This window comes from Oncorhynchus nerka, linkage group LG15, assembly GCF_034236695.1.
Source record: "Oncorhynchus nerka isolate Pitt River linkage group LG15, Oner_Uvic_2.0, whole genome shotgun sequence".
Taxonomy (NCBI): domain Eukaryota; kingdom Metazoa; phylum Chordata; class Actinopteri; order Salmoniformes; family Salmonidae; genus Oncorhynchus; species Oncorhynchus nerka.
In genome coordinates this window covers 55,960,227-56,104,405 of record NC_088410.1, presented here as the reverse complement: position 1 = coordinate 56,104,405, position 144,179 = coordinate 55,960,227, and the positions used below count along the sequence as shown (strand labels likewise).

The following is a 144,179-nucleotide window of genomic DNA, read 5'->3' as shown; positions in this document are numbered from 1 at the left end:
TTCAAATATCTATTCGATAATATATCAACCGGGACAGTTGTCTTTTCACTAGGACCGGGAGGAACAATGGCTGCCTCTCTTACGTAATGTGGTCGTTCATGTTCATTCTTCAAAATAAAGGCCTGAAACTACGTCTAAAGGCTGTAGATACCTTAGGGAAGCCATATAAAAAGGAATATGTTTGATATTCCTTTCAATGGTCAATAGGGATGCATTTACATTTACATTTAAGTCATTTAGCAGACGCTCTTATCCAGAGCGACTTACAAATTGGTGCGTTCACCTTAACACATCCAGTGGAACAGCCACTTTACAATAGTGCATCTAAATCTTTCAAGGGGGGTGAGAAGGATTACTTTATCCTATCCTAGGTATTCCTGATGCATAGGAACACAGAGGTTTCAAAATAAGAGTCACTTCCTGATTGTATTTTTCTCAGGCTTTCGCCTGCAATATCAGTTCTATCATACTCACTGACAATATTTTTACAGTTTTGGAAACTTTAGAGTGTTTTCTATCCTAAGCTGTCAATTATATGCATATTCTAGCATCTGGTCCTGAGAAATAGGCCGTTTACTTTGGGTACGTTATTTTTCCAAAAATAAAAATAGTGCCCCCTAGCTTCAAGAGGTTAAAGCAACATCTCAAGACATCAGTCAGGAAGTTAAAGCTTGGTCGCAAATGGGTCTTCCAAATGGACAATGACCCCAAGCATACTTCCAAAGTTGTGGCAAAATGGCTTAAGGACAACAAAGTCAAGGTATTGGAGTGGCCATCACAAAGCCCTGACCTCAATCCTATAGTACATTTGTGGGCAGAACTGAAAAAGCGTGTTTGAGCAAGGAGGCCTACAAACCTGACTCAGTTACACCAGCTCTGTCAGGAGGAATGGGCCAGTCCACCCAACTTATTTTGGGAAGCTTGTGGAAGGCTACCCGAAACATTTGACCCAAGTTAAACAATTTAAAGGCAATGCTACCAAATACTAATTGAGTGTATGTAAACTTCTGACCCAATGGGCATGTGATGAAAGAAATAAAAGCTGAAATAAATCACTTTACTATTATTAAAATAAAGTGGTGGTCTTAAAATAAAGTTGCGATCCTAACTGACCTAAGGCAGGGAATTAATACGAGGATTAAATGTCAGGAATTGTGAAAAACTGAGTTTAAGTGTATTTGGCTAAGGTGTATGTAAACTTCAGACTTCAACTGTATATACTGTATACTGTATCCTTCAGTATCTATTGCATCTTAGCCGCTCTGTCCATATATTTTATACTTATGCATTCTCATCCCATTCCTTTACTAGATTGTGTGTGTTAGGTTTTGTTGTGGAATTTGTTATACAGTATATTAAGTTTTGTTGTGGAATTGTTACATTTGACCTGTTAGATACTGCTGCACTGTCAGATCTAGAAGCATAAGCATTTCAATACACTCGCAATGACATCTGCTAACCATGTGACCAATAAAATTGTAATTGATTTTATTTGAGATGGTTGAGTTCAGGCTGTAACACATTAAAATGTGGAATAAGTCAAAGGCTATGAATACTTTCTGAATGCACTCTACGTGTACATTTATTTTGCAACACTTGTGCACGCAATGCGTCCAGTTTAGTCAGCATGCAACAGAGAAATTGAGCAAAATGTATAAAACTAAATCTTAACAGGCCATGTCAATTTCGACTAGCCCACAAAACAAAAAAATTACCCAGCCCATCTGGCATTTTCCAGAATTGCCAGATGGCCAATCCAACCCTGGCTCATTTCTTCAAACTAAGGGATTATTTCAAATTTGGAAATCCCATCATGATAATCTGAATCCTTTTCAAAGAGACACCTTTTCAGGGAAGGATAAATTAATGGATAAACATATGCTATTGGCAATCCCAGTATTGATTGACAACTACATTTCTCATCGCTAAGGTCTGGTGGCTTTTGGGGTTCCCTCCCCCCCCAGTCTGGTTAATGTTCACACGGTGACAGCTCAGTTCAAAGCTCACCACAGAGAAGGAAGAAGCACAGATCTACACCGAACTCCCAAGGAGAAGGAGCGAGAGAGATACGCAACAGGGGGGAGTGAAGGAGAGAGAATTCAGAGGAGGACGAAAACATCATCATGGTTTCAATCACAGAGACTCAGAGTAAGTGGTTAAGAACGGCTGTCCATACAATCACAGTGTTTATTTGTTTTACCTTCAACTCTGAGACTTGCGTTAAGCAACATGTACTTGGACTTGAGTGATGTCATTGTGAAGACTTTGAAGTGTGTTATGGTGAAAGCCTTTATGGATATGAATACTGTGAGTTTTACTTCTAAAGATTATCTAAATGTATAAACAGTCTGTAGGCCTATAGTTGGTTGAACTACCCGGGCTGACTCTCACAAATGTTTGTGTGTGTGTGTGTTCCAGAGATTGGTGTTGGTCTCACAGGCTTCGGCCTCTTCTTTCTGCTCTTTGGCGTGCTGCTGTACTTTGACTCTGTCTTACTGGCATTTGGGAATGTGAGTAATAATCGCTATCACACACTGACACTGTGCTCCCCTCTCACCATCATGCAACGTTCCTTCACCGCCTGGCTAGGGGAAGCAGGTAACAGGTCAACAGAGGCCACTGATATAGCATTAATAACATGATGTTACACACAGCATGACTTATACTCTTTTCACATGGTACTTGGTAAATCTATAACCAATATTTTGGAATTAATACACACCTGCACTGTACTGTCTAAATATTTTTTTACAGGAAGTAATAGTGACAGTGACAATATTAGCTGCACAAACAGGAAGAATGTATGTTCTACGTTTCAAACAAAGCTTGTCTCGTCCTTCTTTCCTTCAGTTCTGTTTCTGGCTGGCCTGGCGTTCATCATTGGCCCGAGAAGGACGGCAGGGTTCTTCTTCCAGAGACAGAAGCTCAGAGGCTCCACTTTCTTCCTCGGTGGCGTGGCCTTGGTGCTGTTCCGCTGGCCAATCATCGGCATGGCTGTGGAAAGCTACGGCTTCGTGCTCCTGTTCAGGTGTGTAAAAAAAAGAGCACCTCTAGGATAGTGAAAAAGAGGACATTTTAGTAATTCTGCAGACACTTTCATCATTGAGGGTCTTAGACATCCAGAGCATCGTAGAAGACATGCGTTAATGGAAGCAAGTTGGAACAACAACTTGAAAAACAAGATAGCTGGGAGAGGATTATGCTAGATGAGAAACATACAGTACCTTGCGACAGCACTGTATTTTTAAACGCCTGCCTCGTTTCAACCACAAAAAAATGGCGCAAAATTAATTGAAATCGATGGCAGCAATTATTTGGACTGAAGAAAGAGAATATAAACTTCAGAATGGAATGTTGCCCATTCACATATCATATGTGTCACGTCTGCTCCTGCTCCTTTTTACTGGCACTCGAGGACGCCAGAATGCCCATCATTACGCATACCTGTCACCATCATTACACGCATCAGCGCTTGCTGGGCTCACCTGGACTCCATTACCTTGTTGATTGCCGCTCCTATATCTGTCTGTTCCTCAGTTAGATCCCTGTGCTCTCTGAGATGTCGTTCTGTACACCACTGTTTGCCTGTTTGTGGCCCATCTGTTAGCTTGCACGATTCTTGCGATTCTCCTTCAACCTCTCATCAAAGAGCTGTTTTTGCCCACAAGACTTAACCCTAGACCCTGTCGTGCATGATAAGCACAGGAGCCCAAACTTTTCTGAGATACTGGAACCAGGCACCTGGAAGCCTGGAACCAATGATCATACCATGCTCAAAGTAGCGTTGGTCACTCATTTTGCCCATTCTAACTTTCAGTCGAACAGTAACTGAATGCCTCAATGCCTGTCTGCCTGCTTTATAAAGCTTGTCTGTCGAAAATGTTGGATATTAGGTTGTTAAATTATTGCATCTGAGCTCCTAGAGTGTGCGGCTCTCCTTTAATTCTTCAAGTGTTCTGTTTCGCTATCCAGCACCTCGCCTAAATAGGTGTGCGTTTCTTTCGCCTCTAGTTTAATCTACTTTATAAATCAAACCATGGCCACGTGACTGTTTGTAGGAGTGATCACTCATGAACGGGGTGGTGTTCCTACTAAACTGGCCACAGATTGTATATCACTTTACTGACCACATCCAGGGACCAGCCTTGAACCACTTTCTAAGACAAACATTTTACCATGGCCAAAACATGTGAGAAAGCTTACATTTCAAAAAATCACAAATGTCTGATACCTCCCTGTGGTTCTAAGAGAAAATAAGATTACATTCATATTTCCCGAATGGAAATTTGCCTAGGAAACCTGGGCAACATTAAAGACAGACTCACTCTGTGTTAGTTCTAAGCTGAACTGACAGCATTTGCTGGGTCAGAATGTTCTCACATCATATTTATTTGTCTATCTCCCTCCAGGTCATTCTTCCCTGTGGCGTTTGGATTAATTTTATTGTTGGTTAATATCCCCTATCTCAATGTGGTGAGAGCAATAATCTTTAGTTTTTTTCAACTGACAGTGACTATGCCAGGCTCATAACTTTGTATAAACATAATAAGTTATGATTTAATTATAAGCATGATTTGTATAATTGTCCCATAAAATAATGGAGATATAAAAGTATATTTGGGAACCGTTGTTTGAGCTAAGAAAGCAATGGGGAAAAAACTACAATGCATTAGCCCACTCCAAGACTGCTTGAGGTTTGTGTCTAGGTTTTTATGTTTCAACAAAGAGAGGATCACTCCACATAACATTTTCACAATGTGTCTAGTGGAAAGCTGTAGTCTCCCAATATTCCTGCTTCATGAAGACTGAAATCTCTCCCTCTCTTTCTTCTCTTTTTTGTCCTTCTCCCAGGGAAACAGCTCCTCTATGGTCTGAGAGAATAGAAAGGTAAGGGGAAGCTCTCTCTACATGTCTCTCTCTCACTATCTCTAAGCTTTCCCTTTCTTATCTCCGTTACACAACAACTTCCTAGGAAGTGGCCCTTCCATGGTCTGAGGAAAGAGAATGAGAGTGGAAGAGTTGAATAGAGGCTGCAAAGAAGAGAGGAGGAATGAACGTGATGGATTAAAAAAGGAAAAGCTTATGGGCTAAGACTGGCTACAACCTTTGACAGAGACTGACAGAGAAGTGGTGGAGACGAGGTAGCTAAGAGCCTTGTCCATCAACAAGTATTAACCAATGGACTTGAACTATTCTTCTTAAAACGTTTGTATAAAAATGATCTATCAGAGAAACCATGTGTGGCAATGAGTGTTTGCCATTCCACTAATGTATTTATAATAAAACCATGTTTTTGATCTACAGTTTATCATATCCTTTACTACACACTTTATTTGAAGGTAAACATGTAATCTATTACTTTGTAGATGACGGTGTACATTTCGAAAGTTTTGGGTGATGTCTGTATTTCATTTAGATAGATATAAATAGATATGCCTTCTATTATTCAGAATGTCTCATGAATACATTTTTTCGCATATTTTTGAGCGAAGGGAAAAGGACTAGTGCTATTTTGTAACACCCTGACCCCCTTTTGTGCAGTTTAAATACAAGAACAAGGACCAATATCGGGGAAAATACTATGGGAATGAGGGTGCATGTTCATCAAACCACTTCTCCATAATGTTCCATTATTTAGTTTATTTTCCGGATAATCTTGACCTTCAACTCAAATGCCCTGCATTGTGTGTTGGACAGGTTGGAATAAAGTAAAGTAATACTTTTAAAGAAGGCCAGTTCTATTGCTTCTTTAATCAGCTCAATAGTTTTCAGCTGTGCTAACATAATTGCAAAAGGGTTTTCTAATGATCAATTAGCCTTTTAAAATGATCAAGTTGCATTAGCTAACACAGCGTGCCATTGGAACACAGGAGTGATGGTTACTGATAATGGGCCTCTGTACGCCTATGTAGATATTCCATAAAAAATCTGCAGTTTCCATTTACAACATTAGCAATGTCTACACTGTATTTCTGATCAATGTTATGTTTTTTAAAATTATAATATATGTATTTTCTGAAAATATTACTATGTGAATTATTAATACTCAATTGACCCATTTTTGTCAGTGTTAATAGGAAAGTATTTAAGACAATGTTAATTGCACATACAGACAATTACTCTGTGGCAGAGCAATGAGCCAAAAGGGGGGTTGACACCTCCAATGTTGACTCTGACGAGGAACCAGCGAAGAGGGAGGTGACTAAACCAATTAGATTCCTTGTAGAGCCACCTGGTGAGGATTTCTTAACTACTCTTCTTCCATTGTGTGCATTACATGCATCAGGAAGTAGATTAAAATAAGGACTACTTTTTTGTATTGTGCTTTGTAAGATGATGCAAGTGAAGCACTCCAGAAAAAGACAAATGAACCCAGACAAGCCCAGCTTCCAGTGCCCCAGCTTCCACCAGTCCATAGTGGTAAGATCCTGCATTATGCAACTAGGTCATTAAATGTATAATCAGCAAGTTGACAGTACGTTTGACACACAATCATGTATGTGGGTGAAGAAAAGTGTACAGTTAATGCAAGTACAAGTCTTAAATCAAATCAAATCAAACATCTAATCAAATCAAATTTATTTGTCACATACACATGGTTAGCAGATGTTAATGCGAGTGTAGCGAAATGCTTGTGCTTCTAGTTCCGACAATGCAGTAATAACCAACAAGTAATCTAGCTAACAATTCCAAAACTACCACCTTATAGACACAAGTGTAAGGGGATAAGAATATGTACATAAAGTTATATGAGTGAGTGATGGTACAGAGCGGCATAGGCAAGATACAGTAGATGGTATTGAGTGCAGTATATATATACATATGAGATGAGTATGTAAACAAAGTGGCATAGTTAAAGTGGCTAGTGATACATGTATTACATAAGGATGCAGTAGATGATATAGAGTACAGTATATACATATACATATGAGATGAATAATGTAGGGTATGTAAACATTATATTAGGTAGCATTGTTTAAAGTGGCTAGTGATATATTTTACATCATTTCCCATCAATTCCCATTATTAAAGTGGCTGGAGTTGAGTCAGTGTGTTGGCAGCAGCCACTCAATGTTAGTGGTGGCTGTTTAACAGTCTGATGGACTTGAGATAGAAGCTGTTTTTCAGTCTCTCGGTCCCAGCTTTGATGCACCTGTACTGACCTCACCTTCTGGATGATAGCGGGGTGAACAGGCAGTGGCTCGGGTGGTTGTTGTCCTTGATGATCTTTATGGCCTTCCTGTGACATCGGGTGGTGTAGGTGTCCTGGAGGGTAGGTAGTTTGCCCCCGGTGATGCGTTGTGCAGACCTCACTACCCTCTGGAGAGCCTTACGGTTGTGGGCGGAGCAGTTGCCGTATCAGGCGGTGATACAGCCCGACAGGATGCTCTCAATTGTGCATCTGTAGAAGTTTGTGAGTGCTTTTGGTGACAAGCCAAATTTCTTCAGCCTCCTGAGGTTGAAGAGGCCCTGCTGCGCCTTTTTCACGATGCTATCTGTGTGGGTGGACCAATTCAGTTTGTCTGTGATGTGTATGCCGAGGAACTTAAAACTTACTACCCTCTCCACTACTGTCCCATCAATGTGGATAGGGGGGTGTTCCCTCTGCTATTTCCTGAAGTCCACAATCATCTCCTTAGTTTTGTTGACGTTGAGTGTGAGGTTATTTTCCTGACACCACACTCCGAGGGCCCTCACCTCCTCCCTGTAGGCCGTCTCGTCGTTGTTGGTAATCAAGCCTACCACTGTTGTGTCGTCCGCAAACTTGATGATTGAGTTGGAGGCGTGCGTGGCCACGCAGTCGTGGGTGAACAGGGAGTACAGGAGAGGGCTCAGAACGCACCCTTGTGGGGCCCCAGTGTTGAGGATCAGCGGGGTGGAAATGTTGTTGCCTACCCTCACCACCTGGGGGCGGCCCGTCAGGAAGTCCAGTACCCAGTTGCACAGGGCGGGGTCGAGACCCAGGGTCTCGAGCTTGATGACTAGCTTGGAGGGCACTATGGTGTTAAATGCCGAGCTGTAGTCGATGAACAGCATTCTCACATAGGTATTCCTCTTGTCCAGATGAGTTTGGGCAGTGTGCAGTGTGGTTGAGATTGCATCGTCTGTGGACCTATTTGGGCGGTAAGCAAATTGGAGTGGGTCTAGGGTGTCAGGTAGGGTGGAGGTGATAGGGTCCTTGACTAGTCTCTCAAAGCACTTCATGATGACGGAAGTGAGTGCTACGGGGCGGTAGTCGTTTAACCTCTTGCTCCTACTGAGACGCTTGCGTCCCATCCAGAGCTCTGGAAATGCAAATGCGCTACGCTAAATGCTAATAGTATTAGTTAAAACTCAAACGTTCATTAAAATACACATGCAGGGTATTGAATTAAAGCTACACTCGTTGTGAATCCAGGCAACAAGTCAGATTTTTAAAATGCTTTTCGGCGAAAGCATGAGAAGCTATTATCTGATAGCATGTAACACCACAAAAGACCCGCAGGGGACGTAAACAAAATCATTAGCATATTCGGCGCTACACAAAGCGCACAATAAAATAGAAAACATTCATTACCTTTGACCATCTTCTTTGTTGGCACTCCTAGATGTCCCATAATCACTATTGGGTCTTTTTTTCGATTAAATTGGTCCATATATAGCCTAGATTTCGTTATTTGTAGACTGTGTGATCAACGAAAAAAAACAGCGTTTCATAACGTAACGTCATTTTTTTTAATTCAAAAAGTCGACGATAAACTTTCACAAAACACTTCGAAATACTTTTGTAATGCAACTTTAGGTATTAGTAAACGTTAATATACGATCAAATTAATCACAAGACGAAGTATATTCTATAGCTGTCCGTCTGGAAAAATGTCCGTGTAGAAACTCAACCAAAATATCCGGTCCGAGACCTGAAGAACTGCGCTGCCTTGCATCTGTTTGACCAAGAAACAAATAGTAGGCAAATGACAAGACTCTAGACACCATGTGGAAGCTGTAGGTACTGCAACCTCAGCCCCATTAATTGTGGTTCACCTTTATCAATTGGTTCAAGTCGCGCAGCAATATATTTTTCCATTTTCAGTGATCAGTTTTTCCTGCGCTTTCCGATGAAACGCACGTTATGTTATAGCCACAGCCGTGAATGAACCAGTTTTATAAACGTCTGAGTGTTTTCTATCCACACATACTAATCATATGCATATACTATATTCCTGGCATGAGTAGCAGGGCGCTGAAATGTTGCGCGATTTTTAACAGAATGTTCGAAAAATTAGGGGGTAGAAGGAAGAGGTTAACTCAGTTACCTTAGCTTTCTTGGGAACAGGAACAATGGTGGCCCTCTTGAAGCATTTGGGAACAACAGACTGGGATAGGGATTGATTGAATATGTCCGTAAACACACCAGCCAGCTGGTCTGCGCATGCTCTGAGGGCGCGGCTGGGGATGCCGTCTGGGCCTGCAGCCTTGCGAGGGTTGACACGTTTAAATGTTTTCCTCACATCGGCTGCAGTGAAGGAGAGTCCGCATGTTTTAGTTGCGGGCCGTGTCAGTGGCACTGTATTGTCCTCAAAGCAGGCAAAAAAGTTATTTAGTCTGCCTGGGAGCAAGACATCCTGGTCCGTGACTGGGCTGGTTTTCTTTTTGTAAACTTTGATTGACTGTAGACCCTGCCACATACCTCTTGTGTCTGAGCCGTTGAATTGAGATTCTACTTTGTCTCTATACTGACGCTTAGCTTGCTTGATTGCCTTGCGGAGGGAATAGTTACACTGTTTGTATTCGGTCATGTTTCCGGTCACCTTGCCCTGATTAAAAGCAGTGGTTCGGGCTTTCAGTTTCATGCGAATGCTGCCATCAATCCACGGTTTCTGGTTTGGGAATGTTTTAATCGTTGCTATGGGAACGACATCTTCAACGCACGTTCTAATGAACTCGCTCACCGAATCAGCGTATTCATCAATGTTGTTGGCTGACGCAATACGAAACATATCCCAGTCCACGTGATGGAAGCAGTCTTGGAGTGTGGAATCAGACTGGTCGGACCAGCGTTGAACAGACCTCACCGCGGGAGCTTCTTGTTTTAGTTTCTGTCTGTAGGCAGGGATCAACAAAATGGATTCGTGGTCAGCTTTTCCGAAAGGAGGGCGGGGCAGGGCCTTATATGCGTCGCGGAAGTTAGAATAGCAGTGATCCAAGGTTTTTCCAGCCCTGGTTGCGCAATCGATATGCTGATAACATTTAGGGAGTCTTGTTTTCAGATTAGCCTTGTTAAAATCCCCAGCTACAATGAATGCAGCCTCCGGATAAATGGATTAAAATCAAAATCAAATCAAATCAAATTTTATTTGTCACATACACATGGTTAGCATTTACATTTACATTTACATTACATTTAAGTCATTTAGCAGACGCTCTTATCCAGAGCGACTTACAAATTGGTGCTTTCACCTTATGACATCCAGTGGAACAGCCACTTTACAATAGTGCATCTAGGTCTTTTAAGGGGGAGGGGGGAAGGATTACTTTATCCTATCCTAGGTATTCCTTAAAGAGGTGGGGTTTCAGGTGTCTCCGGAAGGTGGTGATTGACTCCGCTGTCCTGGCGTCGTGAGGGAGTTTGTTCCACCATTGGGGGGCCAGAGCAGCGAACAGTTTTGACTGGGCTGAGCGGGAACTGTACTTCCTCAGTGGTAGGGAGGCGAGCAGGCCAGAGGTGGATGAACGCAGTGCCCTTGTTTGGGTGTAGGGCCTGATCAGAGCCTGGAGGTACTGAGGTGCCGTTCCCCTCACAGCTCCGTAGGCAAGCACCATGGTCTTGTAGCGGATGCGAGCTTCAACTGGAAGCCAGTGGAGAGAGCGGAGGAGCGGGGTGACGTGAGAGAACTTGGGAAGGTTGAACACCAGACGGGCTGCGGCGTTCTGGATGAGTTGTAGGGGTTTAATGGCACAGGCAGGGAGCCCAGCCAACAGCGAGTTGCAGTAATCCAGACGGGAGATGACAAGTGCCTGGATTAGGACCTGCGCCGCTTCCTGTGTGAGGCAGGGTCGTACTCTGCGGATGTTGTAGAGCATGAACCTACAGGAACGGGCCACCGCCTTGATGTTATTTGAGAACGACAGGGTGTTGTCCAGGATCACGCCAAGGTTCTTAGCGCTCTGGGACGAGGACACAATGGAGTTGTCAACCGTGATGGCGAGATCATGGAACGGGCAGTCCTTCCCGGGAGGAAGAGCAGCTCCGTCTTGCCGAGGTTCAGCTTGAGGTGATGATCCGTCATCCACACTGATATGTCTGCCAGACATGCAGAGATGCGATTCGCCACCTGGTCGTCAGAAGGGGGAAAGGAGAAGATTAATTGTGTGTCGTCTGCATAGCAATGATAGGAGAGACCATGTGAGGTTATGACAGAGCCAAGTGACTTGGTGTATAGCGAGAATAGGAGAGGGCCTAGAACAGAGCCCTGGGGGACACCAGTGGTGAGAGCACGTGGTGAGGAGACGGATTCTCGCCACGCCACCTGGTAGGAGCGACCTGTCAGGTAGGACGCAATCCAAGCGTGGGCCGCGCCGGAGATGCCCAACTCGGAGAGGGTGGAGAGGAGGATCTGATGGTTCACAGTATCGAAGGCAGCCGATAGGTCTAGAAGGATGAGAGCAGAGGAGAGAGAGTTAGCTTTAGCAGTGCGGAGCGCCTCCGTGATACAGAGAAGAGCAGTCTCAGTTGAATGACTAGTCTTGAAACCTGACTGATTTGGATCAAGAAGGTCATTCTGAGAGAGATAGCGGGAGAGCTGGCCAAGGACGGCACGTTCAAGAGTTTTGGAGAGAAAAGAAAGAAGGGATACTGGTCTGTAGTTGTTGACATCGGAGGGATCGAGTGTAGGTTTTTTCAGAAGGGGTGCAACTCTCGCTCTCTTGAAGACAGGAGGGACGTAGCCAGCGGTCAGGGATGAGTTGATGAGCGAGGTGAGGTAAGGGAGAAGGTCACCGGAGATGGTCTGGAGAAGAGAGGAGGGGATAGGGTCAAGCGGGCAGGTTGTTGGCGGCCGGCCGTCACAAGACGCGAGATGTCATCTGGAGAGAGAGGGGAGAAAGAGGTCAGAGCACAGGGTAGGGCAGTGTGAGCAGAACCAGCGGTGTCGTTTGACTTAGCAAACGAGGATCGGATGTCGTCGACCTTCTTTTCAAAATGGTTGACGAGTCATCTGCAGAGAGGGGAGGAGGGGGGGGGGGGAGGGATTCAAGAGGGAGGAGAAGGTGGCAAAGAGCTTCCTAGGGTTAGAGGCAGATGCTTGGAATTTAGAGTGGTAGAAAGTGGCTTTAGCAGCAGAGACAGAGGAGGAAAATGTAGAGAGGAGGGAGTGAAAGGATGCCAGGTCCGCAGGGAGGCGAGTTTTCCTCCATTTCTGCTCGGCTGCACGGAGCCCTGTTCTGTGAGCTCGCAATGAGTCGTCGAGCCACGGAGCGGGAGGGGAGGACCGAGCCGGCCTGGAGGATAGGGGACATAGAGAGTCAAAGGATGCAGAAAGGGAGGAGAGGAGGGTTGAGGAGGCAGAATCAGGAGATAGGTTGGAGAAGGTTTGAGCAGAGGGAAGAGATGATAGGATGGAAGAGGAGAGAGTAGCGGGGGAGAGAGAGCGGAGGTTGGGACGGCGCGATACCATCCGAGTAGGGGCAGTGTGGGAAGTGTTGGATGAGAGCGAGAGGGAAAAGGATACAAGGTAGTGGTCGGAGACTTGGAGATGTTAGTGCGAGTGATGTTAGTGCGAGTGTAGCGAAATGCTTGTGCTTCTAGTTCCGACAATGCAGTAATAACCAACAAGTAATCTAGCTAACAATTCCAAAACTACTACCTTATAGACACAAGTGTAAGGGGATAAAGAATATGTACATAAGATATATGAATGAGTGATGGTACAGAGTGGCATAGGCAAGATACAGTAGATGGTATTGAGTGCAGTATATACATATGAGATGAGTATGTAAACAAAGTGGCATAGTTAAAGTGGCTAGTGATACATGTATTACATAAGGATGCAGTAGATGATATAGAGTACAGTATATACGTATACATATGAGATGAATAATGTAGGGTATGTAAACATTATATTAGGTAGCATTGTTTAAAGTGGCTAGTGATATATTTTACATCATTTCCCATCAATTCCCATTTCCAGTTTGCAAAGAGTCAAATAAAGTTTGTTCAGAGCCATCGATGTGTCTGCTTGGGGGGGAATATATACGGCTGTGATTATAATCGAAGAGAATTCCCTTAGAAGATAATGCGGTCGACATTTGATTGTGAGGAATTCTAAATCAGGTGAACAGAAGGACTTGAGTACCTGTATGTTGTTATGATCACACCACGTCACGTTAACCACGAAGCATACGCCCCCGCCCCTCTTCTTACCAGAAAGATGTTTGTTTCTGTCGGCGCGATGCGTGGAGAAACCCGCTGGCTGCACCGATTCCGATAGTGTCTCTCCAGTGAGCCATGTTTCCGTGAAGCAAAGAACGTTACAGTCTCTGATGTCCCTCTGGAATGCTACCCTTGCTCGGATTTCATCAACCTTGTTGTCAATAGACTGGACATTGGCGAGAAGAATGCTAGGGAGTGGTGCACGATGTGCCCGTCTCCGGAGTCTGACCAGAAGATTGCTCCGTTTCCCCCTTTTACGAAGTCGTTTTTTTTGGGTCGCCGGCTGGGATCCATTCCGTTGTCCTGGGTGAAAGGCAGTACACAGGATCCGCTTCGCGAAAGTCATATTCTTGGTCGTACTGATGGTGAGTTGACGCTGCTCTTATGTTGAGTAGTTCTTCTCGACTGTATGTAATGAAACCTAAGATGACCTGGGGTACTAATGTAAGAAATAACACGTAAAAAAAACAAAAAACTGCATAGTTTCCTAGGAACGCGAAGCGAGGCGGCCATCTCTGTCGGCGCCGGAAATGTAGAATTGTAGAGACAGCATGAAATCATAACCTAAGTAGAGTTTATATGAGAAGAAATGACCTCACCCATCTGATCTTGACATAATTGGTAATGAGTCACATTACCAAACACATTACCAAAGTGTAACAGTTCTATTTCTTTCTTCTATTAGCAACTTCAAAAGCTAGTGTCTTTGAAAAGACCCTACAAGGCACATCATGTTTTAAATGTTTCAAGTCTGATTAAATGAGCCTACTTTCTCAAAGTTCTGTTCCCACCAACTGTACTGGATGCACTGTGGTTTGACATCTGTGATATTCTTTGAAATTGCAGATGTCAAGGCCATCTGCCATTTGCCACCTCAAGCCAGAGTGACAGCGTGTGTGGTGTGTTAGGGTAAACAATTGAATTGTATGAACTGTTATAGCTTTACAGACATTTCAAAGCCACTCAATATAATACATTACCATCACATGTTTTCATATTAGGTTATTTAAAGTATTATTATTACTTTGTGTATAATGTTACAACTTTCCAAATACTTGTGGTGCTGTGTATGGGTGAAACTTGTAGTAAATCAGCATATTTTCTTGAGTAAAACACAAGTGTGATGCCATGTTTGTAAGTATCTGTATGTATTTGCCATAACACTAAAATGATTATTTAAAAACAAAATTATGCTAATAATATATTTTTGTTGGGATTCATTAACCTTCCCACTGACGCTGCTCCATACTGACGTTCCTTCACTTTTTGTGCTGTGTCAGTTTCAAAAGCATGCAAAAGTATGTCTTTTCTTCAGTTTTCTCAGTCAGTCCAAGTGGCAGCCAGGAGAAGCTGGCCAAGACAGAGCACCCGAATCAGGTTTCTTTGGCCATCAAGGTATTGATATTGAACTCGTAAATGTAGACAGTTTAAATAACAGCATGGATTTTGACTTATATTTTAGACCAAGAGCTGCAATCCCTGCTTGATGAGCCCGTGGCTTCTGACATGCCCGCTGGATAAATTGAAGGTATATTATGCTAGCCTATATGTTACAAAATGTTGCTTCTCTTCTATTATCAACATTAATTCCAAAATGAATGGCTGTCAGCAGCTATATGGTTATCAATACTACTAATATATATGAAGGGTGGATATTTTGATTGAGGTATTCCACATGGCCTTCATACATGTCCTGCCTGTTACTCGTGGCTTATATTGTCACGCTGTTAGCAGCTAAACTGAGTCTTTATTATTTTGCAGATCTTCAAGCAGTGGAGATGAGTATAATAATGAAGCTGGAGATTATCCATACAGAGTTCAAGACTGCTCTGAACCAGGTGATGGAGGCCATAGAGGCCCAGCAGCCAAACGATTCAGAGTCCTTGGGACAACTTGAAATGCTGCAAAACCCTGCAGAAACAAATCAGGAACTGAAGGATATCTGTGAAATACTTAAAAACTCACACTATCGAAAGAAAATGGTAGGGATGGCCATTTAAAATGTATATGTTTGTAAAAAAAAAAATTATATCACGTATTTGAACAGCAATTGACAAAAAAAGTTAGCTATTTATCGAGAGCCACTTGAATTGCAACCTGCAATATTATTGAATCAAAATATCTTAATGTTTAGTTCATTTTGTTTAGTTCATTTTATTTTTACAGGGACAGTGCACATTAATCAACGTTTCAGTAAAAGTGCCGGTTTTAGCCAGCCGGCTAATTTCCAACCGCAGTCCCTGGGCAGGTTATTAAAAACAATTACAATATAGACAATAGCACCATAGAACAAGCAAGACATAGCAACATAGGACAAGCAAGACATAGCATACAGACAAAAAGCAGCAAGACAAAATTCATAAAAGCAACAAAGTGTTTCCACACCTCACAAGCTAGACAACAGACAACATGGAAAGCGGCAACACACAGCTAGGGACCATGTTCACAAATCTGATTGACCTTCAGCCAGGTCTTCAAGCATTTTGTGATAGTGTGATATGTGGTGCAGTTATGTGTGTCTGATGGCAGTGTATTCCAGACATGGGAAGCTCTCACAGAGAATGCAGATTTACTAAAGGTGCTTTTCCGTAGGGGAACTATACAGTCACCTCTCATGGCAGACCTTGTGGATCTGCTGCCATATGTCTGGGTTTTCTGTTTAACAAAAATATTGAGTGGAGGGGGAGCCAGGCCATTAAGGATCTTGAATACAAGACATGCGTCGGTGTATTGCACAAGATTTTCCCAACTCAAGAGCTCATGCTTTCTAAGGATGTGACAATGATGATGGCTATTGGGCTTCCTATCAAGCACTTTGAGAGTCTGTTTGTAGACAGACTGAATAGGTTTTAATGTTGTACAGCAAGCTTGGGCCCAACTAGTCAAGCAGTATGTTAAGTGGGGGAGTATCATAGATTTGAAGTACAGTTTTGCTACCTCTGTAGTCAAACAATTTCGTATAAATCGGAAATTAGCTAGATTGAATTTAGTTATTTGAATTACCTTTTTCACATGCTTTTTAAAAGAGAGGTTGGAATCAAGTATGATGCCAAGGTACTTAAAATCGGATACCACCTGGAGCTTCTCCCCTGACACATAGACATCTGGCTCAGTAGCATCTGTTGCCCTCTTTGTGAAGAACATGCAAACAGTTTTTTTCACATTGAGATGCAAACACGAGTCACTGAGCCACTTTGTAACCTGGACCATTACAGTAGTGAGTTCTTGTGCAGCTTGTTGTTTGCTCTTTGCATGCACATATATCACTGTATCATCTGCATACATTTGAACTTCAGACCCAGTACATACAGAAGGCAGATCATTAATGTACAGGCTGAACAGGAGGGCCCCAGTATTGACCCTTGGGGCACGCCCACATCATAGCTACGAGTGGGCGACAGCTCATTGCTCACTCTGACACACTGAGTTCTGCCTTCAAGGTATGATTTCATCCATCTCAAGGCATCAGGGGAAAGTTGAACTTGGACAATTTTGTGATGAGAATCTCATGGTTAACAGTATCAAAAGCCTTCCTTAGGTCCAGAAACACAGCCCCAACAGCACCCCCTTTGTCCATCTTGGACTTCACATTTTCCAGAAGAAAGCAGTTGGCCGTTTCTGTGGAGTGTTTCGCTCTGAAGCCAAACTGCATGGAGTGTAATGTGAAGGGGCTGTTGTTGAGGTGGGCAATCAGTTGTTCTGCTACACACTTTTCAACAACCTTTGACACCACAGGTAGTATACTAATGGGCCTGTAGTTACTCACGTCAGCAGGGTCGCCTGATTTAAAGATGGCCGTTATTATGGCCGACTTCCATACCCTTGAAACACACCGAGACCAATAGATGTGTTGGTGACCTTAGTAATGGGGCCAATGAGTGACTCTTTGTAGTTTTTAAGAAAGGTAGAGTCCATCCCAAACACATCTTTGGCTTTAGAGTTCTTTAGTGAGCTAATCACCTTGTTCACCTTTGACTCAGAAACCTCCCTTATGATGAAGACAGGTTGAGTGTCATTCACTAGCACTGAGCCCAAGAAATCAGTGGAGGGGTTCTGTGTCAGTAACCTGACAGAGTCAATAAAGTAGGAATTGAAGGCTGTTGCTATTTCAACTGCATCCTGTGTTAGATTGTTATTCACCATGATTTCTAGTCTTTTTGCAGTGTTACTATGGTCTTTCCCTGTTAACTTTTTTAGATTCTCCCATATCAATTTAGAATTTCCCTTTGCTTCATCAATTATGTTAATAAAAAAGTTTGCCTTGGCCTGTCTGATTTCTTTTATCACCTTATTTCTCAACATACATACAACCTACGTCTGTCATGCTCTAATTTAGATTTTAGGGCTATTTTTAGAGCATAATCTCGTTCTTTCATCAATTTCCAGATTTCTCCATTTAGCCAAGGAAGAGTGCTCTTTTGGCCAGGTTTGGATTTGATTTTCTTTAGGAAGCCATTTATTGTAGTCTGGATTGTGGATAGAAAAACCTGACTATCAACCTGACTATTCCACGTCTGTATAGGACAAGAGATCATTCCAGTTTATTCCCTTAATTGCTTTTTCAAAATAGTTTAATTCACTCTTAGGTATTCTGAGTTGTCAATGTCAATGAAATGCAGTTGTCATATATGCCATATGCCTATTTAGTGTTTGGATTGATTTCCCATTTAACACTTAACTAATCTTAAGAAGAAACAATCAGCCCTCTGCCTGTTTACACAAGTTTTACCCCATGATTACATGATACACTACAAAAATGACTTCTCATTACTATCAATCAGAACTGTATGGCCAACTGTTTTAGCCGAGGAACACACAAAGGAGTGGGATTTTTTAATTAATTTTTTTAAATCAGACCTGATACCTGACCCTCTGCTGTGGCCAGGACCTGGGATCGGGAATCAGACGAATGATGAGGAAAAATTGGAACAGAGGAGCTGTAGACAAGCTACTCCTTGAAGGGCAGGAAGGGGAAGGCCAGGTCGTAATTGTAAATGAGAACTTGTTCTCAACTTGCCTACCTAGTTAAATAAAGGTGAAATAAAAAAATAAAAACATGAAAAAGGAGAATTATTATTCATGACTTTGTAACAGCTCCAAAATGTTTTCCACTACATTAAATGCTCACTGGTACCCTAGTTTATAGAAAGACCCTTATTGTTTTCCAAACTCTGCCCTTCTCCTCTATGGAAGAAGGGCGTCTCCACCGTTTATGTTCAGTATGCAACCTGTGCATCTACTTGGATAGAGCAAGAACATGGCGCAAGAGTGACATACTCTTCCTGTCTGGGGTGCCTGCAAAGGGGGAGCTTCTCATTAACAGCTATCCCTTTGGATAATGGAGGCTATTATATTGGTTTACAAATAGCAAGGGGGTTTACATCCACCGGAGGGCTTGAGGGCTCATTAGAACAGGGGTTTGACTACCTCTTGAACACTGTGCGAGGGCATCTTTACAAGAGATCTGCATGGTGGCATGTTGGGCCGCCCCTCATACTTTTATGAAGGTTTTTTACCGACTAGACGTCACCTCTGAGGGGTCATGCTGTTGGAACTGACCCTGGCTTTGGAGAGCATGTCTGCGCTGGCCATATCCCATAGTGAGACATCAAAACGAGTATTTGAAATATAATTTAGGGTCCCTTGCCTAAACCCGGTACTATGAGAATACGAGTGAGATGTCTCAGCTTTTCCCTGCTGTCAAGAGTGCAAGGAAGAGAGATATGCTTGAGAATGACCAGTTAGCGGGCGAGTGGCTCCCTTTATGAAGGAGAGGGGCTCACCCTATTCACCACTCAACCTGTCAGTCTCCAACATACACTGTGTGATTGGTTACTTCAAACTTGTGGACAAGGCCAGGCATATCCCATAATAAGACATCTCACTCATATTCTCATGGAACCAGGAGTATTTTTTATTTATTTATTTCACCTTTATTTAACCAGGTAGGCTAGTTGAGAACCAGTTCTCATTTGCAACTGCGACCTGGCCAAGATAAAGCATAGCAGTGTGAACAGACAACAACACAGAGTTATACATGGAGTAAACAATAAACATAGTAGAAAAAAATAATATATATACACTGTGTGCAAAAGGCATGAGGAGGTAGGCAATAAATAGGCCATAGGAGTGAATAAATACAATTTAGCAGATTAACACTGGAGTGATAAATGATCAGATGAACATGTGCAGGTAGAGATACTGGTGTGCAAAAGAGCAGAAAAGTAAATAAAATTAAAACAGTATGGGGATGAGGTAGGTAAATTGGGTGGGCTAAATACCGATGGACTCTGTACAGCTGCAGCGATCGGTTAGCTGATCAGATAGCAGATGTTTAATGTTGGTGAGGGATATAAAAGTCTACAACTTCAGAGATTTTTGCAATTCGTTCCAGTCGCAGGCAGCAGAGAACTGGAAGGCGGCCAAATTAGGTTTTGGCTTTAGGGATGATCAGTGAGATACACCTACTGGAGCGTGTGATACGGGTGGGTGTTGCCATCGTGACCAGTGAACTGAGGTAAGGCGGAGCTTTACCTAGCATAGACTTGTAGATGATCTGGAGCCAGTGGATCTGGCGACGAACATGTAGCGAGGGCCAACCGACTAGAGCATACATGTCGCAGTGGTGGGTGGTATAAGGTGCTTTAGTAACAAACCGGATGGCACTGTGATAAACTGCATCCAGTTTGCTGAGTAGAGTATTGGAAGCTATTTTGTAGATGACATCGCCAAAGTCGAGGATCGGTAGGATAGTCAGTTTTACTAGGATAAGTTTTGCGGCGTGAGTGAAGGAGGCTTTGGGTGGTGATGCTAGTCGGGCGTGCGGGTGCAGGCAGCGAACGGTTGAAAAGCATGCATTTGGTTTTTACTAGCGTTTAAGAGCAGTTGGAGGCCACGGAAGGAGTGTTGTATGGCATTGAAGCTCGTTTGGCGGTTATGATATCGTTTAGTACCTTGAGCGTGGCTCAGGTGCACCCGTGACCGGCTCGGAAACCGGATTGCACAGCGGAGATGGTACGGTGGGATTCGAGATGGTCAGTGATCTGTTTGTTGACTTGGCTTTCGAAGACCTTAGATAGGCAGGGCAGGATGGATATAGGTCTGTAACAGTTTTGGTCCAAGGTGTCTCCCCCTTTGAAGAGGGGGATGACCGCGGCTGCTTTCCAATCCTTGAGGATCTCAGACGATACGAAGGAGAGGTTGAACAGTCTGGTAATAGGGGTTGCGACAATGCGGGCAGACAGTTTCAGAAATAGAGGGTCCAGATTGTCAAGCCCAGCTGTTTTGGATGGGTCCAGGTTTTGCAGCTCTTTCAGAACATCTGCTATCTGGATTTGGGTAAAGGAGAAGCTGGGGAGGAGTGGGCGAGTAGCTGCGGGGGGGCTGTTGGATGAGGTTGGAGTAGCCAGGAGGAAGGCATGGTCAGCCGTTGAGAAATGTTTGTTGAAGTTTTCGATTATCACGGATTTATTGGTGGTGACCATGTTACCTAGCCTCAGTGCAGTGGGCAGCTGGGAGGAGGTGCTCTTGTTCTCCATGGACTTTACAGTGTCCCAGAACATTTTGGAGTTAGAGCTACAGGATGCAAAATTCTGCTTGAAAAAGCTGGCCTTTGCTTTCCTGATTGAATGCGTGTATTGGTTCCTGACTTCCCTGAACAGTTGCATATCGCGGTGACTATTCGATGCTCTTGCAGTCCGCCACATGATGTTTTTGTGCTGGTCGAGGGCAGTCAGGTCTGGAGTGAACCAAGGGCTATATCTGTTCTTAGTTCTGCATTTTTTGAACGGAGCATGCTTGTGGTGAAGAAGTTACTTTTAAGGAATGACCAGGCATCCTCAACTGAAGGGATGAGGTCAATATCCTTCCAGGATACCCGGGCCAGGTCGATTAGAAAGGCCTGCTCGAAGAAGTGTTTTAGGGACCGTTTGACAGGGATGAGGGGTGGTCGTTTGACCACGGACCCGTAGCGGATACAGGGAGTGAGGATGAGGCAGTGATCGCTGAGATCCTGATTGAAGACAGCAGAGGTGTATTTGGAGGGCAAGTTGGTCAGGATCATGTCAATTAGGGTGCCCATGTTTACGGATTTAGGGTTGTACCTAGTGGGTTCCTTGATGATTTGTGTGAGATTGAGGACATCTAGCTTAGATTGTAGGATTGCGGGGGTGTTAAGCATATCCCAGTTTAGGTCACCTAACAGAACAAACTCTGAAGCTAAATGGGGGGCGATGAATTCCCAGATGGTGTCCAGGGCACAGCTGGGAGCTGAAGGGGGTCGGTAGAAGGCGGCAACAGTGAGACACTTATTTCTGGAGAGATTAATTTTTAAAATTAGAAGTTTGAACTGTTTGGGCATAGACCTGGAATGTATGACAGAACTTTGCAGGCTATCTCTGCAGGAGTGTTATAGTTGGGTATGGAAATCTCAGACTTTTTGGTGGCCTTCCTAAGCCAGGATTCAGACACGGCAAGGACATCAGGGTTGGCAGAGTGTGCTAAAGCAGTGAGTAAAACAAACTTAGGGAGGAGGCTTCTGATGTTGACATGCATGAAACCAAGGCTTTTCGATCACAGAAGTCAACAAATGAGGGTGCCTGGGACATGCAGGGCCTGGGTTTACCTCCACATCACCCGAGGAACAGAGGAGGAGTAGGATGAGGGTGCGGCTAAAGGCTATCAAAACTGGTCGCCTAGAGGTTTGTGGACAAAGAATAAAAGGAGCAGATTTATGGGCGTGGTAGAATATATTCAGGGCATAATGTGGTGGGGTGCGGGTACAGCGGAGGTAAGCCCAGGCACTGGGTGATGATAAGAGAGGTTGTATCTCTGGACATGCCTGTTATAATGGGTGAGGTCACCGCATTTGTGGGAGGTGGGACAAAGGAGGTATCAGAGTTGTGAGGAGTGAAACTAGGGGCTCCATTGGAAACTAAAACAATGATAACTAACCTGAACAACAGTATACAAGGCATATTGATATTTGAGAGAGACATACAGCAGGGCATAAAGTAATCGCAGGTCTTGATTGGGAGAGCTTGCTAAAACAACAGGTGAGACGACAACAACAGCTAGTCAGCTAACACAACAACAGCAGGGAAAATGGTGATGACTAGGCAGAGAGGGTCGGATTAACTACACACAGAGCCTGAGTTCGCAGCTGGGGGCGACAGATAAAACATAAATAAACAGAATGGAGTACCGTGATTAACAGACAGTCCAGCAGGCATCAGCTATGTAGCCAAGTGATCATAGTGTCCAGGGGGAAGCAGTAGATGGAACAGGGAAGCCGCCACTGTGCTAGCAAGCGGGCGACACAGCGTTTAAAGTTAGTAGCCCGGGGGTGGTAGGGGGGGTCAGACGGAGGCCGGTTGAAGGCATAGCGGATGGAGTATTCGTCGGCAGACCAGTCGTGGTGGTGCGGCGGGGGGCCGTGTCGACAGAGAATCCAAACCAGATGGCGAAATTAGGTATTGTAGAATTTAGTTTGCTAGCAGGGAGATGTGCCTGGCTCATGGCTAACTGGTGCTAGCTTCGTGGCAGTGGCGTTAGCCAAGGTCCAGAGTTTACAGCAAGGATCCGGTGGAGTATTGGGCTCTACCCGTGTATGAGTGGGGTTCGGGTGAACGGCTGAGTAGGCCGGGAGGTGGGCCTCAGGGATAGCTTCGGTACTGGGTGCAAGATAGATGTGAAGATCAGAAGTAATGGTCCAGGGATTACGGCAGGAATCCGACGTTGTTGTGGAGAGACAGTTCGATACTGGTAGACTGGCGAGTATTATCCAGGCTAAAAACAGGGCTGGCTGTGTAGAAGGTAAAAGCCGCTAGCAGTGGCTAACAATGACTAAACAGCTTGTAGCTAATTATATGGTTAGCCTCTGGAGGTTCTTGAATGTATTCTAAAATTAAAAATAATAGCGATTCCGTATCACATTGGGTGAGGCAGGTTACCGGAAGGTATAATCGAATAAAAAATCGAAAAGGGATTGAAAATTAATATGGGTCCAGTGAGTGGTTGGGCTGGCTGGTGACACGGCGATTCAGACAGTTAGCAGGCCTGTGCTAACAAGCTAACAGTTAGTAGGCCGGGGCTAAACAAGCTAGCAGTTAGCAGACCGGGGCTAAACAAGGGGCAGGCTAGCAGTTAGCAGGCCGGGTTAGCAAGCAAGCAGGTAGCAGGGGCTAGAAAGTAAGCCTTTGGGGGACGTCGCGATGGGGTTAAGTCTGTTTTTGCCTCTTCCTGCGGTGACGTCGATAGACCGGTCGTGGAATTAGTAGGGTTCCAAGTAGCTCTAGGTAGCTAGCAGGCTTAGCTGGTTAGCATAATGGGCCTTCAGCGGGCATCGCGCCTGAGGGGCCTGTTGGAGTCCTGGGCAGATTATGTCGGTATTCCAGTCGTAGGGGATCCGGATATTGTAGCCCTCTTTGGTAAAAGGTGTAAATTGGTCATCAAAAAGAAAGGAGGACCAAGGCACTCTTCATATAATTGATTAAAATGCCTTTATTAGTATGGCATGTTCAATAGAAACAAAGCTTTTTAAAAACCGACGCGTTTTGGCTGCATGGAGTACTCCCTGACGAAGGCCGAAACACGTTGTTTAAAAAACAACTTTGTTTCTATTGAACATGCCATACTAATAAAGACATTTTAATCAATTATATGAAGAGTGCCTTGGTCCTCCTTTCCTTTTGATGACTTTACATGTTGCGTTTATATTTTTGTTCTGTATATTTGTTACCTTTTGTCTTTTACGACTTGTACTGAAGGCAAACTCAAAGGCCCCACTTTCCATTCATCCAAAACCACAAAATGAGCCAGACTCTATTTATATAAGTCCAGTTCCTCTGGGTTTTAAGCTGGTTTGGTTGGTAAGGGGTTAGGCAGGGGTGTTCGGGGGTGTTGGAGAATATTACAGGCTGATCTCTCTGCGGTGGAGAGGAGGACTGTTGTGTAGGTCATCCCGTGTCAGATTTGGAGAGATTTTCTGGCTCTTAATGTCATACACCTAAATTGAATGATGCCGGGAAATGATGGCCCTTAACCCTGCTTTCCTTCTTTTCTCCTCAGTCGCTTAGATGTGGGAGCTATCAGATGGGCTAGCTGGGTATTTTACAGTTCAACCACAGCCTTTTCATTGTCAAAAAGCAACTTCTGCACACTGGTCTTGTGTTTGTGCCAAATGTTGCTGTGTGATAACCTCAGCAGCAAAAATGAACACCTATTAAAATAGCCTGATTAGACAGTAAAATAATAACTAGGCAGTAAACTAATAACGTAATTTAGGCTTTCAGACAAGAATACGTATATAATTGCTACTGACTTCTAATCTCCCAGAATTGGCTTTATTTCCAGAGAAACTGATTGATCAAATTGAGTCCAATAAAACTGACTGTCTCTTGTTACGTTTGTTTGGAGTCTGACCATGTATTTACGTACAGTATTTAACATAACTACCCAGTTCAAAAGCTTGCTCAAAGTAGTTGTATAACCCAAACCCACCCAAGAAACATACCAGTTTAGTTTATACACAGTGAGAGTACAGACACATTAAGAACACACTTTCCATGACAGACTTATCAGGTGAAAGCTATGATCCCTTATTGATGCCACTTGTTAAATCCACTTAATCAGTGTAGATAAAGGGGAGGTGAAAGGTTAAAGAAGGATTTTAAAGCCGTGACACGATTCAGACACGGATATTGTATGTGTGCCATAGGATTTTAAAGCCTTGAGAAGATTCAGACACAGATATGTGTGCCATTCAGAAGGTGAATGGGCAAGATAAAATATTTAAGTCCCTTTGAACGGGGTATGGTAGTAGGTGCCAGGCGCACCGGTTTGTGTCAAGAACTGCAATGCTGCTGGGTGTTTCATGCTCAACTGTTTCCCGTGTGTATCAAGAATAGTCCACCACCCAAAGGACATCCAGGCAACTTGACACAACTGTGGGAACCTAAGGAGTCAATATGGGCCAGCATCCCTGTGGAATGCTTTTGACACCTTGTAGAGTCCATGCCCTGACGAATTAAGGCTGTTGTGAGGGAAAAATTGGGGGGTGCAACCCAATATTAGGAAGGTGTTCTTAATGTTTAGTATACTCAGTGTATACTTCCATATATTTTTTCAACGGTACCGATGGACCCTCAGACGAGTCTTGTAAGACCTGTGGGAGTCAAAGAGCAAAACAACCGACATGTACGTGTTTGTGAGATTCTCACCTATTAGTGTGTAGCCCAAACTGTTCGGACGCAACAGAAGTTGACTTCGGACTAGTCAAAAGATGCTCTAATGTCACTCTGCACCAAACACCACAAACTGACACAAACTGACAAACTGGCATCCCCATGAATTCGCCTGGGGAGATCCCACATACAAAACTACTTTCAAATAACAGCTGTGAGCCATACCTTAGGACAATAATCCGGTCAATGTGATGTGGAGTCGAATAATGTAATTTTTAAAACATATTTTAATATATAACAGAGGAAACAAGTCACAATGAACTTGGGATTTTTGCATCTGGTAGAATATTTGGTTTAAATTATACATTGTAGAAATACTTCTAAAGTAAGTTGTAGTATTGGCTTGTTCATTTTAAAATACTCAAAAAAGTGTATTTTCAATTACAAATACCTAAATAGACATGTATTTCAGCCAGGGCCTGGAATCACAAAACCTTCTTAAGAAGAAATGTAAAGAAAAATCCATCCATAAACACTATTTCCTTTAATTTACAGTGTTAAATAACAATAATATGTGAACGCACGTTACATTTTTCCATTATAAGGTTGGTAGCAACATGTCGACTACAAAAGTTAACTACAAAATCCATGATGCAATGCACTCTATGGGCTAGCTGGCTATCTAACTAGGTAGGTAGCTAGCAAGCAAACTTAGCTAAACACAATAAAATCAACCATTTTCAGGGCGATTCGGGAACAAGGAGCACTCTCCTTCAAGTAGTGAATGAGTCCATTGGGCGCTAGCTCAAAAACCCAACATTAGCACGAATTTCGTCAAAAAGAAGTACAACATTACAAATATTTTCCTAGATGTGAGGATAAAGATTGAATCCTACTACTCTGACTCTTGTCGGATGTGGCAGGACTTGAAAACTATTATGGACTATGAAGGGAAACCCAGGAGTGAGCTGCCCAGTGATGCGAGCCTACCAGATGAGCTAAATGCCTTTATGCTCACTTCGAGGCAAGCAACACTGAAGCATGCATGAGAGCACCAGCTGTTCTGGGACGACTGTGTGATAACACTCTCAGTAGCTGATGTGAGCAAGACCTTTAAACAGGTCAACATTCACAAAGCTGTGGGGCCAGACGGATTACCAGGATGTGCACTCAAAGCATGTGCAGACCAACTGGCAAGTGTCTTCACTGACATTTTAACCTCTCCCTGACCAAGTCTGTAATACCTACATTTTTTAAGCAGACCACCATAGTCCCTGTTCCCAAGGAAGTGAAGGTAACCTGCCTTAATGATTACTGCCCCATGGCACTCACGTCGGAAGCCATGAAGTACTTTGAAAGGCTGGTCATGGCTCACATCAACAGCATTATAGTCCTGTACCCCTTCAAACATTCAACCTCCAGCTGCGTATCCGCTCTAGCACTAGGGTCAGTGCACTCTCAAATGTTGTTTGCCATCATTGTAAGCCTGCCACACAGACAGTATACGATACATTTCTGAAACATAAGAATGAGTGTGAGTTTTTGTCACAACCCGGCTCGAGGGAGGTGACAAAGAGCTCTTATAGGACCAGTGCACAAATAATAATGTACTAATAATCAATAATTTGACTCTTTATTTAGCCATCTCACATATAAAACCTTATTTGTTCATCAAAAATGGTGAATAACTCACCACAAGTTAATGAGAAGGGTATGTTTGAAAAAATGCACATAACTCCACAATGTTGGGTTGTATTGGAGATTTACATTTACATTTAAGTCATTTAGCAGACGCTCTTATCCAGAGCGACTTACAAATTGGTGCATTCACCTTATGACATCCAGTGGAACAGTAGTGCATCTAAATCTTTTAAGGGGGGGTGAGAGGGATTACTTTATCCTATCCTAGGTATTCCTTAAAGAGGTGGGGTTTCAGGTGTCTCCGGAAGGTGGTGATTGACTCCGCTGTCCTGGCGTCGTGAGGGAGTTTGTTCCACCATTGGGGGGCCAGAGCAGCGAACAGTTTTGACTGGGCTGAGCGGGAACTGTACTTCCTCAGTGGTAGGGAGGCGAGCAGGCCAGAGGTGGATGAACGCAGTGCCCTTGTTTGGGTGTAGGGCCTGATCAGAGCCTGGAGGTACTGAGGTGCCGTTCCCCTCACAGCTCCGTAGGCAAGCACCATGGTCTTGTAGCGGATGCGAGCTTCAACTGGAAGCCAGTGGAGAGAGCGGAGGAGCGGGGTGACGTGAGAGAACTTGGGAAGGTTGAACACCAGACGGGCTGCGGCGTTCTGGATGAGTTGTAGGGGTTTAATGGCACAGGCAGGGAGCCCAGCCAACAGCGAGTTGCAGTAATCCAGACGGGAGATGACGAGTGCCTGGATTAGGACCTGCGCTGCTTCCTGTGTGAGGCAGGGTCGTACTCTGCGGATGTTGTAGAGCATGAACCTACAGGAACGGGCCACCGCCTTGATGTTAGTTGAGAACGACAGGGTGTTGTCCAGGATCACGCCAAGGTTCTTAGCGCTCTGGGAGGAGGACACAATGGAGTTGTCAACCGTGATGGCGAGATCATGGAACGGGCAGTCCTTCCCCGGGAGGAAGAGCAGCTCCGTCTTGCCGAGGTTCAGCTTGAGGTGGTGATCCGTCATCCACACTGATATGTCTGCCAGACATGCAGAGATGCGATTCGCCACCTGATCATCAGAAGGGGGAAAGGAGAAGATTAATTGTGTGTCATCTGCATAGCAATGATAGGAGAGACCATGTGAGGTTATGACAGAGCCAAGTGACTTGGTGTATAGCGAGAATAGGAGAGGGCCTAGAACAGAGCCCTGGGGGACACCAGTGGTGAGAGCACGTGGTGTGGAGACGGATTCTCGCCACGCCACCTGGTAGGTTCGACCTGTCAGGTAGGACGCAATCCAAGCGTGGGCCGCACCGGAGATGCCCAACTCGGAGAGGGTGGAGAGGAGGATCTGATGGTTCACAGTATCGAAGGCAGCCGATAGGTCTAGAAGGATGAGAGCAGAGGAGAGAGAGTTAGCTTTAGCAGTGCGGAGCGCCTCCGTGATACAGAGAAGAGCAGTCTCAGTTGAATGACTAGTCTTGAAACCTGACTGATTTGGATCAAGAAGGTCATTCTGAGAGAGATAGCGGGAGAGCTGGCCAAGGACGGCACGTTCAAGAGAGAAAAGAAAGAAGGGATACTGGTCTGTAGTTGTTGACATCGGAGGGATCGAGTGTAGGTTTTTTCAGAAGGGGTGCAACTCTCGCTCTCTTGAAGACGGAAGGGACGTAGCCAGCGGTCAGGGATGAGTTGATGAGCGAGGTGAGGTAAGGGAGAAGGTCTCCGGAGATGGTCTGGAGAAGAGAGGAGGGGATAGGGTCAAGCGGGCAGGTTGTTGGGCGGCCGGCCGTCACAAGACGCGAGATTTCATCTGGAGAGAGGGGGAGAAAGAGGTCAGAGCACAGGGTAGGGCAGTGTGAGCAGAACCAGCGGTGTCGTTTGACTTAGCAAACGAGGATCGGATGTCGTCGACCTTCTTTTCAAAATGGTTGACGAAGTCATCTGCAGAGAGGGAGGAGGGGGAGGGGAGGAGGATTCAGGAGGGAGGAGAAGGTTGCAAAGAGCTTCCTAGGGTTAGAGGCAGATGCTTGGAATTTAGAGTGGTAGAAAGTGGCTTTAGCAGCAGAGAGAGAAGAGGAAAATGTAGAGAGGAGGGAGTGAAAGGATGTCAGGTCCGCAGGAGGCGAGTTTTCCTCCATTTCCGCTCGGCTGCCCGGAGCCCTGTTCTGTGAGCTCGCAATGAGTCGTTGAGCCACGGAGCGGGAGGGGAGGACCGAGCCGGCCTGGAGGATAGGGGACATGGAGAGTCAAAGGATGCAGAAAGGGAGGAGAGGAGGGTTGAGGAGGGCAGAATCAGGAGATAGGTTGGAGAAGGTTTGAGCAGAGGGAAGAGATGATAGGATGGAAGAGGAGAGAGTAGCGGGGGAGAGAGAGCGAAGGTTGGGACGGCGCGATACCATCCGAGTAGGGGCAGTGTGGGAAGTGTTGGATGAGAGCGAGAGGGAGAAGGATTACAAGGTAGTGGTCGGAGACTTGGAGGGGAGTTGCAATGAGGTTAGTGGAAGAACAGCATCTAGTAAAGATGAGGTCGAGCGTATTTCCTGCCTTGTGAGTAGGGGGAAGGTGAGAGGGTGAGGTCAAAAGAGGAGAGGAGTGGAAAGAAGGAGGCAGAGAGGAATGAGTCAAAGGTAGACGTGGGGAGGTTAAAGTCGCCCAGAACTGTGAGAGGTGAGCCGTCCTCAGGAAAGGAGCTTATCAAGGCATCAAGCTCATTGATGAACTCTCTGAGGGAACCTGGAGGGCGATAAATGATAAGGATGTTAAGCTTGAAAGGGCTGGTAACTGTGACAGCATGGAATTCAAAGGAGGCGATAGACAGATGGGTAAGGGGAGAAAGAGAGAATGACCACTTGGGAGAGATGAGGATCCCGGTGCCACCACCCCGCTGACCAGAAGCTCTCGGGGTGTGCGAGAACACGTGGGCAGACGAAGAGAGAGCAGTAGGAGTAGCAGTGTTGTCTGTGGTGACCCATGTTTCCGTCAGTGCCAAGAAGTCGAGGGACTGGAGGGGGCATAGGCTGAGATGAACTCTGCCTTGTTGGCCGCAGATCGGCAGTTCCAGAGGCTACCGGAGACCTGGAACTCCACGTGGGTCGTGCGCGCTGGGACCACCAGATTAGGGTGGCCGCGGCCACGCGGTGTGGAGCGTTTGTATGGTCTGTGCAGAGAGGAGAGAACAGGGATAGACAGACACATAGTTGACAGGCTACACAAGAGGCTACGCTAATGCAAAGGAGATTGGAATGACAAGTGGACTACACGTCTCGAGTGTTCAGAAAGTTAAGCTACGTAGCAAGAATCTTATTGACTAAAATGATTAAAATGATACAGTACTGCTGAAGTAGGCTAGCTGGCAGAGGCTGCGTTGTTGACTATGTAGGCTAGCTGGCAGTGTCTGCGTTGTTGACACTACACTAATCAAGTCGTTCCGTTGAGTGTAATGGTTTCTACTGTGCTACTGTGCTGCTATTCGGGGCTAGCTGGCTAGCTAGCAGTGTTGATTTACGTTACGTTGCGTTAAAAGAACGACAATAGCTGGCTATCTAACCTAGGAAATCGCTCAAGACTACACAATTATCTTTGATACAAAGACGGCTATGTAGCTAGCTATGTAGCTAGCTACGATCAAACAAATCAAGCCGTTGTACTGTAATGAAATGAAAAATGTGATACTACCTGTGGAGCGAAGCGAAATGCGACCGGATTGTTGAGTGCGGAAGTTCTGTTACGTTAAGGACGACGAATAGCTGGCTAGCTAGCCTCGGTAAATTAAGATAATCACTCTAAAACTACACACTCTAAATACACAATTATCTTGGATACGAAGACAGCAAAGACAACTATGTAGCTAGCTAACACTACACTAATCAAGTCGTTCAGTTGAGTGTAAGTTGTGCTGCTAATCGGTAGACGGTGGACTAGCTAGCTAGCTGCAGGGCGGTGTAGACTGCGTTATGACGACGAAATACGATAATTACGCAATTATCTATGATACAAAGACGGCTATGTAGCTAGCTAAGAAGAAAAATTGCTAAGATTAGACAAATCAAACCGTTGTACTATAATGAAATGTAATGAAATGTAATACTACCTGCGGACCGAGTGCAGATGCGACCGCTCGCTCCAACCCGGAAGCTGATGATAATCGAACATCCACCACTTTACAATACAGTGCCTTGATTAAAACTGAGAATGTTCTAAGCTTGAGAAATATACAGTATGAATGAATAATTGGGAAAGGGAACTGGTTTAAAATAAACCACAATGACTACAAATAAGTCAAAGTCACACATACAGTGGCTGTCTACCGGTAGGGGCGAGTCGCCCGCATGTGAACAATACCCATACCTAAAAGCATAATGAGAATCTGAATCCGCAACAGTGTTGCACTTTTAAACAAATATCAAATTCTAAATAATTTGTTATCCAGCATTCAAACCAATCGAACATTTCCGCACAGAATTAAGCACATCAATAGGACTCCAACGCACCTTTTACGAACAAGTGACGTGTCTCCAGCAAAAAATGCACAATGCCGGACACAAAGCAATCGCTTTCCGCAGTTGAAGTTGGCTCGTATCCTCTATTTCTTTCAACAGAAATGGTCAAATAGCCAGATGTTTCATTTGTCTGAGAGAATAAAAAAAAGCGCTCGGGAGCAGCTCTAGCTCCTCTTACTTGCTCTGAGGTCAGTCTGTGTGGTTGTAGCTTACTAGAAGCAGTGTCTCCCCCTTTTGCACTGAGATAATCTCAGTCTTAAATAATTTTCCATCACAGTCTGTGCCTGTATTTAGTTTTCATGCTAGTGAGGGCTGAGAATCCACTCTCACATAGATACATGGTTGCAAAAGGCATCAGTGTCTTAACAGCACAATTTTCCAAAACAAGAAACTCTGAGCGCAGCCCAATCCAGAAATCTGGCAGTGGCTTCTGATTAAATTACATTTTCACAGAACCGCTTGTTGCAATTTCGATGAGGCTCTCTTCGGTAAGTGGACTGGAGGCAGGGCATGAAAGGGTTAACGAATCCAGTTTTTTGTGTCATCCATTTTAGGAAAGTACCTGCGTAATTGCGCACCCAACTCACTCAGTTGCTTGTGTGTTGTCCTTCTTGCAAATCAGTGGGAAGCTAGCGTAATTCGTAATATTAAACATTCATGAAAATACAAGTGTCTTACATCGTTTAAAAGCTTAACTTTATGTTAATCCAGCCACTTTGTCAGATTTCAAATTGGCTTTACGGCAAAAGCATACCATACGATTATCTGAGGACAGCGCTCCACTTACAAAAGCATTACAAACATTTTCTAAACAGGCAGAGGTGTCACGAAAGTCAGAAATAGTGATAAAATAAATAACTTACCTTTGAAGATCTTCCTCTGTTTGCATTCCCAAGGGTCCAAGCTACATAACAAATGGTTGTTTTGTTCATTAAAGTCGTTCTTTACATCCCAAAAAATTCTGTTTAGTTGGCACGCATGATTCAGTAATCCACCGGTTTCCCTCGTTCAAAATGCATACAAATGAATCCCAAAAGATACCAATAAACTTCGTCCAAACAAGTCAAACAATGTTTCTAATCAATCCTCAGGTACCCTAATAGGTAAATAAATTATACAAATTTAACACGGAGAATAGTATGTTCATTACCGGAGATAAATAACGAAGTGCGCACCGTCATCTACGAGCATCACAATACTACAGCCAAAATGGGAGCGACCTAGAAAAACTACAAATTCTAGCTTTTCAAAAAATAAGCCTGAAACTCTTTCTAAGGACTATTGATATCTACTGGAAGCCCTATGAACTGAAATCTGGGAGGTATTCCATTGATTTTTCCCATAGACTGCCATTTTAATGAGTGGTGAGCTCAATTTTTTTTCGCCAGATTGATTCTCCTCGTGTTTTTGCCTGCCATATCAGTTGTGTCACAGACATTATTCTAACAGTTCTGAAAACTTTAGAGGGTTTGCTATCCAATTCTACCAATTTATATGCGTATCCTAGCTTCTGGGCCTGAGTACAGGCAGTTTACTTTGGGGACCTCAGTCATCTAAACTTCCGAATACTGCACCCTATCGCTAAGAAGCAGACAGAGAAGAACTCCAACTTCTTAATCATAGCCTCAATTTTGTCCCGCACATTGAATATAGTTGTGGAGAGTCGCTGTAATCCTAGAATAAGATCATTCAGGCGAGAAAAAACTTCACCCAGATAGGCCAGTCTTGTGAGAAACTCGTCATCATGAAAGCGGTCAAACAAGTGAAAATTATGGTCAGTAAACAAAACTTTAAGCTCGTCTCTCATTTCAAAGAAATGTGTTAATACATTGCCCCTTGGTAGTCAGCACACTTCTGTATGTTGTAAAAGTGTTACATGGTCGCTGCCCATGTCATTGCATAGAGCAGAAAATAAACGAGAGTTCAGGTCATTTGCTTTAACTCAGTTAACCATTTTTACTGTAGTGTCCGAAACGTCTTTCAATCTGTCAGGCATTCCAATGGAAGCAAGAGCCTCTCGGTGGATGCTGCAGTGTATCCAAGTGGCATCAGGACAAGTGCTTGCACATGTGTTACCACTACACTATGTCTCCCTGTCATGGCTTTTGCGTCATCAGTACAGATACCAACACATCTTGACCACCAAAGTCAATTTGATGTCACAAAGCTGTCTAGTACTTTAAAACTATTCTCTCATGTTGTCCTGGTTTCCAGTGGTTTGCAGAAGAGGATGTCTTCCTTAATTGACTCCCCATAAACGTAATGGACATAAACCAGGAGCTGTGCCAGGCCCGCTACGTCTGTTGTCTCATCCAGCTGTAATGTATATAATTCACTGGCTTATATGCGAAGCAGTAATTGTTTCAAAACATCTCCTGCCATATCACTGATGCGTTGTAAAACAGTGTTGTTTGATGAAGATATTGTCTGTATAGTTTTTTTGGCCTTTTCCCCCCAGCATTGTCCCAGCCATATCCGCGGAAGCAGAAAGAATGAAGTCCTCCCCAATAGTATGGGGTTTGCTTGTCCTAGCCACTCGGTAGCTCACCATATAAGACGCTTCTAGTCCCTTCTTAATAATTGTATCTGTTGCTTTTATACATGTCTTACTACCCGAAAGTGGTCTTTATTCTCACACAAAAACCCTCCTGTGGCTTATTTTTCAAATTGTCATGTTTCGTTTTCTAAATGTCTGAGCAAGAGTGAAGGTTTCCCGTGAGAGATGAACAGTTAATGTTATTGGATGTTAATTATTTGACTAGGCTACCTGCATTTGACATTGTGTTGTTATTTCGCTGAACACTAGATGGAATAATTGTATTTTTGGCAGTGAAACGAGGCTACTCAGGTGAGAGAAAACCCTCATCCAAATGTAACGCCCCGTTTGAAAATATAAACGTACTGTTTGACGATGTGAAGAGAATTATTAAAAAATATATATTTGTAATGTTTTTTTATTTAAAATGTGAATCACATTTTTATTTTGGCTTACCCCGACGGCATTGCATGGCCCACATCAACACCATTATCCTATAAACCCTAGATCCACTCCAATTCGTATACCACCCCAACAGATCCATAGATGATGCAATCTCTATCGCACTCCACACTGCCCTTTCCCACCTGGACAAAAGGTACACCTATGTGAGAATGCTGTTCTTTGACTACAGCTCAGCGTTCAGGGCCACCCCCAGGTGGTAAGCGTAGGCAACAGGCAGACATAGTGTAGTGTCTGCCATGCTGATCCTCAACACTGGGGCCCCTCAGGGGTGCTTGCTCTGTCTCCTCCTGTACTCCCTCATCACCCACAACTGCGTAGCCAAACACGACTCCAAAACCATCATTAAGTTTGCTGATGACACAACAATGGCCTGATTACTGAAAACGATGAGACAGCGTCAGAGACCTGGCTGTGTGGTGCCAGGACAACAACCTCTCCCTCAATGTGTGCAAGACAAAGGAGCTGATCGTGGAAAGGGAAAAGGCAGGCCAAACAGGCCCCCATTAACATCGACAGGGCTGTAGTGGAGCGGGTCGAGAGTTTCAAGTTCCTTGGTGTCCACATCACAACAAATAATCATGGTCCGAACACACCAAGACAGTCGTGAAGAGGGCCCGACAACACCTTTTCCCCCTCAGGAGATTGTGAAAATGCTGCCCCCTATCCTGAAGAAGTTTTAAACCACTCCACACATTTCTTGTTAACAACCTATAGTTTTGGAATGTCGATAGGACATCTACCTTGTGCATGACACAAGTCATTCGTCCAACAATCTTTTCCAGGTCATATTATTTCACTTATAAGTCACTGTTTCACTATTCCAGTGTGTCAGGTGTTTACATACACTAATTTGACTGTGCCTTTAAACAGCTTGGAAAATTCCAGAAAATGATGTCATGGCTTTAGAAGCTTCTGATAGGCTAATTGACATTATTTGAGTCAATTGGAGGTGTACCAGTGGATGTAGTCCTACCTTCAAACCTACCTTCAGACTCAATCGAGCTATAATGCAGATCTAATGCGGATCAGATTGAATTTCGGCCTAAAACAATAAAGCAAGGAAAAATGGACCAATATAAATGGACCACCCCTCAACTTCAATTTACTGCAATTGTACATAAGATTCAAAATATTTAAGAGGTCCATGTCAATCTTAACAATCATTTTTTATTATTATTACTATGATTTTATACAGAATTAAAGTAGTACATATATGATCCAGGGGCTTACCATTATATAATACTAATACATACATGATCTTGGGATTTACCATTATCTAATACATACATGATAGTGTGGATTAACATTATCTAATACATTGTGTAATGATCACATTTTTCAGAAATAAAAGATAATCCGATGGTGAAACACATGGGTTATTACTGCAATGGTGTTCAATTGCACTTATTACAGGTTATATGGAAACATTTCAGAATTTAGGTAACATGCTGAAAATCGAATTGCAGTTTCTATTTAAGTGTGTAAGCCCAATGCTAGTAAACGTTTCTCAACACAGTCATCAATTATCAGAACTTAAAATGTATTCCCTTACTTCACAAACAGAAGTATACAAACTGACAGAGGAGGTTATTTAAGCAATAATGCATGAGAACCAGTGGATTATTGTGAATAAACCATGGCTAAGGTTGGCTTGCTACCCAAACTCCTTGCTCTGGCCGAACGCTATGCCACACCCACGGACAATATGTTTCTTCTCTGCAATGAGGCTAGATCTGAGTACCTCCCTGACGATTTCTAGAACGCAAACACATTCTAACCGTTCTGATTGGTCCCAGAAACTGATGGGTTGGGCCAGAGCCAGAACACTTGGGTAAAGCAGCATTTGATACTCTGATTGGTTAGAGATGATCCAATCAGTGATGGTATTGTTTTGTACAACACTCCTCATTTTGACGGCTCTACTATTGCAACATTGTTGCACAGATTGGAGAGGCAGACAGCAAGGCTTATACAAACCCCCGCTTTTGAAAATCAAATGAAAGGCTAGAAGTCATAGGAAATGTTTATTAGTGGAGATAAAGTTTATGAATTGCCTGACTGGACTGTGGGACAGTGGTTGCACAGTGATAATTAAAATGCTTAATAATTAAAGTGGATAATCCGTGAATAACGCATATCAACCAATCAGCATCCAATATCCAAATTACCCATTTTATAGCATATATTTTCATTGGCATCAGCCAACATTTTACAAATGTTCCATCCAGAGAATACATTTATTTTTTTCCGGACAACACGGTATTTCCTACCAAAACCCGAAGGGTCATTCAAAAGAATTATAACGCGTATAAATAGGCCTGTGTCTGGATTTGATTAGAGCTTTGATCAAAAAGCCGGATGCTACCTGAGGCTGATCAGCCATACATGAAATACATTTTATGAGCCTTACAATAAAGACATTTAATGAGCCCAAGCCCAAAAGATTGTGGCGTTATCCAATACATGATCTATATATGATCTAGGCTACTGCACATTGCACACAACAGAACAATTTAAAAGCCCATAGGTGTAACTAGCTACATGCTCACTTGGGTAAATACAAGAAACTAACTCCAGTAGGCTAATGTTTTTGAGTGTGAACTGTATTAATGTACTGCAGTGGTGGAAAAAGTACCCAATTGTCATACTAGAGAAAAAGTAAAGATACCTTAATAGTAAATGACTCAAGTGAAAGTCACCCAGTAAAATACAACGTGATTAAAGAGTCTAAGAGTATTTGGTTTTAAATATACTTAAGTATCAAAAGTAATTGCACTTAACCCTTGTGTGGTGTTTGGGTCTGAGGGACCCATTTTCCTGTTTACAAACAGAAAAATTATACAATTAATTATTTGTTCAACTTGAGACTCATTGGCCTTGACTCATTTTCTGTGAAGAACATGCAATATAACACATTTTAATTGAGTACACACTGTGCACCTCCCTACACCTTTTTATTACACATGTGGTGTTCGTGTCCAAGGGTAATAAAAGTGTGGAAAAGTCTGTGTACATCTGAAAACAAGTAAAAACGTGTGCCTTCACTCTGTCTTCCTCCTCCCTGGGCCTTCTGTTTCAACATGCACCAATAACCTGCCTGTCTCCTGCTTTTCTCACACTCTTTACCCTTTGTAGTCTGTGAAACTACACAATGTCTTGCGCGATGAGGCACAATGTTATTTCGATACATTGTTAAAAAACATTTAAAAAATAGCTTTGCATGTGTGGCTCCTAACCACAATCAATCAATTTGGCAAAAATAATCTCTGCTCAGAGGGCCTTAGAAAGAGAGAGAAGCTAGTGGAAAGAGCATCTTCCACTTTGGAAGATGAAGAATTTTCCCGAATATGGGGTTCAGGAGGACAAGATTGACCCTTAGCCAGCCCCAGGACCAGTCCATCAGCAACCAGCTCATCAGCAGCCTGCAGGAGGAGAAATATGGATGTCCAGAAATTGTGATATTGAATAGTCTTCTTGCCCATGGAATGAGCCACCCGACATGCCTGCCAATGTGATGAGAATGATACCAGGGCCGACGCTGATGGCGGTTACTTATGCGCAGGATATAAGTCTAATTTTGAACTGTTCATCCCAGACACCATCCAGAAAATCTGGACTGCACTAATTTGGAGGGAAGGTGTGTTTTTGGAGAGAGATGGAAGGAGATTGACCAAACTCGTTTAAATGCATACTGTGGGATTCTTAACCTTGCTGGTGTGTTCAGATCCAATGGGGAATCCACAGATTCCTGTGGGATGCAGAAACTGGCAGAGAACTTTTCAGTGCAACAATGTCTCTGGAAAACCTCCACATTATTTCCAGGATGATCTACTTCGATAACCGAGACACCAGACCCGCTCGGCGGCAGAGAGACAAGCTAGCTGCAATCAGGTCAGTGTGGGACAAGTTCGTGGACCAGCCTCCCCTGTTTTACCACCCTGGGCTCAATGTTGGCCCTTCAGGCAGTATATACCGTCTAAACCCACAAATATGGAATCAAGATCTGGGTTGCCTGTGATGCTGCTTCATCAGCTCGGATCTTGCAAGTGTATACAGGGAAGCCAGAAGGAGGAGCCCCTGAGAAAAACCAAGGGATGCGGGTTGTCCTCGACATGAGACAGGGACTCCATGGCCACAACATCACATGAAATAACTTTTACTTCACACAACCGGGGCAGGAGCTCCTCAAGAGGAAGCTGATGATGGTAGGAACAGTATAAAAGAAACAAGCCAGAGTTCCCACTTCAGCTGCTGAATACACAGAACAGGCCTATCAATTCCTCTAAGTTTGTGTCCACGACCAACACGTCCCATGTGTCCCACGTGCCAAAGAAAGGCAAAAATGTGGTCCTGATGAGGACGCTGCATAGGGATGGGAGAATCTGTGACCAGGAACATTAAAAAACAGAAATCATAATTGATTTCAATGCTACAAATGGAGGGGAGGACAACTTATACAAGCTGGTGACTGGCTACAGCTGCAAAAGAAGAACCCTACGCTGGCCACTTGTCATATTCTTCAACATCTTGGACATCTCACACTACAACGCGTTTGTCAACGCGTTGAGCCCAGATTTTAACAGAGGGAAGCTCCGGTGGAGACGGCTCTTTCTCGAGGAGCTGGGCAAGGCATCGGTAAGACCAGAAATCCAGAGGAGGCAACATATCCCAAGGATCCCAGCTTCTGCAGCCATCGTGAGGAGGATTCAGGAGGAGGATGCTGGTGCCCAATCCGTCCGACCCACAGAACAAACAACTCCAATACCGGAAGTATGTGTGAGTGATGTTGCATTTGTGTGTGTCTGACTCTCCTACCTTGGCCTGCTGTAACTATATATGTGAGTGAGATGTTAGTAAAATTCCTGAACTAAGTGTTTACATCACTCTAGATTGTAGCCGGAAGCAACAAGAAGAAGAACAAGAACAAGAAGAAGCGCTGCGATGTGTGTGGGCCCAAGAAGGACAGGAAGACACAGTGCACATGCATAAAGTCTAAGAAATACATTTGCAACACACACACAGTAAAACTCTGTCCCTCATGTGGTGTGTGGACCGTCCATAATTTGTGTTCAATGGGGATCATTTGTAATTTCCATAAAATACTGTTTGTTAAATTACTCCTTTCAATTTGTTCAGATCGAAACAATAAACATCAATAGTGATGAAAACCTTGTTTCATTTATATTTGTTCAAGATAAACATGATTCATTCCAACAATGGCTTGATTATAATTGACTGTTGTTTACAAAAATCACATATAAATTGAAAATATTAACCATTGATATTAGTCAACATCACAGTATTAGGTATTTTTACGTAAATTGTTATGGCTGTATTGTTTTAAAAACCCAATAATGTCATGGGTCCATCAGACCTGCGAACATTGGGTGAATAACAAAAACAGGAACTCCACACAAGGGTTAAGTGAAGAGAATGGCTGAAACTGAAAAGCTAAAGCTAGGTAATGACTTCCTTTTCAACGTGGAAAAAAATGGTGGACCAAGACCTGCTAGCTACGTTAGCTAGCTAGCTTGGATTTTCTACAAGGAATCTGCCTCCCGAAAAAAATATTTTTACAGGTGGGTGTGACACTTACTCCCATTGCCTGCTGCACCGCTGCTTGGATTCCACCTGGTGATCTATTCACCGTCTGCCCTGGCCTGTCTCCCCCTGACTGGTACAGTAACCCTCGCCACACTCCCCCCTCTCCCCCCTCTCGCCCAAGCTTTCGCTCACCTCCAGCACACTGACTATTTTTTATTTTATTGTGCTTTATTTTTGGCCACCTATCCTGTTCTAACCACCTCTCGCCAGCTTTGTATTCATCTTACCTGATGAAATTGCTGTACAATATGGTCTTGTTGCCATCTAATAAACATTCAAATGTCATAAATCAACACCCCGAACTCTCCCTATCCTCTGCCATGCCCTGATTGTATTACTGCTGATGATATCTGGAAATGTGCATGTACACCCTGGCCCATCTACTGTTGCTGGCCCCTATTCTCACTTGTGCTCTGATATCTGATTTACTGATTTCTTCTCTCATAAAAGCCTGGGTTTTCTGCACGTTAACACTAGAAGCTTATTACCTAAAATGGATCAATTGAAAGTGTGGGTTCACAGCTCCAATTCAGATGTGTTGGTCATTACTGAGACATAGTTAAAAAATAGTGTTTTGAACACTGACGTTAATCGTTCTGGTTATAATCTTTTTCGGCAAGACAGATCTTCCAAAGGTGGTAGAGTGGCAATCATTACCAAGGAACACCTTCAGTGCTCGGTCGTCTCCAGCAAGTCTGTCCCCCCAAAATTTGACTAGCTGGTTTTAAGCATTAACCTTTCAAGTAGCTCTTTGTTGACTTTTGCTGGAAGTTATTGTTCACCATCAGCACAGGCCTGTATCCTAAATGCCCTAACCTCTCTCATGGCCCCTTACACGAACACTGAATTTGTTCTGCTAGGTGACCTAAACCGGGACATGCTTAAACCACCTGAACAAGTCCTAAAGCAATGGGACTCCCTAAATCTTTCTCAGATTATTACCAATCCCACAAGGTATGACTCCAAACACCAAGAAAATGTTACTCTCCTTGATGTTATCCTCACAAATAATCATATCAGTCTTGACATATCAGTCTTGACATATCAGTCTTGTTTTTCTGTAATAACTTTAGTGATCACTGTTTTACTGCCTGTGTTTGTAACGGCTGCTCAGTGAAATGGCATGTCCTGATTTGTCATAGAAGCTTGCTAAAAAACTATATTGAGCAAGCCTTCCTTCATGACCTGGCTTTTTTTTCAGTGGTATTGTTAAGAAACACACCCCCATAAAGAAAATGAGAATTAAAAACAAGTTCAGCCCCTAGTTCGACAGTGATCTGGCAGAGTTACTCCACCTCAAGAATGCCATTTGGCGAAAGGCTCGGAACACACACACACTCAGGTTGACTGGCTCTCGTTTAGGCAAATGAGAAATAAGTGCACTCAGGGTATCCGGCAGGTTAGTTACTTTAAGGAGCAATTCTCTCTCTGTGGGTCTATCCCCAAGAAGTTCTGGAAAACGGTTAAAGACCTGGAGAATAAACCCTCCTCACTGAGTCCGAGGTGATAAAGGAGCTCCTTAAACTTGACCCCAAGAAACCATCTGGGTCAGATGGTTTAGACCCTTTCTTATTTAACATTGCTACCCCTTTCATCGCCAAGCCTATCTCTGACCTTTTTAACCTGTTTCTCCTCTCTGGGGAGGTTCGTATTGCTTTGAAGGCAGCCACGGTGTGTCCTTTATTTAAAGGGAGATATCAAGCTGATCCTAACTGTGTTGTAACAACTTGTCAATAATCAACTGACTGGCTTTCTTGACGTCTATAATATTTTCTCCGTGACAGAGAATCCTCTATTTCATGGAAGATCAAAGTTATGTGGTGTGCATGACACAATCCAAACAGTCTTTGAGAGTCAAGTTAACACTGTGTGTAACAGTGGTCACCAACCAGGCGATTGCAATCGACTGGTTGATTTCTAAGGCTTTTCTAGTCGGTCACCAAACGTTTATGTAGGCGGTGTTCCGATTTAAATGTGGAACCATTTCATGTGTCTGAAGGTACAAATCCGCCCTCCTGGCGGGCCGGAGAGCAAATCAAGTGCACTATAGGCCTACCGCTGGCCAATCGGATTGCTCCGATTTCTCTGCAGTAATGTAGCAGGCATTAAAAAAAGCTAGAGCGAAGTTGATACTGTGAGATTTCCAAAATTTTAAAACCATGACTAGAGAGAGACTGTCAATGAATACTGTAAGGAGCTGCTGTTTTTATGAGCGAGTTCATGTTAAAGTTCTTGAGAGAGACGGAGGCTCAACACCTTTCGTTGGCGCTCCCTATTCTGATTTCTAGAAAAACAAGCCTTGATCTGATCGTCCCCGTTTTAGTTTTGCTCCGCTTTTTGGGTTGGTTCCTCTTTACGTTTTCATGTGGATTTTCTTTGTTTTTTGCTTCTTCTTGGGCTAATTTAGTGGGTGCTCATTGTGGGTTTATTTTAGGTCCCAGTAGTCAACTTTCTGTGGACAACCTCATGAGTGTCTTTCCGAACCCTTCCTAAAACCTCACTTGTTTTGTTTGGTTGTTGTCAATGACTTTTTGTAAGTTCCCCTTTCTGTTTGAGCGACCATTTTTGATTTTCTTGCTGGGGAATTTAACACTTGCACTACAAATACTGGAGCTCTAATGAATGAGTAGGGAAGTGTATTGATAAGCTTGTTTTGTTATTATTAGCGGCTTTGGTCTTATTTTAATATCAAGGAACATTTCACTTTCTCTGTTCATAGGAGTAACAACATACATTTTTGCATGACGCAGGAATAATGCAGTGTGACTCGAGTTTTGCCATCAGCTGGAAGACAGTGTTCCATTTTGGTCAGTGGAAGAAAGGGAGAGCGAAGGGACGTTGAGAGGTGGACCCTCAGTCTGCAGCTCTCCCTCCGCTGAGATTGACCATCAGATGCAGGCACCAATAGCCCAGTAAAATAAAAATATTTATTACCTGGTGTGATCATGGAGCCTACCTCAAATATTGACATTGTTTTTTTAAATGGTCTGAACAACAATTAATTGGCAAGGCAATTCAAGCAAAGCCAATATGCAGTGATAATGTATTGGCCCTATAGCCTACTACACAAACCTTACTGCGACAGTACTGTTTTTAATAGGTTAATGTTGCATAGGCTTACGTTTTTTAAGCTATGTTGAAAATAATCCAAGCAGTAGATCTGTGCTTGCATTTTGACTCAAAGTGATCTTGACTCAAAAGGTTGGTGACCACTGGTATACAATAATTACTGACGAATTCCCTCAAACCTTTTTCCCAATAAAAAGGGAAGTAGGCCGATATTGTCTAACTTTGATAGCGTAAGATTAGGTATCCTATAGTCTAAAACATTTCAGGCAACAAAAAACAAGCATGTTTACATCTCCGCTGTTGAAAATCAAATGATAGGCTAGAAGTAAAGGGAAATAATGTGTAGATGCTTTTTTTTACTGTGATATAAAGTTTATGATGCACAATGATAATCAAAATGGAACTGGCATTTGTCTTGGATTATTGTGAATAACTAACTCTTATCAACCAATCAGCATCCAGTATCCAAATTACCCGTTTTATAACACAATTTCATTGGCATCATGGCATGAGAGACATATTGAAATCCTTTTCTTCATTTGGTAGGGATAAAACAAGAGAATATCAGAAGTAAAATTAATATAGTATGCTGCATGGCATGTAGGGAGTACACTCAAAACAAATAACTATGGGTGTTATGTTTGTATTTAATCTGTTTGTATTTAATCTATTGATCTCCAAAAATACATCCTCTGTGCACTTGGGGTGATGACACCTTGTATTGCTTTGGCTCATGGGGCCCAACTCCATTGAACAATGTCATGAGACTCTTTCAGTCACATGGAAAGACTTCCTTTAGTTTAATGTTGACTTGCACTGTTGCGCTGATGGCTACTAGGTCAAAAGTTGGAGGATTGTTTGGTCCATTCTATTTCATGGAAGATCAAAGATGTGTGTGTGGTGTGCATGGAACTGTCCAAACAGTCTTTGAGAGTCAAGTTAACGCTGTGTGTAACAGATAAATTCACTCAATCCTTTTTGACAGCAAAAGGGAAGCATGCCGATATTGTGTAATTTGGAGAGCATATGATTCTCTGTTAAATCTTTCAAGCAATATAAACTTAATTTGTATAAAAATAGGTACCTTTAGACATTTTTTTTATATTTATATACAAAAAATGGAAAACTTTCACAAGAGGTAAATAGTTGCCAAATTTCCATGTCTTCTCTTGTTTGATGAATTACGTGGTTGTTGATCTCTTACTGGCAGGTTAAACCAATCCTACAGAGAGAGAGAGAGAGAGAGAGAGAGAGAGAGAGAGTGAGAGATGTTACTCAGAGTAAAAGTAAATTAGTTTAAATATAAACATTCAAGTAGAAATACAATTACTGAAAAACACTCAAAAGTACAAGTTCTCGGAAAAGCTACTCAATTACAGCAACGAGAGTAGTTGTAATGAGTTACTTTACACCTCCGGTTATGTGACCTGACCTAGATTTTAACCTTTTATTATAAGCATTGTGTAGGAAAGAGAATTACACCAAAAATGACATTAATTGTCTGGGGTTGATGCTTGACCAATTGACGCAAAGAAAAGGGATAGTTGGCTGACAAAGCTTTAAATAAAAGTTAGAATCTAGGTCATGTGACATCATTGTCCTAAACACAGGTCCCTAGGAATAGTATTACACTGTTTCTCTCCGATCTCAATAGGGATCCAGTCTATCCCAAATATGGGGCCGCAATCCCAGATACCCTTTTTGAGTAATTGAGACACATGAATACCATTTGAAATAAAAGACTCAAAACAAAACCAGACTCTGGCCATTTTAAGAGCTTGAAGCGGAATAAGGGTTCAAGATGTTATTTCCACATATTTTCACATTTGTGAATTTTCGTCAGAAATAATTGCCTATGTGTACGTACCCCCATGTGTGTGTAAAATATAACTGTTCTCATTTTTTTTATTCATAGATTTTGTATCCTGTATATTTGACGGTGATAGCGGTGGTCTAACCTATCTATCTTAAGATCATTGCACTTACTGTAGTCACTCTGGATAACAGCATCTGCTAAATTTCTGCATTTCTATCCAAATTTACTTATTGACATTGCCTTGTTCCGTTCAAAGTTCTCTATGATTATAGTACTCTAAATACCCCAATTCATGTTGTTGAGTTCAAAAGAATACAACATAAACATTTCTAGCACCATTAAAACCAATATGGGTTCAGAACTTATCGTCCCAAACTCTCAAAATGTAAAATGTAAATGTTTTACATACAGATCTCATATTTCTCTATTGAATCTTTTTTTCCACCCTTTTTAAGTATCATTTGTGGATGTATCAAAAAATATATATTTAGTTAATTTTGATGGATAGCATTTAGCAAAAAACATTATTTGTCTCTTTGAAATGAAACCATCAAACAATAGAACCTAATTTACCGATGTCTATGAAAATGGATATTTATTTATTTATTTTGGATTTTTCCTTTATTTAACCAGGCAAGTCAGTTAAGAACACATTCTTATTTTCAATGACGGCCTGGGAACAGTGGGTTAACTGCCTGTTCAGGCATATATAGCGTTTTGGAGTGAAACTCTTCATATCTTCTCTAATGACATCCAAAAATCATTTTGCATTTCACTCTCACTGAAGAAGTGGGAAGGAAGGGTAGTGGCTCTTACCAGCTCTCTCAATCCTTGGCTTTACAATATTGTAGCTCAATGTCCTCAATGCTGCTGCATGCCCTGTGGAACATGTTACACGGGTTAGGTTTCAGTGCAGACTAGACAATGGCATTGTGAGGGTGAGGTATCATATTCATTATGTAAAAATAAGTTGCAACAAAACAGACCATTTCTGCAGTTTTATCCTAATCAATTATCTGAAACAATACATTCATTGATCTGGACATAGGGATGGACACCAGGATCACTAGGATAACACTGAACATACCAATAAATGCTGCTGTCTAACATTTATATAGCCTATAATGTAGGTTTCCAGATATCTTTACAGGAAAAATCGATATGAGTTGGAGTTCATTATAAGTTGCAAATGATCTCGAGCCAAAACAATGAGTCCATCACCTGACAATTTCTGTAGCTGTAGCACACCAATGCCATAATGTCTGTGCTGTGGTTGTCGTTGCTTAGCAATAGTGCCACGCTGATTAGTGTAAATAGCCTTCAAAGGACTCCACTGTTCATTATGTTTTCTATTTTTACATGACATTTAAGGATATAATTAAATAAATGTACCTCTGGTTTTCAATTATGCTGGTACTGTGGATAAGGGCTTGGAGTCTCTGGAAGAAAAAAAATGTAATTCAATTTTCATTTAGGAATCAGAGAGGGAAGAGTTAGCATAGTTTTTCCCCACTGTTAGAGGTAGATGTAAACTACCACTGAACAAAAATATAAACGCAACATGTAAATTGTTGGTCCCATGATCATGAGCTGAAATAAAAGATCCCAGAAATGTTCCATATGCACAAAAAGCTTATTTCTCTCACATTTTGTGGCACAAATTTGTTTATATCCCTGTTATTGAGCATTTCTCCTTTGCGAAGATAATCCATCCACCTGATAGGTGTGGCATATCAAGAATATGATTCTGCACCTTGTGCTGGGGACAAAAAAAGGCCACTCTAAATTGTGCAGTTTTGTCACACAACACAATGCAACAGATGTCTCAAGTTTTGAGGGAGCGTGCAATTGGCAAGCTGACTGCTGGAATGTCCGCTAGAGCTGTTGCCAGATAATTGAATGTTAATTTCTCTACCATAAGCTGCCTCCAACGCCGTTTTAGAGATTTTGGCAGTACGTACAACCAGCCTCACAATTGCAGACCAGGTGTATGGTGAAGTGTGGGCGATTGGTTTGCTGATGTCAACATGGTAAACAGAGAGCCCCATGGTGGCAGTGGGGTTATGGTATGAGCAGGCATAAGGTACGGACAACAAACACAATTGTATGTTATCAATGGCAGGGAATTCTTTGAAGACAGTACAATACCAAAAAAATACTGTCTGACATAGCATTACAGAATGAAGTGCTACTGAAATCACTTCAGCCTGTTTTCAGTGTTTCATTAACTTTGCATTAAGCACTAACCCAGCAAAGATGTTCAGATTAACACAATGCAGACTAAAATATTGGCCTCAAGTAGGCTGCCCACATTGGGCCCATGTGCCTTTCCTCATCAACTCATTGCCCCAGTGTGTCCCAGTGTGGATAGCCCATATCCTTTGAGGGCAGCCCTCACTTTGCTTGAAATAATCAACTCTTTTGCCAGCACACAATGCCCACATTGGCACAATGTTGGCACAATGTGGGCCCAATGAGGGTTAAAACATTAGACCCATGTAAACTGCCCAGATTTTGCCAATGCACCTTTGCTCATCGGCTCCACATTGCCCTCACTTTGCCTGAAATAAGCCCACCCTTAAGAAGCAGGATGTACTGGTCCTGGGCTGGCGTGGTTACACGTGGTCTGCGGTTGTGAGGTCGATTGGATGTACTGCCAACGACGTTGGGGTAATGGTATGAGTAGGCATTAACTATGGACAATGAACACAATTACATTTTATCGATGCCAAATTTGTATGCACAAAGATAGCGTGATGAGATCCTGAGGCCCATTGTCTTGCCATTCATCCGCCGACAACACCTCGTGTTTCTGCATGGTAATGCATGGCCCCATGTTGCAAATGTCTGAACACAATTCCTGGAAGCTGAAAATTCCTCAGTCCATTCCTCAGTCCATACTCACCAGACACGTCACCCATTGAGCATGTTTGGGATGCTCTGGATTGACGTGTACGACAGTGTTCCAGTTCCCGCCAATATCCAGCAATTTCGCACAGCTATTGAAGAGGAGTGGGACAACATTCCACAGGCCACAATCAACTTTATGTGAAGGATATGTGTCGCGTTGCATGATGCCAATGGTGGTCACACCAGATACTGAATGGTTTTCTTATCTACGCCCCTACTTTTTTAAAAGTATCTGTGACCAACAAATGCATATCTTGTTCAGTGTGTGATCCATCTTACCTTCTTCTCACTGAGACAGAATAGGGTAATGATCAGGATTGGTCCGCTGCACACTGCTGCAATGATAAAGGCTGTCTGGTAGGAGATGCTTAGATCGGAATGACCAGTTTTCCCGTGCCGGAATTCCTTCACTGAGCCTTCACTGGACCTTTCTGAAATAGGAGCATCGTCTGCAGCTGTCCTCTCTGACAGGATATCTGAGGGAGAATGAGGAAGAGCATGAGCCATTGTTTGGAGACTGAATCTTTATTCAAAGCTCAAGGGCATTTATTTGATGGTACAAAGTACAGTGGGGAACCATGAGTGCCATCTAGGCATTTATTCAATTCAATCTAAAATGTTGTCATTTATATATCATCTTTACGATGCTTTTGATGATCTTCTGATGTCATCTCTTCAGTTTGTGTTGGAAAGAGAAGGGTTAATACTGAAGAGAAAAAATATCCAATCACGATTTTCTACCAATCACGGTCTCTGCGTAGAAATATATAGCTAGCTCAGCTAGCCATTGGCTAGGCCTTCAGAAGCTGGACAGAAGGCCTTTGCGAGCGAAACTAACCAAAGGGCGGGGTTTGGGCTTTGAGAAGTCAATGAAGGATGTGAAGAATTATTCCTTAGCTTTACATTTTATCAATCTAAAGGCACAACCTAGATTCGAGCCAATGTCTTAAGTAGTTAAACATTAAACACTCCAACCTCACGAAAGCAACAAACTGACACGTTTTCATTTTCATGCAAAACAACTTGACATCGAAGGAGTGCCGTTGCACATGGCAGTTTGGCGAGAGACGACCTTAGTAGAAGTGTTTCTAGTACGCATGAGCTTTGCTAGCCAACATCGCCATAACATTGTCTACAAGTGTGATCGGAGATTCTATTGTAGAAGCAGTTTTAGCTTCATACTGTACTGTCTTTGATTCAACTGTATTAGAGGTGAATCTTGGGGTGACAGTGGAGTGAACCAATGACATTTTGACTTGCAATGGGAGGGACAGTTTAAAAAAAGAGATGTGTCTAGGCCTTGTTAAAGGCTTAGACAGGTCACTACTGAGAGCGCAAGAAAAAACAATCAGTGGTGCAAGCAGTAGTTTTCTCATGCTAATACTAGTAACGTTAGTTAGCTTGTGTTGTAGTAGAGTGACAATGGCGACAGCAGCTGCTATCAACTTCAAGGTGGATGTTACTCATTTGCTAGCAACACCCTTTTCAAAATTAACTTTCGCACTCTTTCAAACTTAATTTGCAAATGATCTTCATCTAGTGAGTGGCACAGTTGTTGTTTTTTTGCAACTCACTTGTTATTAGTTGTCTCTTTGAAAGCAATGAAAAACTGCTGAACATGAACTTCCGAGCACTGGTTAGGGAGTGAACGATACATGGAGAAAATCGGACGTGAAATGAAAATGGATGGCCCTCCCTGAATGCTTGAAAAAGAACTAGTGACCCCTATACCCAAAATAATAATGAAAACAATGTGGATAGCAGAGAACATGTCTACCGTTTACCCTCACTTCCTGAACAGACCAGAGCCTTAGATATGCAGTTTTAGAAACTGTTCTTCGTCCTCTAAGCATTTTATGGCAACACAGGAATGTTGACGTGCACAGGGCTACAGGCCAGAAGATTGTGTATTCGCAGACCACCGTGAACAAGATTAGGGGTGGAAAGATCTCCTTTATAGTAAAAGCATTGCATGACTCTATCATCGTATTTGCAGGTCTGAGAAAAGAAATGCCTTTTATAAAAATGTCATGCAGTTCTATGTAATTTTACATATCAGCTGACACACAAATTACAAAAATGACAGGCTAAGTATGGACAGAGATAGGCCTGTGTGTTCCTCTTATCTTATTTCTCCAATGCCAAATCAGTGTGTCTTGTTTACAACGAATCTGCCCCCGTTTACAAATAATTATATCTGAGACGTTATTAGGAATACAAGCATGGTACTTTCAAAAGTTAGGCCTGCTTTCCACCCCAGACAGAGTAGGTTCAAGTTTCAGCACCATAATGTAAGAATCTGGCTTATTGTGAGGTCAATAAATCTGAATGACACATAATGGGCAATAAATGCTGTATTTTGTTTTTCATCACATCAATTACAGTAGTAGCAAGCTATCAAAGTTGACCTCTAGTCTTCCTTATCTTCGCGCTCTCCGTCTCAAACTGAACAGAACATGGGCTACAGGCTAGTCCGCCCACAAGATGGTGCGTTTTTGGATAAGGCCTATTTTCTGAAGAAACCTTTGACTTTCCTCCTGAACTGCCACTGTAGCCTTAAACAGCACAGCCATTGGTTAAGCAACACACAAACGTTGTTGATCAGCAAGAGCAGAGCAGGCCGGGGCTCAGGTTTGGAATATCCATTGCAGTGTGTAATGCAGACTAATTATATTGACACCATTCCAGCAGCTATTTAGAAATATAAACGTATTCTGTGTTTATCCAAGCAGGCACTTCCTAAAGGCTGTGGATAATTTGGTTGAGACCACAATATTGAAATTGATATTGCGCTCCCAGTGGAGAATCAGAGATGAGGTATACTTCCGGGTTGGAGCGAGCAGTCGCATACGCACTTCGGTCTGCAGGTAGTATAACTTTTCATTACATTTCATTACATTTCATTATAGTACAACGGTTTGATTTGTCTAATCTTAGCAATTTCTTCTTAGCTAGCTACATAGCCGTCTTTGTATCAAAGATAATTGCGTAATTATCGTATTTCGTCGTCCTAACGTAGCCTACACTGCTATCTGCCCAGCAGCTAGCCAGCTAGCTAACGTCCACCGTCTACCGTATAGCAGCACTGTAGTAACTATTACCCTCAACTGAACGACTTGATTAGTGTAGTGTTAGCTAGCTACATAGTTGTCTTTGCTGTCTTCGTATCCAAGATAATTGTGTAGTTTAGAGTGTGTAGTTTTAGAGTAATTATCTTAATTTACCGAGGTTAGCTAGCCAGCTATTTGTCGTCCTTAACGTAGGAGACACTGCTAGCTAGCCAACAGCTAGCCAACGTCTACCGAATAGAACTTAACAACCCGGTCGCATTCCGCCTCGCTCCACAGGTAGTACCACATTTTCATTTCATTTCATTACAGTACAACGGTTTGATTTGTTTGATCGTAGCTAGCTACATAGCTAGCTACATAGCCGTCTCTGTATCAAAGATAATTGTGTAGTCTAGAGCGATTTTCTAGGTTACCTAGCCAGCTATTGTCGTTCTTTTAACGCAACGTAACGTAATCAACACTGCTAGCTAGCCAGCTAGCCCCCGAATCAACAACGCAGCCACTGCCAGCTAGCCTACAAAGTCAACAACGCAGCCAATGCCAGCTAGCCTACTTCAGCAGTACTGTATCATTTTTAATCATTTTAGTCAATAAGATTCTTGCTACGTAAGCTCAACTTTCTGAACATTCGAGACGTGTAGTCCACTTGTCATTCCAATCTCCTTTGCATTAGCGTAGCCTCTTCTGTAGCCTGTCAACTATGTGTCTGTCTATCCCTGTTCTCTCCTCTCTGCACAGACCATACAAACGCTCCACACCGCGTGGCCGCGGCCACCCTAATCTGGTGGTCCCAGCGCGCACGACCCACGTGGAGTTCCAGGTCTCCGGTAGCCTCTGGAACTGCCGATCTGCGGCCAACAAGGCAGAGTTCATCTCAGCCTATGCCTCCCTCCAGTCCCTCGACTTCTTGGCACTGACGGAAACATGGATCACCACAGATAACACTGCTACTCCTACTGCTCTCTCTTCGTCCGCCCACGTGTTCTCGCACACCCCGAGAGCTTCTGGTCAGCGGGGTGGTGGCACCGGGATCCTCATCTCTCCCAAGTGGTCATTCTCTCTTTCTCCCCTTACCCATCTGTCTATCGCCTCCTTTGAATTCCATGCTGTCACAGTTACCAGCCCTTTCAAGCTTAACAGGTTCCCTCGGAGAGTTCATCAATGAGCTTGATGCCTTGATAAGCTCCTTTCCTGAGGACGGCTCACCTCTCACAGTTCTGGGCGACTTTAACCTCCCCACGTCTACCTTTGACTCATTCCTCTCTGCCTCCTTCTTTCCACTCCTCTCCTCTTTTGACCTCTCCCTCTCACCTTCCCCCCCCTACTCACAAGGCAGGCAATACGCTCGACCTCATCTTTACTAGATGCTGTTCTTCCACTAACCTCATTGCAACTCCCCTCCAAGTCTCCGACCACTACCTTGTATCCTTTTCCCTCTCGCTCTCATCCAACACTTCCCACACTGCCCCTACTCGGATGGTATCGCGCCGTCCCAACCTTCGCTCTCTCTCCCCCGCTACTCTCTCCTCTTCCATCCTATCATCTCTTCCCTCTGCTCAAACCTTCTCCAACCTATCTCCTGATTCTGCCTCCTCAACCCTCCTCTCCTCCCTTTCTGCATCCTTTGACTCTCTATGTCCCCTATCCTCCAGGCCGGCTCGGTCCTCCCCTCCCGCTCCGTGGCTCGACGACTCATTGCGAGCTCACAGAACAGGGCTCCGGGCAGCCGAGCGGAAATGGAGGAAAACTCGCCTCCCTGCGGACCTGGCATCCTTTCACTCCCTCCTCTCTACATTTTCCTCTTCTGTCGCTGCTGCTAAAGCCACTTTCTACCACTCTAAATTCCAAGCATCTGCCTCTAACCCTAGGAAGCTCTTTGCCACCTTCTCCTCCCTCCTGAATCCTCCCCCTCCTCCTCTCTGCAGATGACTTCGTCAACCATTTTGAAAAGAAGGTCGACGACATCCGATCCTCGTTTGCTAAGTCAAACGACACCGCTGGTTCTGCTCACACTGCCCTACCCTGTGCTCTGACCTCTTTCTCCCCTCTCTCTCCAGATGAAATCTCGCGTCTTGTGACGGCCGGCCGCCCAACAACCTGCCCGCGCTGACCCTATCCCCTCCTCTCTTCTCCAGACCATTTCCGGAGACCTTCTCCCTTACCTCACCTCGCTCATCAACTCATCCCTGACCGCTGGCTACGTCCCTTCCGTCTTCAAGAGAGCGAGAGTTGCACCCCTTCTGAAAAAACCTACACTCGATCCCTCCGATGTCAACAACTACAGACCAGTATCCCTTCTTTCTTTTCTCTCCAAAACTCTTGAACGTGCCGTCCTTGGCCAGCTCTCCCGCTATCTCTCTCAGAATGACCTTCTTGATCCAAATCAGTCAGGTTTCAAGACTAGTCATTCAACTGAGACTGCTCTTCTCTGTATCACGGAGGCGCTCCGCACTGCTAAAGCTAACTTTCTCTCCTCTGCTCTCATCCTTCTAGACCTATCGGCTGCCTTCGATACTGTGAACCATCAGATCCTCCTCTCCACCCTCTCCGAGTTGGGCATCTCCGGCGCGGCCCACGCTTGGATTGCGTCCTACCTGACAGGTCGCTCCTACCAGGTGGCGTGGCGAGAATCCGTCTCCTCACCACGTGCTCTCACCACTGGTGTCCCCCAGGGCTCTGTTCTAGGCCCTCTCCTATTCTCGCTATACACCAAGTCACTTGGCTCGCATCCGCTACAAGACCATGGTGCTTGCCTACGGAGCTGTGAGGGGAACGGCACCTCAGTACCTCCAGGCTCTGATCAGGCTCTACACCCAAACAAGGGCACTGCGTTCATCCACCTCTGGCCTGCTCGCCTCCCTACCACTGAGGAAGTACAGTTCCCGCTCAGCCCAGTCAAAACTGTTCGCTGCTCTGGCCCCCCAATGGTGGAACAAACTCCCTCACGACGCCAGGACAGCGGAGTCAATCACCACCTTCCGGAGACACCTGAAACCCCACCTCTTTAAGGAATACCTAGGATAGGATAAAGTAATCCCTCTCACCCCCCTTAAAAGATTTAGATGCACTACTGTTCCACTGGATGTCATAAGGTGAATGCACCAATTTGTAAGTCGCTCTGGATAAGAGCGTCTGCTAAATGACTTAAATGTAAATGTAAATAACCTCACATGGTCTCTCCTATCATTGCTATGCAGACGACACACAATTAATCTTCTCCTTTCCCCCTTCTGATGACCAGGTGGCGAATCGCATCTCTGCATGTCTGACAGACATATCAGTGTGGATGACGGATCACCACCTCAAGCTGAACCTCGGCAAGACGGAGCTGCTCTTCCTCCCGGGGAAGGACTGCCCGTTCCATGATCTCGCCATCACGGTTGACAACTCCACTGTGTCCTCCTCCCAGAGCGCTAAGAACCTTGGCGTGATCCTGGACAACACCCTGTCGTTCTCAACTAACATCAAGGCGGTGGCCTGTTCCTGTAGGTTCATGCTCTACAACATCCGCAGAGTACGACCCTGCCTCACACAGGAAGCGGCGCAGGTCCTAATCCAGGCACTTGTCATCTCCCGTCTGGATTACTGCAACTCGCTGTTGGCTGGGCTCCCTGCCTGTGCCATTAAACCCCTACAACTCATCCAGAACGCCGCAGCCCGTCTGGTGTTCAACCTTCCCAAATTCTCTCATGTCACCCCGCTCCTCCGCTCTCTCCACTGGCTTCCAGTTGAAGCTCGCATCCATTACAAGACCATGGTGCTTGCCTACGGAGCTGTGAGGGGAACGGCACCTCAGTACCTCCAGGCTCTGATCAGGCCCTACACCCAAACAAGGGCACTGCGTTCATCCACCTCTGGCCTGCTCGCCTCCCTACCACTGAGGAAGTACAGTTCCCGCTCAGCCCAGTCAAAACTGTTCGCTGCTCTGGGCCCCCAATGGTGGAACAAACTCCCTCACGACGCCAGGACAGCGGAGTCAATCACCACCTTCCGGAGACACCTGAAACCCCACCTCTTTAAGGAATACCTAGGATAGGATAAAGTAATCCTTCTCACCCCCCCCCCCCTTAAAAGATTTAGATGCACTATTGTAAAGTGGCTGCTCCACTGGATGTCATAAGGTGAATGCACCAATTTGTAAGTCGCTCTGGATAAGAGCGTCTGCTAAATGACTTAAATGTAAATGTAAATGAGGGGGCGGTATCATACACATATCGTTATGTATATCCTAAATTAGCAACTAGTTCTATTTCTGAGAAATATTGAAATTTCATCAATTGAAAAAATACGAACTCCTCTCCTCGCCCTGAAAAGCATGACCCTCTCCCATTTTCCTCCAGGTAGTCATTCTGTAAATTTCGATCTGTCCCTTAGTGTGATGAACATGATCAAATATATTTGCAATGGGAAGTAACAGCTAATATTCCTTTTGGAAAATAAATGATTGTGTTTTTGTATTGTTATGATTTCACGAGGCCTAACATTATTTGATGCCGTGTGTGACTGCTGTCGCCTGTCTATCAGCCTTGTCTATGTGTTTGACCAAAATTGTCTCACCTTCAGCGCCATGGAGTGCTGAAGGTGTTGTTGTTGTCTGTCTTTCTGATAGTGTGATGGTGGTTTTAGGCTACCATAGGTTGTGTTGGTCCCGCTGAAGGCCTAGGTCCTACAGTCACTGCACAAATGTTTTCTAAATATATTACATGGTGAAATGGTAATAGCACAGCATTTGGTAGTATCAGGTAAGTATCAGGTTAACCCTTGATCTACAAGTTCCTCGCCCCATGGAAATCCCCATCAACATTAGTCTGTTTAAGCTAGATATCAGTTTTTTAGCATGGGCTGCATCTCAATCCACCACATCAGCCGACAATGCCCTTCAGCATCTGCTGTGAAAGTTGGCTTGAGCTAGAGCTGTTTGTCAGACCATGAGAAATCCCCCAAACCAGTCTTCTCACAAAAACGTCTGTAGCGTTCGAATGGATTGTCCTGCACACTAACCTGTCTGTGGAAAGCTGAAACTCCAACGAACACAATGGTGTTCTCCAGAAGGTTCTCTCATCTGAAGATCCCCGGTACAATATTTAAAAAATGAATGTAAGTGCAATATTCATGGAGACAGTTTAGTTCCTAAAATAAGGGGATAAATATATATATATTTGTAAATATATATAAAAAAATATTGTGGCATACAGCAGGTCAGCCACCAGGGGGAGACTCGAGGCCTGGTGGCAGACGGAGTCTACATCACGAGGTGATGGCTCCCTCTGCTGGACATGCCAAGTCTTGACGGGCTCTCCTGCCAGGACTAATTGGGGCTGATTGTGGTTGGTGGGTAATCAAGGGCTGATTGCTCACCAGCTGTACGAGTCCCATAAAGCTGCCAGAAGGGCAGCACACAAGGAGAGGGACTGGGGGAAGAAAGGTGACTTCCGTATAGTTGGAGACGGTGCCCGAGCTAAAAGGAGGGAGTAAAGTTTTTGTGACTGACAGGATACAGCAAGACCCGGAGCCCAGAAGACGGTATCCCGGAGAGGGTCTCATGGGGGAGACATATCCTTTTCTTTTGATTTATTGAAACCAAGCTAATCAGGCTAATCCTACTCTGTCCGTGTCTGATCTGTATAAACGTCTTGACCAAGACCCCTGGTCTGCCACAAGTGGTGGCGAATGCGTGCATTCTGATAACGTGGTCAGATCAGGGTTGACGTTTACACAACATCAGCATGGAGGAGCTGATAGCTCAGTCCGTCTGGGCCCAAAAAGCACAACAGGCGGTTCAGGAACGAACGCTGGAGGAACAGCGATTACAAAACATCCACCTCCTTGAGGAAATCAGGAAGCTGCAAGGAGGAGTGTCTCCTGAATCATATCCCTACCAGTTTTTGATCAAGCAATGGAAGACGATGACATTGAAACATACCTCTGTACGTTTGAACGGACAGTGCTACGGGAAGGATGGCCAAGGCCGCAGTGGGCAAGTCTGCTAGCCCCGTTCCTCTCTGGGAATGCCCAAAAAGCGTATTGGGACCTGAACAGCGAACAGGCGGCTAATTACGGCAGACTCAAACGGGAGACACTTAGCCACTATGGGTACAGCCTGGCCCATCGGTCTCAACTGTTCCAAGACTGGAGGTTCGTACCCGACGCATCCCCCGAACCCAGATGAGAGACCTACTGCGCGTCACCAAGGCATGGCTCCTAACCGACGTATCCATCCTCTCCATCCTCGACAAAGTGGTCCTGGATCGCTTCTACGGGCGCTACCCCACAACATGAAGAGGGCAGCAAGTCTATGAATGCCCCAGACCTTGGAGGGCCTCCTGGAAGCAGTGGAGATGAATCAGAACACTCAGGCCCTGCTGAGTGGGAGCCGGCCCGAGTCCTCGACCCGTTCAAGGGAACGGAGGGACAGCCCCACCGCTGGGTACCACGAACCGACAGTCGGCAAGGCCAAAGGACCGCAAACCCATGGAGAGACGGCTGGGGTAGGGCCGACACCTGCCACCGACGACCCCAGGTAGATGGAGACCAAAGGAGGGGATTTGAGTGTGGCGCCTGGGGGCATATTGCCTGGAATTGCCTGGCTCGAGAGGAGTCGATGCCAACAACAAGCCCCAGAGGTGAGGTGGGTCACGCAGTGAACTATGTCACCTCCTGTTGGGTGCACCATGAATCAACTGCACCCATGGTCCCGGTGATTCATGGTTGACGGACACTACACGGAAGCTCTATGGTTACGTATGGTTACGCTCGTAACCACGAGCCTGCTGAACCAGGAGACCAAATGTGGTAGGGAGACACAAAGTGGTATCCAACCGTATGGACCAACATCATGGCGCCACAAGGGAGCTGCTAGATGATGGTGGGTGCAGTTCCCGGGACCTGTCCTAGTGGGACGGGATTGTCCACTGTTCGCGGCCCTATGGGGCACAAGCTGAAGAAAAAGATACGAGCCGGCCGAAGAAGAGAGGGACGACCCATCACCTGTGTGGCCCGGAGTTGACCAACCTGTATCTACGGGTCCGGAGTCGGAGGGGGCGCCAGAACCCGCCCCCCTCACCGGGGAACCACGGGAGGAGGAGCCCAGCCTCCCCTCCTCGATTTCGAGGGGCCAGTCAAGACACCCGCTGGGGGCCAACTGATGGGACAATTCGGGACGGCCCAGTGGGAGGATCAGAACGTGAAAGCCGCCGCAGCCCAAGTGATAGCGATGGATGGACAGCTACATTGTTGCTGCCCCAACGGTACGTGGGAACCGTTCTTCAGCTGGCCCACACCCACCTGTTGGGGGTGCACCTGGGAATGGAGAAGACCCGGGAACGGATCGCCTCCCAGTTTCACTGGCCAAGGATGAGGAGGGTCGTGGAAGACTACTGTCGCAGCTGCCATGTATGTCAACTCACTGCCCCAAAAGCACACTTCCGAAACCCACTGGTCCCCCTACCGATCATCGGGATACCCTTTGAACGCATGGACATAGTGGGACCCCTGGTAAAAACAGCACGAGGACAGCGGTACATCCTGGTGGTGGTAGATTATGCCACCCGGTATCCCGAGGCCATTCCCCTACGGCCGGTGGTAACCAAGGGAATCACCCGGGAGCTGTTCCACCTCTTTAGCCAGGTGGGCATTCCGAACGAGATCCTGACAGACCAAGATACTGAGCAAGACCCGGAGCCCGAAGACGGTATCCCAGAGAAGGTCTCATGGGGGAGACCTAACCTTTCCTTTTCATTTATTGTTTAAATACACACCCTTGAAACCGAGCTAATCCTAATCAGTCCGTGTCTGATCTGTGTAAACGTCTTGACCAAACCCCCTGGTTTACCACCATTATATATATATATATATATATATATATATATATATATATATATATATATATATAGTTTCCTGCTCTTTTTATATCTCTCAGATTTAGGACAGACCCCCCATGCTTAGACAGGGCTTAGACTCTAGAGGGTTAATACCAGTGCAGTCAAATAAATTGCTAATCTCTATGAAATTGATTGTGTGTAGTTTGAATCCGTTGGGATTCACAAAGTAGTTTAAACAGGGTGCTTTGCTTTACCTGTGCTGAATACTTCCTTATAGGATGTCCTAGGATGGTTTGGCTCAGTCTTCATGACTTGGTCGTGTGCCTCTGTAGTGGTGTGTATTTTGTCTGGCTCCTCCACTGTCATCTTCAAACGTGGAGATGCTTCGGTCGTAGTGCTTTCAATCGGAGGGTTCCAGTCATGTAAATATCTCTCCGTGCCTGGGTATTTTTCTCTAGTGTCCTCTAGTTGAGGGGTTTCTGTTGAAACCCAATCCTGAAGTATTCCATAATTCCTGGCATCCAGCGACCTCTTGGCCAACACATAGGCAGTGCTCTCATCACTACTGGGGGTGATGCCAATCAACTTGTAAAGGAAAGGGACTGGTGTGATCAGCTTGGCCCCAGCAACAGCGAAGTGACTGTGGGGTGAGCCTGCTGCTCCTCCCCCTGCTGGTCGGGCTGTGGAAGTCTCCCTTATCCTCTCAGTCTGGGGGTAGTAAAATGTCTCGTCATGGGAGCCAACGGTCCCCAGGAGAACCAGACTAGGAGGGGAAGACGGGGAAGGTTCATTCGTGGCAGACGGGGTGTCAGCAACTGCCTGGTAGAGTCCCGAATCTGACTCAGTTCCATTGGGTGAAGGTGGATGAAAGTCCCAGTGTATATCACCCTCTCTGCCCCCTCCAAGTGAACGTCCATCGGGGCCAGTGCGCTGCAGCTCCCTGGGGAAGGGGGGTCTTACGGTACCAGAACTCACCAGGAACACCCGGGGCTCAGCGCCCTTGGTACCCAGGGATGGATGAGTCGGCCTGGGAGGCACAATCGAGGTGAGTTGGGAGAGGGTGGGCTGTGGGGGACTGCTCCATACGCTGTGGGACACCAGGGAGACATCAGGGGTTACCGGACCCACTGTCGGACATGTACACCGGCGTTCAGGTTCAGGTTCAGCTAGGGCAGAGGACAGGGACATGGGAATGGTTAGGGTAAATGTCTCTAAGAGAACAGTCTGAAAACAGCTTTGAGTAATCATGGGTGGCAAAATGTTTTCTTCTGAAACTGCAAAGTAAACATATACACAAAATCTCTTAATATTTTCTGGGAGCATTGCTGGCTTTTTAACATGAGGTATTGTTGAGGTGTGTGTTTTCGAGATTTTCTGGTGTTCATTTAGGTATTTTCCTCATAACATGCAAGTTGACAGATCCAAATGAAAGATGATCTTTCCAGCCTATGCTCATAAAATATACCACTACGGGGGACAAATGGCAATAACAATCACTAAAGTATGTGGTAGTTATGGGAGACTGAAACCACCAGTAAAACTATACAAAACGACTACCTATCTCTTAGAATGGATATTAATAGATATTATCATAATTATCCGTTTATTTCTCCTGCTACCTGCGGTGGGGGTGGGGAGGGCAGTGGTGGATTCTTGGTAATCCTCTGCATACTCTTCCTCACAGTTCCAGTCGACGGGCCCGTTGCTCTTGGCCATCAGGGCCATGTACATCTCAATGACCCCCCGGACTTTCGTCAGAGCCTCTCTGGGCGAGGTGCTGTGCATTCTGACAAACTTCAATGGGGTGTCCTGTGACATGGACGGCAGGAGAGAGGAGATGGAACGGGTCACATTCATTCCCTACTAACAATTCAAAACCTCCTGAAACACTTTCAAGTGGTTTTTAATGGCACTTATTGAATAATACATCATGCTTAATGAATGTTTCTAATGATGAAAACTCAGATCTCAGTGAAGGGAGTTGCCAGAGGAGCAGGCTATTGTAGATCATTATATACAGTTTTCTCACAAAATGAAAGTGTCTGTTTTCAAAGCCACTGCATTGGCTATCAGCAATTTTGGCTTAAGTCTTAGAGTATTTAAAAGTTTGAAAGGGTTTTGTAAAGATCTCTAAAAACAAATTACTTTGCAAAAGTAAAACTATTTCAAAATATTTTGTTTGATTGCAGGAAATCAACTAAGAATTTTTTCAATCCATCACTCTGATTGGATCAAGTCATTTGTTTTGTATTGGGGTTAATTTAATATTTGATCATGGATACGACTAGCCATTTAGCTAGCCCAAAATTCACAGTGTGGATGTTGGACAAGGGGTTCTCATAAAATAAAGGAAAAATCAACCCCAAAAATATATTTTGGTAGTTTTTCCTTTGGTGTACTGTTGATACAGTACCAAATGTTTTGCATGTGAGCAGCAAAGATTATCCATTATATTGACAAGATAGTCGGGTGACCACTCTAATGGAAATACATTGACGGCAGGCGGGGGGAGGCGAGATTAGGTGGGACCATTCTATCCAATGAGAGGGCAGATAAGCGTGTAAAAAAACAGGCCCAACAAGTAGTATTACATCAGTGCATTCATTGCAACCTAACCATTACATTTTGTTGTGAACCAAATTCAAAACTCATTGACCTCCATACAAAAATGTCTCAATTCGTGGTTTATTTTTCTTGGACAGATTTTAGGTGGCGTAAACCCTCTCACTTCGCCTGTCAGCAGCCAAATTTTCAAGACATAGGATTGTCAAGTTGCAAAGTGTCACTTGCCACCTCATAATGATGATGCATTTTGCATGATGCACCTTGGCACAATCCAAAACACCTTTGGAAGAAACTGTTCCTGGACTAGAGTAGGAAAGCTCATAAGTAAGTAGCACTCACCTCAATCTCCTCATTAATTTCAGGTATGCAGTTTTGGGAGTAGAGGTCATATATGACCTTTTTCAGGAGTTTGACATAGCGCCCGTTGTCCGATTTCCTGACATACTTGAAGTGTGTGTTCAGAAGCTCCAGGATTTGTGGAAATGCTGCTTTGATGTAACAGACTTCACTCTGTGTTTCAAAGGAAAAAGAAACCTATCGTCACTGCATTTTTTAACACTGGTTTTTATTGAGCCTTGAATCTCCTTTCCAAAAGCAGACCAGGGTTAGGGCTTTTAAATATATATATATTTTTTTAACATTATATAGATGTGGAAATAGGTGACAAAATGGGCTTTTGGATGTCACATCCAGGCCTGTACTTGTAGTCTTGGACCGAGAATATACAGTGTATTTGGAAAGTATTCAGACCCCTTGACTTTATACACATTTTGTTATGTTACAGCCTTATTCTAAAACTGATAAAATCTTTATTTTCCCTCATCAATCTACACACAATACCCTATAATGACAAAGCAAAAACAGATTTTTAGACATTTTTGTAAATGTGTTCCATTTTTTAAAGTGTTCAGACCCTTTACTCTGCACTTTGTTGAAGCATCTTTGGCAGCGATTACAGCCTTGAGTCTTTTTGGGCATGACACTATAAGATTGGTACACCTGTATTTGGGGAGTTCTCCCATTCTTCTCTGCAGATCCTTTCAAGCTCTGTCAGGTTGGATGGGAAGCGTTGCTGCACAGGTATTTTCAGGTCTCTCCAGAGATGTTCGATTGGGTTCAAGTTCGGGCTCTGGCTGGGCTACTCAAGGACATTCAGAGACTTGTTCCAATGCCACACCTGCGTTGTCTTGGCTGTGTAGTTAGGGTCGATGTCCTGTTGGAAAGTGAACCTTCACCCCCAGTCTGAGGTCCTGAGCGCCCTAGAGCAGGTTTTCATCAAGGATCTCTATGTACTTTACTTCATTCATCTTTCCCTTGATCCTGATTAGTCTCCCAGTCCCTGCCACTGAAAAAAAAAATCACCACATCATGAAGCTGCCACCACCATGCTTCACCGTAGGGATGGCACTTGGCAATCAAGCCAAAGAGTTCAATCTTGGTTTCATCAGTCTGGATAATCTTGTTTCTCATGGTCAGAGTCCTTTAGGTGCATTTTGGCAAACTCTAAGCGAGCAGGTGTGCCATTTACTAAGGAGTGGCTTCCGTCTGGCCACTCTACCATTCTACCATAAAGGCCTGATTTAGTGGAGTGCTTCCGATATGGTTGTCCTTCTGGAAGGTTCTCCAATCTCCACAGAGGAACTCTGGATGTCTGACAGAGTGACCATCGGGTTCTTGGTCACATCCCTGACCAATGCCCTTCTCCTCCGATTGCTCAGTTTGGGTGGGTGGCCAAACAATTTATTTAATCCATTTTAGAATGAGGCAGTAACGTAACAAAATGTGGAAAAAGTCAAGGTGTCTGAATACTTTCCAAATGCACTGCAGTTGTCCATTTTCAAATTGGATATCCTGTTTTATCCTTAAGTATGATGATGCGGTGGCCACGCCTATCTTGTTTATATACTTGATAAGGTCCTAAGGCCATTTGTCATATATTGATGCTGCGATTGGCCCAACATCAAGTTTGATGTTGGCAGTGCCACGCCCAGCCACCCACTGAAGTTACAAGTGTCCAGGGGCAAGCCTTCTTATATCCATGGTCTGATTGGCGTGAGACTCACATATGCATCTCCACAGACACGTTTGAGTGAAAATACCCCAGAAAAATCCCCCCAGTCGCTTGAAGGGTTTATCGACTACACATGGATACATACCCTTACCTAGATTGAGTTTGGAAGTCTTCCCAAAAAGGGCTAAACAAAAGGCTCAGAAACACCTGGTTTCAACATACTGTATGTGCCTCTTTTCATCCCTGCAGACAAGAATCTGAAGAAAAGTGTGAAGTTCCCCCCTTGAAATGTCTTGCCACCCTACTCAATGGGTGCTAGGTGTATACACTGCAAGACCTTTGTCACAACTGAAAAACAGGCAAGAGATGAGCATTTTGCAATGTTTAAGAAAATATATTCTAGTGTGAAAGACAAGTCCCTGTTGGCCCCGCTGGTATTAAATCAACTCTGTTTGCCCCCCATCCCTCTCAGTAGTCAATTAACCCATTGCGAGATGCAATCCTACTGACAGTCAAAATGATCTTGACTCGAGAACTTCAGAGACAGCTGATCTTCACATACAGTACCAGTGTTTGGAGACACCTACTCATTCAAGAGTTTTTCTTTATTGTAAAATAATAGACATCAAAACTATGAAATAACACATGGAATCATGTAATAAGCAAAAAAAGTGTTAAACAAATCAAAATATATTTTATATTTGAGATTCTTCAAAGTAGCCACCCTTTTCCTTGATGACAGCTTTGCACACCCTTAGCATTCTCTCAACCAGCTTCACCTGGAATGCTTTTCCAACAGTCTTGAAGGAGTTCCCACTTACACTGAGCGCTTGTTGGCTGCTTTTCCTTCACTCTGCGGTCCATCTCAACCAAACCGTCTCAATTGGGTTGAGGTCAGGTGATCGTGGAAGCCAGGTAATCTGATGTGGCACTGCATCACTCTCCTTCTTGGTCAAATAGCCCTTACACAGCCTGGAGGTGTGTTGTGTCATTGCCCTGTTGAAAAACAAATTATAATCCCTAAGCACAAACCAGATGGGATGATGTATCGCTGCAGAATGCTGTGGTAGCCATGCTGGTTAAGTGTGCCTTGAATTCTAAGTAAATCACAGACAGTGTCTCCAGCAAAGCACCCCTACAACATCACACCTTCTTCTTCGTGCTTCACGGTGGAAACCACACATGTTGATATCATCCGTTCACCTACTCTGCGTCTTGCAAAGACAAGGCGGTTGGAACCAAATATCTCAAATTTGGACTCATCAGACCAAAGGACAATTTCTACCGATCTAATGTCCATTGCTTGTGTTTTTTGGCCCGTGCAAGTCTCTTTTTATTATTGGTGTCCTTTAGTAGTGGTTTCTTTGCCTCAATTTGACCATGAAGGCCTGATTCACGCAGTCTTCTCTGAACAGTTGATGTTGAGATGTGTCTGTTACTTGAACTCTGTGATGCATTTATTTGGGATCAAATGTCTGAGGCTGGTAACTCTAATGAACTTATCCTCTGAATCAGAGGTAACTCTGGGTCTTCCTTTCTTGTGGCGGTCCTCATGAGAGCCAGTTCCATCATAGCGCTTGAAGGTTTTGCGACTGCACTTGAAGGAGTTTTCAAAGTTCTTGAAATGTTCCAGATTGACTGACCTTCATGTCTTAAAGTAATGATGGACTGTCAATTCTCTTTGCTTATTTGAACTGTTATTTTACCAAATAGTGGTGGCATACAGAAGATAGCCCTTTCTTGTCACAACACAACTGATTGGCTAAAACACATTAAAAAGGAAAGAAATTCAACAAATAAATTTTTAACAAGGCACACCTGTTAATTGAAAAGTTGTCATCAAGGCAAAGGGTGGCTACTATGAAGAATCTCACTTTTTTGGTAACTACATGATTCCATATGTGTTTTTTCATAGTTGAGATGTCTTTACTATTATTCTACAATTTTGAAAATAGTAAAAATAAAGAAAAACCCATGAATGAGTAGGTGTGTCCAAACTTTTGACTGGTACTGTATATTGCCCCATAGATGCTGCCCAATTCATACAACCTTAAAAGCTTGAAGAGTTTCATAGACTACATAAGGGTAAATACCCTTACCTAGATTGAATTTGGAAGTCTTCCAACAAGTGGAAAAGAACCCCTCAGAAACACCGGCTTTTGACATATGTGACATTAATGAGGGTCGCCAAACCATACATATGACATTTTGGAAAGATTCAACCTTTTTAACCCTTTCAAAAAGCCCCTATAATACCAATTGAATGCACTTCCTGCTCTTCTGGATCCCCTGCAGTTTGTGTTTCGCACAAAGAGAGGTGTGGACGACATCAAGCTGTTTTTAATGGATACCATCGACAGACATCTGGAGAGCAGGAGGGACTTTGTTTCTGGACTTTTCATCTGCATTTTACACCATGCAGCCTTCCATCCTAGCCAGAAAACTTGACTCACAGTTCAATCTCGACCATGGCCTTATCTAATGGATTATGGATTTTTTAACTGACTGGCCACGTGGACAATTGCACAGGTTCACCACAAGGGTGTGTATTGTCACCCCTTTTTAAAATGTTCTACACCAATGACTGTCAGATGACACATTCCTTCTCTAACTCCTCTCAGGGTCTGAGCAGGACCACAGCCCAGCCCTTCAGGACTTAATTATTGTGTGACTGTTGGAGTGCGCTGTTGGAGTTGAATGTGTCCAAGACGAAGGAAATGGTTGTTGACTTCAGGAAAGGACGCCCCCTGGATGGTGATCATCCATGGTGAGGAGGTGGACATTGTGCACCAGTATAGATATATTGGTACCATCTTTGATAATAACCTGAAGTTTGAACAAAACACAGACGCCATCATCAAAAACGCCCATCAGAGCAATACTTCATCAGAAACTGAACTCATTCAGTGTCCACAAATCTATATTGTAAACCTTTTACAGTTCTTTCACTAAGAGCGTGTTCTGTGTTTCTCTTTAAAATGCTGGTTCACATCCCTCTCTGTCAAGAAAAGGACTGCCTCCAACCCATTGTGAATACCTGCTCTAAGATCACGGTGGTGCCTCTCGGAAGTCTGGACTTCTTCTTTGAGCAGCAGACCAGGAGGAAGATGTATGACATGCTGGGGGACAGCACCCATGTCCTCAACCCGCAGATCCAACTGCTCCCCCTTGGACGCCACCTGCACTGTCTGAAGTGCTCCACCAATAGGCATATGGCCTCATTTGTGCCAGAGGCAATTCACCTGTTTAACAGGACCAACAAGGAAGATCTAGCGACTATTCTAGAGATAGTTTAGCCCTGAAATGGATTAAGGACTGTGGCTACCATAACCTTGTAGTTTCTTAAAATGCACCATTAACTTTTAATTGATGTATTAGTGTACATACTTAGATCGAATTTTGCAGTCTTCCAAAAAGGGTTGAAAAAGGCTCAAACACCTGGTTTCAACATATGTGCCTCGTTTCATCCCTGTAGACAACTATCTGAAAAAAAAGTGGGAAATTCCCCCCTTTGAAATGGCTTGCCACCTCACTCAATTGGTGTTAGGGTTATACACTGCAAGGCCTTTTTGATAACTGAAAAAGAGGCAAGAGTTGAGCATATTCCAATGTTTAAATATATATATATTCTGGTGTGAAAGACAAGACCCTGTTGACCCCCCTGGTGTAAATATCTACTTTCAGTTTGCCCCCATCCCTCTTAGTGGTCGATCATCCCACCGCGAGACGTTGTCCTTCTGACAGTCAATCTTTCCCAATAACTTCAGAGACAACTGATCTTCACATATACTGCCCCTTAGATGCCCCCCAACAATACAACAACAACAAAAAGTTTCACATTTGTGCCGGTTCATGAGGGTCACCGAACCACATACAGTGTATTCAGAAAGTATTCAGACCCCTTCCCCTTTTCCACATATTGTTACGTTACAACCTTAATCTAAAATCTAAAATTAGCGTTCAAAAATTTGGGGCTGCTTAGAAATGTCCTTATTTTTGAAAGAAAAGCACATTTTTTGTCCATTAAAAACAACATCAAATTCATCAGAAATACAGTGAAGACGCTTAGTGGGAATCTCACAAGACAATGACCCAAAACCTCCACGATTTGTAAGGTTTGGAATGAGTTAAACCGCAGAGTGAAGGAAAAGCAGTCAACAAGTGCTCAGCATATGTGGGAACTCCTTCAAGACTGTTGGAAAAGCATTCCTCCGGTTGAGAGAATGCCAAAAGTGTGCAAAGCTGTCAAAGCAAAGTGTGGCTAGATTGATTTGTTTAACACTTTTTGGATTACTACATGATTCCATATGTGTTATTTCATAGTTGAGTTTTGATGTCTTCACAATTATTCTGCAATGTAGAAAATAGTAAAAATTTACAAAAACTCTTGAATGAGTAGGTGTGTCTAAATTTTGGACTGATACTGTATATACACTGCTCAAAAAAATAAAGGGAACACTTAAACAACACAATGTAACTCCAAGTCAATCATACTTCTGTGAAATCAAACTGTCCACTTAGGAAGCAACACTGATTGACAATAAATGTCACATACTGTTGTGCAAATGGAATAGACAACAGGTGGAAATTATAGGCCATTAGCAAGACACCCCCAATAAAGGAGTGGATCTGCAGGTGGTGACCAAAGACAACTTCTCAGTTCCTATGCCTCCTGGCTGATGTTTTGGTCACATTTGAATACTGGCGGTGCTTTCACTCTAGTGGCTCAGGTAGTGCAGCTCATCCAGGATGGCACATAAATGCGAGCTGTGGCAAGAAGGTTTGCTGTGTCTGTCAGCGTGTCCAGAGCATGGAGGCACTACCAGGAGACAGGCCAGTACATCAGGAGATGTGGAGGAGGCCGTAGGAGGGCAACAACCCAGCAGCAGGACCGCTACCTCCGCCTTTGTGCAAGGAGGAGCAGGAGGAGCACTACCAGAGCCCTGCAAAATGACCTCCAGCAGGCCACAAATGTGCATGTGTCTGCTCAAACGGTCAGAAACATACTCCATGAGGGTGGTATGAGGGCCCGATGTCCACAGGTGGGGGTTGTGCTTACAGCCCAACACCGTGCAGGACGTTTGGCATTTGCCAGAGAACACCAAGATTGGCAAATTCGCCACTGGTGCCCTGTGCTCTTCACAGATGAAAGCAGGTTCACACTGAGCACGTGACAGATGTGATAGAGTCTGGTGACACCGTGGAGAACTTTCTGCTGCCTGCAACATCCTCAGGCATGACCGGTCAGTCATGGTGTGGGGTGGCATTTCTTTGGGGGGCCGCACAGCCCTCCATGTGCTCGCCAGAGGTAGCCTGACTGCCATTAGGTACTGAGATGAGATCCTCAGACCCCTTGTGAGACCAAATGCTGGTGCGGTTGGAGTATGTCAGCAGTTCCTGCAAGAGGAAGGCACTAAGGCTATGGACTGGCCCGCACGTTCCCGAGACCTGAATCCAATTGAGCACATCTGGGACATCATGTCTCGCTCCATCCACCAACGCCACGTTGCACCACAGACTGTCCAGGAGTTGGCGGATGCTTTAGTCCAGGTCTGGGAGGAGATCCCTCAGGAGACCAACCGCCACCTCATCAGGAGCATGCCCAGGCATTGTAGGGAGGTCATACAGGCACGTGGAGGCCACACACACACTACTGAGCCTCATTTTCACTTGTTTTAAGGACATTACATCAAAGTTGGATCAGCCTGTAGTGTGGTTTTCCACTTGAATTTTGAGTGTGACTCCAAATCCAGACCTCCATGGGTTGATATATTTGATTTCCATTGATCATTTTTGTGTAATTTTGCTGTCAGCACATTCAACTATGTAAAGAAAAATGTATTTAATAAGAATATTTCATTCATTCAGATCTAGGATGTGTTCCCTTAATTTTTTTGAGCCGTGTATTTTTTTGCAACATTTGCAAAGACATTGGCAACTTTGTAATTGTAGTCAACTTTGTTTTGAAGTATTTGGAGGTTACAGAGAGACAGATAAAGATCTTGATTCAAGGTTTTGCAGAGATCTGTATATAAAGTGTCGCGATAGGGAAACAACGTGTCTAAAGTCTACACAACTGTTCTTCAAGTGGTCTGAGGCAGTTGGTAAATAATGAGCGTTTTCAAGAACAACTTTAGCATTTTACTGCAGTGGGCTAAATCTGGCTCACACAGTGTTTCTTGGTAGTCTTAAACAAATCTAATTTGAAACAAAAGTATGCACCTCATACACATGCTTATGGGTTTAATAAAATATGATATTTATACCATGTCCGATTAAGGGCTCAATCTTCGGCTGGCTTTGAGGTGCCGATAATGTCAAACGGATGTTAGTTCTTCATGTTTTCTTCATGTAAAACGGGTGCACTGACATTTCCAGTCTTAATGCCAGTTTTGGTAAATTATCTGTTTTATATCAGCTCCGATTGGTAGGTTGGAAATATTTGAGGTGTGTCCTAAAAAACATCATCCCGAAGTGCTAATTTTAGGCAGCGAAAATAGGGATGTTTAAGACCAACCAAAAGCGGGAACGCAGTTGGCTATGGCATCGATTTTAACAGCAGAAGCGCAGCCTATCCAGCCATGTTATCCGCATGGAACAAGTGTAGTGTAATGTGCTTTTGAAACATAAAAAAATGACTGTTTTTTCCCATTTTGGGGGGGATTCAAAAACCAAGCATAGCCTCCCCTCCTCTCAAGGAAGGCTCCTTTTTTAACCTTTCCAGTTCAATCGCGAAGTAGTCAAGACTGTCGATAAAGGTTTTGACTCCTGAAACCGCTTGGAAATAAATCTTAATCATCAAAGCTTTATTGAAATATCAAGTTTGAGAGTGGTCAAACAGTGAGCTGATGTTCCCTTTATATCTATGCATTGTATGCTGGCCCACATTATTTTAGCCATGCAGGTCCTGTTTTGGATGTGCGTAAAACGCTCCATAGTCTGGGATGTTTAAATATTATATTCCCACGGGGAGAAATTATGGGGCCTTTAATTGTGAGGTAGCCTATTTAAAACAAGTTATTGTTTGGTTTTGTTTAGAATTTATTAGAATTATTTATTCTCATTCCCATTCTTAGTGCTTATCAGTAATGCATTTAATCTTGATTATTGACAATGCTTGGCATGTTCATGCTCAGCCATAATGCAATACATTAGGCATATTACTTAGAACAATTTAGTCTGAAAATGGGTTCAAGTTCACGTATTTAGCAAAGCTAGGTCTACATTTTGTTAATTTGTTTCTGTAAGGCATTTAACAAACTATAATGGACTAACATTGAAATTTGAGTTTATTCCAAGGCAATGTATACAAGTCCGGAAATACATATCATGAATCAACCACATATTTTGCCATGGAGCACATTCTGATTGGCCAAGCCTCGACACTTCCACGACTTCATCATCAAAACCCAGCCATTCCGCAGCAACGCCAGCAAGTGCTGTGATAGTTGAGATAGTGAAAATAGCTTAAATATTTCTCACACACCCCAGAACCTATATCGCTACCACCTGTGCTTAGATTTACCATTGCATTAGGCTCATTAAAATAGAGCCCATAGAGTTGAAATGTATTACATTTTGAGTTTGCATCCCAATGTTACACTTTATATGCATCACAGAAGACTGAAATACAACGAAACCGTTTGATATAGAAAAAACAGTTTTCTGTGTTAAAAATAAAATAATGAAGTTATGAAAAATATTAACATTCCACCCATGAGGCTACTAGAGGACAATTTGGTGATTTGACTGCAGGCAAGGGATACTAACGATGGCTTTGGGAAATAGCTTGGAGATTTAACAATGCTCCTACAAAGGTTCTAACATGAAACTTAGACTTAAGGTGCTTTGGGGAAACCAGCCCCGGACACTCATGTCTCAACAGATAGTCCTTTCCTCTTAGCCATATCAACTTTGCTTCCTGTAACACTAGACTCAAGGAGTAGTAAAAGTTATCAACAATCAAGCTAGATAATTGGCATATACAGTACATTACTCTTGCTGAATTTCCACATGGCCGAGGATATTGGAAATGTAATCAAAGCCTATTGGATAATAACTTGTTTTTAACTAGGACAGAGGAATTTATAACTGACTTTTTCAGACATAACATTACTGTAGGTACAGCAAATCCCCTTATTGTATGGGACACTTAAATGTATGGGACACTTTTCAATGTGTCTTTAGAGGCCATGTAATTCAGTACTCAGTATAAACAAAAGCAATTTAGTTCAAAAGAGTCCATACTAACAAAGGAAATAGAAGGTCTAACAGAACAGATAAATAGCAATAAAAACTGTACCATAGTGTCTCAGAATAAGTTATAGGAAAAACAAAAATAAATGGAGGAACTTAATTCAAGAAAGATCAAGTGCAATATATATTTTTTAAATAAAGCAAACTGGATGGAATATGGGGAAAAAATCACCAAATAATTTTTTAATCTTCAACATAGAAATGCTACCAAAAATAATTTTCTGAAACTTGTTGCAAATGACGGAATCACCCATGATACACCAAATTATATTTGAAAGATGAAGCAAAGTACTTTAATAAGCATATGTTTTGGTTTCAGTCTCCTCCATCTCCTCTAACCGAAGCTAATTGTATGGATTGTTTTATATTATTTCTGTAAAATGAACAGCTGTACAGAAAGACTCATGTGAAGGCAAAATTACGGAGGAGGAACTTCTTGATGCATTTAAAGCCTTTAAGTCCGAGAAAACTCCAGGGCTGGATGGTATATAAGTTGAGGTATACCAAACTCTTTTTTGATATACTCAGAGTACCGTTATTAGCATGTTTTCACCACTCAAGTTGTTTGCAAATGGTAGATTATCAGACACTCAAAAAGAAGGTCTGATGTCATTATTAGTGAAACAGGATATAAGTGGGAAATATAAAGATCCAGTCCTCTAAAAAAATTGGAGAACCCTAACACTCCAATGTTGTGATGCAAAAATCCTCATAGAATTAAAAAGGTATTGTCGGACATTATTAATTCTAATCAGACAGGTTTTTTACATGGACGATACAGTGGAGATAATATAAGGCAAGTACTGGAAACAATAGAACACTATGAAAAATCTGGGAAACCAGGCCTGCTACTCATAGCTGTCTTTGAAAAGGCTTTTGATAAAGTACGACTGGAGTTTGTATATAAATGTCTGGAACATTTACATTTTTGACAATCTCTTATAAAATGGGTTAAAATCATGTATAGTAACTCTAGGTGTAAAATAGTAAAGTATGGCTACTTCTCAGAAAGTTTTAAACTGTCAAGAGGAGTAAAACAAGGTTGTCATCTATCGGCATGTCTATTTAATATTGTCATCGAAATGTTAGCTATTAAAATAACCGCTGTTACTATGATGTTGGTAATGGCGCCGGAGGGGAAGGCTGCCGTCTTATCGACTTTTAACCAACCATGCAGTTTTGTTAGTTTTTCTGCATTGTTCGTAACTTGTTTTGTACATAAAGTTGCTGCTACCGTCTCTTATGACCAAAAAGAGCTTCTGGACATCAGAACTGTGATTGATCACCTCAAACTGGAAAAAGAGTTCTTCTTCAATGAGTCAGATGGGAGGGATATAATACAGACACCCGACCAGGCCTAGATCCCCGTTATTTGCTGGAGAAGGATACACAGATTTAGCAAAAAGAGATCAGGGTGCCTTGTGAGGATCAGGCGATGAGTGGCTAATCTGCCCATGCCTTCCATCCTGCTAGCTAATGTTCAATCGCTGGAAAATAAATGGGACGAACTGAAAGCACATTTATCCTAACAACGAGACATTACAAACTGTAATATCTTATGTTTCACTGAGTCGTTGCTGAACGACAACATTAACAACATACAGCTGGTGGGTTAAACACTCTATTGGCAGGACAGAACAGCGGTCTCTGGTAAGATACAGGGCGGGCACCTAGGCATTTATGTCTACATACCACCACAGACCGATACTGGCACTAAAACCGCACTCAATGAGCTGTACACCGTTGTAAGAAAACAATAAAAAGCTCATCCAGAGGCGGCGCTCATAGTGGCCAGGGGCTTTAATGCAGGGAAACTTAAATCAGTTTTACCTAAATGCTATCAGCATATTACATGTGGCCTATCAGAAGGAACTCTGACCATACAGTGAGGCAAAAAAAGTATTTAGTCAGCCACCAATTGTGCAAGTTCTCCCACTTAAAAAGATGAGAGAGGCCTGTAATTTTCATCATAGGTACACTTAAACTATGACAGACAAAATGAGAAGAAAAAAAATCCAGAAAATCACATTGTAGGATTTTTTATGAATTTATTTGCTATTTATATAAGTAAATAAGTATTTGGTGACCTACAAACAAGCAAGATTACTGGCTCTCACAGACCTGTAACATCTTCTTTAAGAGACTCCTCTGTCTTCCACTTGATACCTGTATTAATGGCACCTGTTTGAACTTGTTATCAGTATAAAAGACACCTGTCCACAACCGCAAACAGTCACACTCCAAACTCCACTATGGCCAAGACCAAAGAGCTGTCAAAGGACACCAGAAACAAAATTGTAGACCTGCACCAGGCTGGGAAGACTGAATCTGCAATAGGTAAGCAGCTTGGTTTGAAGAAATCAACTGTTGGAGCAATTATTAGGAAATGGAAGACATACAAGACCACTGATAATCTCCCTCAATCTGGGGCTCCACGCAAGATCTCACCCCGTGGGGTCAAAATTATCACAAGAACGGTGAGCAAAAATCCTAGAACCACACGGGTGGGACCTAGTGAATGACCTGCAGAGAGCTGGGACCAAAGAAACAAAGCCTACCATCAGTAACACACTACGCCGCCAAGGACTCAAATCCTGCACTGCCAGACATGTCCCCTTGCCTAAGCCAGTACATGTCCAGGCCCGTCTGAAGTTTGCTAGAGAGCTTTTGGATGATCCAGAAGAAGATTGGGAGAATGTCATATGGTCAGATGAAACCAAAATATAACTTTTTGGTAAAAACTCAATTCGTTGTGTTTGGAGAACAAAGAATGCTGAGTTGCATCCAAAGCACACCATACCTACTGTGAAGCATGGGAGTGGAAACATCATGCTTTGGGGCTGTTTTTCTGCAAAGGGACCAGGACGACTGATCCGTGTAAAGGAAAGAATGAATGGGGCCATGTATCGTGAGATTTTGAGTGAAAACTTCCTTTCATCAGCAAGGGCATTGGAGATGAAACGTGGCTGGGTCTTTCAGCATGACAATGATCCCAAACACATCGCCCGGGAAACGAAGGAGTGGCTTCGTAAGAAGCATTTCAAGGTCCTGGAGTGGCCTAGCCAGTCTCCAGATCTCAACCCCATAGAAAATCTTTGGAGGGAGTTGAAAGTCCGTGTTGCCCAGCAACAGCCCCAAAACATCCCTGCTCTAGAAGAGATCTGCATGGAGGAATGGGCCAAAAAAAGTGGTCAGATGAAGCAGATGCTAAACTACAGGACAGCTTTGCTAGCACAGACTGGAATATGTCCTGCGATTATTCCGATGGAATTGAGAAGTACACCACATCAGCCACTGGCTTAATCAATAAGTTCATTGGGGACTTCATCCCCACAGTGACTGTAGGTACATACACCAACCAGAAGCTAAAGGGTAGAGCAACCACTTTCAGGGAGCAGGACTCTAACCCGGAAGCTGAAAGAAATCTCGCTATGCCCTCCGACGAACCATCAAGCAGGCAAAGCATCAATTCAGGATGAAGATCAAATCGTAGTACACCGGCTCCGACGCTCGTCGGATGTGACAGGGCCTGCAAAGTATTACAGACTACAAAGGTAAGTACAGCTGAGAGCTCCTCAGTGACACGGGCCTACCAGATGAGCTAAATAAGTTGCATGCTTGCATCGAGGCAAGTAGCACTGAAAAATGCATGAGAGCAGCAGCTGTTCCAGATGACTGTGTGATCACGCTCTCCGCAGCCGATGTGAGTAGACATTTAAACAGGTCAACTTTCCCAAGGCCGCAGGGCCAGAAGGATTACCAGGACGTGTACAACAAGCATGCGTTGACCAACTGGCAAGTGTCTTCACTGACATTTTCAACCTCTCCCTGTCTGAGTCTGTAATATCAACATGTTTCAAGCAGACCACCATAGTCCCTGTGCACAAGAACACTAAGGTAACCTGCCTAAATCACTACCGACCCGTAGCACTCACGTATGTAGCCATGAAATGCTTTGAAAGGATAGTCAGGGCTCACATCAACACCCTTATCCCAGAAACCCTAGACCCACTCTAATTTGTATACTGCACCAACAGATCCACAGATTATGCTTCGACTATTATTATGCTTTGACTTCGTCAACCATTTTGAAAAGAAGGTCGACGACATCCGATCCTCGTTTGCTAAGTCAAACGACACCGCTGGTTCTGCTCACACTGCCCTACCCTGTGCTCTGACCTCTTTCTCCCCTCTCTCTCCAGATGAAATCTCGCGTCTTGTGACGGCCGGCCGCCCAACAACCTGCCCGCTTGACCCTATTCCCTCCTCTCTTCTCCAGACCATTTCCGGAGACCTTCTCCCTTACCTCACCTCGCTCATCAACTCATCCCTGACCGCTGGCTACGTCCCTTCTGTCTTCAAGAGAGCGAGAGTTGCACCCCTTCTGAAAAAACCTACACTCGATCCCTCCGATGTCAACAACTACAGACCAGTATCCCTTCTTTCTTTTCTCTCCAAAACTCTTGAACGTGCCGTCCTTGGCCAGCTCTCCCGCTATCTCTCTCAGAATGACCTTCTTGATCCAAATCAGTCAGGTTTCAAGACTAGTCATTCAACTGAGACTGCTCTTCTCTGTATCACGGAGGCACTCCGCACTGCTAAAGCTAACTCTCTCTCCTCTGCTCTCATCCTTCTAGACCTATCGGCTGCCTTCGATACTGTGAACCATCAGATCCTCCTCTCCACCCTCTCCGAGTTGGGCATCTCCGGCGCGGCCCACGCTTGGATTGCGTCCTACCTGACAGGTCGCTCCTACCAGGTGGCGTGGCGAGAATCTGTCTCCTCACCACGCGCTCTCACCACTGGCGTCCCCCAGGGCTCTGTTCTAGGCCCTCTCCTATTCTCGCTATACACCAACTCACTTGGCTCTGTCATAACCTCACATGGTCTCTCCTATCATTGCTATGCAGACGACACACAATTAATCTTCTCCTTTCCCCCTTCTGATGACCAGGTGGCGAATCGCATCTCTGCATGTCTGGCAGACATATCAGTGTGGATGACGGATCACCACCTCAAGCTGAACCTCGGCAAGACGGAGCTGCTCTTCCTCCCGGGAAGGACTGCCCATTCCATGATCTCGCCATCACGGTTGACAACTCCATTGTGTCCTCCTCCCAGAGCGCTAAGAACCTTGGCGTGATCCTGGACAACACCCTGTCGTTCTCAACTAACATCAAGGCGGTGGCCCGTTCTTGTAGGTTCATGCTCTACAACATCCGCAGAGTACGACCCTGCCTCACACAGGAAGCAGCGCAGGTCCTAATCCAGGCACTTGTCATCTCCCGTCTGGATTACTGCAACTCGCTGTTGGCTGGGCTCCCTGCCTGTGCCATTAAACCCCTACAACTCATCCAGAACGCCGCAGCCCGTCTGGTGTTCAACCTTCCCAAGTTCTCTCACGTCACCCCGCTCCTCCGCTCTCTCCACTGGCTTCCAGTTGAAGCTCGCATCCGCTACAAGACCATGGTGCTTGCCTACGGAGCTGTGAGGGGAACGGCACCTCAGTACCTCCAGGCTCTGATCAGGCCCTACACCCAAACAAGGGCACTGCGTTCATCCACCTCTGGCCTGCTCGCCTCCCTACCACTGAGGAAGTACAGTTCCCGCGCAGCCCAGTCAAAACTGTTCGCTGCTCTGGCCCCCCAATGGTGGAACAAACTCCCTCACGACGCCAGGACAGCGGAGTCAATCACCACCTTCCGGAGACACCTGAAACCCCACCTCTTTCAGGAATACCTAGGATAGGATAAAGTAATCCTTCTCACCCCCCTTAAAAGATTTAGATGCACTATTGTAAAGTGGCTGTTCCACTGGATGTCTTAAGGTGAACGCACCAATTTGTAAGTCGCTCTGGATAAGAGCGTCTGCTAAATGACTTAAATGTAAATGTAAATTATGCAGTCTCTATTGCACACCACACCTGTGAAAATGCTCAGCGTTCAACACCATATTGCCTTCAATGCTCATCATTAAGCTAAGGACCCTGGAACTAAACACCTCCCTATGCACCTGGATCCTGGACTTCCTGATGGTCCGCCGCCAGGTGGTAAGGGTAGGTAACAACACATCCGCCACGCTGATCCTCAACACGGGGGCCCCTCAGGGGTGCGTGCTCAGCCCCGTCCTGTACTCCCTTGTTCACTCATGACTGCATGGCCAGGCACAACTCCAACACCATCATTAAGTTTGCTGATGACAGAACAGCAGTAGGCCTGATCACTGAAAACGATGAGACAGGCTATAGGGAGGAGGTCAGAGACCTGACCGTGTGGTGCAAGGACAACAACCTCTCCCTCAACGTGATCAAGACAAAAGAGATGATTGTGGACTACAGGAAGAGGAGGACCGAGCACGCCCCAATTCTCATCGACTGGGCTGTAGTGGAGCAGGTTGAGAGCTTCAAATTCCATGGCATCCACATCACCAACAAACTAACATGGTCCAAGCACACCAAGACAGTCATGTAGAAGGCACGACAAAGCCTATTCCCCCTCTATACCAGGGGGTGTCAGAGGAAGGCCCTAAAAATTGCCAATGACTCCAGCCACCCTAGTCATAGACTGTTCTCTTTGCTACCGCATGGCAAGCGGTACCGGAACGCCACGTCTAGGTCCAAGAGGCTCCTAAATAGCTTCTACCCCCAAGCCGTAAGACTCCTGAACAGCTATTCAAATGGCTACACAGACTATTTTCATTCGGCTCAGGTGACAAATAAATGTTGATTTGAAATCAGATCCAACAATAATATCAAGGGATTAGAAATCCAGGGTTGAAAAGCAATGGTGTCATTGTACGCTGATGATTCATGTTTTCTAATAAATCCACAACTTGGATCCCTCCACAAACTCTGGATCATTGGATTACAACCAAATTATGATAAGTGTACTATTTACGTATTTGATCACAAAAAAGTATGTATTTTACAGTACCATGCAGTTTGCAAATAAAATGGTCTGATTGTGATGTGGATATACTCAGTATACATTTCCCAAACTAAATAAATGATCTCACTCCAAGAAAGGTTAATAGGAAGTTAAAAATAGGTAAGATATTGCTAACATGGAAAGGTAAATACCTGTCTATTTGTGGAAAAATCAGCCTGATTAACTTTTTAGTCATTTTACCTATTTGCTCATGGTCTTGCCTATACCTAGCAAACAGTTTTTGAAATTGTTTGAGAAAAATATTTTCCATTTTATTTGGAATGGCAAGTGAGACAAAATTAAAAGGGCCTATTTATATAATGAATTTGTATTCAGAAGGCAGAAATGATAAATAAATATTAAAGAGTTAGAGCTCTCAGTAAAGGCTTCAGTCATACAAATGTTTACTTAAATCCAAACTGGTTCTCTAGGAAATGAGTAAGATTGTCTCTCCCTATGTTCATGAATGGTCTTTATCCTTTTTTAAGATTCCAACCTCTCACTTTCAGTTATTTGAAAAGGGAATCATCTCCCAAATATCGCTATTTTAAAACAAGCAAATCTAATTTGAATCCACCAGAAAAGACATAACAAATAATACAATAAATATTGTGGTTAAAATCAAATATAATAATTTATAGAAAAAACATTATAACATTTTGTTTTAAAGTATAATCTTCATAAATTACATCATAAATATGCCTGGTGGGATTATGTCACACATGCATTTAACAAAAATATATGGAAATTATGACAAACAACTAATTGCAGCATTACCGCAAAAATGGAAGAGGAAAGTTGAAACGGGGAAAAGTAAGGAACTTGCCTGTCAGCCCTGCATTAAAGACCATAATTGGTTAAAGAAAATTGTGATAAATAAAAAGTATACCAGTTTCATTTAAGGACCAAAAAATGACAGCCGTGCCATCTAAATTTCAAAATAGTTTGGAAGAGATTTTTGACGTACCGATTCCATTGCACATGGTTTATGGACTGATACGCAAAACTTCATTTTTTACAATTTAAATTATTATACAAAATTCTTGCAACCAATAGAATGTTATTTATATGGGGGATACAACTTTCCCAGCTCTGCAGATTTTACGGCGAAGAGACAGAATCATTTGTAGCTTGTTTTTGGTAACAGTTTCAGAAATGGCTGAAGAATTGCAATATTTACCTGGAGCTAACCCTGCAGATAGCAATACTTGGTGATCTGAAAAGTCATAGTCAATCTATCAACACTATAATAATACTTTTAGCATTTTTTAAAATTTTCAATTAAAAATCTGTGGGAACAATGAAAATATAAAGTTTCAGATCTTTTGTGAAACATCACATCACAGTTGAAATTTTCAATTAAAAATCTGTGGGAACAATGAGAATAGAAAGTTTCAGATCTTTTGTGAAACATCACATCACAGTTGAAATATATATGGCTGTCACGCCCTGACCGTCGATTGCTTTGTATGTTTCTATTTTTGTTTGGTCAGGGTGTGATTTGGGTGGGCATTCTATGTTTTTATGTCTAGGTTTTTGTATTTCTATGTTTCGGCCATGTATGGTTCTCAGTCAGGGACAGCTGTCTTTCGTTGTCTCTGACTGGGAATCATACTTAGGTAGCCTGTTTTGCCACCTTAGGTTGTGGGTAGTTGTTTTCTGTTTAGTGTTTGTATCACCTGTCAGAACTGTTTCGGTTATTCCTTTTGTTATTTTCTATTTAGTGTTTAGTTTCGAATAAATAATATAACTAACGTAAAACATACTGTGTCCATATAACATATATGGTTTAAGAACCTTTGCGAAAGACCACAGTTTGAAAGACATGGCAAATATAAATCAAACCGGATGGACATCGGAAAATCGATGTGAGAGATTGAGGGTAGAGAAAGGACAGGGGTAAAATGTATACAGTATGCATAAGCTGGAATTAGAGGCCTTGTTAACTAGTTTACTCCAATTAGTATATGAATGTATTTGTATGTATGTATGTATGTATATATATTTGTATGTATTTATATACATGTATGTATTTGTATATATATATATATATTTGTATGATTTATATATATGTATGTATTTGTATATATATGTATATATATACAGTATATATTTGTAAATATGTATGTGTATATACACTGCTCAAAAAAATAAAGGGAACACTAAAATAGCACATCCTAGATCTGAATGAATGAAATATTCTTATTAAATACTCTTTACATAGTTGAATGTGCTGACAACAAAATCACACAAAAATTATCAATGGAAATCAAATTTATCAACCCATGGAGGTCTGGATTTGGAGTCACACTCAAAATCAAAGTGGAAAACCACACTACAGGCTGATCCAACTTTGATGTAATGTCCTTAAAACAAATCAAAATGAGGCTCAGTAGTGTGTGTGGCCTCCACGTCCCTGTATGACCTCCCTACAATGCCTGGGCATGCTCCTGATGAGGTGGCGGATGGTCTCCTGAGGGATCTCCTCCCAGACCTGGACTAAAGCATCCGTCAACTCCTGGACAGTCTGTGGTGCAACGTGGCGTTGGTGGATAGAGCGAGACATGATGTCCCAGATGTGCTCAATTGGATTCAGGTCTGGGGAACAGGCGGGCCAGTCCATAGCCTCAATACCTTCATCTTGCAGGAACTGCTGACACACTCCAGCCACATGAGGTCTAGCATTGTCTTGCAGTAGGAGGAACCCAGGGCCAACCACACCAGCATATGGTCTCACAAGGGGTCTGAGGATCTCATCTCGGTACCTAATGGCAGTCTGGATACCTCTGGCGAGCACATGGAGGGCTGTGCGGCCCCCCAAAGAAATGCCACCCCACACCATGACTGACCCACCGCCAAACCGGTCATGCTGGAGGATGTTGCAGGCAGCAGAACGTTCTCCATGGCGTCTCCAGACTGTTACGTCTGTCACATGTGCTCAGTGTGAACCTGCTTTCATCTGTGAAGAGCACAGGTTGCCAGTGGCAAATTTGCCAATCTTGGTGTTCTCTGGCAGTAAGCACAACCCCCACCTGTGGACGTTGGACCTTCATACCACCCTCATGGAGTCTGTTTCTGACGGTTTGCGCACACATATGCACATTTGTGTCCTGCTGGAGGTCATTTTGTAGGGCTCTGGTAGTGCTCCTCCTTGCACAAAGGCGGAGGTAGCAGTCCTGCTGCTGGGTTGTTGACCTCCTACGGCCTCCTCCACGTCTCCTGATGTACTGGCCTGTCTCCTGGTAGAGCCTCCATGCTCTGGACACTACGCTGACAGACACAGCAAACCTTCTTGCCACATCTCGCATTGATGTGCCAGCCTGGATGAGCTGCACTACCTGAGCCACGTGTGTGGGTTGTAGACTCCGTCTCATGCTACCACTAGAGTGAAAGCACCGCCAGCATTCAAAAGTGACCAAAACATCAGCCAGGAGGCATAGGAACTGAGAAGTGGTCTGTGGTCCCCACCTGTAGAACCAGTCCTTTATTGGGGGTGTCTTGCTAAATGCCGATAATTTCCACCTGTTGTCTATTCCATTTGCACAACAGCATGTGAAATTTATTGTCAATCAGTGTTGCTTCCTAAGTGGACAGTTTGATTTCACAGAAATGTGATTGACTTGGAGTTACATTGTGTTGTTTAAGTGTTCCCTCTATTTTTTTGAGTAGTGTCCCCAAACTTTTGAATGGTAGTATATACATTGGGGAGAACAAGTATTTGATACACTGCGGATTTTGCAGGATTTCCTACTTACAAAGCATGTAGAGGTCTGTAATTTATATCATAGGCACAATTCAACTGTGAGAGATGGAATCTAAAAAATAAAAAAAATCCAGAAAATCACATGGTATGATTTTTAAGTAATTCATTAGCATTTTATTGCATGACATAAGTATTTGATCACCTACCAACCAGTAAGAAATCCGGCTCTCACAGACCTGTTAGTTTTTCTTTAAGAAGCCCTCCTGTTCTCCACTCATTACCTGTATTAACTGCACATGTTTGAACTCGTTACCTGTATAAAAGACACCTGTCCACACACTCAATCAAACAGACTCCAACCTCTCCACAATGGCCAAGACCAGAGAGCTGTGTAAGGACATCAGGGACACAATTGTAGACCTGCACAAGGTTGGGATGGGCTACAGGACAATAGGCAAGCAGCTTGGTGAGAAGGCAACAACTGTTGGCGCAATTATTAGAAAATGGAAGAAGTTCAAGATGACGGTCAATCACCCTCGTTCTGGGGCTCCATGCAAGATCTCACCTCGTGAGGCAACAATGATCATGAGGAAGGTAAGGGATCAGCCCAGAACTACACGGCAGGGCCTGGTCAATGACTTTAAGAGAGCTGGGTCCACAGTCTCAAAGAAAACCATTAGTAACACACTACGCCGTCATGGATTAAAATCCTGCAGCGCACGCAAGGTCGCCCTGCTCAAGCCAGCGCATGTCCAGGCCCGTCTGAAGTTTGCCAATGACCATCTCGATGATCCAAAGGAGGAATGGGAGAAGGTCATGTGGTCTGATGAGACAAAAATAGAGCTTTTTGGTCTAAACTCCACTCACCGTGTTTGGAGGAAGAAGAAGGATGCGTACAACCCCAAGATCACCATCCCAACCGTGAAGCATGGAGGTGGAAACATCATTCTTTGGGGATGCTGTTCTGCAAAGTGGACAGGACGACTGCACCGTATTGAGGGGTGGATGGATGGGGCCATGTATCGCAAGATCTCACCTTCCCTCAGTGAGAGCATTGAAAATGGGTAGTGGCTGGGTCTTCCAGCATGACAATGACCCGAAACACACAGACAGGGAAACTAAGGAGTGGCTCCGCAAGAAGCATCTCAAGGTCCTGGAGTGGCGTAGCCAGTCTCCAGACCTGAACCCAATAGAAAACCTTTGGAGGGAGCTGAAAGTCCGTATTGCCCAGCGACAGCCCCGAAAACTGAAGGATCTGGAGAAGGTCTGTATGGAGGTGTGCGCCAAAATGCCTGCAGCAGTGTGTGCAAACCTGGTCAAGAACTACAGGAAACGTATGATCTCTGTAATTGCAAACAAAAGTTTTGTACCAAATATTAAGTTCTGCTTTTCTGATGTATCAAATACTTATGTCATGCAATGAAATGCAAATTAATTACTTAAAAATCATACAATGTGATTTTCTGGAATTTTGTTTTAGATTCCGTCTCGCACAGTTGAAGTGTACCTATGATAAAATTTACAGACCTTTACATGCTTTGCATGTAGGAAAACCTGCATAATCGGCAGTGTATCAAATACTTGTTCTCCTCACTGTATTTTCTACCATTCAAAAGTTTGGGGACACATAGAAATGTCCTTGTTTTTAAAGAAAAGCATCTATTAAAATAACATCAAATTGAACAAAAACACAGTGTGAACATTGTTTATGTTGGAAATTACTATTGTAGCTGGAAACGGCAGATTTTTTATGCAATATCTACATACACGTACAGAGGCCCATTATCAGAAACCATCACTCCTGTGTTCCAATGGCAGTTTTGTGTTAGCTAATCCAAGAAGTTCAGCATCCCAGAGTTGCTTCTTTACTGTTGATGTTGAGGTTGGTATTATTTAATGAAGCTGCCAGTTGAGGACTTGTGAGGCGTCTGTTTCTCAAACTAGACACTCTAATGTACTTGTTTTCACACACTGTTGCTGGTATTTTGGCCCATTCCTCCATGCAGATCTCCTCTAGAGCAGTGATGTTTTGGGGCTGTTGCTGGGCAACACTGACTTTCAACTCCCTCCAAAGATTTTCTATGGGGTTGAGATCTGGAGACTGGCTAGGCCACTCCAGGACCTTGAAATGCTTCTTATGAAGCCACTCCTTTGTTGCCCGGGCGGTGTGTTTGGGATCATTGTCATGCTGAAAGAACCAGCCACGATTCATCTTCAATGCCCTTGCTGATGGAAAGAGGTTTTCACTCAAAATCTCACGATACATGGCCCCATTCATTCTTTCCTTTACACGGATCAGTCGTCCTGGTCCCTTTGCAGAAAAACAGCCCCAAAGCATGATGTTTCCACCCCCATGCTTCTCAGTAGGTATGGTGTTCTTTGGATGCAACTCAGCATTCTTTGTCCTCCAAACACGACGAGCTGAGTTTTTACCAAAAAGTTATATTTTGGTTTCATCTGACCATATGACATTCTCCCAATCTTCTTCTGGATCATCCAAATGCTCTCTAGCAAACTTCAGACGGGCCTGGACATGTACTGGCTTAAGTAGGGGGACACGTCTGGCACTGCAGGATTAGGATTAGGAGTCCCTAGCGGCGTAGTGTGTTATTGACGGTAGGCTCATTAGGTCCCCCCGTGTGGTTCTGGGTGTTTTTTGCTCACCGTTCTTGTGATCATTTTGACCCCATGGGGTGAGATCTTGCGTGGAGCCCCAGATTGAGGGAGATTATCAGTGGTCTTGTATGTCTTCCATTTCCTAATAATTGCTCCCACAGTTGATTTCTTCAAACCAAGCTGCTTACCTATTGCAGATTCAGTCTTCCCAGCCTGGTGCAGGTCTACAATTTTGTTTCTGGTGTCCTTTGACAGCTCTTTGGTCTTGGCCATAGTGGAGTTTGGAGTGTGACTGTTTGAGGTTGTGGACAGGTGTCTTTTATACTGGTAAGAAGTTCAAACAGGTGCCATTAATACAGGTAACGAGTGGAGGACAGAAGAAGTTACAGGTCTGTGAGAGCCAGAAATCTTGCTTGTTTGTAGGTGACCAATATCATTTGCAAATAAATTCATTAAAAATCCTACAATGTGATTTTCTGGATTTAAAAAATATTTTGTCTGTCATAGTTTAAGTGTACCTATGATGAAAATTACAGGCCTCTCTCATCTTTTTAAGTGGGAGAACTTGCACAATTGGTGGCTGACTAAATACTTTTTTGCCCCACTGTATATGGTAGTATATGGTCTGTCTGTAAGGTACATCACTTGCCCACATTGGGGGCGGCAGGGTAACCTAGTGGTTAGAGCATTGGACTAGTAACCGAAAGGTTGCAAGTTCAAATCCCCGAGCTGACAAGGTACAAATCTGTTGTTCTGCCCCTGAACAGGCAGTTAACCCACTGTTCCTAGGCCGTCATTGAAAATAAGAGTTTGTTCTTAACTGACTTGCCTAGTAAAATAAAGGTAAAATTACAAAAATAAATAAAAAACTGAAGTGATTGTTCCTCTCCCCAGGTGAGAAAACCTTTAAATCAGACCTCCATTTGTCAGAGACCTTGTTAACCCATAAACCATAAACTGGGGCAAGTTAAACTGTTAAACTTTTAAACTGTTAACCAGCAAGTTAAAATGAGGGAAGGCATCCCAACTCCGTGCTGACACACAGCTCTCTCGCTCTCTGTTTACCTCCTGTAAACTTCACACAGTTGATATGTATTTTCAAACCATTTCCCTTCCAGGTTATTAACAACCAAGGGCTCTTTCATGGGATTACATTTAGTCTTCTAAATGCAATTAGCCTATTGCGTAAAGGCCGAAAGGAGCAATAGATGTAATGAACTTGAATCTCCTTGACAGATGTGAGAGCATTAGTTTCAATCAGTTTGCCAGCCTGGCACATCTTGAAAGTGTAGGTACTGTCTTGACACTGACTGATTGTGATGTCGTTTATCTTTGGTCTACCATTCTTTATCTGCACAAATCAAAGTCATTTTGTTGTGAAAGATGTAATTGCAGTGAAGTAGGAAATACTCACCAAACTCTGGCGCTCAGTGAATACGTAGGTTATTGACCAGCCATTCTCCAACTGATTATCAATCTGCGTGGCAAACAAAGGTACAAACATTGACATTTAAAACAGAAGCGTAGAATTGGGCAGTTATGATTCTCCAGGAGGAAAGTAGGAGTAGGCATGCAGCCGTACAGAATTACCATCTGCCACATATAGTTCTCGTTAGTTATGTGTGTGGGTCACATAAGGTAAAGAAATTACCTTAGAACAATAAAATAAGTCTAACTTGGGAGGAAACATTAATATCAATACATTCCAGGCATGACTTATGACTGTTTGAGTGATTTTAATGATCTGTATCTCAACTTGATATTTCGTTTGTAGAGTCTGTTGATATTACTGCATGGTTTGGTGTGGTATGAGGTGTCCTCACCAGGCAGTTGAGGTTGAGGAGGTGACCCTTGGTCACAGAGTGCCGACATGGACCAGGGACGCCACCCCACGCCAAAGGGAAGCACATGAGGAAGAGGAAGCACAGATGCCTAGCCTATAATGGACATAACATTATCATTACATTATGACCCTTATTACTGCTGCTACTACTACTACTTCTGCTACTACTACTACTACTACTACTGCTTTTACAAACTACTACAGTACTACTACTATTACTCGATAGCACCACAACAACAACTTATATTTCTACAGTACTACTGCTCAGGGATCTACATCTCAAAGTGTTGTTGCTCACTGTGAAAGGAGAGCATAATAAAGGAATATTGATCAATAATGTTCAATAGTGAGTTCCAAAATTATAGGCACAATGGTGCCTTTCGTCCACACTTGCTAACTTAATATCATATTACGGGAATACAAGTCACATGGGGATTGACACATTTAAAAAAATATGTTTTCAATTTTGATGTTCAATAGAATCATGCCATTTTTCTTACATAGCACCTTATGGCCTGTCTATTTGAGAAATGTTTTTAGTTTTTGATGACAAACTATTGAAGGCCATGTTGAGAGCTGGGAAAAAGCTAGTCAATCTGCTCCCAATTCCATACTGTTGCAGAACACTGGTTATAAACATCTGGAAAAGCTAACTGTTAACAATAGATACTAGATCAAAATGTCATAATGCTTACTGCCCAAAATTGCTGATAGTGTTTTTTCACTTTATTACAGAACTGAGCCTCTACAGAGGGCCAGACCAGAGAAACAAAGTATTTGATGTGGCAAATATAATTTTACAATATTACGGTTTACCTTGGTGTAAACAGAGGTGACCCAACACAAATAACATATACACACGTGCACAGGCATGTGCGAACACACTTCACTCTTACCAAGGAGATCCTCAAGGAACCTTTGCTAGTCAATGGATTCTTATTTGCACCTTTGGTTAGTTGAGCGGTTCTTGGAGGAACCTTGTCGCTGGCACGTGCGGAGCATTTAAAATGCATTTTTTACTAGTGGATTTGCCTGACAGACTCAGCAACCAAGTCAAGGAAAGGGGGGTACCTAGTCAGTTGTCCAACTCAATGTATTCAACTGAAATGTGTCTTCCTCGTTTAACCCAACCCCTCTGAATCAGAGAGGTCTGTCTTTTTTTGCCTTAATCAACATTAACAGGGAGCAGTGGCCTTGCTCAGAACAACAGATTTTTACCTTGTCAGCTCAGGGATTCGATCCAGCAACTTTCTGGTTACTGGCCCAAAGCTCTAACCACTATGCTACTTGCCGCCCCATTGAAGTAAAGAAATGTAGCTAGTCTACGGCTCAATCTCAATACTTCCACTTAGCCCTCCCCATCCATTTTGCGTTATCCCGCAAGCCGTATGGATTGGGAATTGTGCCTCAATTAAACTTTGAGTGAGGCGTAGTGCCTTTTTAGTCCTCTAGCTGGCCTTCCAAATGAAGCAAATTAAGTTTGTAATGACAGGTTTTTCTATCACTGAATAAAAATGTTTTCCTAGTTTATTATCAGTAGATAAATTGTATTTATATTAAACTATATGTATTCTAGTGGTGGCATTCTGTCAGAAGATTGGAGACGTAGCTTTCATAATGTTCTTTTTGGCCACCTGTGAGAGTAGTTATCATTCCTGTGTTCTGTTTTAAAGTCATTAAAGGTTAAGATTGAACACGACCACTTCTGCAGCCTTGTTAAAAGCTGACATAAAAGTGTAGGATCTTAATTTGATCACACTTTTGTAACTGATAAAAATGTCATTCTCCGCTGAAAATACAGACTAGCTTTGTGATTTATATAAATTCAATGAAAACCTGTACTAACATGGTTATATAAATAGTATTTCACTTTTCATGTAGCCTACTTATGTACAGCTAATAGCCTAACCACCAATCAAGCAACATTATGGACTAAACATTAAAAACCTGTGGCTACAGGATTATTTTGCTATGACAATACTGGTCAAATTAAAATCCTATATCTGTAAGTGTATGTGATTTTAAAGAGCCAAGTAGCCTTCCATTGCCAGCATTTTGTCAGCATTTTGTTACAATACAATATTGATAATATTTAAATATTGATTAATAATATTGATTATATAAAAATATGAATGTATAATACATTAATATTAACAATAACAATGATAACCATGTAAATACCAGTAACAATATATTATTTAAAAGGTTCAAAATGGAACCCTAACCCTAACTTGAAATAACAAAATACTATTGAAATGAAAATGAAAAAGGTTCCCCACAGCGGCAATCGTTTTGACCCCCAAAAGGTTCCTGGAGGCTCCTTTTCTGGCTGGAGTGTACTTCAAGGTAATAGCAGTAATAGTCCTCCCCAGCAGGGATCCGGCACTGTTTCAGGGAAAACTTTGGCACATTCACATACTTTATGGAGATGGTTCTCCACATAATCATGTCCAGATGGAATATATCGGCTTATTTCCTTTCCTTTCTTTCAAGGCAAAAAACGGCATATTGTATGTAATTGATTAAGTATGTTTTGCAATGGTATAAGGTGGTATTTGGATTCCTAATAGTTTATCATAAGAGTTTGTTACTTATGGTTCCGGTGGCATTGAAATGTGTGGGTTTCTCGTAGATTTCCTTTGCAAAATAACTATGAATTAACAGACTTTAAATTAAAAAAAGGTCAACATGTAACATCTTAATATGGTGTGGGACGTTCACTGTATTGTTAGAATCAATAGCAGGTCTATTTCGCTCCAGCATCAGGCATATTCTGTCTGTTCACAATTCACCTCTGGGAACATGGCAGCACTCAACACCCGACAACAGAAAGAGTTGGCCACTACTATCTGAGAGATTGTTTGTCAGGAAATTCGACTTGCAATTAAGACCGGTAAATTATTATCTTGCACTGCTCACTTCTAAAGTGGATACCTACTAAACTGAAGCGGAAAGTTTGGAGATATCGGCCAATGTGAGAGAGGGGCGACAGTCACACTTTATTTGGATAGTCCAAATTCTTCATCTGTAAATGCTCTAGAGATCGTCATACCATCAACAAACTATCTGTTGATAAGCAACTGCTTGCTAAGGTTAGGTTTATAATAAGGGTTAGGATAAAGGTTAAGGTTAGGGTTAGAGCTACGGTTAGTAGATAGTTAGTTGAAATGTTACTCAGTCTGTATAGTTTGTGCCTTCAGAAAGTACTCACAACCCTTGACTTATTCCACATTTTGAAAAATGGTTTAAATAGATCGAATGCAACATTGATTGAATACATTTTTTCCTCTCACCCATTCCGCATAATGACAAAGTGAACATTTTAGCAAACGTATTAAAATACAGAAATATGTTGTTTGCATAAATGTTCACACCCCTGAGTCAATACGCGTTAGAATCACATTTGGCAGTGATGACAGCTGTGAGTCTTTCTGGGTAAGTCTCTAAGAGCTTTGCTCATCTGGATTGTACAATATGTACACACATTTTATTGACTTTTTATTCTTCAAGCTCTATCAAGTTGGTTGATGATCATTGCTAGACAGCCATTTTCATGTCTTGCAATATAATTTTAAGCCTATTTAAGTCAAAACTGTAACTAGGCTACTCAGGAACATTCAATGTCGTCTTGGTAAGTAACTCTAGTGTATTTTTGGCCTTGTGTTTTAGGCTTTTGTCCTGCTGAAAGGTGAATTTATCTCCCAGTGTCTGTTGGAAAGCAGACTGAACAAGGTTTTCTTCTAGGATTTTGTCTGTGCTTAGCTCTCTTCAATTTAAAAAAAATCTTAAACAACTCCCTAGTCCTTGCTGATGACAAGCATACCCACAACATGATGTAGCCAACACCATGCTTGAAAATATGAAGAGTGGTACTCAGTGATGTGTTGTGTTCGATTTGCCCCAAACATAACACTTTGTTTTCAAGACATGTAGTTAATATCATTGCAATATTATTTGCAGTTTTACTTTAGTGCCTTATTGAAAACAGGATGCATATTTTGGAATATTTTTATTCCGTATAGTCTTCTTTCTTTTCACTCTGTAATTTAGGTTAGTATTGTGGAGTAACTATAATGTAGCTGATCCATCCTCAGTCATCTCCTATCACAGCCATTAATCTTCTGTAACCATTTTAAAATCACCATTGGCCTCATGGTGAAATCCCTGAGCAGTTTCCTTCCTCTCCAGCAACTGAGTTAGGAAGGGCACCTTTATCTTTGTAGTGAATGGGTGTATTGACCCAAAGATATACTCAATGTCATTTTTTTTACCCATCTACCAATAGGTGCCCTTCTTTGCAAAACATTGGAAAAACTCCCTGGTCTTTGTGTTTGAATCAGTGCTTGAAATTCACTGCTCGATTGAAGGACCTTACAGATAATTGTATATCTGGTATATAGAAATGGGGTAGTCATTTAAAAATCACGTTAAACATGAATTGCACACAGAGAGAGACCATGCAACTTATTATGTGACTTGTTAGGTACATTTTCACTCCTGAACTTATTTAGGCTTGCCATAATAAAAGGTTTGAATGCTTACTGACTCAAGACATTTCAGCTTTTCATGTTTATTTAATTTGTAAACATTTCTAAAATAATAATTCTACTTTGACATTATGGGGTATTGTGTGTAGATCAGTGACACAAATCTCAATTTTATTTAATATATATATACACCGTGAACTCCAAATGTTTTGGGACAGTGAGGTTAAAGTGCAGGCTGTCAGCTTCAATTTGAGGGTATTGTCATCCATATTGGGTGAACTAAATTACACCCCTTATTTTTACAGTCCCCCCATTTTAAGGGACCAAAAGTATTGGGACAAATTCACTGTATGTTAGGTACTAAAAAGTATTTTGTCCCATATAGCACACAAATTACTACATCACGTTTGTGACTACAACCCCACCCCCCACGCCCCGAACAATAAAACATTTAAATGATTAAACATTTGATCCTAAATAAAAGGGTTTTTATCTGAAATAATATTTCAAATGTTTTGCATAATTGTGACGTGGCCCATCCCATACACTTCTTTCAAAGACCCACTCAGACATCAGGCACTGGTCACTTTCATCCCATCTTCGACATAGAAAATATAATATATAATCTACATTAACTTCATGTCATAATGTACACATTGGCTAGCACGGTGGAGGCCAAAGAACAAGTGCAGCATCCAAATGTCCCTCTACATCAGCAAATTAGCACCCTCTCGCCACTTCTTGTGTAATGTTCTTGATATGGTACATGGTGGCTGTTGTTCTAATGAAACACTCCAACAGCACTGAAGAAATCGAGTCTGAAGATAAGTATATTTAAAGAGTTGCTTATTCAAGTAACTCAACTCATGTAAACACCCTGCTTCCAATATCCCTACAATATGAGTACAGCATTTACTTGTTTAATATTTTTTATGGGGTGTGCAAAAGAGCAGAAAATTAAATACAAATATAAAGACCATTTGTAAGCTACTTTATCAAACAGGACTTTTGTTGAAAAAAGTCCAACTAAATTCCAAGTTTTTTTTTTACTTTAAAATGAACATGTATGTATTTTCATGAAAACATTTATAGTAATATAATCTACTTATTAAATGTTAAAGCTATTTCCTGAAAGAGGAATTCCTAGACTTGAAATTGCCTTTCTGAGAAAAATGCTGAATAATTTTATTAGTAGCTTCCATTATTATGGAAGGAATTCTAAACTTGCCAAAAATACAAAGATAATTATTTCGACCAGATTCAGAAAAGTATGGATAACATTTTCAACACAGCATCATCCAAAATCTTCTCTTCATCCTGATTGCAAAAAATTAAGGTTCAATCCGTCAATCAAACCTTACATTGTTGTCACCTCTGCTCCCTCTCTTCCCCCCTTGCCATCGAGGGCGCTAGGCTCCCCAGCATTGCGCACTCCTGCCATCATCATTCCGCACACCTGCCTTCCCCCCATCACGCGCATAAGTGATTATTGGATTCACCAGGACTCAATCACCTCTGTATACTTCTGGCCCTTCTTTGTACACTGTGTTAACAAACCTCCAGACAAGCTTCAATGCCATACAACTCTCCTTCCGTTGCCTCCAATTGCTCTTAAATGCAAGTAAAACTAAATGCATGCTCTTCAACCGATCGCTGCCCACACTTGCCCGCCCGTCCAGCATCACTGCTCTGGACGGTTCTGACTTAGCTATTTGTAGTTGTCCACATATTCTAGGTGTCTGTTTAGACTGTAAACTCTCCTTCAAGACTCACATTAAGCATCTCCAATCCAAAATGAACTCTAGAATCAGCTTCCTATTTCACAACAAAGCATCCTTCACTCATGCTGCCAAACATACCCTGTAAAACTGACTATCCTAACAATCCTCGACTTTGGCGCTGTCATTTACAAAATAGCCTCCAACACTCTACTCAACCAATTGGATGCCGTCTATCATAGTGCCATCACAGTGCCATCATGATGTTTAGCTGAGTGGAAAATGTAGGCTTTGATGGTAATTGCTTTATTAATTAGTGTTTGGTATGTTCTGATGGGAGGGGCTTCCCCTACAAAAAGAGCCTCTCTTTCAGTTCAAGGGGGGACCATTTTGGATTGAGTTGTTGATGGGGCAGCATTGATTATAGCTGTCCCATAATGTATTATTTTGGTGGCAGTACTGTTGTTTCTCTTCCGGATTCAGTACTTTTGTGGCTCCGCTATCTTTTTATTTGATAGAGGTTACTGTAGGTTTTTCAGTGTAGCCTTCTGGACTACTCTACTCGACAACCTCAATACTATGAATTAACACATGAAATCATGTAGTAACCAAATAAGTGGTAAGCCAATAAAAGTATATTTTATATTTTTATACTTTGATTCTTCAAAGTAGTCATCCTTTGCCTTGATGACAGGTTTTCACAATCTTGGCATTCTCTCAACCAGCTTCATGAGGTAGTCACCTGGAATGCATTTAAATTAACAGGTGTGCCTTGTTAAAAGTTAATTTGTGGAATTTCTTTCCTTCTTAACGTATTTGATACAATCCAGGTAGGGGTGGTGTAAAGAAGATAGCCCTATTTGGTATAATAAGTCCATGTTATAGGCAAGAACAGTTCAAATAAGCAAAGGGAAATGACAGTCCATCATTACTTTAAGACATGAAGGTCAGTCAATCTGGAAAATGTCAAGAACTTTGAAAGTTTCTTCAGTCGCAGTCGCCAAACGCATCAAGCACTATGATGAAACGGGCTCTCATGAGGACCGCCACAGGAAAGGAAGACCCAGAGTTACCTCTGCTGCAGAGGATAAGTTCATTAGAGTTACCATCCTCAGAAATCAGAAATTGAATCCCAAATAAATGCATCAGTGTTCAAGTAACAGACACATATCAACATCAACTGTTCAGAGGAGACTGCATGATACAGGCATTAATGGTTGAATTGCTGCAAAGAAATCGCTACTAGAGGACACCAGTAAGATGAAGAGACTTGCTTGGGATAAAGAAACAGGAGCAATGGACATTTGACAGGTGTAAATCTGTCCTTTGGTCTGATGAGTCCAAATTTGAGATGTTTGGTATCTTTATGAGACGCAGAATAGGTGAATGAATGATCTCCGCGTGTGTGGTTCCCACCGTGAAGCATGGAGGAGGAGGTGTGATTGTGTGGGAGTGCTTTGCTGGGACACTGTGATTTATTTAGAATTCAAGGCACACTTTACCAGCAAGGCTCACCACAGCATTATGCAACATTACACAATCCCATCTGGTTTGTGCTTATTGGGACTATAATTGTTATCAACAGGACAATGACCCAACACACCTCCAGGCTGTGTAATTTATTTATTTTTTATTTTACCTTTATTTAACTAGGCATGTCAGTTAAGAACTGACATTTCAATGACAGCCTAGGAACAGAGGGTTTGACTAAGAAGGAGAGTGATGGAGTGTTGCATCAGATGACCTGGCCTCCACAATCACCCGACCTCAACCCAATTCAGATGGTTTGGGATGAGTTGGACCGCAGAGTGAAGGAAAAGCAGCCAACAAGTGCTCAGCATATGTTTGAACTCCTTCAAGACTGTTAGAAAAGCGTTCCAGGTGAAGCTGGTTGAGATAATGCCAAGGGTGTGCAAAGCTGTCATCAAGGCAATGGTTGGCTTGTTGGTTATACATGATTCCATGTGTTACTTCATAGTTTTGATGTCTTCACTATTATTCTACAATGTAGATCATCGTAAAATAAAGAAAAACCCTTGAATGAGTAGGTGTGTACTAACTTTTGACTGGTGTATATATAGTAAGTGGACGATAACATAATCATCCATTTGACTGTTTTGCATTGACAAGGCACTTGGCCCAGAACATGACTTTTGAACTTCTTCAATGTATTTCAACCTGATAAAACTTTTTTTTTTTAAATGTTCATAGTGCATAAGCACAAAATCTATTGTATTCCACGAAATACAGTTGTCCCAAATTTGTCCCACAGTATTGCATCATTACCACCACGCTGTGCTTTTTCAAAATGGTTCATATCGAGTCACACAAGAACTGGGAAGAGACGGTGAAGAACAAGGATATGACGTATAATATATTATATATCCACCTCCAAGTAAAGTAACTTGGAATGTGTCAAACAGTCATAAGTCATCTAGACTGTCCTCTATTTGGAAGGATACATCTCATTCTATTGTGGTCGGAGTTTATCAAATGGAAACTGATCATATTAACAAAGTAAACCTGGTAGTGTAATCCCAAATATTAGCAAATTGTCATTAAAACATTGTCATTACCACCACAAATAGGGTCAGTATTGACATTTTCCAGGTTATTGCCATCAGAAAAGAAAGACTTTTTGTATAACTTTTGTATAAAAAGGGTAAACCCCCGCTCAATATTGCTTATCACATAATCTTTTACTGTTTTTACAACAATCGATCATATTGTAAATACCCATTTCCACAAAGTCATTTTAACTACATTATCCTGTCGTTATTGCCACACAGTTTTTACCACCATAATCGACAAATATTTCTGAATAAAAAATATGTACACATTAAATATCCCACTCCTCTCTTAATCTAGTGTAAAGCACTTGTTCTCAATAGATCAACTTAAAAATGAGTAAGTACATAACCATTTCGACATGTAATTGCATTGTTTATGGTACTGTACAAACACAGGCAGCAAACAGCCACAGGCAGCAAACAGACATATAAACAGCCAATAAGGAATTCAAATACGTTTTTCTAAATGTGCAAGTGCCAAATCCTATTGACAGATAAACCAAATAATCCCAAACCACATGTTGTTTGTGATTTAGTTGTAAACTAAAATTGAAGGTTTTATGATGTGATGGTAATAACATTTGCAGAGGTTTATTCCATCTATTGTTGAATAAAATGGTCACAGCCAATACCAGGTTATGGCTCCTGATAAAATGAGGAACGTATTTATTGTGATAAAAGTATTTTTTAAGAAACATTTTATTTTAAATATGACATGCCAAAAGTGCCCGTAGTTGCAAAATCCCCTATATACAATGACATCTTGAGTTCTGGATAGTGGAGCAGTGTTTAGGGACACCACAACTTGTTATCTACTATGTCCTAAAACCGGGCTCCCCAACAGTGATTTTAATTGCCCCCCCCCCGTACGGCCCCACATGTGACTTTCTGGCGTTAAAATAGTTACACAAACTAGCAGCTCAAAGAACCAACAAGAAGAGCTGAATTATTGAGTCAAGAATTTACATTTTAAAAGATACTTATGTCTTCGTAGATGTTTTGAGTGTGGTACTGTGTGTTCTAGCTGCGCCACAGAAGTTGTTTCATAAACCTGTGACGTGTCCCGGGCTCATTACATGAACAAAAAAAAATGCTATTTATTGTCACTCCCCTAAAATCTACTGGCTAGACATCTGGGTATCACATTACAGACTAAATACTTCACAGTAACAGTAACCACTCTGTGCATTGCCTGGGCTACTGCAGTAAATTACTCAGATGAATACAATTCAATAACTGTCTTGTCAAATTCACACATGCGTCAATGGCTTAATAAAATACAATTGTTATAGTAGGTACTTACTATTAGCAGCCCATCAGTTATTACCGTTAACAGAAAATCTTGGAATGATACTAGTAACCCAAAATGCCCAGGTTCCAGAGTAGGGGACATACCTTGGCTTTGTGGGCTGGTTTGTGTGTGTTCATCTGGCTGACCTAGGCAAGTAGAACAGAGTAGAGTCCACTTTTAGAGTCATTGGAGCAGAGTTCCTGTCTTTGGTGAAGATGAGATTATTTCCCACTTGATGTGCATAATGATGAAGAGCAAAGAGAAGGAAAGGACAGACAATCCGAATGAGGGAATGATCAACGTCCGGATGTTGACTTACAAGAAGTCTAGGGTCCAATGGTCAACTTTGCTTAGCCATCTCTGTCTTCAATGACTGACTGAGCGAGTGTGGGTGGTGGTGTGTGTGAGTGACCGCCTATCCTCACTGGTACCTCATTGAGAGGCAGAGTCTTAAAACCCCTCCTCTTTCTCTCTTTCTTTCGCCCTCCCCCACCCCCTCTCTCTCTCTCTCTCTCTCTTGTTCCTCTGACTTGCTCTTTCATTTTCTGACTCACTCTTTTCCCCTCTCATTATCATCCTCACTCTCCATCTCTCACTCGAACTACTTTAAATATCCATCAATCTCTTTCTCAATCTCTCTAAAGTCCTCATACATTCCTCGCGACATGGAGCAATACCCCTGTTGACCACTCATGAAACCCAATGCAGTCCTATTAGATGTTTATGTTAGTCTAGCTCCTTAACACAGTATGACCTCTTGTTATTTGTCTTGTAACTTGCCCATAATCTTTTCAAGACACTGTATGTGAAGCAACTTCGAGCAGCTCTGGAAACACGAAGGGTCTTTTATCATTCATCTTTTGCAGAGACAAAAAAACAAAACATTTCTCATGAAGTCTCACATGATCAGGGTGAATCTTCATAGCCACAGTTGACCATGGTGAACATGGTGGTGGTATGCAGGGGTGGAAATGGAAGCAAATCACTCTAGGAACCCTAGAATGTAAAATCCTTGAAATCAGTGTATTTTTACGTGTCAAAATTATTTCACTCAATGAATTCAATTTCAAATACTGAGGATCTGAAAAAGATTGGTTCATATTTAACACTCTATACTCCTCTGTAAACTGGTAATCTCTCTATACCCGTCGCAAGACCCACTGGTTGATGCTTATTTATAAAACCCTCTTAGGCGTCACTCCCCCCATCTGAGTTACTGTACCTACGGCAGCCCTCATCCTCCACATATAGTGGCTTGCGAAAGTATTCACCCCATTGGCATATTTCCTATTTTGTTGCCTTGCAACCTGGAATTATTAGTATTTATTTTTTTAGGTTTGTATCATTTGAATTACACAAGATGCCTACCACTTTGAAGATGAAACAATAAAGAAACAAGACAAACAAAACAGAAAACTTGAGCATGCATAAGTATTCACCCCCCACCCCCCCTCCCATCTCTGGAAGACTGAAACAGATTTCCCTCAAGAATGTCCCTGTATTTAGAGCCATCCATCATTCCTTCAATTCTGACCAGTTTCCCAGTCCCTGCCGATGAAAAACATCCCCACAGCATGATGCTGCCACCAACATGCTTTACTGTGGGGATGGTGTTCTCTGCGTGATGAGAGGTGTTGGGTTTGCGCCAGACATAGCATTTTCCTTGATGGCCAAAAAGCTACATTTTAATCTCATCTGACCAGAGTACCTCTTCCATATGTTTGGGGAGTCTCCCACATGCCCTTTGGCAAACACCAAACATGCTTGCTTATTTTTTTCTTTAAACAATGGCTTTTTTTTCTGCCCACTCTTCCGTAAAGCCCAGCTCTGTGGAGTGTACTGCTTAAAGTGGTCCTATGGACGGAAACTGCAATCTCCGCTGTAGAGTTTTGCAGCTCCTTCAGGGTTATCTTTGATCTCTTTAATGCCTCTCTGATTAATGCCCTCATTGTCTGATCTGTGAGATTTGGTGGGCGGCCTTCTCTTGGCAGGTTTGTTGTGTTGCCATATTCTTTCAAGTTTTTAATAATGGATTTAATGGTGCTCCGTGGGATGTTCAAAGATTCTGATATGTTTTTTTAACTCAACCCTGATCTGCACTTCTCCACAACTTTGTCCCTGGCCTGTTTGGAGAGCTCTTTGGTCTTTATGGTGTTGATTGCTTGGTGGTGCCCTTTACTTAGTGGTGTTGCAGAATCTGGGGACTTTCAGAACAAGTGTATATATAATGAGATCATGTGACACTTAGATTGCACACAGGTGGACTTTATTTAACTAATTTGTTGCAATGCAACAAAATAGGAAAAACACCATTATTTCGCAAGGCAAGGTACAACACCCGTTCTGCAAGTCACATTCTGTAAATGTTCCCAAAGCACACATATCCCTAAGTCGCTCCTCTTTTCAGTTCGCTGCAGCAAGCGACTGGAACGAGCTGCAACAAACACTCAAACTGGAATGTATTATCTCCATCCCTTCGTTCAAAGACTCAATCATAGACACTCTTACTGACAATTGTGGCTGCTTCGCGTGATGTATTGTTCTTGCCCTTTGTGCTCTTGTCTGTGCCCAATAATGTTTCTACCATGTTTCGCGCTGCTTCCATGGTGTGCTGCTGCCATGTTGTTGTCATGTTGTGTTGTGTTGCTAACATGCTGTGTTGTCATGTGTTGCTGCCATTGTATGCTGTTGTCTTATGTCTCTCTTTATTTTGTGTTGCGGTGTCTCTCTTGTCGTGATGTGTGTTTTGTCCTATATTTATATATTTTTTATCCCCTGTCCCCTCAGGAGGCCTTTTGCCTTTTGCTAGGCCATCATTGTAAATAATAATTTGTTCTTAAAATGACTTGCCTCGTTAAATAAAGGTTACATATATTATTTTTTTAAATATACAGGTGAATAATTAGGGCAATTATATGAACCTGTAATTAGAAAACTAGCTCCCGGTGAGCTCACTTCAATTACCACCAAAATGGTTAGAACCCTCCAGAAAGAAAATTGAGTGTTATCTTAAACGAACAATACTTATAGTATTGTAGGCGATCCAACCAAATTAATATAGAAAAGTAGTTATAGATCTTTAATTCTCATTGAAAGCAAGTCTGATAAGGGGTAGAGTTGTTCCATGTACACTATTTCTATGTTTCCCGACCTAAAGTTTCAGTTTGAGTCATTTTACATCAGCATCAAACAGCTAAAAAGTATATAATTTTTTATTATTCAAAATATATTTCCCAGCGGTTTAGATGGTACAATGATGTGTTTTGTCGCATAAACTGAAATGAGGCAGACATTGTAGAGTTTCAGCAACCATGCAATGGCAGTGCTATATCTGCATATTGTGCCTTTAATTTACATTTCAGTCTTGTCATATTGTAGATCTGTATTCATTCAGAAAATCCCTGAAAACAACTAAATGTTTAAGGGACAGTATCTTTAATTACTTTTGATATTGGAGATGTTGGTTCTGTGTGTTGGGCGGTTGGGGCACCAACTTCCTCCTCCTGAATCCTCCTCACGATGGCTGCAGAAGCTGGGGACCTTGGGATATGTTGCCTCATAGACTACCCACCCCAACTCACGCCCTGACCAAACTAAAACAAAGACATAACAAAGGAACTAAGGTCAGAATGTGACAATACCCTAATAAAATATGATGTAAGAAGATTGACAACTTCATATAATTACATTAGAGTACATTTGTTCTTATAGTTGTTAGTAGTAATATCTCCATTAACATTAGCAGAATATTTTTTTGCTGTAGCATATTCAGGGAACGTTATTGAAACCATCATGTCACAATGTCACACTATACCTTTGTGACCATTGTAGGAATATTCCCTGCTTGTTGTTGTGGGTGTTTTAAACCACATATCCATCAACATCAACAGAACATTCCTGTCATGTTTCCTCAGAACAACTTCCATTGGTCCCATATTTGTTGCGGCAGTATGTTCTAAGAACATTAACGGAACATTGTGTTATTACATTCCCTGGCAACCTAATGAGAACCTTAGGAGAATGTTCTGTGCAAGTTTTTACAAATGCTGTGAACAATATTTTTGTTACCTTTATTTAATTTCTTAGAAAAAAAAGGTGGTCATCAAAAAACCAACATTTGTGGGACGTTATCATCCTATTGTGAGCTCAAACTATAACTATAATTCAATGGGAATGTTAGATCATGTTCTGGGAATGTTCCCGGTTTTCTGGGCTGTTTGTTTTTATCAATACACATCATTGGTTGTTAGGCCTATTGTAGGAGAAATGTTCCTGCATCGCAGGAAATGAAAACGTGTATTCTATTCAGGGTTTAAAAATGCTTCTAAAGTTCAGAATTTCCACTTTAACATTTCTGACTTGATTTGCCCTAATAAAAATGTATCAACACATATAAAATGGCCATGAATTATAATCCACATAGTAATTCACATTTCATGTTGCTGTAGGATTATTTTCCTGCTGTGAGAAATTGGTCAAATTAACATCCTGTACCTGGGTAGCTGTCTCGGATGACATATCCATTTATGTAAGTGGAACGTTCCAGTAATGTTTTCTCAGAACCAATTTAATTGAATCCAGACATGATCTCTGAAGAATGTATAGGGAACTTTAATGGAATAATCATGTCATAACATCACAATATAACTTCAGGAGAGCATTGTGGGAATTTTCCCTCTGTGTTGTTATGGGTGTTTTTAATTACATCTCCATCAGCACTAGTAGAACATTCCCATGATGATTTCTGAGAACCATTTCTATTGCTATTACATTTTGTTGCGGCTGTAGGCTCTAAAAACATGACTGGTACATTGCATTTTTACATTACCAGGAAACCTAATGAGAAATTGAGTGGATGAACAATTCTGAACAAATTTTATTTTATTTTAATATTTTTGGGCTGTTGTCATCCTAATGTTAGAATAAACCCTAACTAGAACTTAATGGGAATATTGGTAATGTTCTGGGAATGTTCCCATTTTGCTGTGTTAGTACTCCAAGGAAAAAAAGGTAGGAATGATGGGCAATTTTTGTTTTACCTTTATTTAACTCGGCAAGTCAGTTAAGAACAAATTCTTATTTTCAATGACAGCCTAGGAACTGCCTTGCTCAGGGGCAGAATGACAGATTTGAACTTGCAACCTAGCCCAATGCTCTAATCACTGGGCTACCCTGCCGCCCAAATGGAAAGGGGGGGGGGGATGGGGAAAGAAGTTAGACTGACAAAGATGCACCCAGGCCACACAGCATGGAGCTACTGACCACTTAGTCAGTAGAGTCAGAGAGTATGTCAGTGGTCAAAGTCTCAATGACACATCTTCAACCAGAAATACATTTACTTTGGGAAAGAGCTTAGATCTCATGGATTTCACAGGAGCAGGGAACGGGGATTCATCAAAGAATGTACTGATTGAGAAATGTTCCAGTGTTTTCGCAGTTCGGATACTCCTCAGCTTTCCAGCACTCACTTCTCTCACTCCCTCAGTAGGGAGGAGGTCATAGGTCATATTCTAAATAACACAAAGACTATTTGAAGGAGTGGGATGTACAAATTCCTTTAAAACATAGTGAACTGCAGGGGAAAGTACACTAACCATATTAACATGTGAAAAATGTTGTTCAGGATACTGGCACTTGCATTTGTGTCTGAAGAAATTTCTCTGAACATACCATGAAATGTTCCAAAAAGACTGCAACAACAAGAGTAATATTCATAATACTTGTTTCAATGTGTCACTTATGGACAGTGCTTAATTTGTAAATAGGGAGGTGACGGAATAAGTGAAAGAAAATAAGTATAAAACAAAACAGTACCGATAATGAACTGGTAAAAATAGTGTGAAGGTGAGGTTGGAAGCCCGAAAGGGCCAATATGAAAATCACACCACAAATATAGGTAAAAAAGTTTGTTCAATTAGTTAAAGTATATGACTTATAATTGTACACAATATACTCAGTAAACAAGAAAAAACATGTTTGATTATGTGTGCATGTGCATGTGAGCGTGAGAGTTAGGCAATATGGAGGGGATTATTAGGTAGTTTGGTTCAATTAGAGCTAAACTGTATCACTATTGTTCCACCTCATTTTGTCGTCATGCAGGTTCCTGTGTGTGTTTGCCAAAGTGTTCTACAACTGTGGAAAATAGCATTGTCATTTAAAGACAATTTGTTTTATTCTGTGCATGCTTTATTTTGTGAAAGTAATTAACATTAAATAAACATTTTACAGCTCCTTGTCTCAGTGGTCTCTCAGATTAACACAAAAAAGGAATGTCATATTTACTCAGGTCAGATGCACAAAATAATACTGCCATATTAACAGAATGTTTACATGTGAGATGGTTTACATGTTCACAATCAGTAAAGACATTGGTTGTTTCTCAAAATGCATACTACCGTGCAACGAGCATGCAGATTGGAGCACGGGAGGGTCAGAGTATGAGTCCAAATCAAGGTATGGGATACTGATCACGGAGTGCATTTTCTTGAAATCAATAAGGGCCAATATTTGAGCTGAAACAAGAGAAAATGCACTCCTACTTCGGAATGAAATGTTACCTATTCACATCTCATATGAATGTTGCTTGACTACAACATAAAAAATGTTTTTATTTATTTCACCTTTATTTAACCAGGTAGGCTAGTTGAGAACAAGTTATCATTTACAACTGCGACCTGGCCAAGATAAACGAAAGCAGTGCGACACAAACAACGACACAGAGTTACACATGGAATAAACAAACGTACAGTCAATAACACAATAGGAAAAAAGAGTCTTTATACAGTGTGTGCAAATGGCGTGAGGAGGTAGGCAAAAAATAGACCATAGTTAAGAAATAATTACAATTTAGCAGATTAACACTGGAATGATAAATGAGCAGATGATGATGTGCAAGTAGAGATACTGGTGTGCAAAAGAGCAGAAAAGTAAATAAAAACAATAGATTAGGTTTTATCTTGTCCTCATCTCATCTCTTATCTTATTTCATCTTGATAACATCACTACTCTGGACGGCTCTGACTTAGAATACGTGGACAACTACAAATACTTAGGTGTCTGGTTAGACTGTAAACTCTCCTTCCAGACCCATATCAAACATCTCCAATCCAAAGTTAAATCTAGAATTGGCTTCCTATTTCGCAACAAAGCATCCTTCACTCATGCTGCCAAACATACCCTTGTAAAATTGACCATCCTACCAATCCTCGACTTTGGCGATGTCATTTACAAAATAGCCTCCAATACCCTACTCAACAAATTGGATGCAGTCTATCACAGTGCTATCCGTTTTGTCACCAAAGCCCCATATACTACCCACCATTGCGACCTGTACGCTCTCGTTGGCTGGCCCTCGCTTCATACTCGTCGCCAAACCCACTGGCTCCATGTCATCTACAAGACCCTGCTAGGTAAAGTCCCCCTTATCTCAGCTCGCTGGTCACCATAGCATCTCCCACCTGTAGCACACGCTCCAGCAGGTATATCTCTCTAGTCACCCCCAAAACCAATTCTTTCTTTGGCCGCCTCTCCTTCCAGTTCTCTGCTGCCAATGACTGGAACGAACTACAAAAATCTCTTAAATTGGAAACACTTATCTCCCTCACTAGCTTTAAGCACCAACTGTCAGAGCATCTTACAGATTACTGCACCTGTACATAGCCCACCTATAATTTAGCCCAAACAACTACCTCTTTCCCAACTGTATTTAATTTATTTATTTATTTTGCTCCTTTGCACCCCATTATTTTTATTTCTACTTTGCACATTCTTCCATTGCAAAACTACCATTCCAGTGTTTTACTTGCTATATTGTATTTACTTTGCCACCATGGCCTTTTTTGCCTTTACCTCCCTTCTCACCTAATTTGCTCACATTGTATATAGACTTGTTTTTTTTTGTTTTTTTTTACTTTATTATTGACTGTATGTTTGTTTTACTCCATGTGTAACTCTGTGTCGTTGTATGTGTCGAACTGCTTTGCTTTATCTTGGCCAGGTCGCAATTGTAAATGAGAACTTGTTCTCAACTTGCTTACCTGGTTAAATAAAGGTGAAATAAATAAATAAATAAAAAATATGTTAAGAAATACATATTGTGTTAGTTTTGGCACGTTTACCTGCCTACAACACAAACTGTAATGTGCGTATGTCGTAAGCTCATAGTAAGTCTAACTGGGGAGCTACTACTGTTAGATAGCCGCAAAGAATTGTTAGCAAACTACCAATGAATAACATCTACCTTGGATAACATTGTTTTCAGGTCATTTTTCCTGTTATACTATCTAGTTAGCTACATTATTACGATTCACATACTGTATACAGTGCATTCAGAATTTCTTCCCCAAAATGTAACAGTCTTATTCTACAATGGATTAAAAACATATTTTCCTCATCAATCTACACACATTACCTCAAAATGACAAAACAAAAAAAAATGATGTTAGCAAATGTATTAAAAATTAAAAAACATAAGTACCTTATTTACATAGGTAAACAAATCATTTACAACTACCTTGGATAGCGTTGGTTTTAGGTACTTTTTTCTGTTAAACTAGCTAGTTAGCTACATTATTACGATTCACATATACAGTGCATTCAGAAAGTATTGAGATTTTGTTACTTTACAGCCTAATTCTAAAATGGATTAAGTAAAATTTTTTCATCAATCTATACACAATTATGACAAACTGAAAACAGGTTTTTTAGAAATGTTGGCAAATGTTTTAAAAATAAAAAACAGAAATAACTTATTTACATAAGTATTCAGACCCTTTGCTATCTAAATTGAGCTTGGATGCATACTGTTTCCATTGATCATCCTTGTTTCTACAACTTGAGTGGAGTCCACCTGTGGTAGATTCAATTGACTGGACATGATTTGGAAAGGCACACACCTGTCGATATAACGTCCCACAGTTGACAGTGAGCGTCAGAGCAAAAACCAATAAATGAGTTCAAAATAATTGTCTGTGAGCTCTGAGACAAGATTGTGTCGAGGCACAGATCTGGGGAAGGGTACCAAAACATGTCTGCAGCATTGAAGGTCTCCAAAAATACAGTGGCCTCCATCATTCTTAAAAGGAAGAAGTTTGGAACCACCAGCACTCTTCCTAGAGCTAGCAGCCCAGCAAAACTGAGCAACCGGGGGAGAAGGGCATTGGTCAGGGAGGTGACCAAGAACCCGATGGTCATTCTGACAGAGCTCCAGAGTTCCTCTGTGAAGATGGGAGAACCTTCCAGAAGGACAACCATCTCTGCAGCACTCCACCAATCAGGCCTTTATGGTAGAGTGGCCAGACGGAAGCCACTCCTCAGTAAAATATTCTCTGGTCTGATGAAACCAAGATTGAACCCTTTGGCATGAATGCCAAGCGTCATGTCTGGAGGAAACATTCCACCATCCTTACGATGAAGTATGGTGGTGGCAGGATCATGCTGTTTTTCAGTGGCAGAGACTGGGAGGCTAGTCAGGATTGAGGGAAAGATGAACAGAGCAAAGTCTGGATAGATCCTTGATGAAAACCTGCTCCAGAGTGCTCAGGACCTCAAACTGGGGCGAAGGTTCACCTTCCAACAGGACAACAACTATAAGCACACAACCAAGACAATGCAGGAGTGGCTTCGGGACAAGTTTCTCAATGGCCTTGAGTGGCCCAGCCAGAGTCCCGATCGTACATCTCTGGAGAAACCTGAAAATAGCTGTGCACCGACGCTCCCAATCCAATCTGACAGAGCTTGAGAGGATATGCAGAGGAGAATTGGAGAAACTCCCCAAATACAGGTGTGCCAAGCTTGTAGCATCATACCCAGGAAGACTCAAGGCTGTAATCACTGCCAAATGTGCTTCAACAAAGTACAAAGTAAAGGGTCTGAATTCTTACTGTATGTGTTATTTCAGTTGTTGTTTTTGTAGATTTACAAAAAAAAATCAAAAATCCTGTGCTACATAAATGCTAGATATTATTGTGTTCAACTGTTGCGCAACACCAATCCTGTCAGCTCTCCAGTGGAATGTGAATGGTGTTGATTTCTCCCTGCCACCGTTGGAAGCCCACTGGTCTCTGCCAGTTTTCACTCCTCTTAAACATCCAAGACTGGGCTCCTACTGTCACGTCAGAGAGAGAAGGGGATGGGAGAGAAGAGGATCAAGGAAAAGGCTGAGAGAAAGACTTCCCAGCAAACCAAAATTGGTTCTGGATGCAGCAAATGTTCTCATGACACAAAAACTGTCCATTTGTGCTCATGATTATACAATATTTTACGCTTGACGTTGCAAGAAGATACATGTACAGTGGGGCAAAAAAGTATTTAGTCAGCCACCGATTGTGCAAGTTCTCCCACTTAAAAAGATGAGAGAGGCCTGTAATTTTCATCAGGTACACTTCAACTATGACAGACAAAATGAGAAAAAAAAATCTAGAAAATCACATTGTAGGATTTTTTATGAATTTATTTGCAAATTATGGTGGAAAATAAGTATTGGTTCCACATTTTGTTGCGGCAGTATGTTCTAAGAACATTACTGGAACATTGTGTTATTACATTCCCTGGCAACCTAATGAGAACCTTAGGAGAATGTTCTGTGGTAGTTTTTACAAATGCTGTGAACAATATTTGAGTGAACTTTATTTCATTTCATACATTTTCTTAGAAAACTAAATGTGGTGATCAAAAACATTTTTGTGGGATGTTATTATCCTACTGTTAGCTCAAGCCATAACTAGAAGTCAATGGGAATGTTAAATCATGTTCTGGGAATATTCCCAGTTTACTGGGCTGTTGTTTGAATAAATACTCATCATTGGTTGTTAGGCCTATAAAGGATAATCATTTGACCATCCTGTTGCAGGAGAAATGGGGCGGCAGGGTAGCCTAGAGGTTAGAGTGTTGGACTAGTAACCAAAAGGTTGCAAGTTCATATCCCCGAGCTGGCAAGGTACAAATCTGTCGTTCTGCCCCTGAATAGGCAGTTAACACACTGTTCCTAGGCTGTCATTGAAAATAAGAATTTGTTCTTAACTGACTTGCCTAGTTAAATAAAAGGTAAAATAAAATATGTCACAGGAAATTAAAACTTGTATTCTCATTTAAATATGCCTCTAAAGTTGATAATTTCTGGGTTGATTTTATTTCTGACTTGATTTGCCCTAATAAAAATGTATTAACCCATACAAAAATGGCCATGTCACACCCTGATCTGTTTCACCTGTCTTTGTGGCAGTCTCCACCTGCCTCCAGGTTTCGCCTATCTTCCCTATTATCCCCAGTGTATTTATACTTGTGTTCTCTGTTTGTCTGTTCCCAGTTCGTTTTGTTCGTCAAGCCTACCAGCGTTTTTCCCCTTTCTCCTGTCTTTTTCTAGTTCCTGTTTTCTAGTTTTCCTGGTTCTGACCATTTCTGTCTGCCCTGACCCTGAGCCTGCCTGCCGCTCTGTACCTTGTCACACCACCCTGGATTATTGACCTCTGCCTGCACTGACCCCGAGATGTTCTGTATCTTTTGGACTCTGACCTGGATTACTGACCTCTCCCTGCCCTTGACCTGTTGTTTTGCCTAACCCTGTTCTAGTAATACACCTTTGTTACTTCGACACTGTCTGCATCTGCGACTTCTCCTGAGCCTTGACAGTACGAACCGGCCATGACTGACCCAGCAGACTCGGACCATCTCCGCAACGCAATCTCCTCCCAAGGCACCACTATTGGAAGGCAGTAGGAGCTGCTTCGGGTCTTATGGAAGGGTTCCAGACCTTGCCCGAACACCATGACCGAGGGTTGAACACATTGCTGGAGCAATTCCATGGGTTGTCTGTTAGTCAGCCTACCACGATGGTAACTTCCCAGCCCCTCAGTAACCTGGCTGTTAGCAGCACCGCCTCCCCGGTTACCCGGGGAACCCCACTTTCCTCCCCCGGAACGCTTCGTTGCAGATTCGGGCACCTGTTGAGCGTTACTCGCTCCGTGTTCCCTCATCATCGAGCAGCCCTCCTCCTTCCCTCGGACAGCTCTAAGACAGCATACCTCATCACGCTGATGTCCAGGAGGGCTCTCGCCTGGGCTACGGTAGAAGGGGAACAACAGTTGGCCGTATGCCTCAAATCTGGAGGAGTTCGTGGCGGAGGTGAAGAAGGTTTTCGATGCTCCTTTGTGCCGGGAGGTAGTCCATCTTCAGCAAGACCCCCGCTGTGTGGCAAACTATGCGGTGGGTTTCCGCACTTTGGTAGCTGAGAGTGCCTGGAACCCGGAAGCGCTGTTCGACATGTTCCTGCAGTATCAGAGGAAGTAAAGGAGGAGCTTGCAGCCCGGATCTACCGACGGATCTCGACTCGCTCATCACTCTGACCTACATAAGGGAAGCATGTGGCAGCTCCCTTATGATTGATGAGGATTTTCATAGGGCAAATGGATGGTCCCTTACTAGACCTGCGCGGGTGCTATTAAAATAGGTTGCCCCCCCAAGGCCCGGTCTTCTGGGAAGTCAAAAAATAACATTTCCAGGACACTCGGTTTCCGAGATATTATTTATTGTTTCTGCTGTTCAGGAAAGTTCCACCAGATGGAGACTGATTGTATTTGGCAAATGCACATTTCATAACCAAATTGACATGGCTGTTTTTCATAAACGACACAGACTTCAAACACAAACTTGGCGATCACAGGTGTGGCCAAATATACTTTTAGCCTAGAAACAACACTCTTTAAGTTAATGCACATTTTGTGGAATTAAAGGTTGAAAACAGCGCTAATTTGACCGCTTCACGTCAAAGTACATAAACCTACAGTGTAACGAAAAATAGAACTGGCCATTTATCTACCGTAGTTTACGAGAAATTGTACAACATCCATTTCATGATGCAAAAACAAATGTTTTTTTAAAGTTCTCTATGTGATTTCTGTTATTTTCTGGACTCTCTCTCTCTCTCTCGCTCTTTCAAACACACACACACACACACACACACACACACACACACACACACACACACACACACACAGCCAAGATGGAGTGACACACTGAGCCTGCAATAGTTACCGGAGTTCGAACCATCAATGAACCGTCAGACCTAGAGCTCTGACACTCTATAAACCTGTTCTAGAGCTTAAGTCGGTAGTGTACGGTGAGTTATGTGGCTCTAGAACAGGTATTCCCAAACTGGGTATGACACGTTTTTTTAACTGAGAGACGAGCTTAAAATTTTCTTTACTGACCATAATTTCTCAAACGACTGGCCTATCTGGGTGATGTTTTTTCTCGCCTGAATGATCTAAATCTAGGATTACAGGGACTCTCCGCAACTATATTCAATGTGCGGGACAAAATTGAGGCTATGATTAAGAAGTTGAAGCTCTTCTCTGTCTGCATTAACATGGACAACACAGGTCTTTCCATCATTGTGTGCAAATGAACTGAAGCTTACAGACAATGTCAAATGTGATATAGCGAAGCACCTGAGTGAGTTGGTTGCGCAACGGATGACACAAACACAAACAACTGGCGTCGTTATCCCTTTCATGCCCTGCCTCCAGTCCACTTACCGATATCTGAACAAGAGAGCCTCAATCGAAATTGCAACCAGCGGTTCTGTGAAAATGTATTATTTAAATCAGAAGCCTCTGCCAGATTTCTGGATAGGGCTGCATTCAGAGTATCCTGCCTTGGCAAATCCCGCTGTTAAGACATTGATGCCCTTTGCAACCACATACCTATTTGAGAGTGGATTCTCGGCCCTCACCAGCATGAAAACTAAATACAGGCACAGACTGTGTGTGGAAAATTATTTACGACTGAGACTCTCTCCAATACAACCCAACATCACCAACACCACCTCTTTAACCTGTGGTGAGTTATTCACAATTTTCAATGAACAAATAAGGTTCTATTCGTAAGAGGGTTAAATAAAGAGCTAAATTATTGATTATTATTATTATTATTATTTGTGCCCTCGTTCTACAAGAGCTCTTTGTCAATTCCCACGAGCCGGGTTGTGACAAACTCACACTCATTCTTATGTTTAATAATGTATCGTGTAAGTGTGTGTGTGTGGCAGGCTTACAATGATGGCAAAAAAACAGCGTTTGAGATTGCGCTGACCCTGGTGCTAGAGGGGATATGCAGCTGGAGGTTGAATGTTTGAAGAGGTACGGGACTATAAAAAGTTTGGGAACCACTGCTCTAGAAGGTTTTCAGGCCGAGAAACAGCCTCGTCCATTTGCTATATCTTCAATATATTTTGTACGTCGCAAAAATTATGAAATTTATAAAAGTCCCATGATCACAAGATTAGGTGCATTGAAACCGCCTCGGCCCATAGAGACGGATCCTACCATTTGCTGTCTGATAGCTGTTTCAGGGACCCCATAGCAACGCCCGAAGATAGTGCATTTTCAGTACTATTTAAGATCCATAAGACTCCTGAACAGGTAATCAAATGGCTACCCGGACTATTTGCATTGTATCCCGCCACCCGCCACCCGACCAACCCCTCTTTTACGCTACTACTACTCATATGTGCATAGTCAATTTAACCATATCTACATGTACATACTACCTGTCACGTTCTGACCTTTATTTCCTTTGTTTTGTCATTATTTAGTATGGTCAGGGCGTGAATTGGGTGGGCAGTCTATGTTTGTTTTTCTATGTTTCGGCCTAGTATGGTTCTCAATCAGAGGCAGGTGTCATTAGTTGTCTCTGATTGAGAATCATACTTAGGTAGCTTGGGTTTCACTGTGTGTTTGTGGGTGATTGTTCCTGTCTCTGTGTTTTGCACCAGATAGGGCTGTTTTTGGTTTTCCACGTTTATTGTTTTGTAGTGTTCATGTATCTGTTTTTATTAAACATGAATCAATATAACCACGCTGCGTTTTGGTCCTCCTCTACTTCACCACAGGAAAACCATTACAGAATCACCCACCACAACAGGACCAAGCGGCGTGGTAACGGGCAACAGCAAAAGCAGCAGCAGGAGAAGCAGCGGCAGCAGTGGGAGAGGCTGCACTATTTGGAGGAATGGACATGGGAGGAAGAATTGGAAGGTAAAGGACCCTGGGCACAGCCTGGAGAATATCGCCGCCCCAAAGAAGAGCTGGAGGCGGCGAAGGCGGAGAGGCGCTGGTATGAGGAGGCAGCACGGCGGCGTGGATGGAAGCCCGAGAGTCAGCCCCAAAAATGTCTTGGGGGGAGGCACAGAGGAAGTGTGGTGAAGCCAGGTAGGAGACCTCGAGAAAGGGAATTCCAGTAAGTGGATCACTGGGAGGGTTATGTCCTGGAGGAGAGGTGCTGGGTCCCAACTAGGGACATCCTGGACACAGGCCTCATCGCTGATTTCCAATGCCAGCTCCCTGGTCCCTGGTAGGACACCTGGTGGCACCCCTAGAGGGGAGGGTGCTGTCACACACTGATCTGTTACACCTGTCTTTCTGCTCGTCTCCACCCCCTCCAAATGTCACCTAACTTTCCTATGATCCCCAGTGTATTTATACCTGTGTTCTCTGTTTGTCTGTTGCCAGTTCATTTTGTTTGTCAAGCCTACCAGCATTTTCCCCTTGCTCCTGTGTTTTTCTAGTTCCTGTTTTCTAGTTTTTACAGTTTTTACAATATCTGCCTGCCTGCCATTCTGTATCTTGTCATCCCACCCTGGATTATTGATCTCTGCCTGCTCTGACCCCGAGACTGCCTGTCGTTCTGTACCTTTTGGACTGATCTGGATTACTGACCTCTGCCTGCCCTTGGCCTGTCATTTTGCCTGCCAGTGTTCTAGTAATACACTTTTGTTACTTCAACACTTCTACTGAAATGTGATACATGAATTATAATCCACGTAGAAATTCATATTTCATGATGCTGCATTATTATTTTCCATCTGTGAGAAATTGGTCAAATTAAGATCCTGTACCTGGGTAGCTGTCTCGGATGACATCTCCATTCATGTTAGTGGAACGATCCAGTAATGTTTTCTCAGAACCAATTTAATTGAATCCAGACATGATCGCTGAAGAATGTTTAGGGAACATTAATGGAATGATCATGTCATAACATCACAATATAACTTTAGGAGAGCATTGTGGGAATTTTCCCTCTGTGGTGTCATTGGTGATTTTAATTACATCTCCATCAACATTAGTAGAACACTCCCATAATGTTGTATGAGAACCATTTCTATTGCTATTACATTTTGTTGCGGCAGTATGTTCTAAAACATGACTGGTACATTGTGTTATTACATTACCTGGAAATGTAATGAGAACTTTTGTGGAATGTTCTGTGGTGGTTGATACAGATGTGCAAAACATTTTAGTGGAAGTTAGGAGAAAATTCAGAGGATATTTATTTAATTTTTTGTACCAAAAAAATCACATTGAATGTTTTATTATTTTAATGTGTTTGCGATGATATCATCCTAATCTTTGGTAATGTTCTGTGAATGTTCCCATTTTGCTGTGTTAGTACTCCAAGGAATATAAAGTAGGAAGGAAGGGTAAAGGAGAGAAAGAAAATGTAAGGAATGGTGGAAAGAAGTCATAGACTGACAAAGATGCACCCAGGCCACACAGCATGGAGCTACAGTACTGAACTCTTAGTCAGTAGAGTCAGAGAGTATGTCATTGGTCATAGTCTCCAAGAAGAATATTCACCCAGAAATACATCCTTACTTTGGGAAACAGCTTAGATCTCATGGATTGAACAGGAGGAGGGGGCGGGGAATCATCGAAGAATGTACTGATTGGGAAACATTCCAGTGTTTTTGCAGTTTGGGTACTCCTCAGCTTTCCAGCACCCAATTCTCTCACTCCCTCAGTAGGGAGGAGGTCATAGAGATTTCAAACTGGTTCTATTTCTAAATAACACAACAACTATTTAAAGGAGTGGGATGTACAAATTCCTTTAAAAAATTGCGAACTGCAGGGGAAAGTACACTAACCATATTAACATCTGAAAAATGTTGGTCAGAATACTGCAAGACTATACTTCACTTGCATACGCTGATTCGGTGAGTGAGGTTATAAAGGAAGTGCATAGGAGATGTTGCACCCACTGTGACTATTAAAACCTACCCTAACCAGGATCTGTGGATTGATGGTGACATTCGCGCAAAACTAAAAGCATGAACCACCACATTTAAACATGGAAAGATGACCGAGAATATGGCTAAATACATATAGTGTAGTTATTCCCTCCGCAAGGCAATCAAACAAGCAAAATGTCAGTATACTGACAAAGTGTAGTCGCAATTCAACGGCTCAGATACAAGACGTATGTGGCAGTGTCTACAGACAATCACGGACTACAAAAAGAAAATCAGCTACGCCACGGACACCGACATCTTGCTTCCAGACAAACTAAAAACCTTCTTTGCCTGCTTTGAGGATTAAACAGTGCCACCGACTCGGCCTGCTACCAAGGACTGTGGGCTCTCCTTCTCCGTAGCCGACGTGAGTAAGACATTTAAACGTGATAACCCTCACAAGGCTGCCGGCCCCAAACAACATCCCTAGCCACATCCTCAGTGTATGCGCAGACCAGCTGGCTGGTGTGTTTACGGACATATTCAATCCCAGTCTGCTGTCCCCACATGCTTAAAGATGGCCACCATTGTTCCTGTATTCTGTCATCATGAAGTGCTTTGAGAGACTAGTCAAGGATCATATCACCTCCACCTTACCAGTCACCCTACACCCACTGCAATTTGCATACCGCCCCAATAGGTCCACAGATGCCCATCGCCATCACACTGCTCTATACCATCTGGACAAGAGGAATACCTATGTAAGAATGCTGTTCATTGACTACAGCTCAGCATTCAACACCATAGTACCCCCCAAGCTCATCATTAAGTGTGAAGCCCTGGGTCTCAACCCCACCCTGTGCGATTGGGTCTTGGACATCCTGACAGGCAGCATCTCCACTTCGCTGATCCTCAACATTGGGGCCCCAGAAGGGTGTGTAGTCAGCCCCCTCCTGTCCCCCCTGTTCACCCATGCCTGCGTAGCCATGCACGCCTCCAACTCGATCATCAAGTTTGCAGAAAACAGTAGTAGGCTTGATCACCAACAATGACAAGACATCCTATAGGGAGGAGGTGAGGGCACTCGGAGTGTGGTGTCAAGAAAACAGCCTCTCATTTAACGTCAACAAAACAAAAGGAGATTAATGTGGACTTCAGGAAACAGCAGAGGGGAGCACCCCCCTATTCACAAAAGTGGAGTGGAGAAGGTGGAAAGTTTTGAGTTCCTCAGCGTACACATCACGGACAAACTGAAATGGTCCACCCACACAGACAATGTGATGAAGAAGGTGCAACAGCACCTCTTCAATCTCAGGAGGCTGAAGAAATTTGGCTTGTTACCTAAAACCCTCACAAACTTTTACAGATGCACAATTGAGAGCATCCTGTCAGGCTGTATCACCGCCTGGTACGGCAATTGCACCGCCCACGACCGCAGGGCTCTCCAGATGGTGGTGAGGTCTGCACAACGCATCACTGGGGACAAACTACCTGCCATCCAGGACACCCACAGCATCCAATGTCACAGGAAGGCCAAAAAGATCATCAAGGACAACAACCACCCAAGCCACTGCCTGTTCACCCTGCTACAATCCATAAGAAGAGGTCAGTACTTTAACAAATGGAATACGAGTCACTTTATTAATGCCACTTTAAAAATTATGTTTACTTATCTTGCATTACTCACCCCATATGTACTGTATTTTATACCATCTATTGCATCTTTCCTTTGACTGTCGGTCATTGCTCATCCATATATTTACATGTACATATTCTTAATCCATCCCTTTACTTAGATGTGTGTATTAGGTAGTTGTTGTGCAATTGATAGATTACTTGTTAGATATTGCTGCACTGTCGGAACTAGACGCACAAGCATTTTGCTACACTCGCAATAACATCTGCTAACCATGTGCATGTGACCAATACAATTTGATTTGATTTGAGTCTGAAGAAATCTTATAGAGTTATATTTTTTATATTTGTCTTGATGTGTCACTTACGGGCCGTGCTTAATTTGTAAATCGGGAGGTGTCGGAATAAGTGAAAGACAAAACAGTACATATAAAAAACTGGTATAAACTGTGTGCAGGTGAGGTTGGAAGCCCAAAAGGGGCTATGAAAACCATACCACAAATAAGTATATTAATAAAAATTGTACAGGATATACTCAGTAAAGAAGAAAAACCATGTTTGAATGCAGTGGCGAATGTAGGCATAGGCGACATGGGCAGTTGCCCAGGGCTTCATTTTGCCGGGGGAGGCATGGTAAATTATGCAATTGTCAATATGCACTCCAAGTAGGCCAAAGTATATTGATAAATCTGCTTGGATCTGGTGGACTGAAATTTGTTGGACATCCCATTTTGAGATTATAATTAGAATGAAATAATATCATAGAATGGCCCGCCTTGTTTTTCATGCATAATTGGTGATACATAATTATGCATTGTTTGCTTCCCCTTGCTCATCAACTCACCAATTCCCATCTGTTCTCCCCATCATACTTTACTTAATTTATTTAATCTGTTATTATATGTGTGACATTTGTTTCGTTATAGTTTAGGTTCAGTTTCGAGGCAATTATCGGGGTAGTTATCAATTGGGAACTAAACCCTCTAATGTTGGGAGAATGAGCAGAGCAGGCCCTACTGTCAGGAGAAGGAGAGGGAACGGGGGAAAACCATTCAATTAATGACATGCCCTCAGCCGTTCCCTCTCCTTCTCCTGACTGGTTAAAACTCCAGTTCTGTTTGTGATATAAGCCGCATCTAACCCTCGGCCTTACTCTTCAGCAGATCAAAACAACCCGATGCAATGTGATTTATCTTTGTCATATCTATCTGTTTGTCTTCCATTTCTGACTTTGTCGAGGATTGTGCTGCCAAGAGCAAAATCAATTTTCCCCCTAGGGAAATAATAATGTTTAAATTTAATTTGAATGTTATGTTTTTCTCCTGAAGCATTATTTTTCAGTAATATCTTGCAGTGTCAACAAGACAAGCACACAATATGCCATTTAGAATAAAGTTGATCCCGTATGGTTTTGGCCCCCTGATAATTTCCATTGTTCTCCCAAGTGTTGTTTCTTCAATGTTATGTTGAACGAAAACACCAGATGCTTGAAATACTTCTGGAGGTAAAAACTTGGATGGTAAGATGCCTAGAGTCCTAGAATAAGGAATTGACATACTCAACTCAAACGTTTGTAGTAGCAAAAAGTACTAGTGTGCCGGGTTCAAAAGGTGGGACCATCCTCCTTAGTGAAAAAATAAATAATAATTAAAACATTTACAAAAAAACTAAAAAATATATATATAAAAAGTACACTAAATAAAATCCTGTCACAAAACAATTGTTTAAAACATACTATTTTGCAATGAAGGTCTACAGTATCATAGTCACACACCTCATGTAGCCTAGCCCATAGGCCTATATGTTTTGATAAGATTTGTAATCACAACTAAAGGGGCCAAATAACTTCTTAAAATTAAGCAAGTTAATACTCGTTACAAGTGGTTTAGAGCCGTAATAATGATGATCGGACCAAGGCGCAGTGTGCAGAGTTCCACATGTTTAATAAAGAAACTCACCAAAACAATAAAGAACAACGAAACGTGAAGTAATGGAGTGCTCACAAAAAAAACAAAACAATATCCCATAACCCACAGGTGGAGAAATGCAACTTAAGTATGATCCCCAATTAGAGACAACGATTACCAGCTGCCTCTGATTGGGAATCATACACAAACCCCAACATAGAAAATAAAACCTAGAACCCCACATAGAAAATATAAACTAGACTAAAACCCCTAGTCACGCCCTGACCTACTCTACCATAGAAAATACAGGCTTTCTATGGTCAGGACGTGACAGACTAATAGGCATAATTGCATTTGCTGTCACTTTTGATAAATGTGTTTTCCCGTTAATTTAACATTGCCCTTATAGCCTACTGCCATGTGTGCATTGCTGTTCTTATGCTGTGAAGAAATAGCCTAATAGTTTATTCATTTTTAAAGTTCGATGTTCTGATCTGTTGTATCAGCCACATTGCGTAAAAAAGTTTTTCGATGTTAGTGGTTATCCCAGACTATGTTTTGAATATTTATTTCTCGCACAGAATAGAATTGGTCTACTTTTGTACTACGGGAGATAGTAGATTGACATAGGCTACTGCTTTTGCTGTTCGTTAGGCCTACTGATCTTGTTGGCAGCCGAAAAATAAATGTGGATCATTCCAATATCTTCAACATGCACCTCGTAATTGGATATGGACGCACAGAGTTGCATCCCCGATGTGACTGTCTTAACTTGTAGCCTGTAAGAAAGACCTGGTCACGTGATGGAGAGCCATGTGAGTGACAGGTGCTTAGGAGCTCCAGCACTCAGGGAGAAGGGCACAAAGCAGCACTCCGGGCTGGCCGCAAAAGGCATGGATTTTTTAAGGGTGCATTACGGCCACAAACCGTATGCCGCTGTGAAATTCGAGGCATTATCAAGTGCTTGTCAAATTGTGATTGAGAGATTAATGATGTGTGTACAGCCTGCGCAAAACGATCATGCCTTTCAAGCAACTTTTTTTCAAATCATCATTGGAGTCGCATCATGCAGCCTTAAGCCTTTACAATGTATACAAAATCTAAACATACAGCCCAATGTTTGGAGAACAACTACATTTACATTAATAACTAAATTAAGCATATAGGAGTACCTATGTCTTTGTTAACCGCTCCATACAGAATAGACACGTGCGCACTCCCTCAAATCATTTGTATTCTTCATACTATAAAATCGTATAAAATAATGCCATGGAATTCTAAGCAAATATTTTCTGCTAAATGAACTAGTGTAGCCCACAGCCATTTGGCTGGACTACTCAGTTTGCTATTCTGTTATTCTGAAATAAATTTTTTCCCCCATGTCATGCTTCTTTAGACCTGTCTAAAGAATGCATTTATTGTGAAGGTGTAGGCTATATTACATAGATTCCACTGCATCACAGTGGAAGACAGGAGATGTTAAATGTGTTTATGTTAATTATGGTCAATTACTGTGAGACCGACAGTTATCAATCACTGGCTGATGAAAATTCCCCTAATTATGACAACTTCCAGAGGACGTCTTGCAACATGAACTGACATATTGTCCACCCAATCAAAGAATCAGATAATTAACCTAGTTCTTAAAGCACAAGATACAGCTAGCTAGCGCTGCAGTGCAGAAAATGTGGTGAGTAGTTGACTCAAAAAGAGAGAAAGACATTAGTTGAATAGTTTTTTCACTTTCAGTTTCCCTTACTTAGCTAGCAAATGCAGGTAGGTAGTTTAACCTACTCAAACACCCTGCTCAAACAGGGGGATGCTATGCTATGACTATCTGGCTATGACTATCCAACGCAACACTAGATTTCTTCCAAGTCAAGCTTTTGGTTTTACAAATGTATTGCCACCGTGGCCCACCGGTGTGTACGTGCTAAACTGCTTACTGACTGTACACTAACGTTACTGCATGATTGTAGCAGGTTTACTAATGCATTAGTTCTATTAGCTATGTTGACTATGACACTACTTTAGCTGATGACTACAATGTCAGCTCTGTGTAGCAGTTATGATACGGTTTGGCTTGAAAATGTTTTTTCACTTGGTCACACCACAGCTGATGTGTTGTGCATTGACATCCACAAGCGAAGAAGGGAAATATGCGAGAAGGAGAACGCATAGTTGTGAGAAGGAATGCAACGTGGCTGCTATGAAAGTGAACTGTGTTTACGAGTGATCAGGGGTATATTCATTCCACCACTTCTGTTGAAAAGCATTTTATAAATGGAACAAAACAGGAATAATCATACATGGATTTGTCCAATCGAAACTATTGTTTGCAACAGTTTGACTAATGATTACACCCTATTTCAGCTAGAAGAAGCTAGAAGGCGGTATTGAATGTGTCACTGTCTGCCCATATGTCACCTCACATTTTTCATCTCGACCTGTAAACTCGACGTTGTAAACTTTCATTCTTAGGCTAGGTTGTAGCAACCTCATGATGGGTATAGGGAACATCGGAATATCATGTAATAGCCAAAACCTAGAGCTGTTACATTGAACTGAGTGAATGGAATATGAATGAAATTCCTCCAATTTGCTGTAATAAGGCCATGCTCATGAAAAAATTGTATTGTCCTCCCTCATCTTAAATGGCACTGACCGCCACTGCCTAACATTGTGTGGGCCCACTGTGTGGTTATAACTATAACAGGGTTGTGCGGTCTCAGTTTCGAATACTTCTGAGTTATGAAAGTGTTTGGTGTTGGTGTGAATTACTCTGTTATCATAAGAGTTTGAAGGTCTCCACTCGAAAGCTTACTCCCTACAGCCCTTGACACACACCATGCAGAGTCTCGCTCTCTCTCATTCTTTCAGTTTTTCAGATTCACTAGCAGGCTTCTTAGTCATCATTTGTTACATTCTGACTAAATCATGAACACATTGGTGTGTTGCATGTCACCACATAATACAGAGCATTCTCATGGATTCAACAGCAGCGCAAGAGCAAAACAACTCTGTAAACGGAAGCCAGTTCTTTTTGTGGTTGCGATTGTTTTGCAGCTCTTTCTTCCTAATCCAATATAATTCAAATTCGATTTTGGAGCTATGCTGCCTTGTAGTGCGCCCAAATGTTTCTTAAATTGTTGTGCTTTTACAGATCTAATAACCAATGACATTCCATTATTGCACTGCGATTTATCGGAGGTTGTGGGCTGCTGGGAATGGGAAGGGTGGTTAGGGAACAGGCATGTGATGTTTCAAATTTATCGAAAGGCAGTTTGGGGCGTTAAGAATGATATAACATTTTTTATCACATTTTAGGGAAGACCCAGATGCAGACAGTGTCGAAGTAACAAATGTTTATTAACTGAAATCCTGTTAATGGGATCGATATTGTTACAGTTTTCTTCCGTCGAAAGAGAGTCGGACCAATGCAGCGTGGTTAGTTCGATACATCTTTAATAGACGAAAAAACACAAACAATACAAAACAACAAACGGAATGTGAAAACCTAATACAGCCTATCTGGTGACAACTAACACAGAGACAGGAACAATCACCCACGAAACACTCAAAGAATATGGCTGCCTAAATATGGTTCCCAATTAGAGACAACGAGAATCACCTGCCTCTGATTGAGAACCGCCTCAGGCAACCATAGACTTTGCTAGAACACCCCACTAAGCCACAATCCCAAAACCTACGAAAAACCCCAAATCACAAACACACCACAAAATAAACCCATGTCACATCCTGGCCTGACCAAATAAATAAAGAAAACACAAAATACTAAGACCAGGGCGTGACAGAACCCCCCCAAGATGCGGACTCCCGGCCGCACACTAAACCCATAGGGGAGGGTCCGAGTGGGCCTCTGTCCACGGTGGCGGCTCCGGCTCGGGACATGGACCCCACTCCAACCAAGTCTTAGTCCCCCTGTAACGCGTCCTTTGATTGGCGACCCTCACCGCCGACCTTGGCCTAATAACCCTCACCAAGGACCCCACTGGACTGAGGGGCAGCTCGGGACTGAGGTAGAAGCTCGGGACTGAGGGGAAGCTCGGGACTGAGGGGTAGCTCGGAACTGAGGGGCAGCTCTGGACTGAGGGGTAGCTCGGCACTGAGGGGAAGCTCAGCACTGAGGGGAAGCTCAGCACTGAGGGGAAGCTCAGTACTGAGAGGAAGCCCAGTACTGAGAGGAAGCCCAGTACTGAGAGGAAGCTCAGGCAGGTAGTTGGCTCTGGCAGATCCTGGCTAGCTGGTGGTTCTGGCAGATCCTTGCTGACTGGCGGTTCCGGCAGATCCTGGTTGACTGGCGGATCCTGGCTGACCGGCCGATCTGAAAGATCCTGGCTTACTGGCGGATCTAGAGAATGAAGGCTCTGGCAGCGCTAAACAGGCGGGAGACTCCGGCAGCGCTGTAGAGGAGGAAGGCTCTGGCTGCGCTGAACAGGCGGGAGACTCCGGCAGCGCTGGAGAGGAGGAAGGCTCTGATAGCGATAGACAGGCGAGGCGCACTGAAGGCCTGGTGCATGGTGCTGGCACTGGTGGTACTGCGGAGTCAATCACCACCTTCCGGAGACACCTGAAACCCCACCTCTTTAAGGAATACCTAGGATAGGATAAAGTAATCCCTCTCACCCCCCCTCCCCCTGAAAAGATTTAGATGCACTACTGTTCCACTGGAGGTCATAAGGTGAATGCACCAATTTGTAAGTCGCTCTGGATAAGAGCGTCTGCTAAATGACTTAAATGTAAATGTTAAATGTACTGGGCCGAGGACACGCACAGGAAGCCTGGTGCGGGGAGCTGCCACCGGAGGACTGGTGTGTGAAGGTTGCACAGGATGGACCGGACCGTGAAGGCGTACTGGAGAGCCTGAGAGCAGGACTGGCACAGGACGTGCAAGGCTAGGGAGGTGCACAGGAGGCCTGGTGCGTGAGGCTGGCACAATCTTCACCAGCCGACTAACACGCACCTCAGGACGAGTATGGAGCGCTGACCCAGGTGCCATCAAATCCCCGACACGCTCCGTCGGGCGAATATCTTGCATACTACGCCAAATCAATTGCTCTCTCTCTTCACTCTCCTCCAATTCTATTAACACCTCCTCGAGTGTCTCCTCATCTCCCATCCGTGCACTCTACTCCATTCTGTCCAATAATTCCTCGACCCTCTCAGACTCAGCCCTCAGCTTCGCCAATAGCTCCGATAACATCCATGGCTCCTTTCGGTAAACAGGGGGAGATGGCTCAGGTCTGAACCCTGACTCTGCCACACTCCCTAAGCCCCTCCCCCCCAATACATTTATGGGGCTGACTCTCGGGCTTCCATCCGCGTCGCCGTGCTGCCTCTTCATACCAGCGCCTCTCCGCTTTCGCTGCCTCCAGTTCTTCTTTGGGGCGGCGATATTCTCCAGGCTGTGCCCAGGGTCCTTTTCCGTCCAATATCTCTTCCCAAGTCCAGAAGTCCTTTGATCGCTGCTCCTCTCTTCACTGCTGTTGCTGTCTCTGCCTGTCACCACGCTGCTTGGTCCTGTTGTGGTGGGTGATTCTGTTACGGTTTTCTTCCGTCGAAAGAGAGTCGGACCAAAATGCAGCGTGGTTAGTTCGATACATCTTTAATAGACGAAAAAACACGAACAATACAAAACAACAAACGGAATGTGAAAACCTAATACAGCCTATCTGGTGACAACTAACACAGAGACAGGAAAAATCACCCACGAAACACTCAAAGAATATGGCTGCCTAAATATGGTTCCCAATCAGAGAAAACGAGAATCACCTGCCTCTAATTGAGAACCGCCTCAGGCAACCATAGACTTTGCTAGAACACCACACTAAGCCACAATCCCAAAACCTACGAAAAACCCCAAATCACAAACACACCACAAAATAAACCCATGTCACATCCTGGCCTGACCAAATAAAGAAAGAAAACACAAAACACTAAGACCAGGGCGTGACAGATATGACAACAGACAGTGAAAGTGCAGGGCGCCAAATTCAAAACAACAGAATTCCCATAATTAAAATTCCTCAAACATAGAAGTATTTCACACCATTTTAAAGATACACTTCTTGTTAATCCCACCGCAGTGTCTGATTTCAAATAAGCTTCATGGCGAAAGCACCACAAACGATTATGTTAGGTCAGAGCCAAGTCACAGAAAAACAGACATTTTTCCAGCCAAAGAGAGGAGTCACAAAAATTTGAAATGGAGTTAAAATTAACCACTAACCTTTGATGCTCTTCATCAGATGACACTCATAGGACTTCATGTTACACAATACATAACGTTCATATTTATATCAAAACATACTCAGTATACATTGGCACGTTATGTTCAGTAGTTCCAAAAACATCCAGGGATTTTGCAGAGAGCCACATCAATTCACAGAAATAATCATAATAAACATTGAAAAAAAGATACAACTATTACACATGGAACTTTAGATAAACTTCTCCTTAATGCAATTGCTGTGTCAGATTTTTTTTTTTAACTTGCACTCCCAGGAATCCCAGTTCCACAATAAATGTTTGATTTGTTCGATAATGTCCATCATTTATGTTAAAATAGCTACTTTTGTTAGCTCATTTTGTAAACAAATCCAACCAACGAAATGTGAAAAAGTTCCATTACAGTCCATAGAAACATGTCAAACAATGTATAGAATCAATCTTTAGGATGTTTTTAACATAAATCTTCATAATGTTCCAACCGGAGAATTCCTTTGTCTGTAGAAAAGCAATGGAACGAGAGCTACCTCTCATGTGAATGTGTTACGCCCCTGAAAACAGGGGAGAAATAATCACGAGAGTGATACGGTGTTGTATTCTCAAGTCAACATTTAGTTCAATCATTTCACAAAAGTAACACATTACATAACAGAAAACCCATTATACAAATAACACAGCAAAATATCTTATTAACAACACGCACGTTCATTCACAATCGACATAAAATGGCAGCTACTCTCAGTACGATGCTATCCTTCACTTCAACCGAGCAGGGCTAATATTACTCTCTTCAAACTTAACTCTAACTTCCTCAAGACGTTACTAAAACACACCTTAAACACTCTTGACATGTTCGCTAGTTATAACATTTAAATTACTATTTTTATCATCAATAAAGTACCTGAAAACAGGGGAGAAATAATCACGAGAGTGATACGGTGTTGTATTCTCAAGTCAACATTTAGTTCAATGAGAAAAAGACCGCGAATTTCCCCAGGAATATGGGTGGAGACCAGAGCAATCGATCTCCGGCTCATAGATTAAAAGCATTTCGTAGATCACAGATTAACACTTTTAGGCACCACAAAATAAAGTAATCAATATAACGTTTACACATTACTCTCACAATTCGTACCCTTTGACAGATTTGAACTTTAACACAATTATATGAATGTTATCAATCTCTATCAACTAATACTGAATGCATATTTTAACCTTAGATGTTTTAAGATCCTCACATACTATGAACTTACTAATACTTTTCAATGTATAACAGGCTATGAATATGTCCTTTAACCTGTCACACTCTCCCGACAAAATAAATGTTGTCCCAACATTACCAACATTGTCTTCTTCAACAGTTCGTATGCACTGGACCTAGAAAATCCTCTTCTGTAAGGTAGTACTTGAGCAGAAGTCACGGGTCACAGTTCAAATATAACTAACAAGTTATATTCACAGTCCATATCTGTTGACCAGCTATATAACATAAGCAGTATTTTCTCATACTATTGATCAACAGTCCATCAATTTTAATGATCTATATGCATAGTCTGTAAATTGTCTCTTTTGACAGTCTGTGAAATCTGACAGTAGTCCATGGTCAAACATGTCAACTCTGTAGCCTCATGTTTGCTGAAGCCCATACATGTAAGGTGGCTGAAAGTAACATTGCTGTAGTGATGGCAGCCATGGAACCAGTCCTGGTGCAGAGTAGACAGGGAACAACTGTGGCTGTGGCTGTATACTGTAGCAGGAAGGGATACCAAGCTGATCATAGGTGATACGTCTTGGAGGGTGTCTCTCTCTTTGTGGCAGCTGGTAGGCTGGTTCCTCAGGTTCAGCAGCATCAGTATATGAAGGAAAGGCACTTGGTGGACGATCATCAGGCAAATTTTCAGCAGGCAAGTTAATCTCCTCAGCAGGTAGGTCTTTAACTGTTGTCTCCTCCAGCCGCTTTTCAACAAGAGGCTGTGCTGGTAGTGTATAAGGGACTGGCACTGCAACTGTCTGTTTCACTGTTGGGGGTCTGTGTTCCCACTCTCTCGCTGGTTCAGCATTCCTCTCCTCAGGTACTGTAGGAGATGTGGGAACCTGTAGCGGATCATGATGAAGGTCATATTCATCCCCACTGTCTTCATCAGAATCTAGAGTCTGTGATGCAAGCTGGTGTCTCCTCGTTTTCTGACTTTTGTCCACTTTGGTCATTTCTGGTTGTGTCTCAAAAGGTAAGTGGTCACAGGACATGAGCAGATTTCTGTGCAGGACCCTGGAGCGTCCCCTACCCTTTTCTGGTCTCAATTCATAAATCGGCAGGTCTGAACCCATTTGTCTCACCACTGTGTGAATTGTATCTTCCCAATAGTTACGGAGTTTTCCTGGTCCTCCTCTTGGTGTCAGGTTTTTAATCAGAACTCGCTCGCCAGGCTGTAGCACTGAACTCCTAACTTTAGTGTCATAGTACTTCTTACTTCTTTCAGCGGCTTTCTGAGCATTTTCATTTGCAATGGCGTATGCTTCTTCCATCCCTCGTTTCCAGTTCTCCACGTATTCTCGCTGGTTACTGGAACCTGCCTCTGTGCACAATCCAAAGAGCATATCAACTGGAAGCCTGGGTGATCTCCCAAACAGAAGATAAAATGGTGAATAGCCAGTCACTTCGCAACGGGTGCAGTTATAGGCATAAACCAGTTTGTTCAGAGACTCCTTCCAATTTGACTTTTGTGTCTCAGTTAGTGTCTTTAACATTTGCAACAATGTTCTGTTCATGCGTTCCGCTTGACCGTTTCCCATCGGGTGATAGGTGTTGTCCTGGACCCCGCCATGCCACTGAGTTTCTTTAACTGATGGAACAACTGATTTTCAAATTCTCCCCCTTGGTCATGGTGGATGCGGGACGGGAACCCAAACTTCAGGGCAAAATCATTGAAGATGAGATTTGCAGCAGTTTTACCTGACTTTGATGTGGTGGCGTAGGCTTGAGTGAAACGTGTAAAATGATCAACAATCACGAGGATGTACTCATATCCTCCTTTGCATCTGTCGAGATGAAGGAAGTCTATACATACCAGTTCAAATGGCTGTGTTGTCACAATGTTTGTCAGAGGAGCTCTTGTTGCATGGGCTGGCCTTTTCTGCTTGACACAGCTACAAGTTTTAGTCACATAGTGCTCGATGTCAGATTGCATATATGGCCAGAAGAAGCGGTCACGTACTAGTGATACAGTGCGGTCAGTACCTTGGTGTCCCATGTTATTGTGCAACTCTTCCATCACTTTACCTTTGTACTGCTCTGGTAGAACTAACTGCTTGCGGGCTGTAGTGATTCTGTACAAAATGCCATCACTGTCTATTGTCAATTTGTCCCATTCTCTGAATAGGCATTTTGTCTTTGGACTGAATTTCTTTTGCTCTTTAACTGGCGGTTTGGAACCCGACAGTTTGAAATTGAGCACAGGACGGATGACTGGATCAGATTCTTGTGCTTCTCTAATCCCATCTTTTGGGATCGAGCTGGTTGTTGCAGTGGTTGTCTCACCTTCAGCTGATACTGACATAGATGCAGCTGAAAATGACCAAGGTACAACAGCCTCTTTCTGTACCTCAACTGCTTGTATCGTGGCGGCGATGGTGTCTGGTGGAAGCTCCTCAGAACATTCTCTCATCAGTGACTCTACATCCAGTGGCATCCTTGACAAAGCATCTGCATCACCGTTCTCTCTGCCTGGCCTGTACTTTATTGTAAAGTGGAAATCAGCCAAGACTGCAACCCACCTGGAAGTGGTTGCGTTCAGTTTTGCAGTAGACAGAATGTAGCAGAGCGGGTTGTTATCGCTGTATACAGTGAAGGTGGGAGCATAGTACAAATAGTCATGGAACTTATCAGTGATTGCCCATTTTAGAGCTAGAAATTCTAGCTTGCTCGAGTGGTAGTGATAGTTCTTCTCAGCTGCTGTTAAGGTTCGAGAGCCATAAGCAATGACCCTAAGCTTCCCCTCTTGCTTTTGATAAAGAACTGCTCCCAAGCCTTGGTGTGACGCATCAGTGTGTACAACAAATGGCTGAGTGAAATCAGGGAAACCTAAAACTGGTGGGTGAAGCAAACACGCAATCAGCTGTTCAAGTGCCTGTTGATGCTGGTCAGTCCACAGGATTGGCTTGTTTGAGGGCACCACATGACTTACTTTCTTTGTTTTTGTTTTCCGTGGGTGGTCAGGTAATTTCTCTGAATCTGCTTTCAGGAGGTCATACAGGCAGCTGGCACTCCTAGAAAAGTCTTTGATGTACTGCCTGTAGTACGTGAGTAAACCAAGCATTTTTCTGAGCTGGCCCACAGTCTCTGGTCTGATTTCTTTCAATGCTCTTACTGCTTCAAAATCGGCTGGGTCAACTCGGCTGCCCTCTGCAGACACTATTCTGCCCAAATAACGGACCTGGGGTTTAAAGAGATCACACTTACTTGGTTTGAGTTTAATGCCATACTCTCTGAGACGCTGCAAAACTTTTCGCACATCATTCACATGGCTGTTGAATGTTTTACTGAAAACTAGCGTGTCGTCCAGATAAGGAATGCAGATGTTATCCCGGAGCCCTTCCAAACACTCCTCCATACACCGCTGAAAAGCTGCAGGAGCGTTCATGAGGCCGAATGGCATACGTATCCACTCATAGAGTCCCCACGGTGTCACAAATGCTGTCAGTGGTCTGCTTTCTTCAGAGATGAACCCCTGGTGATACGCTTTCCCCTGATCTAAGAGGGAGAACCAGGAATTACCACCTAAACTGTCCATGATGTCTTGGACCCGAGGGATGGGCTGGCGGTCGGGATGTGTCTTTCTGTTCAGGTCTCTGTAATCTATACACTATACACAACCGGAGGGTCCCGTCCAAATGTTTGATTTGTTCGATAATGTCCATCATTTATGTTAAAATAGCTACTTTTGTTAGCTCATTTTGTAAACAAATCCAACCAACGAAATGTGAAAAAGTTCCATTACAGTCCATAGAAACATGTCAAACAATGTATAGAATCAATCTTTAGGATGTTTTTAACATAAATCTTCATAATGTTCCAACCGGAGAATTCCTTTGTCTGTAGAAAAGCAATGGAACGAGAGCTACCTCTCATGTGAATGCGCATGACCAGCTCGTGGCTCTCTGCCAGACCACTGACTCAAAGAGCCCTTATGAGCCCCTCCTTTACAGTCGAAGCCTCAAACAAGTTTCAAAGAGTGTTGACATCTAGTGGAAGCCTTAGGAAGTGCAACATGACCAATATCCCACAGTATCTTCAATAGGGGCTGAGTTGAAAATCGACCAACCTCAGATTTCCCACTTCCTGGTTGTATTTTTTCTCAGGTTTTTGCCTGCCATATGAGTTCTGTTATACTCACAGACATCATTCAAACAGTTTTAGAAACTTCAGAGTGTTTTCTATCCAAATATACTAATAATATGCATATATTAGCAACTGGATCTGAGGAGCAGGCAGTTTACTCTGGGTACCTCTGGGCAACTTATTCATCCAAGCCCCTCAAAACTGCCCCCAGCCATAAGAAATTAATAGAACAGGGGGCAGGCAAAACAACAGGTCAAGGGCAGGCAGAGGTCAGTAATCCAGGTCAGAGTCCAAAAGATACAGAACAGCAGGCAGACTCAGGGTCAGGGCAGGCAGTTCAATAATCCAGGGTGGTGTGACAAGGTACAGAACGGCAGGCAGGCTCAGGGCAGGAAAAATGGTCAAAACCGGGAAAACTAGAAAACAGTAACTAGTAACAGACCGGAGCAAGGGGGAAAACTCTGGTAGACTTGACGAACTAAAGGAACCGGCAACAGACAAACAGAGAACACAGGTATAAATACACTGGGGATAATGGGTAAGATGGGCGACACCTGGAAGGGGGTGAAAACAATCACAAAGAAAGGTGAAACCGATCAGGATGTGACAATTTTTGTTTCAAACACTGTGGACACAGAAGCCTAACCTTATTCGATCATCCCGATCTTTCAATTCTGATTTGTACACGAATTCAAGAAACGAGAGTACTGCGGTATGGATGGTGGATCAGGCTACACAATCAAACATTGCTATGGTGTGTTTATGTCATATTGTCTGCACACACTACTGCCTGCACACAAATACACACTCCCATCTGCACACACACACACTGCTGCCTGCACACTCAGACTTCTTATTCAGAACAGCATCCACCTGTGAGGGCAGTCTGCATGGTAGTGTAAGAGGTATTTTACAGTACCCCAAACTATTCTGTCATTTCATTTGACCATGAGAAAAATACATACTGTGTAATTACTGCAATGTGGTTTCCATTGCATTGAGCACTCAGGTCTTACATAACAGAGTCAGAAACTGCCAGATCACCACTTAGAGATATTGAAATCCTTAACAGTTTAACAGCTGTGGTTTTGCACATTGTTTGTGGCATTTGTACATTGATGTTGATGTACTTTCTTGACTTGATTGAGTCATCTGTCTTATTGTGTGTGTACAGCTTGCTCTGTCTGAAAGTTGGATGCCTTTATCATATCATATGTCTTTATCAAGATCCTTGCAGGCATTCATCTACATATTTCCTATAGCAGAGATTTGGAATTAATCATTTCCAAAACTAATACAGTGAGCTCCAAAAGTATTGGACACCTTTTTTTGTGGATTCGGCCCTGCATTCAAGCACTTTGGATTTAAAATGATGTATTGACTATGATGTTAAAGTGAAGTCTTTATTATTATGATTATTATGACTACTTTTATTGATGTTTATACCACTATTAACATTATCCTCATTATTGGTATTATCACGATTGACACTATGGTTACTATTATTTGTCTTATTATTATTATCATCAATATCAATACTTTTGTTTTAACTTATGTTTATTATCGGTATGAGGTATGACCAGAAATATGGACCACATTGAATCTTTTGTTATAATATAAAGTAATATTTGTTTGCTTAAATGCTGTATTCCTACTGACTGCTCCTGGTTAAAGGTAATTGTATTTTTGTAGGAAGTGCCTTCATTTTGTTTTATGTAACCTTTATTTAACCAGGTAGGCCAGTTGAGAACAAGTTCTCATTTACAACTGCGACCTGGCCAAGATAAAGCAAAGCAGTGCAACAAAAACAGCAACACAGAGTTACAAACAAAGGTACAGTCAATAACACAATAGAAAAATCTATGTACAGTTTGTGCAAAAGAGCAAGAGGATAAATAACAATATGGGGATGAGGTAGTTGGGTGTGCTATTTACAGATTGGCTGTGTACAAGTACAGTGATCGGTAAGCTGCTCTGTCAGCTGATGCTTAAAGTTAGGGAGGAAGATATAAGACTCCAGCTTCAGTGATTTTTGCAATTCATTCCAGTCATTGGCAGCATAGAACTAGAAGGAAAGGCGGTCAAAGGAAGTGTTGGCTTTGGGGATGACCAGTGAAATATACCTGCTGGAGCACGTGCTATGGGTGGGTGTTGCTATGGTGACCAGTGAGCTGGGGTAAGGTGGGGATTTAACTAGCATAGACTCATAGATGACCTGGAGCCAGTGGGTTTGACGACAAATATTTAGTGAGGGCCAGCCAATGAGAGTATACAGGTCGCAGTGGTGGGTAGTATGTGGGGCTTTGGTGATAGACTGTGATAGACGACATCAAGTATGCTGAATAGAGTGTTGGAGGATATTTTGTAAATGACATCGCCAAAGTCAAGGTTCGGTAGTATAGTCGGTTTTAAGAGGGTATGTTTGGCAGCATGCTTGGAGGAGGTTTTGTTGCGAAATAGGAAGCCGATTCTAGACTAAATTTTGGATCGGCGAGGCTTGATTTGAGTCTGGAAGGAGAGTTTACTGTCTAACCAGACACCTAGGCATTTATAGTTGTCCACATATTCTAAGTCAGCACAGTCTAGAGTAGAGATGGTAGTCGGGAGGGAGGGTGGGGCCAGCAATTGGTTGAAGAGCATGCACTTACTTTTACTTGCATTTAAAAGCAGTTGGAGGCCTTGGAAGGAGTTTTGTATGGCATTGAAGCTCGTTTGGAGGTTTGTTAGCACATTTTCCAAAGAAGGGCCAGATGTATACAGAATGGTGTCGTCTGCGTAGAGGTGGATCAGAGAATCACCAGCAGCAAGAGTGACATCATTGATATAAGATGTATATACTGTATATAATATTAATTATTACCTGTCTATTTGAAAGGAACTCATGCTCATGGAATAATCCAAATGTTTCTTCATTATACACGTATACCTTTTAAAATAATTGTACAAAAGTTATATAGTAAAACTGAGGTGAAAGGGCAAAAAATGCTTACTGCTGCTTACCTGTTTTTGTGCTGTAAGTTGCACTTTGAGCTCTTCAATGGAAGGGTTTCAATTTCTTATGGGCCCTACAATAGTATCCATGTGATGGAACATACATGGAAATACATGGAAATACAAAACATGCTACTCAAGGGAAGTGGTAGCACCATTGGAGGTCATTTAATTTATGATTTTGAATAGCCTTCGACTTGAGCTTAGTAATGTCTTAAAGTACAGTACAAAGAAAACAGTTTATAAAGACAGTGTTAAATAAATACAATTACAATAAATACAGGATTATAGGAAAATTGGAGGAGACCAACGCATTTAAGGCACTACAAAAAACAACCAAAAATCAGTCCAAAATACTTACGTGTACAGTTGAAGTTGTAAGTTTACATACACCTTAGCCAAATACATTTAAACTCAGTTTTTCGCAATTCCTGACATTTAATCATAGCAAAAATTCCCTCTCTTTGGTCCATTAGGATCACGACTTTATTTTAAGAATGTGAAATGTCAGAATAATAGTAGAGAGAATGATTTATTTCAGCTTTTATTTTGTAAATCACATTCCCAGTGGGTCAAAAGTGTACATACGCTCAATTAGTATTCGGTAGCATTGTCTTTAAATTGCTTAACTTGGGTCAAACGTTTCAGGTAGCCTTCCACAAACTTCCCACAATAAGTTGGGTGAATTTTGGCCCATTCCTCCTAACAGAGCTGGTGTAACTGAGTCAGGTTTGTAGGCCTCCTTTCTTGCACACACTTTTTCAGTTCTGCCCACAATGTTCTATAGGATTGAGGTCAGGGCTTTGTGATGGCCACTCCAATACCTTGACTTTGTTGTCCTTTAACCTGTTGCCTCTACTTGGGATGCTTGCGTCCCAACTAGAGCTCTGGAAATGCAAATGCGCTACGCTAAATGCTAATAGTATTAGTTAAAACTCAAAAGTTCATTAAAATACACATGCAGGGTATCAAATTAAAGCTACACTCGTTGTGAATCCAGGCAACAAGTCAGATTTTTAAAATGCTTTTCGGCGACAGCATGAGAAGCTATTATCTGATAGCATGCACCAATACACTACAACAGAAAAGCACAGCAGGGGACGTAAACAAAATAATTAGCATTTCGGCGTTACACAAACCGCACAATAAAATAGAAAACAGTCATTACCTTTCACCATCTTCTTTGTTGGCACTCCTAGATGTCCCATAAACACTATTGGGTCTTTATTTCGATTAAATCGGGCCATATAAAGCCAAGATATCGTTATATGTAGACTGTGTGATAAACGAAAAAAACAGCGATTTCACAACGTAACGTCATTTTTTAAAATTCAAAAAGTAGACGATAAACTTTCACAAAACACTTCGAAATACGTTTGTAATGCTACTTTAGGTATTAGTAAACGTTAATAAGCGATAAAAATCATCCGTATGCGATGTAAATATCATTAGCTGTCGTCTTGGAAAAAATTTCAGGAGAGAGCTCTTCCGGAATGATCTGGGCGGAGACCGGAGGTAAGCGGTGCCCCTCTTTCGGTTCAACCAAGAATCAAAGATGATTAAATTCACAAGACTCTAGACAACATGGGGATGCTGTGGGAGTTGAATGCTCGGTCTTATCTAATTCGGCTCACTGTTAACAATTGCTGGAAGTGGCGCAAGGATATTTATTTCCATTTTCTGTGATTAGGTTTTCCTGCGCTTTCCGATGTAACGCACGTTATGTAATAGCCACAGTCGTGATTTAACCAGTTTTAAAAACGTCAGAGGGTTTCCTATCCACACATTCTAACCATATGAACGTACTATATTCCTGGCATGAGTAGCAGGGCGCTGAAATGTTGCGCGATTTTTAACAAAATGTTCAAAAAAGTAGAGGGTCGACTGAAGAGGTTAAGCCATTTTGCCACAACTTTGGAACTATGCTTGGGGTCATTGTCCATTTGGAAGACCCATTTGTGACCAAGCCTTAACTTCCTGACTGATGTCTTGAGATGTTGCTTCAATGTATCCACATAATTTTCCTACCTCATGACGCCATCTATTTTGTGAAGTGCACCAGTCCCTCCTGCAGCAAAGCACCCCCAACACACGATGCTGCCACCCTCGTGCTTCACCGTTGGGTTGGTGTTCTTCGGCAACCCAAACATATCGATGTTCATTTTGGCCAAACAGTTCTACTTTTGTTTCATCAGACAGAGGACATTTCTCCAAAAAGTACAATCTTTGTTCCCATGTGTAGTTGCAAACCGTAGTCTGGCTTTTTTATGGAGGTTTTGGAGCAGTGGCATCCTCCTTCCTGAGCGGCCTTTCAGGTTATGTCAATATAGGACTCCTTTTGCTGTGGATATATATACTTTTGTACCTGTTTCCTCCAGCATCTTCACAAGGTCCATTGCTGTTGTTCTGTGATTGATTTGCACTTTTCGCACCAAAGTATGTTCATCTCTTGGAGACAGAACGCATCTCCTTCCTGAGCTGTATGATGGGTGCATGGTCCTATGGTGTTTATACTTGCATACTAGTGTTTGAACAGATGAATGTGATACCTTCAGGTGTTTGGAAATTGCTCTCACGGATTAATCAGAATTGTGGAGGTCTACAATTATTTTCCTGAGGTCTTGGCTGATATCTTTTGATTTTCCCATGATGTCATGCGAAGAGGCACTGAGTTTGAAAGGAGGCATTGAAATACATCCACAGGTACACCTCCAATTGACTCAAATGATGTCAATTAGCCTATCAGAAGCTTCTAAAGCCATGAAATAATTTTCTGGAATTTCAATAAGCTGTAACCTCTTAGAGGTTAGGGTGCATTTTTTCAACTTTTTGATAAAAAGCTTGCAAAATTTCAACGTCCTGCTACTCATGCCAGGAATATAGTATATGCATATGATTAGTATGTCTGGATAGAAAACACAACTGGTTAAATCATGTCTGTGACTATAACAGAACTTGTGTAGCAGGCAAAACCCCAAGGAAAAACTGTTCAGATAAAAATATATATATCCCTCCGCCAGTTCCCTGTATTGTCTATGTCAAGGGAAATTAGATAGCGCCCAGTTTACAGTTCCTACAGCTTCCACACGATGTCGCCAGTCTTGGGAATTGGGTTGAAGTTAATCTTTGGTGAAATGAAGAATAGGCACTTCCTGTCAGAGGTTTCACTGTGGATAGTTATGGAAGAGAGAAAATCGTCCATGATTTGTTGACTTGCTGCTATTGAATACAGATCGCCCCATCATCAATTTGATCGATTATTAACGTTTACAAATACCTAAAGTTGGATTACAAAAGTAGTTTGAAGTATTTTGGCAAAGTTTATAGGCAACTTTTTACATTTTTTGTAATGACGTTGCGTTTTGGAAAGCTGTTTTTTTCTGGATCAGACGGGCTTTATAAATGGACATTTTGGGTATACATGGACGGAATTAATCGAAAAAAAGAACCAATTGTGATGTTTATGGGACATATTGGAGTGCCAACAAAGAAGCTCGTCAAAGGTAATGCATGTTTTATATTTTATTTCTGCGTTTTGTGTAGCGCCGGCTACGCTAATTATTTTGTTTACGTCTCGTTCAGGTATTTCGGGGGGTTGCATGCTATCAGATAATAGCTTCTCATGCTTTCATCGAAAAGCATTTTTAAAATCTGACATGTTGACTGGATTCACAACGAGTGTAGCTTTAATTGAGTACCCTGCATGTGTGATTTAATGAAAGTTTGAGTTTTATCGATTTGAATTTTATATTTTATTTGAATTTGGCGCTACGTATTTCCCCAGGCTATTGGCTAGGTGAGACGCTAGCGTCTCAGTGGCCGTAAGAGGCCACAGTCAACTTAATATATGTAATCTTCTGAACCACTGTAATTGTGATAGAGTGAATTATAATTTAAATTATCTGTCTGTAAACAATTGTTGGAAAAATGACTTGTGTCAAGCACAAAGTAGATGTCCTAGCCGACTTGCCAAAACTATAGTTTGTTAAAACCTCTTTGGGCTGCAATCCCGTTAACAGGATGATATGACAACAGCCAGTGAAAGTGCAGGGCGCCAAATTCAAAACATCAGAGATCTCATAATTAAAATTCCTCAAACATACATGTATCTTATACCGTTTTAAAGGTAGTCCGATTTCAAATAGGCTTTACGGCGAAAGCACCACAAACGATTATGTTAAGTCACCACCAAACCACAACAAAAACAGCCATTTTCCAGCCAAAGAGAGGAGTCACAAAAAGCACAAATAGAGATAAAATGAATCACTAACCTTTGATGATCTTCATCAGATGACACTCATAGGACTTCATGTTACACAATACATGTATGTTTTGTTTGATGAAGTTTATATTTATATCAAAATATCTGAGTTTACATTGGCGCGTTACATTCACTAGTTCCAAAAACATCCGGTCATTTTGCATAGCCACATCGATTCAACAGAAATACTCATCATAAATGTAGATGATAATACAAGTTATACACATGGAATTCTAGATATACCTGTCCTTAATGCAACCGCTGTGTCAGATTTCTTAAAAACTTTACGGAAAAAGCAAACCATGCAATAATCTGAGACGGCGCTCAAAACAATCAAGTCAAATTAGCCGCCATGTTGCAGTCAACATAAACCATAAATGACATGCTAAATATTCCCTTACCTTTGATGATCTTCATCAGAATGCACTCCCAGGAATCCCAGGTCCACAATAAATGCTTGATTTGTTCAATAATGTCCGTTATTTATGTCCAATTAGCTACTTTTGTTAGTGCGTTTGGTATACATATCCAAACGCTCGTTCTGGTCAGCGTTACGTCGGACAAAAACTTCAAAAAGTTATACTACAGGTCGAAGAAACATTTCAAACTAAGTACAGAATAAATCATAAGGATGTTTTAATCATTCATCTTCAATAAAGTTCCAACCGGAGTATTCCTTTGTGTCTTGAGGAGCCATGGAACGCAGGTCGCTATATCATGTGAAATGTGCATGACCAGGAAATGGCTGACTGCCAGACACCTGATTCATTCTGCTGTCATTCAGTCCCACCACACAGTAGAAGCCTCATTCAAATTTCTATAGACGGTTGACATCTAGTGGAAGCCCTAGGAAGTGAATCTTCATTCATATCCCAAGGGGATTTCAATAGGGAATGGGTTGAATATATACCAAAGAGGTGATATTTTCTTTCTCCAAGAAAGGGAAGCACAGCCGCGAGCTTCCCAGTTATACAAGCCTACCAGACAAGCTAAATTACTTCTATACTCGCTTCGAGGCAAGTAACTCTGAAACATGCATGAAAACATCAGCTGTTCCGGATGACTGTGTGATCACGCTCTCAGTAGCCGATGTAAGTAAGACGTTTAAACAGGTCAACATTCACAAGGCCGCAGGGTCAGAAGATGACCAGGATGTGTAATCCGAGCTTGCGCTGACCAACTGGCAAGTGTCTTCACTGACATTTTCAAACGGTCTGAGTCTCAAATACCAACATGTTTCAAGCAGACCACCATAGTCCCTGTGTCCAAGAACACTAAGGTAACCTGCCTAAAGGACTACAGACCCGTAGCACTCACATCTGTAGCCATAAAGTGCTTTGAAAAGGTTAGCATGGCTCACATCAACACCATTATCCCAGAAACCTTAGACCCCACACCAATTTGCATACCACCCCAACAGATCCATAGATGATGCAATCTCTATTGCACTCCACACTGCCCTTTCACACCTGAAAAAAAGGAACACCTATGTGAGAATGCTATTCACTGACTACAGCTCAACGTTCAAAACCATAGTGCCCTAAAAGCTCATCACTAAGCTAAGGACCATAGAAGTAAACCCCTCCCTCTGCAACTGGGTGCTGGATTTCCTGACGGGCCGCCCCAGGGGGTAAGGATAGGTAACAACACATCCGCCACACTGATCTCCAACACGGGGTCCCCTCAGGAGTGCGTTCTCATCCCCATCCTGTACTCCCTGTTCACTCATGACTGCACGGCCAGGCACAACTCCAACACCATCATTACGTTTTCTGACAACACAACAGTGGTAGGCCTGATCACAATGATGAGACATATAGGGAGGAGGTCAGAGACCTGACCGTGTGGTGCCAGGACAACAACTTCTCCCTCAAAGTGATCAAGACAAAAGAGATGATTGTGGACCATAAGAAAAGGAGGACCGATAACGCCCCCATTCTCATTGACAGGGCTGTAGTGGAGCAGGTTGAGAGTTTCAAGTTCCTTGGCATCCACATCACCAACAAAACGAACATGGTCCAAGCACACCAAGACAGTGAAGAGGTCACGACAAAACCTATTCCCCTCAGAAGGCTGAAAAAAATTGGCTTGGGTCCTCAGATCCTCAAAAGATTTTACAGCTGCTCCATCGAGAGCATCACTGCCTGATATGGAAACTGCTCATCCTCCGACCGCAATGCACTACAAAGGGTAGTGCGTATTGCCCAGTACATCACCGGGGCCAAGCTTCCTGCCATCCAGGACCTCTATACCAGGCGATGTCAGAGGAAGGCCCTAAAAATTGTCTATGATTCCAGCCACCCTAGTCATAGACTGATCTTTTTGCTACCACATGGCAAGCGGTACTGGAGCACCAAGTCCAATAGGCTCCTAAATAGGTTCTACCCCCAAACCATAAGACTCCTGAACAGCTAATCAAATGGCTAACCAGACTAGTCCAAACGAGTATGACATTGTTGCCACCCGTAGCATTGAAGGCAAGGGAAGCCAATGACCACAAATAAAAATGTGCCAATCATTGTTGAGCTAAACTGAGCGAGCTTAACTGGGAATGGTCCTGGCGCACCAAAAAACTTTCAAGGGAAGCCAGCTTGGATTTTGGCATCACTCCTATGAAATCCCTTCGAGTGCATACATCATTGACAGAATAACTTTAATTGTTGCATCTCATGGTGTTGTTCTCCTCCGATGGCTATCTAGCTAGCTAAAATTGTCCCTTTCCTAAATTAGCCATGGATGGAGATAGGGATTTGGACTTGTTGTTTTACTTAATTCTCTGTACTCTATTAAAATAAGCAGAGGTGATTTGACGATGTTGATATGTTGAAATGTTGCTGGAATAGTGGAGGCACCTCTTGTGTTTCTTTGTGACTTGCAATATTTCTCTGTGGTTCTAAATCAATTGTTGTTTAGTGGTCCGAAAATGTCGGCATCATTAAACTTCTTGACGCACCCATCCCGTTAGCGGGATCATTTTCGGCAACATCCGCTGAATTGCAGAGCGCCAAATTCAAATTAAATTACTAAAAATATGTAATTTTCATGAAATCATAAGTGCAATATAGCAAAACACAGCTTAGCTTGTTGTTAATCCACCTGGCATGTCAGATTTCAATAAAGCTTTTCGGCGAAAGCATACCAAGCGTTTATGTAAGGCCATCTCTCTCAGCAGACAAAACATTACAAACAGCTAGCAGCAAAGTAGATTGGTCACAAAAGTCAGAAAAGCAATAAAATGAATCGCATACCTTTGATGATCGTCGGATGTTCACGAGACTCCCAGTTACACAATAAATGTTCCTTTTGTTCCATAAAGATTATTTTTATATCCAAAATACCTCCATTTGGTTGGCGTGTTATGTTCAGAAATACACAGGCTCGAGCGGTCAAGACGAAAATTCCAAATAGTATCCGTAAAGTTCGTAGAAACATGTCAAACATTTTTTATAATAAATCCTCAGGTTGTTTTTACAATATATAATCGATAATATTTCAACAGGACTGTAGATTCTTCAATAGGAGAGAGAGAGAAAATGTCTGCTCCACTCTGTTGGCGCATGCAAAACACTGCTGGCACCCAGCCATCCAATGACATGTGATCTTTCTCGCTCATTTTCCCCCCAAAAAAGCCTGTAACTATGTTTAAAGACTGTTCACACCATGTGGAAGCCTTAGGAAAAGGAATCTGGTTGATATGCCTTTAAATTGAGGGAAGGCATGCAATGGAACAGAGAGCTTTCAGGAAAAACCTTCACTTCCAGGTTGGATTTTCCTCAGGTTTTCGCCTGCAATATCAGTTCTGTTATACTCACAGACAATATTTTGACTGTTTTGGAAAGTTTAGAGTGTTTCCTATACTAATCTATCCTAACCTAATGGCAATTATATGCATATTCTAGATTCTGGGCCTGGGAAATAGGCAGTTTGATTTGGGTATGTTTTTCATCCAAACATCAAAATACTGCCCCCTACACTCAAGAGATTAATAAATCTTCTTAGGGCTAGTCCCCCTTTTTTTTCTCAATTTCCACCTGAATGACATGCCCAAAGTAAACTACCTGTTGCTCAGGCCCTGATGCCAGGATATGCATATAATTGGTACCATTGGAAAGAAAACACTTCGAAGTTTGTAGAATTGTTAAAATAATGTAGGAGAATATAACACAATAGAAATGGTAGGAGAACATCCAAAGAAAAAATGGGTATTTTTATTTTGTGGAGAGACCGTGCTCTTACAATGGAAAGTATAGGGACATACTGAATTCTAGCTCCCAGGATGCAATTCATATGGCTTCCACAGGGTGTCAGCAGTCTATGTTCAAGGTTTCAGGCTTGTAACTTCCAAAACGAATAAGAAATATCAGTTTTAGTACAGGGACACAGTCTTGGAAATTCGTGTTTGGGGGCGCAATGAAGACAAGACGCACCTGCTAAAATCAGTTTCCTATTAAACATACTTCTTTCCGTAAGAAATATTATAGTTTGATTACAATTTAAGGTATCTGAGGAGTAAATGGAAACGTATTTTGACTTGTTGAAACAAAGTTTAGCGGTAGATTTTCAGATTCCTTTCTCTGCATGTTGAACGAGTGGATTACTCAAATCAATGGTGCCAACTAAACAGACTTTTTGGGATATAAAGAAGGATTCTATCTAACAAAACGACACTACATGTTATAGCTGGGACCCTTTGAATGACAAATCATAGGAAGATTTTTAAAAGTAACTGAATATTTAATCGCTATTTGTGAATTTACGAAACCTGTGCTGGTGGAAAAATATTTTTATGTGGGGCAACGTCCTCAAACAATTTTGACAGCTTTCGCTGTAATAGCTACTGTAAATTGGACAGTGCAGTTATATTAACTAGTTGCTCCTACCCTCTACTTTTTTGAACATTTTGTTAAAAATCGCGCAACATTTCAGCGCCCTGCTACTCATGCCAGGAATATAGTACGTTCATATGGTTAGAATGTGTGGATAGGAAACCCTCGGACGTTTTTAAAACTGGTTAAATCACGACTGTGGCTATAACATAACGTGCGTTACATCGGAAAGCGCAGGAAAACCTGATCACAGAAAATGGAAATAAATATCCTTGCGCCACTTCCAGCAATTGTTAACAGTGAGCCGAATTAGATAAGACCGAGCATTCAACTCCCACAGCATCCCCATGTTGTCTAGAGTCTTGTGAATTGAATCATCTTTGATTCTTGGTTGAACCGAAACAGGGGCACCACTTACCTCCGGTCTCCGCCCAGATCATTCCGGAAGAGCTCTCTCGTGAAATTTTTTCCAAGACGACAGCTAATGATTTTTACCGCTTATTAACGTTTACTAATACCTAAAGTAGCATTACAAACGTATTTCGAAGTGTTTTGTGAAAGTTTATCGTCTACTTTTTGAATTTTAAAAAATGACGTTACGTTGTGAAATCGCTGTTTTTTTCGTTTATCACAGTCTACATATAACGATATCTTGGCTTTATATGGCCCGATTTAATCAAAATAAAGACCCAATAGTGTTTATGGGACATCTAGGAGTGCCAACAAAGAAGATGGTGAAAGGTAATGACTGTTTTCTATTTTATTGTGCGGTTTGTGTAACGCCGAAATGCTAATTATTTTGTTTACGTCCCCTGCTGTGCTTTTGTGTTGTAGTGTATTGGTGCATGCTATCAGATAATAGCTTCTCATGCTGTCGCCGAAAAGCATTTTAAAAATCTGACTTGTTGCCTGGATTCACAACGAGTGTAGCTTTAATTTGATACCCTGCATGTGTATTTTAATGAACTTTTGAGTTTTAACTAATACTATTAGCATTTAGCGTAGCGCATTTGCATTTCCAGAGCTCTAGTTGGGACGCAAGCGTCCCAAGTAGAAGCAAGAGGTTAACTTGTTATGGCTGCAATCCCCCTATCGGGATAAGTGTCATCAACAACCGCTGAATAGCATAGCGCTACATACAATAAATATTACTATAAATATTTATATTCATGAAATCACAACTGCAATATAGGAAAACACAGCTTAGCCTTTTGTTAATCCACCTGTCGTGTCAGATTTTGAAAATATGCTTTACAGCGAAAGCAATCCAAGCGTTTGTGTAAGTTTATCGATCGCACGATAAAACATTAAGTACACTTAGCATCAGGTAGCTCGGTCACGAAAATCAGAAAAGCAATCAAATTAATAATTTACCTTTGATGATCTTCGGATGTTTTCACTCACGAGACTCTCCAAATGTTCCGTATGTTCCATAAAGATGATTTTTATATCCAAAATACCTGTGTTTGTTTGTCGCGTTATGTTCAGAAATCCACAGGAAAGAGCGGTCACGACAATACAGACGAAAATTCCAAATAGTTTCCATAATGTCCACAGAGATATGTCAAACATTTTTTATAATCAATCCTCAGGTTGTTTTTAAAATATATAATAGATAATATATCAACCGCAAATGTCTTTCACAGTAGGAGAAGGGAAAACAATGGCTGTCCAAATTCTGTTGCGCCAGCAAAACTCATGTGACCACTTGACGCGATGTTATCGTTCTGGCTCATTTTTCAAAATAAAAGCCTGAAACTATGTCTGAAGACTGTTGACACCTTGAGGAAGTGATGGGAAAAGGTTAAATGGAGCAAAGGGAGGCTATGGAACATGGGGTTTTCAAAATAGAAGCCACTTCCTGTTTTGCCTACAATATCAGTTCTGTTATACTCACAGAAAATATTTTGACAGTTCTGGAAACTTTAGGAGTGTTTTCTATCCAATACTAATAATAATATGCATATATTAGCAACTGAGACTGAGGAGCTGGCCGTATACAATGGGCACCTTTTCATCCAAGCTACTCAATACTGCCCCTGCAGCCATATGAAGTTAACAAGAATTTAAGCTTTCAACCGATATAAGACACTTGTATGTTCCTAAAGGCTTGGTGTCCTACTAGCGGGACACCTAGCCCTAAGAGGATTTATTTATTGACCATGCTGTAGGTCATGTAACTGTTTGTTGCTGTACATGCAATATGCTTGAGGACCACTGAAAAGACGTTGTTATCCAGTTTTGTGATTAAAAAAAGGTGTAGTTATATTTGTTCTGCCACTGTCTTATTTTCTCAGCCTTTAGATCACAGACACAAGGCATATTATTATTATTATTTTGTTTTTATTTATTTATTTATTTAACTAGGCAAGTCAGTCAAGAACAAATTCTTATTTATAATGATGGCCTACCCCGGCCAAACCTGAATGACACTGGGCCAATTGTGCACCGCACTGTGGGACTCCCAATCACAGACGGATATGACACAGTCTGCATTTGAACCAGGGATTGTAGTGACCCATCTTGCACTGAGATGCAGTGCATTAGACCGCTGTGCCACTCAGGAGCCCAAATATAATATTCATTAACAGGTTATAGAACAAACAACGTAATTATCACAACACACGTTGTTGGCTTCCCCAGCGATTTTACCCATGCACTGCTACTGAGATTTTCTGCATTTTTGAGTTGTCTCCTGTTGAAAGACATTGCTAAAACTAAAATGTATCCCACTAGCTAAATAAACAACAACGCTGAATGAGTCCAAGTGAGTGTTAGAGGTTGTGATTGACTACCGGTGTCGATGCCAGATCTGACTGTTTACCAAATCTGATCGTTGCGCCGATGATTCGCTGATTCTCTCCCACAGCCGCGCCCAATTGTTACTGTTGCTACGACTAACAGGCTGGTGTAAGCAGTTCCCAGGAAAGGCGGAGACAGATCGGGAAAGCAATATGATGGCTAACGCACTA

General features: G+C 42.5%; 2 protein-coding genes across 4 annotated transcripts; one reads left to right on the top strand and one right to left on the bottom strand.

Moving 5' to 3' along the window:
- Nucleotides 1–2,030: 2,030 nt before the first annotated feature.
- On the top strand, nucleotides 2,031–5,301 carry LOC115143662 (vesicle transport protein GOT1A-like). 3 transcript variants are annotated; one of them, XM_065000792.1, is made up of 5 exons: nucleotides 2,031–2,148; nucleotides 2,419–2,510; nucleotides 2,851–3,028; nucleotides 4,852–4,887; nucleotides 4,973–5,301. In XM_065000792.1, the coding sequence occupies exons 1-4, from the start codon at nucleotides 2,124–2,126 to the stop codon at nucleotides 4,881–4,883; spliced, it is 327 nt and encodes a 108-aa protein (XP_064856864.1). In that variant the 5' UTR covers nucleotides 2,031–2,123; the 3' UTR covers nucleotides 4,884–4,887; nucleotides 4,973–5,301. The 3 variants fall into 3 exon arrangements, with proteins under 3 accessions (XP_064856864.1, XP_064856865.1, XP_064856863.1); XM_065000793.1 differs by adding an exon at nucleotides 4,410–4,473 and having other exon boundaries at nucleotides 2,419–2,514; nucleotides 4,852–5,301; XM_065000791.1 differs by having other exon boundaries at nucleotides 4,852–5,301.
- Nucleotides 5,302–35,866: 30,565 nt separating this feature from the next.
- LOC115142936 (uncharacterized) lies at nucleotides 35,867–97,372 on the bottom strand. Its single transcript, XM_029682813.2, has 11 exons — nucleotides 97,315–97,372; nucleotides 97,100–97,141; nucleotides 86,910–87,023; nucleotides 86,501–86,563; nucleotides 61,914–62,084; nucleotides 60,629–60,818; nucleotides 59,264–60,175; nucleotides 48,398–48,594; nucleotides 46,601–46,647; nucleotides 46,025–46,087; nucleotides 35,867–44,614 (listed from the first exon to the last, which is right to left on the bottom strand). The coding sequence occupies exons 2-10, from the start codon at nucleotides 97,130–97,132 to the stop codon at nucleotides 46,033–46,035; spliced, it is 1,782 nt and encodes a 593-aa protein (XP_029538673.1). The 5' UTR covers nucleotides 97,133–97,141; nucleotides 97,315–97,372; the 3' UTR covers nucleotides 35,867–44,614; nucleotides 46,025–46,032.
- Between the last annotated feature and the right edge of the window lie 46,807 nt (nucleotides 97,373–144,179).

What these genes read in the sequence shown, in the direction of transcription:
- LOC115143662 (XM_065000793.1), top strand. Translation starts at nt 2,124, where the DNA reads ATGGTTTCAATCACAGAGACTCAGA. An exon ending in ACTGGCATTTGGGAATGTGA is followed by an intron (nt 2,515 to 2,850) that starts GTAATAATCGCT and finishes TCTTTCCTTCAG; the next exon opens with TTCTGTTTCTGGCTGGCCTG. An exon ending in ATATCCCCTATCTCAATGTG is followed by an intron (nt 4,474 to 4,851) that starts GTGAGAGCAATA and finishes TCCTTCTCCCAG; the next exon opens with GGAAACAGCTCCTCTATGGT.
- LOC115142936 (XM_029682813.2), bottom strand. Translation starts at nt 97,132, where the DNA reads ATGAACACACACAAACCAGCCCACAAAGCCAAG. An exon ending in TCACTGAGCGCCAGAGTTTG is followed by an intron (nt 62,085 to 86,500) that starts GTGAGTATTTCC and finishes TTTGAAACACAG; the next exon opens with AGTGAAGTCTGTTACATCAA. An exon ending in CCTCCCCACCCCCACCGCAG is followed by an intron (nt 60,176 to 60,628) that starts GTAGCAGGAGAA and finishes CCTCTGCCCTAG; the next exon opens with CTGAACCTGAACCTGAACGC.